General features: G+C 39.6%; 5 protein-coding genes and 1 non-coding gene across 6 annotated transcripts; 4 read left to right on the top strand and 2 right to left on the bottom strand.

Annotated features, from left to right (window-relative positions):
• The first annotated feature begins 3,321 nt into the window (after window positions 1–3,321).
• rcbtb2 (regulator of chromosome condensation (RCC1) and BTB (POZ) domain containing protein 2) lies at window positions 3,322–13,365 on the top strand. Its single transcript, XM_042486633.1, has 12 exons — window positions 3,322–3,538; window positions 5,000–5,134; window positions 5,806–5,956; window positions 6,588–6,754; window positions 6,846–7,004; window positions 7,475–7,582; window positions 7,674–7,816; window positions 8,148–8,338; window positions 9,044–9,170; window positions 11,972–12,111; window positions 12,197–12,327; window positions 12,439–13,365. The coding sequence occupies exons 2-12, from the start codon at window positions 5,009–5,011 to the stop codon at window positions 12,577–12,579; spliced, it is 1,584 nt and encodes a 527-aa protein (XP_042342567.1). The 5' UTR covers window positions 3,322–3,538; window positions 5,000–5,008; the 3' UTR covers window positions 12,580–13,365.
• Window positions 13,366–25,410: 12,045 nt separating this feature from the next.
• lpar6a (lysophosphatidic acid receptor 6a) lies at window positions 25,411–27,465 on the top strand. The gene has a single exon (XM_042486761.1). It carries the CDS (start codon window positions 25,714–25,716, stop codon window positions 26,815–26,817), a length of 1,104 nt encoding a protein of 367 aa, XP_042342695.1. The 5' UTR covers window positions 25,411–25,713; the 3' UTR covers window positions 26,818–27,465.
• Window positions 27,466–40,300: 12,835 nt separating this feature from the next.
• Window positions 40,301–47,679, bottom strand: nek3 (NIMA related kinase 3). The gene is made up of 14 exons (XM_042487159.1): window positions 47,622–47,679; window positions 47,336–47,461; window positions 46,864–46,957; window positions 46,678–46,775; window positions 46,499–46,582; window positions 46,052–46,119; window positions 45,859–45,945; window positions 44,142–44,196; window positions 43,685–43,885; window positions 43,297–43,411; window positions 42,134–42,301; window positions 41,895–42,026; window positions 41,624–41,741; window positions 40,301–40,723 (listed from the first exon to the last, which is right to left on the bottom strand). The coding sequence occupies exons 2-14, from the start codon at window positions 47,459–47,461 to the stop codon at window positions 40,657–40,659; spliced, it is 1,413 nt and encodes a 470-aa protein (XP_042343093.1). The 5' UTR covers window positions 47,622–47,679; the 3' UTR covers window positions 40,301–40,656.
• A 399-nt stretch (window positions 47,680–48,078) lies between these two features.
• On the top strand, window positions 48,079–48,151 carry trnak-uuu. Its single transcript has one exon. It is a non-coding gene; the product is annotated as a tRNA-Lys (tRNA).
• A 12,833-nt stretch (window positions 48,152–60,984) lies between these two features.
• LOC121942749 (LHFPL tetraspan subfamily member 6 protein) lies at window positions 60,985–113,497 on the bottom strand. Its single transcript, XM_042485992.1, has 5 exons — window positions 113,205–113,497; window positions 112,174–112,465; window positions 110,346–110,863; window positions 66,286–66,384; window positions 60,985–61,772 (listed from the first exon to the last, which is right to left on the bottom strand). The coding sequence occupies exons 3-5, from the start codon at window positions 110,728–110,730 to the stop codon at window positions 61,654–61,656; spliced, it is 603 nt and encodes a 200-aa protein (XP_042341926.1). The 5' UTR covers window positions 110,731–110,863; window positions 112,174–112,465; window positions 113,205–113,497; the 3' UTR covers window positions 60,985–61,653.
• Window positions 113,498–114,321: 824 nt separating this feature from the next.
• Window positions 114,322–137,813, top strand: cog6 (component of oligomeric golgi complex 6). Its single transcript, XM_042486383.1, has 19 exons — window positions 114,322–114,493; window positions 115,683–115,826; window positions 116,327–116,398; window positions 116,611–116,669; window positions 123,480–123,591; window positions 124,111–124,193; window positions 124,452–124,522; window positions 125,575–125,668; window positions 127,284–127,412; window positions 128,023–128,114; window positions 128,866–128,930; window positions 129,044–129,135; window positions 129,452–129,569; window positions 130,431–130,562; window positions 131,862–132,029; window positions 132,548–132,655; window positions 134,930–134,983; window positions 135,108–135,187; window positions 136,598–137,813. The coding sequence occupies exons 1-19, from the start codon at window positions 114,359–114,361 to the stop codon at window positions 136,743–136,745; spliced, it is 1,956 nt and encodes a 651-aa protein (XP_042342317.1). The 5' UTR covers window positions 114,322–114,358; the 3' UTR covers window positions 136,746–137,813.
• The last annotated feature ends 2,802 nt before the right edge of the window (window positions 137,814–140,615 follow it).

The raw sequence follows: 140,615 nt of genomic DNA, 5'->3' as shown, positions 1-140,615 counted from the left end.
ATGATGCTTCAGTGTCAGACTGCAATTTAAACTAGCAATTGTTACAACCTAACAATAGCATGTTTTTATTTATCTAAGAAACAAACACATGCACACACTTCTATGAAGTCTTTATATTGAGCCACTGTTTATCCATCAAAAGGATGCACATGGAAATGACTATGACTATGTATTTGCAATGTTACCCCGAAGTTTATTTATTTTTTAAAGTCACAAATTATACTTTCCAACATGGTTTAATGTATCTTCAAAAAAAATATGAGCATGTCAAATGAGGGTTTGTAAAGCTTTGGCACAAACCATGACTTAAGGGTAACCATGGCTCCAGCTGCTGGTTGCTTCTTGTACTACATTCTTGGCAATTACATTTTCAGTTCACCAAATTCATTAGTTTGAAATTTTAAAGCAGGCCTGTCTTTCCTGTATTGCTAGCTGTATTGTTTGGGTCTGCTTCTATATTGACACATAAATTGTAACCTCACCAATCCAAACATCAACACTAGATTGAGATATTTGACTCCAATCTGACCATTTTAATATCATAGTAACACTCAGTCGCAGTTCAAAAATCATTCGTTATTCCACTACGTCGTGTTTTTTCAAACCAATATATACATGTTGTTAAATGCCTACTTGTTTGTGAACTGTGGTTATAAATCCCAACAAAGAGCATTCTAGGGTTGTTAACATTTACAGTGAAAAGTGAGTACAGAGAGAAAACATACATTTTAAACAAGTGTCAAGTTTGTTCACAAAGTCCTTTGGAGCCACTGGTTTACTGAAAATCTGCATTTCTAAAGAAAGAAGTGGATTTTATGTGAAATAGCTACAACAAAAATATAATTATTTTTTGTACCATAATGTATCTAATAGATATATAGATAGATATCTAGATAGATAGACTCTCATCATCACAGTCTTTATATGATTTATGTTCATGCACACTATTCTTCACTTCTTATCTGTACAATATTTGCCAGAACATATAGTGCCAGTGTTGTGACACACTTTTATCACAGAGTATCTTAATGGAAGTGCAGATCAGGGTGGTGGGGGTGAGTTTGTTTAATACAAGATAACATTAAACAGTAACTAATAAAAGAAATGCTACATAACTCCAAAATTATTCATGTTGACATGCTGCTAGCAGCATACTAATATCCCATCGTTAAAATGCTAACTGTATGCACATTAAAATGCGAAAAAACATTGGTATTAAATTCTGAGCACAGATGAAGGTCAAGCCAAATCTGATAAAGTAAGCTGACACTAATGTCCCAAAAAGGCCACCATACAGAGAATAAACCAGCTGATTTACAACATGACCTTTCCTCTGGCACCACCCATCATTAGAGCTGCATGGAGCTGTGTGTCACTTTTGGTCCTGATTGTTTGTTAAATACATTTGTTATTTTCAGATTTAATAGTCTTGAAGTTATTCTGGCCTTTTCTGCATTGACATATTAAGACTGTGTGGCCACGTATAAAGGTTTCAATGGAGAATAAAAGCCTTGCTTTACACCTGTTCTGTAAGAAATGCCATCAATGTGGTTGGGAAAAGGAGGCCGGTCTGTTGAGAACAACATTTTGAACAGTCAAGTGGAAGAGAAAGTAGAAAGCTTGAACAGCGGCCCTGGAGTGGCTCATTGGCTACAAATGAAGAGATCAACAGAGAACTTTTGGCAGCACTGCAGTACAAAGCATGGAGATATCCATGATGCATTCAAAAACCATTTTGGCTGGACCTTAACTCCTTAAGATAGTGCAACTAAGAGGAGAAAACTGCCAACTAGAGGAAAAAGATGGACAGTGGGGAAGATGAAGAATGAAAGTTAGCTATAAAAGCATAGAGAAACTACCATAACAGCTGCTGCATGCAAGAGCTGCCTCTGAGGATATATAAACAGAACATATTTACATCATATTAATTTTCAAAATCAAACATTACAGTTAAGTCTAAGGTTTGAAATGTTATGATGGGAAAATTAATGCAAGTAGACTTACATACAAATTAAACAAACTGCCTAAAATGTGTCCAATTTACGAAACACCCCAAAGGTTTTAAATCTTGAATCACTTGTGCTGCTTGCAGACAACTTTCACAAGTATCTGAACTTGTGACCCCTAGGTGAACTGCTGCAATTTTTTCCAAAGACATAGGAAAAAAAAGACAATTAGCAAGAAACATTTCACAAATTGCACATATACAGTATATCATAATTACATATTTGAATTGTGTTACAGAATTAAATCAGTTTTTAATTGGCTTGTTTTTACTTTCTTTTTTATCTTTTTTTAAAACCAATTTCTTGCTGATTTACAGATATTTTGTTCTTTTATTGTTCATTGCCTTCTTCCCATGTTTTTGAAAGAAAAGCCAGTTTGCTTGGGTTTCAAAGGGTTAATCAAGGTTGGATAGGAGGTTGTGTCAATTTCTTATTATTCAGTCACTCAATCTTTCACATTATTGATTTGCGAGTGTTAGTTTTTGCTATATAGAGCATATTTTCACCCATTTTTAATATTCAAAACAAACTAACACCTTATCTGAGTTTCTGCTTCACAAAGCATGATTTAAATGTCACAAATATTTCAGAGTTACTTACTATAGCCCAATAGTTAGCTCACGGTAAGGGACTGTTCCTTAAATATCAGAGAAGCGGAAAAAATAAATATGAAGCAATTATTAAAATTTGTATGCCCTCCCCCAAGCCAAAAAAAATTTTTTTAAATCCCCTCAATTGTGCTTAAAACATATTTGACATTCATTCATTTATTCATTCATTCATTTGGATCCCCATTAGCCAATACCAGTGTAGCAACTACTTCTCTTAGGGTCCATACAGGTAAACATTACATCATAAAATGTATGTTTTAAAATCCTAGGCAAGTAGGAACAAAAAACAAGACAACAGGGGGGAAAGATCAACCAAAGTAAAACAAAAGGATAAATTAATAACTATGAAAATAATGATGACAATAATTACAAGAGTGACAACATGTATCCTTACTATAACTGAATATTCAGTAAAACATTTGATAGCAGTATTACCAAAAACAGAAAATACCATGAATGAGAAAATAAAACTTAGTAGTGATTTCCTCCTCACTACTTGTTTGGGCAATTTGTACCATACCACTGGTCCATAAAACGCTGCTTCACCATATTTCTTGTACTTAACTTAATAAAAAATTGAACTCTTTTTGCACCACCCCATCCCCCCTCACTAATAACGAACAGTCCCTAATGATTGCTCATAACAAACATCAGCAGTTCAATTCTCCGATTTCCTATGAACGCACCATGGGACTACAGGAAGTACGGTGGTGCTGTTTTTTTCAGTCGGTAGTGTAGCGATCAAAGCTAACTATAACAACCACAGCAACTGACGTGAAGCTAGATCCATAACAGACTTCCGAGATGATCCCATCAGCAACTTGAATCGCCAATATGTTGGCTGACAACTTTTCAATGTTTCAGTGTTCAGTGATCAGAAAACGACACCGCGGACGAAACATTAGCTAAAACAACAGCAAGGTAACGTCTACAGTTTGAACCGTCAGCAGCAACAATAACACTCCTTACGATAATTGGCTTAATACTCAATAGTTGTGTTGTTTTTTTGTTTTTTTTTTGTTTGGATAAACAGGTTACTGACACGGGCGGATGCTACATAAGCAACTTTTATATTGCTAGCTTGTGAACCCAGGCTGGAAGTCTTATAACGCAGCATGCCCTGTTTCTTTGCGTTATTAATGTGTAACATCTCCGATATTTGTTGATTTGAGGTGTAGCTATCGCTGTAATTGGCAAAGGATGATGTCATGCTAAGTACAGCTTATGTCAATGGTCACTGAGGGACGATCGTGATTGTACAAGGTGTGGTAATAATAATTTAATAGCGTTTTGACACTTTTCAGTTACTAAACTAACTTGTTATAGAGTCAAATTTCTACGTAATGTCAGTCATATTAAATATGTAATTCCCTTTCAATGTCCTTCATATACTGTCTAGTATAATTTTTGAGGAATGCATCTTTACACAAGGAGATAAGAGGTTTTAAGGTAAAAAAAAAAACAAAAAAAAAAACAAGAGGCAAAACTCAACCGTAAAAAATATATACACCGATTGCACATGGAAAGTAATTGCACATTGTGATAAAGCAGATTGGATTTTGATCCTGGAAAAAAACTGAGTCAGAATGATAAACAAGTTCCATTAAATTCACAAGCCCAAATATCCCATTTCAGATCTGTGGCCTGGTTATGCCACCCTAAGAAAATAATTAAAGAGAGGAGTGCATTATTCACATATGATTTGGTAATTGCACTAGAAATACTGCTTTAGGCTTTAGATATGGTAGAGAGGAGGCAAATGTTGTTATGACATAAATTGGACTTTACTCATTCTGTCAATAAACACACATTAATGGGTTTACCTCAGTCAACACGCATACTATACATGTTTTAATCTATCTATCTGTAAAACTGGGCCCACTGCCCACTTGCTGTCTGTGATGGGCACTTTTGGGACATGCAAAACCTTGTAGATAATTTACCCTGTCAGTGTCTACTTTATGCATTTGTCTCTACAGACTAAGCAATATTTGATTCCAGTTTACAGTAGTTTAATTTTGGCTTATTAATTCATATCTAGTTTGCTTTCCTTTGTCATTTTTGGATAACTGTTGAATAAATACAACAGCAATATGAATTTGTAAGCAAACAAGCATGTTTCAACTGGAGCAGGAATTGCTTTTGATAGGACAACTTCACCAGACTATAGCTCATCTGTGACTCAGCATCTATTCTCTCTTTCAAAGAATACCCAAAGCAGAAAGGAATATGCATGATAAATTGGGTATTTTTGATTCCTACTATTCCATTAAAGCTTTTTTTCCTGCCACATGTCTTTCTTTTATATACCTCTTTTTAAAATCAATCTCTGGATGACTTATGTTTCCATCTGTCTAACTGTGTTTTCTCCTCATTTCACAGCTGAGTAGTATGCTGGACGTGGGGAAGTGGCCAGTTTTTGCACTCCTTCCACCTGAGGAACTACGGCTTATTCGGCAGGCTTGTGTCTTTGGCAGTGCTGCAAATGAAGCCCTCTATGTCACAGTTAATGACGAGGTAACACTTCAGCTTTAAGCACCGGTGATTTAATCCTCTTGTTTACATGTAGATGTGTTGCGAGATTTGATAGACTTAATATCCTTTCATAATATTGGTTTGATTATCGTCTGTTCAGAAGTGGATTGAAAAATGCTGCAGGCCTCTCACTCTGTTGTTGATACGGGTGCAGTTCCAGGCAGAGGGATAAGCAGATGGAGTGTGGCTATCTTTAGCCATACAGGCCTAATACCTAAGCAAGCTCCATTTTCATCCTGTAGAAAGGTGTAGGGTGTGCCTCATCTTGCTATCCGTGGTCATTTGTTTGTCCCTATGGCCCAAACAGTTTATGTTTCAGAGCAGTCAATTATGACTTGAAAATGTGTACTTTGGAGGATTTAATTTAAAACGTTGGGATACATTACATTCCCCGAAGTCTGCATGCAGAGACACCAGCTTTGGTCAATATTATTTCATATAGCTGGCAAACATTCTGGGAAATCATATGCTCAAGTATCTAAAATCTCATAATAGATTACATTTTGGTTGCAGGTCTAGTTTAGTATTACATCTCACCAAATATTTTGTGTTTAGTTGGGTGTCCATATTTTTTAGTAAATGACTAATGAAAAATCAACAATGGCACTGACTAATGCCAGTGCCATTTCACCACTGATGTTTGGTCTCTGTAGGTCTTTGCTCTGGGCACCAATTGCAGCGGCTGTTTAGGGCTTGGAGACCTTCAAAGCACTATTGAGCCACGCCGGATTGATGTCTTGTGTGGAAAGAAGATTGTGTCCCTAAGCTATGGAACAGGACCACATGTGGTTATCGCTACTGCAGGTAATCCAGTCCAGTAAGCTTTTATTTGTCCCTGAGGGTACATGTCCTCAGGATGCAAAGAAATGACAGAAAACAACAAGATGATGCATGCAAATGTTTGGAATCTGGTTTTATGACAGTGCTGTGTCATCGCTGCCCAAACATAATTAAAAATCACTTAATTAAAATCAAAACAGAGCAAAAAATAAGCTTGTACAAATGTCTTCTGTGACAGTTTTGTTTTCTGGCATTTAACAGGTCATTGTGTTTGGTACAAACATGATGTTCTTGTTATTTGTGGGTAAACTAGTTGCACAATGTTGCATAAAACGGGACAATTTTAACCCTTACTGGTCCAATCTCGGTTTACTAATCTCGGTCAGTTGTATATGCAAAACTTATCAGGAAACGTATCAGGAAACATTACAAACATTGATTCACTTGTTGTCAAGTGTCAGTTCTTGTATTAAAAGACCTGTTAGTTGATTTCAGACTGACAGCTTGTTTTGCACAGATTTGGATCACAGACTTTGCCTTTAATCCAGATGTCTTTGCTCTGCTTTAAATCCTATGAACGCGACTGCGTCTTATCTATTGATAAAATATTAACCACTGAGACAACATGAATGAAAGTTTGCCTGCTGATATGCAGATGGAGAGGTCTTTGCGTGGGGCCACAATGGTTACAGCCAGCTGGGAAATGGGACCACCAACCATGGACTGACCCCTGCCCTGGTCTCCACCAACCTCCTCAGCAAGAGGGTGACAGAGGTGGCCTGCGGCTCCCACCACACAATTGCCCTTACAACTGATGGGGAGGTAACCTGTCATCAGTCGTGTCCTGCGTGAATTTATTTCTGCCCAATCTATGTGTTTTATTTGAACTATGAACTTTTATCTCTGTGCTCAGGTGTATGCGTGGGGTTACAACAACTCAGGCCAAGTCGGTTCAGGGTCAACTGCCAACCAGCCGACACCACGGCGGGTTAGCAGCTGCCTGCAGAACAAAGTGGTGGTTAACATAGCCTGTGGTCAGCTCTGCTCTATGGCTGTACTGGACAATGGAGAGGTAATGTGTCACATCCATCTGTTGATGTTTAGCTTGAAGATGTTAATCAGTGCTCTCACTAGGTCAACTTTTTAGCAGTGGGCATGCTCTTTTATGAAGGAAATTGGCTAAATTCAGATTCGTATCACAACTATACATTTTGTGTTCTTAAGCATTCCTTTAACATATACAGATTCTTTAGAAGGGGTACACAATTTAAAGATATTTTTTGTACTTATTAATTGTCCCCATAAATCCAAAAGTTCCCGTGTTTTCTCCAAGACGACTGTGCTCATTTTAGGACATAGTAAATACTTTCCATGCAAATGCAAATGAGCTGTGTCAGATTTTTACAATATTCAAAATATATACAGGTAAAAGCTAATAATAGGTGAAAACAAATTAGCCCTAAACATACAGAAAACCGACCTTCACCAGTGCCCTCATGTCATGTAGTGTGTGCATACTCTGAATTTGTCACCTGTGTGTAGATCTATGGTTGGGGCTACAATTGCAATGGACAGCTAGGTTTGGGCAACAATGGAAATCAGCAGACTCCATGCAGGATCGCTGCTCTCCAAGGTGTCAACATCACCCAGGTAAGAGCCTGAACAGAGATAATTCTCTTAATTTTCTGTTTTTGATTATTTCGAATAATATTCAGCTTAACTAACATTCTTCCATATACAGGTCGCCTGTGGATATGCACATACATTGGCGCTTACAGATGAGGGAATGGTTTACGCCTGGGGAGCCAACTCGTATGGGCAGTTGGGAACAGGCAACAAGAGTAACCAAGCTCTGCCCACCCAAATAAACACAGACAAGGAGAGGTTAGTACTTTGTTTTTACCCCAGCCTCATTTAGCAGTGACACCTCTCTGCAACCACAACAGGTCATTGAGGGCCGCATGACAAGATCCTGAGAAATTTAGTCACTAAATGCCCCAAGGGTATAATTGTTTAACATCGTAGAGTAATAAGAGATCAACTGCTGACTCTAGAGAAGTAGAGCTCACTGTGAAAATCTGCTTCTATATGCATTTGATAGAACATCATCTTTGCCTCTTTATTAGCCATAATAGACACATTTCAACATGCAGTCTGCATTAGAAGGCTGAACATAAATAGTACTTTAGGGTATGAATACTATTTGTGTCACCAGGATGGTGGAGGTGGCTGCATGTCACACCAGCCACACGTCAGCTGCCAAGACCCAGAGCGGACAGGTTCTGATGTGGGGTCAGTGTCGTGGTCAGGCTGTGGCCAGCCCTCACCTCACTCACTTCAGCAGCACAGATGACGTGTTTGCCTGCTTCGCCACGCCAGCAGTCACATGGCACCTCCTCTCAGTAGGTGAGTTTTAAAAAAAAAACCCAAATATTTTCTTTAAAATCCTCAATAATTTAGGTTTTTTTTTTAACCATTTGACACTGTCCCATTTACTGTGACTGGTCAGAGGCAAAGATACCATGCAATAACCACATGCGTGTCATTGGTAGAAATTCCTGGAAGTCACCTCAGAAATAAACAGGAAACTGTTTCCTGCCCATGTCAAACAATCATATGTATTATATCCACTGATCTCATGTGAAATGAGGAGCACGAACACATCACTTTGAGATCTTCTGTTTGCACTCCATTTTGTAAAGTTAAAAACCTCCCTCTGAAAATAAGTATGACTAACTCCTAAGGGAACTCATAGTGGCTCCAAATAAGTGCGCAATTTCTGGTGTCTTTAGGGTCTGATCGCAAGGCATATTGTTTATAGCACATTTCAGTAACAGGGAAATTCAAAATGCTTTACGAACAAAGCACAAAAGAAAGCCTAACCCATAAAAAGGCATTAAAATAAAATTAAAACCATCATCAGCCAAGTCACAGTTTTTTTAGTGTAATTTATGGCATTTTAATGAAAGAATATATTTGTGTACCCTGTACAGTACACAGGTGTGCTACATCTTTACAATGAAATATTGCAGTTATTTAAGAACTGTAAACCAGAAAACAATTTCTTTTTTTAAAAACAAACACAAACTTACTTTTATTTAATTTTCCCAGATGGAGATGACTACTTGACTGTTGCCCAGTCATTGAAGAAGGAGTTTGACAGCCCAGAGATTTCAGACCTGAAGTTCTTGGTTGATGGGAAGTGTATCCATGTTCACAAAGCCCTGCTGAAAATCAGGTACAGAAAATGAGGACACTCATAGTCAAAGTCAAAATGTGATAATTATGGGGTTTTTTTTGTGAAGTGATAATTATTTTCTCACATTTTATTTTTTGCAATTTAATATTTGCTTTTTGCTTTTTTTATAAACATCTTTCAGTGCAAGATAGACTCCTTACAAATCAAATAATAGTCTGGAAAAAATAATCAAAACAACATATTTCCCATTCGATCACTGGCATTTGACATTTTGAACAGGTAGTGTACAAGGTGTGCAAACTTTCTGAGCTGTACTTTCCCCACACACATTATTTAATTTTGTTTAGAATATCTTTAGTGTGGTTCTTATTGACATAATCCACATTAAGACTGACTTTTAGATGCACATGATAATCTTTTATAAAGGAAATGAAACTGTGTCTCCGGGTTTTCCTCTCAGACGTCTGGCTGTTGCACTCTTTTTTTCTTTGCTTGACTCCTTTTTTAAGAGATTCTGTTCTTTTCTTTCTCACCAGAGCGGCCTGCTTCTCCATCCTGACTTTCATTTTGTTCACGAGTCTATTTTTCACATTTGGAGCTGGTGCTTGGTCATGAGTAATGAAGGCGCCTGGTATACCACAGTGGGATTTTCAGGGGGAAGAGAATCATACTTTGATGTTGCAGAATTGTTAAATATAGAAACAAAATCATTTAGTTAACCGTGCAGCCATCATGATAAAAAACACACTGATCATTCTATGATAATGAATTTTACGTATGTCTACTGAAGGCTGTGCCACCTATATTTAAACTCCATCCGTTAGACAGCGTTTCCTCATCTTTCCTGTTAATGTAATGGGGAAGCAAAGACAGACCTATTGTTTCCTGCCTTTCTTTTTATAACCACACTTAGACACAGAGTATCTGCATTCCAGTCTCTTGCTCTTTTGCACTGTCAGTAGGAAGGAGCCAGACTGTCTGTGACGTCAACCTTAGTGCACATGCACACACGAATATGCAACAGAGCAAAACGCATGCTTTGGCAAGATCACATGCAAATGACACGTTTGAGATGCACTCCGAGAGTGAAGACTCAGTTGTTTGTTCAACCGGGTCCTGAGAAGAAATGATAGGGAGGCAGTGTTTTGAGCCAGCAGAGATTAACAGTGAGGGAAAATGGTAATCAGTATTTGTAATGCAGAAGAACAGAAGGAACAAATACGGAAAAATACTGTGGGCTACAGTTGTTGGCAAGGTCCCTCCACTTTGCCTCAGGAAGTGTATTATGGCATTAAGAGGTCATTTTAAGTTACATCCCAAGAATATATAAGGCATTGTGTGCCACGAAACACAAAGAAGATGGTTAAAAGATAACAAGAATAAATAAATATATATTTCCTATTCCACTTGACACAATGTAACTGTAACATAGCAGTATAGCTATAGCTTGTAGAGGGGATGCAGGGCACATATCATCCTCAATATTGAGAGAGTATTTGTTCCCCCAATAAAAACATGAAAGTAGCAGAGGAACAGAATTAAAGACATTTATCACATGAGTTGATGCAGAAAAGACACAAATTGGGGCATAAAAATTCACCAGAATGCAGAAAATGTAGTGTTTGATGCCCAAAGTTTTCTTTCGGAGGTACCCCAATCCCCCATTCATACTTGTACCCCCACAATATTGAAATGAAACTTACGTATGTCCTTGAATTGCCGATGAGATCCATTGCTTTTTCTTTAAACTTTAAAGTTCTACACTATTGGGGGAAATTATATAGTGGCAGGATTCAGATAAAATGGTATGGGAAACAAAAAAAATTGTTTACATTAAAATCAGGCAAATAGTGAACACTAATGATTACAAAAATGAATAGAAATTACCAAAAAAAATCTTAGTGTACCTGTTTACCTTGTCTTTACCTGTCTACCTTGCATGTTTCAGTTCCTTAACTTCTGATCATGCATACTTCATATTACTACTGACTATTTTCCATATGATGTTGCAGTGTTTCAGATTTTTGCAGATAATATTCCCTCTATATAAGCAGTCACTGTTTCCAGGGATTTCTGTAACATGAAAATTAATTAGCAGGTTCTTGCTTGAGTTGCGTGATTGATCACAGGGCTCCTCATTATGTTTTGTCTGCAAATATTTCATTTTCATTGGCAATGTGCTATAAGTGCAGACTGCACTGCATCACCTTACAGTCATTATATCAAGGGGTGAGAACCAGACTGGCATTTTGGGCAAAAATTAATTATATGGTGTATTAAATGAAAGCTTTTGGTGAGCTATCTAGTGCCAAAAGAGAACGTGTGAATTCTAAACCAATCCAGAGTTATTAATAAAAAAATAAAATAAAAGATTTAACACTGAACTTACTAAACTATTTAGGGCCAAAAAGGTTGTGAGTGCACTTACTCTCTTAAAAGAAATTCTTCCAACAAATATCAAAATAAAGTTCATTAAATATATTTTTATCCATATGTTTATTAAGTTGTAATATTAAAGATTAAATTCAATAAACAAGGTTAGGATTTAGTATGGTCATTTACTCTTTTTGGCTGTCCTGTTAAGTTGATCCATATCACTTACGTCCTTCTGGTTTTAATCCCTTGATATAACTTTCAAAAAAACAAACAAAAAAACCCCAATGCAAACCTTTAAGTACCTGGAAAGCAGTTTAATGTTTTTGAATCTCTACAGCATGATCAGCAGAATGACATTAGTTTTAGTACACATTTGTAATAAATGTGCCAGCACATGCTGAGTCCCTGTTGTGGTATCTTTTACTGTGTCACTCGAATAGTCAGCTCCTTTTTTTTCTCGCCAGATGTGAGCATTTTCGTGCACTGCTTAATGAAACAGATGAGGATGCCATAGAAATTCACCAGTTCTCATACCTGGTGTACCGAGCCTTTCTGGAGTACCTCTACACAGACACTATTAACCTGCCACCAGAGGATGCTATTGGTAAGCCCAAAAATGGATCACAGACCCTTACACACTAAAAGACACTGCAGAAGTCCTAAACTCACTCACTTGTTCCTGTGTGCAGGTTTGCTAGACTTGGCCACCTACTACCGGGAGACAAGGCTCAAGAGGTTGTGCCAGGAAACAATCAAGAGAGGCATTTCTGAGGAGAACGCCATCACTCTCCTTTCTGCTGCTGTCAAGTATGAAGCGCGGGTAAGCTTATAGCCCCTGACACACTGTCAGGCACCATGGTGGTGGGGGCCTTCTCAGTAGCTAGTCAGTTATACTCCTCAGCATTGACCAGACAGGCCTCTTCATTTTTAGGACCTGGAGGAGTTCTGCTTCAAGTTTTGTGTCAACCACCTAACAGCTGTCACGCAGACCCAGGCCTTTGCAGACATGGACCACGACCTGCTCAAGAACTTCATTAGTAAAGCCAGCCGCTATGGGGCCTTCAAAAACTGACTAGAACGCCCCTGTAGTGATGGATTCAACTCGATCAGGTCTCAGTTCACTGAGGTCCTGAGAGTCGACCTCAGACCAAAGTAAACACACGGCTGATCAGCACTTCAAAGCCCTTGTCGCTGGAGATGTTAACACTGGAGAGGCGAATGGTTTAAAGTTTCACCCTCTAACTGATGCCTCTGTGTTACTGCTCTAAACCGAGCCCACACACTAGTTGCTTGGGGCGTAAATATTGGGTTACACCACTCGGGTCAGTCGCAAGCAGATAGAGAGATAAACTACAGTGGTCATCACTCTGTGGTCTTTATGTTACTGACAATAGCCTTGGCTGATTCGGTGTCTGATTTGTTTGATCAAGCTAAGACAGATGTCTCACTGTTACAACCAGCTTAGACAGGACACCTGGAAATGCTGTGTGCTAAACATAATTCATTGTAATATAAGGCGCTGAGGAATATGCAATTTTATTTTTATCACACTGTCCTTTATCAGTTTGTAAAACAAATTATCAATCTATGTATCGTACTGTAGCCAGGAACTGACCCTTCACATTGTGCTGCTTTTCTCTGAAGCCTTGATTCTCAAACTATCTGGATTGAGAAATACTATTTAATGAAGAAAAACATACTTTAGTTTTAGCAATTTAGCTTTGACACCTTTTTTATGAACTATAGTTTGTATCTCATTAATGATAATATATAATATCTGTTTTCTTGCATAAGGCAATATAACCTTTTGCTGCTTTATGTTATGTTGTAGCTATTCACCTTTGCCATCCATACCTAAAGTTACTGATCGATGTTTGTGTTGACTTTCATTTGCACTGTTTTGCTGTAGACAGTTAGTTTTGCCACCGTCAGCAGCCTGATATAAAAAAGTGCAGTCAGTTATGAGAGATAAGGACATCTTACTGCATGTTTACTTGTCCTCAGATTAACCATTTCTGTGCAGCTGGAAACAGTGAGTGACTTACACAAGCATACTGATTCCTGTGTAGCCTGTTGGTAAAGTTACACTGTAGGCGCAGCTGATTTTACAGTTGTGTTTCATTGCAAATTGGTATGTTTACAAAAGTTTGGTTGTTTATTGTTTGTTTGTTTTTTTAAATTGTTTGTATGTTGGCAGCAAACTTTCGGATCTTTTTACAAGTCTTTCTTTATATCTCTCCCTTGGTAGCACCTTGTGGTAATGAAATAGTGCTGGCTTTGTGTAATTGCCAATTGACTGTGTTGAATACTCTTATTAGTCTTAGTCTTCTTAATAGTCTCATATAGGACCACAAGGTCTTTAAATGTAGTTACCAGATAATTCCACATTAAATTTCTGGATCTGTCTAAATAGAATGTAACAAAATGCTTTTACTTTAACAAGCCAATGCTGTTGCTTTTGGAACATTTTGATAATTACTAAAAGATGCCTGTGTTTTCTCATTTTGTATGGAAAATGCTGTAAGCTGCTGACAGCAGTTCTCATGGTAACATTTGATAATCTAAAATGTATTAAAATGAGTAACTACATAACTTGATTTATGAGTTATTTCTGTGACTGGTGGGCTAATGTGGAATTATTTACAGCCTTGACATACATACATTGTGTGTTACCAAAAGCAGCTGTAAGACCTCAGGGGGCAGCGTCTTGTACTCAAATTAACTGTATTTCATGCATTTCTGTACGAAAACCTGCTAAGTGCTCTTTGTACATTTTGAAGTTTTCACACCTGCCTTACTCTGCTATCACACGTTTTTAGCAAAGTGATAACTGATCTTTTATCTGCATGTTAAAGTTGCTCTAACTCTAAACTCTAAGGTAATGTGCCACCCTGTCTAGTGACTGAAATGCATGCAAATGAAACTAGCAAAGTCATTTATAAGTGACATGTAATAATACTTGTACAGTTTCAGTGTTATGTATTCTATCCAGGAAATCGAGGCAATGATTTTAATATGTGAAGGATGTAACACATTCTGTTTTAAGTTTGCACCCTGAGATGACACATTTGCAAAGTCTTCCTGTGAAAGGAAGCTCCTGTCATTTTTCACATACAGTGTTTCATTTTAATAAGAGCAAATTTTATCTGTTAGTCAGACTTCTTTCAGTTTTAAGATACCTGCCAGGAAGATAATCAGGTGTGGTCAGAATACAGCTGTGCTCATGAGTTTACATACCGTGGCAGGATTTGTAATATATGTACCATTCTTTAAAGAAAACATGAGTGATCTGGCAAATACATTTTTTTCCATTAAATTGGCTTCTAATTAAACTATAAAGCATCACAGAATAGCACAAACGTGGAAAAAATAGCAATAAAGATGGTCCCTATTCACAGGTTTGCACAACCTTAATTCTTAAGAGTGTGTATTGCTCCCTGTAGCATCAATGACCACTTGTAGTCTTCTGTGAAAGTTGTGGACATGGATCCTTATTTTCTCAGTTGGTAAAGCTGCCCATTGTTCTTGCCAAAAAGCCTCCAGGTCCTGTACATTCTTGGGTATTCTTGCATGAACTGCAAGTTTTAGTTCATCCCAAAGTGGCTTAGTTGTATTGAGCTCAGCAGACTGTGATGGTTACGGAAGAATTTTCAGTTTTTGCTGTTTGGGCCACTGAAGGGTCAACTTGGCCTTGTGTTTTGGATCATTGGCATAATGGAAGGTCCAAGTGTGTCCCATGCACAGCTTCCAGACTAATGGATGCAAGTTGTCCTCCAGTATTTTCTGATGACATGCTGTTTTCAGTCCAGCATTCATTTTGACTTAATTCCTTGTGCCACTGTAGGCTCCCTTCCAAAACATCAGAGCTCCACCTCCCATGTTTCACAGTAGGGATGGTGTACTTTTCGTTCCAAACACAGCATTTATGGTTGTAAGCAAAAAGTTATGTTTTGGTCTCATCACTCGAAATGATTTTGTTATAGGTTTTGTTTTGCATATTGTAAGTGGGCTGCACGGTCACTCACGTTATCACAACTACACAACAAGGACACCAAGATAAGGCAATCCAATATAATTGGTGTATAGTAAAATTTAAAATAGATTTTTGAGATTCTGTAAAAGAATGTGTTGCTTTACTTTCATAGTCTTGACTAAAACATGATAAGCTTTTAAGTACTCTGAGCCCTAACAGTCAGTACTTTTTGGCATATTGTGATGAAAGCCAGATCAGCAGCTCACAGACAATAATTCAGTTACTTAGTTCCAGCTAATCGCTACTCCCCAAACAAATGATGTTAGATTTATGTGCATACGGCTTTGAGGGCAACGCCCACTGTTCTGTAGAGTACAGAAGTCTATTGTGTAAGTTTCTCTGGTGATTTTGGCTTTTAAACCCTTTAATTTTGCATTAGCGTTTCCAGAAAACACATACATTTCTCTTCACCTTATTGTGCCTCTAAGACAAGGGGCCTTATAATAGTATTGTGCAGAATCAGGCTGTCAGTCAAGTTCATATGTTATTACATGGATAAAGCCTCAGACTAAACATATGCACATTGTCACACAAAATTACTCAACACAGCCGACACACAAGTTAAACGGTTTAACGTGGAAACGAGGAAGTGCACACAGCTGCCAACGGTATCTGGCACTCAGCCACATACAACCCCTCCCTACACTGTAATAAAAACGTGATCTAGAGTATGAATTTATTTTTATCTCTTAATTAAGAACAGCAGTATGACAATTTAAAACTTATTAAAATTAGTTCTGCAATTAAAATTTATAAAATGTCAAGTAAATGTCAAGAAGTATTTATAACAACACAAGCTTATGTGTAAGAAACATGCAAGTGCACCTGGTCAGGGTGGAGTAAATTTTCATATAATGTTTGATAGTTTATATTACTTAGAAACTGATCATACATTATGTAAGTTCAAATTCCAATCTGCAAAGACCATAAAGCATCAGACAAATATAGTGGAGAGACAGGGGGGAAAAACCTCCCTTAAATGTAATGGAGAAACAAAAGTACAAACAGATACAAATACAACAGTTTTTTGGCTAAATGTAAAGCACCAGCCTGTGTTGACAAGAGGTTTTGGGGGTTGAAAGGTGAGAAGTGCGACTTATTTGGTTTACCACCTTGCTGTTACTGTTGGTAACTTTGACTTTTGCAAGAGCAGCTTGTATCTCCTGTGTGGTTGGCTTCTCTACTTGCTACTCATAGATTAGTGCAGATCGACTCACAATTTGTCAGTTCACGTTTTTTTCCCCATTTTTATGCTCCACTATCTGTAAAACCTGTGAACAAACATCCGCTGGCTAGTCTTCCCCTCATATAATGACAAACACCACTCTGCATAGCTCTTCAAGCATGCAGTGTAGCTTGTTTTACCCATGAGGCAAATTTAAATTAGTGGTCTCACAGTCAGCTCACTCAGGATGACAGTGTGTAGTGAAACATGTAAATGGATGGTGAAGCAGGAAAATGAAACCATCTGCGTGGCTACAACAATGAAGGTCTTGAGATTCCAAACATGATGTTCGGACCCCGATCATGTTGTTTTTCACTGAAGCAGAGCTTAACCTAAGATTTTTGGTTTAAGTCACATACCATTTACTTACATGCAACATTGTGTGCTGGATCTAGGACACAAACACTGCAGATAAAAATGAAAAAAAAAGATATAAGGGATCCAAAATCATAAGTTACTGGCTCATAAACAATCTGAAAAAAATAGTTGTTCACTTTTTGTATTTGCTCAATAATTAGCCTACGTGTTCACTCATCATTAATTAGATTTAAACTTTGGATGAAGTGGGGATTTTTTGTGCCGAGCTGCACACACACACTCACATGTTGACACTTTGACCACATAACAACTTTACCGCTCAGAGAATTGTAAATATAGGCTTAAAGTTCAGAGGAGTTCAGAGAGTGCTTTTTATACTACTGTAGTTGTAGTCAGTGGTTGCAGTGAGGGAGGGGGAAGTACTCGTGTGGGGAGTGTTTTACACAAAGCAGTCAAAAGTTTTAAGTTGATGAGGCAGCATGTGGGAGCACCATCCTTCAAAGACAAGACTCTTTTCTTGTGTTTTTCAAATGTCAGGGTGCTAAATTTAGTTTTATAATACATTAAATCGTAGGTATAACTAAACAAAGTAAAGATAATTAAGTTTCGATTCTCACTATCTTTGTATTGCTTGTAGCTTATGTATGCAGGAAAAGGTTTATACATTTCCGCCCTCTCTAGGCATTTAAAAATAGATGTCCCTTAAAGTATTTAGTCCCAATTTCATTTTCTGTTCTTACAAAAGAGATGTGTGATTTGTGTCAGGGCTCTGGTCTACACTCGCTGAGACTTGTCGTTGCTGTGGCAGTACTGGAACACTTCCTTGGCCTCCGTGGTTTGTGTATGGACAGCAGTTCTGTTGGTCTGTGCCGTTTTTTCCTTGTCATTTGTTTATTTGTGGACGCCAGCACAACATTTGTGCAGTCTCTGTTTCCAAGGTGAACATGAGTGAATGAGACGAAAGCCCTTTGAGTCACAGTGAAGCTGTCCATGGTCCAGAATGTCCTTTTTGCCAAGTTAGACATTTGTTCAGCGGTTTTAATTTGGACTGCTCATTTTTCATGTTGCAGAGATCACACACAGTGAGTTTTTCGTTATTTCATTATTTTAGATACTTCTTCAAGAGGTGGGATCAAGTCATTGCATTGAAAATCACATGGGAGTCTTATGTCTTAAATCTGAAGTCCAGGGGTGCCCACTAGCTCACCTGTTCCCTGTCTTTGATTTCATTTTTGCCTTTCCTGCATCATGACTCCCTTGTCCGGCCTGTGTTTGCTGATGTCAGAAGCCTCCAACTCAGTCCTCTTGCAACTCCTTTCCAATAGAGTCCAACTCAGTTTAAGGAACCAAGCAACTGCAACCTTGTGCTTCCTCCAATCAGAAAAGTAGGCCCTTAGCCGACTGGTAGCTTCTGGAGAGCTTTCCACATTAACAGCATTCATTGTGACCTCCTTCTTGAACTTGAGGTCATCTTTTGTACAGATGCCTCTATTATATTTGGTGGTCGATCCGCTTCCGGTTTCCTCAAAAACTTAAGACCCTCAAATCAAGTGTTTTTCTGAAGGAAGTCTCTCATCCGCACTACTCTAGATGCATCATCCAGGGTTTTCCTTGGAGCCAACATATTGCCATTGGGCAGTTTTGGTAGTTTCTCTGATAGATGAGAATATGTTTGCCACAAAGGTATGGAAATGCTTATCCTCATTCTTTATGAACCTAAGTACATATGTGATGCCCATCTAACTCTTGTAGCTGGAGTCTCAGCTCTGCTTTCATTATCAAGTCAACATGGATGGCCAGGACAGCAACTGTCAGCTTTAGGCGAGGAATGGTGACCATCTTCAAGGATGTAACTCTGGCCTTTTCAATCAGGAATGCAACATGGATGTTATTTCTGTTATTCTGCAGCATGGCGTAAAATGAGATTTCTATATCCTGCCTCAGGAGCATCAGAGAAATTATGGAGTTGAGCGAATACAGGAAGTCCATAAATTAAAAAAAAAAAAAGTATCTCTCAATTTACTGGTCTTATTTTGCTTAACTTTTCTTGAGCTCTGCAACACTTCAAGCTTTTCTGCAAGCCTTAAGCAGTCAGTTTATCAACAGGTTTTTCTTTGTCCTCTTGCGTAATCGCGCCGTTTGCGTCGCCGGATTGCGCAATAGCCTCCACGCGCATCCATTCTTCAGTTTCCTTTTTTTAAAAAGAAGAACACGGGTAACGTTTGTCCACAACGCGCACAGTCTCACAAAGTTTACACAATCAATGGTTCTCCGACGTCGACCACCAATGCATTTGATTTACGCCGGGTAATATTAACAGACTGCGGTCACGCCAGCTGCGCTTCAAAAAAGCTTGTTTTCTGCAAGAGTCTTGTTGTACACCTTCCCAACTACCTCTGTGTTGATTTTCAAAATGTTTCACTGTAGCATTTTGTGACTATCTGTTGCTGAAGTGTACAGCGTACAGTACAGTACAGTAGGAAAATGAAAATATTAATAAAAAAAATCCAAATCAAACTGTTTCTGCAAACTCCAACATATTCTTGTTCTATGTGTTATATGGACATTGTACTGTACGCTTTGCATGAATTCAGGACCAGATAGTCTCAAAGTGCAACGGTGAAACAACTTGAAAATCACCACAGAGGTAGTTGGGAACATATAGAACAAGAATCTGATGGAGTTTGCAGAAAACAATTTGATTTTGATTTTTCATTAATATTTTAATTTGCCTATGGACATTGTACTGTACACTGTACACTTCAGCAACAGATAGTCTCAGTGAAACTACAGTGAAACAACTTGAAAATCAACACAGAGATAGTTGGGAACATGTAGAACAAGAATCTAGGCCTATTCATATTCTGTGACCTGCATTGTAGGTCTATTGTATGATTTTGCTTGATCAAATTGTTTTGATTGTTGATTGTCTGAATGCACCACGAAGCCGCCGCCACGCTATACCGTACTACGCGGTGTAGACGCGCACTCAATTTTAAAGTGTAGATAGCGCGACTGAGCTTTTCTGAAGCGCAGCTGGCGTGACCGCAGTTATGAACAGTGTGCACGCAAAACCTGGATGGCCATTCATAAAATTTGTAGCGCTACGCATACCTCCAGTTGGGCGCCGCGGTGATGCTGGGGAACGACTCCTTTATGTTGTCACTGCCACGCTGATCTTGATCCGTAGGAAGAATCGTTCAGAAAAACTAGATGTGGAAACCAGGACACTGCTTTTCCTCCTTTTCTCCAGCATCACTTACGCTTAAAACTGCAGCAGTTGGTAACGGCTATTGCCACGATGATGAAGCAATTGGAGCAAATTTAGCACCGTTTTTTGACTGATATATACAGCGGCTAAGTCTAACTTTAAAGCCATTGATGGGCTGTCTAAGCAGGCTACCAAATTACACGCAAGAACTCACCAGTTTGTGAACATAAACATCATAAAAAGAGCAACTCTACACAACTATGATCGGCATGGCATGACAGGGCTTTGCGGTCAAAAAACTTGGTGCTCTTCCGTCTAGGAACACACCTGTCACCGCATGATAGTTCCTACCTATATTAAAACACTAAATGGCAGGTCAGGTACCATAATACATGCATTTACATCAAGAATGGCCCATATAACTTGCTTTCCATTTAAATTAACAGTTTAACATTTTCGCGAAATACTGCGGAAAGTTAGGTGAGAAGAGTGACATCACTGTCATGTGTACATGTTAGCCTAATATGATGCTATAACTTGCACCCAAGACTGGAAATGTTGGCCAGGCCCTGTGCAAAGGTAACAAAATCAATGCACCTTCCAGCAAAATCATAATAAATAACTATGTAATGTCAAAGGTGTTAGTGACAAACAAAAACCAATCTCTGGAGCTTTTTTGCATCTTTCAGTTTATAGCTCTAGTTTACAATACATAGCCTATAACCAATTGTATTGAAATGACCAAAATGTTGGTCATTGGATGTTAGTTGGATGTGTCACCATATGTGTTTAATATAACCAGTTACATAATTGTAGTTTGAGTAGTTTGTCTTAACGTAACACAAGACCCCAATCTAGGTTTCAAGGTTGGATCAATGCTGAAGAAACTTTAAGTAATTTATAGGTGGATTACAGAGAGCTCTATTTTGTTCTCTTTAGCGGTGTCTGTGGCAATAAATGATGGTAACTACAATGTGTTTGTTACCAGAAACTAGGCTTGTGAGCGTATTTATGCAAGCTTGTTTTCATGAGCTCTGCAGCTGGTGAGATGATAGGTTACCCATAGACCAGCATAGACCAGTGATTCTCGATTTATGGCCCGTGGGGCAGATTTGGCATACAAGGGGGTGCCAGGTTGCCCACTAAACATTTTTAATTCACAATGAAAATAAATTGATTAACACTAGGATTTATTTATGTATTACTTTGAATTTAAATGAGCTGAAATAATCCATAAAAATCAGAAAAATAGCAAGCAAATTAGTTATGTATTAATTATTAATGTTTGTTTATTAACTGGTCCCTTGGCTCCGGTCATTTTGCAAAAGTGGCCCCCACACAAAGTAAGTTGAATATCCCAAATGTAGACAGTGTGTGTGTGTGTGTGTGTGTGTGTGTGTGTGTGTGTGTGTGTGTGTGTGTGTGTGCATGTATGTAGGTTTCAGTGTGTGTGTGTGTGTGTGTGTGTGTGTGTGAGAGAGCAGAGTATTAATGTGTGCCACTTGTGATTTGTCCTGGGAATGTCATCCTTAAATGCAAGTGTTTTTATCAGTGGACCATAGGCTCAATCACCATTGTGTTATCTCATTCAGTAAAAGTTGATTAACAGATATTTATTTGAATGATAACCTTTTAGATAATTACTTTAAGTCTATGTTGAGCCACAGACCTTTAGCGTAAAGTTACATTTATGTCACATTCTTTATTATTATAACTATTTGTTGACTTTGAAGTCATCATCAAATTTGTGACCCATGTCTGACCACACTTCTGACTGCCACTGATGATCGTTACACAACAGCATTATGTCACCTGCTGTCTTTCTCAAGCTTTTTTCTTCTCTGTTTGAAAGCCTTCAGTCTTGGCCTTGGGGGTACCAGACAGTTTCCTGGCATTGTGAGAAATTTAACACTCCAGGGATTTCAGGCACATGTTTTTGTTTAGCGACCACATACTTGCATGTGAAGAGCTTGTTTTTATGTGCTGGATGGAACTATTTTGCGAGAGACAGACAATAGTACAGGTTTTTCTGCTTTCTTGAACATTTCACTCTCGCCTTGATGGTGTTTACTTTGTGGCCAACTGACAAAGACAGGCACAGTGGCTATAAAACACCCACTGCCTCTTTGATTCTCTGCAAGATTTTCCTTCATATGTTTGGCTATTGTTGGTAAATCAGTGAAGTCAAAAAGAGTCATCTTTAGTTTAGTGTTATGTTACTAAACTGGAACACATATGTTTGTACAATTGGAGTCAGTTCCAAATGGGGAAAATATTATTGTAACCAATAAAAAACAGCTCAGCATCCTTCTTATCTTTGTATGGCTCTATTCAGATTTCAGAAACAAAGCCTGGATTTGGCAGAAAATCACTTGTTTTATCTGCATTTGTTTAGTGACAGGGAAAACCCATGCAGGTAGTTTACTTCCTATTTGACACAGTTACTGCCGTGACAACACAAATACACTCAAACAATTTACAGTATTCACTAACCTCACTGCCATCAAGAAGCTGAGAGCCCTTTCATGTTGTCGCAGACAAATTATTTATAAACTTTACATTCCTCCCTTCTTAGCTACTTCACTCACAACAAAGGCCTCAATTTTTTTTACTGACTGCCAAGTGGAGAGTTTCTACTACAGGAGGACTTGAATGCTATTTCACAGAGAGGAGAAAGTTGTGGGCATGGACTGACCAGGGCAACTGAAAAACCACCGACTAGAGAAAGCTTTCTGTTCTGCCTCATTTCCAATGTTGCTTGTGGAATAAAACAGTTCTTTAGCAGAGTGGCTACCCACGCAGGCTGTCAAAAACAAGCAGACAGTTCAATATTTGTGTATGTCCTGTCCCACCTATGGAGGCAGTCACCTCAGGCACACACAGGGTTTTAGTGAATTTCTCAGGCACTTTTAACCTCCTGTCTTTATTAACAGCTTGACTGATAAGGAGACAAACAAATAAAGCTACAATCTTTGGTCATCTTTCGTCTTTGTCAGTGAGGAAGGAAGTCTTTATGTATATGTTTATGTAAATGTAAAGGTAGCAATACCAAAATGCGCTCCATTATAACTTCTGCGTTCAAGATTCACTTACAGCCATGTATTATATAAGGTAAGCTCATTATAGGTTTCATAATTTATCTGTAAACCAACTAGTAAGTAGAGCTGCTAAACTGCTGTGATGTATCTAAAAAAAGTACAATATTTCCTACAGGAGTAGAAGTATAAAATAGCATAGGTACAGGATGTGAGTAATGTACTTTGTTACATTCCATCACTAATGCTGTGAGGGGTTGTACAGAATTTAAAATTCTAGTGTAGGATTTACTGGCATCTAACAATGAAGTTGCAGATTCCAACAAACTGAAACTTCTCACATGTAGGACAACTATCTGGGAAGCACTTAATGTTATTGCAAAAAAATTGCAACATCCACCGCGATTTTTTAGAAAAATTCACATCAAAAGCCAGTTTTACACTGCCTGTTCAAAACGACAATATCACTCAGTTGCACTGCCTCACCATTCTGTATGTGAGGTGCAATCATGGAAAGGGGGGAAAAGAGTTGTCTTGCCTCTGAGCCGCGAGGAGAGGTAGTAATGGCACTAAAATGATGTCTGTGAAAAATGTAAAGCTGGAAAGATTTAAACTATAGGTGGGCAGGTGTGACATTTTGATTATGTATATTATATTGGTAACGACACTGCTGGAGATTTAAAAAACTGTTAGCATTTAGCGGCCAATGTAAAGAAGAAGAACAGCAGCCATAAATGCCCACAAATTGGAAAAACAAAGAGGTCCAGGAGCTCCCTACCCTCAGAGCAGAGAATGAGATCAGCTGCCATAACAGAGAAGGTCAATGATTGTGATTGACATGTTATACCTTTGTTATTTCTTAGAAAGCACTGCCTACACATTTATTATTTGTCACACTAAAGGGATGATGCTGTTGAGTTACATGTCATGCCCATCATGCCTCTTTTGATTGCGGGCTGCTAGGATGCAGTGTATAATGAGACACTGGAGCGGAATAATGCCACCCTGTGTAAAAATACAAAGGAGGCATAAAGACGGAACTTTGTAGCGGCTCTACACTGCAGTCCCTGTGTAAAAGCAGCTACAGTTTAGCGGGAAAAAAATCATTAAGAAGCTGGCTTTTTACTATGATCATCATGAAGTTATGTTTCAAATCATAACGCAGCTTGAAGCATTTATTATGCTTCAATATATAGCACATTTTAACCTCTAGCTGATACAAACAACTCCTTTAACATGCTCAATATTGGTGAAAGAATACTAAATATTGCATTTTTAACTTTTGCTTCCTCACTGCTCAATATCAGTGGCTCAAAAGATTAATTTTAAATATTTATTCATGCATCAATATGCGTAAACCACTGATGAATTCCCTCACAATGAGTTGTTTTGGTTGATACCCACTTTAACTGTAGAGCAGACAAAGGAGTAGGAGGAGTTAGATGGGGGGGCATTGGGAGGAGTTACCACAGCTGCCCTCCCTTGCAAAGTACAAAAACTGCCTGTGATACCGGCACAAAGGAGAAGTAGAGCTCTTTTTGAATATGGTACATGCGGAGCGAACTTGTGAGACTGTCAGAGAGACAGACAGACTGACTGAGGAAAGAGAGAGAGAGACACAGAGAGAGAGAGAGAAGTAGACACTGAGTGACTCAGTCAGTTAGGAAGAGAAAGACAGAAAGAAAGAGGGAGGGGGGGGGGGCAGGAAACAGATCCTGAGGACAAACAGTGAAGCCCTCACATTGTGACACACAGACCGGGAGCAGGAGCTCAACTCAAGCTCCAGTGCTCCTGTGAGTGTGGTTTTTGTGGAGGACCTTGTGAGAAGCGAATGACAACTTTTCTGCTTTGGAACCAAAAAGGGACGGAGTTCTGACTAAGAGAAGGGATTTTTGCCATGAGGACATTTCTCTAACGGAGTGTGGTGTGGATATGTCATGGTTCCTTTCATGGACTCAGCAACTCGTGATGCTTGAGGATTTACCAAATAAGAAGGGGACACAATTGTATGACTGATTTATCTGAGTAAGGATATTCCGATCTCTACATTCAATGGGGGGGGGCAGCCTGCTGAAGAGACAGGACAGGGGGAGGGGAGGACGCTCCAGCCTGAGGCCCAAAGATAACTACGTTAAGACAGGGAGGAGAATCATGTTGACCATGTGCAGCAGTCCTCTCAAACATGGACAGTTGTGTTGGAAAGAAACCTTTGTACCAATGGCCTGAATTATCTGATGACAGAATGTCTTTCAATGCACCCTGGTTCAGAGCTGTTCTGTGCTTTACTCACTATTCATAGTTAATTCATTGTGCAGAGCAGCCCTTTCATTATATAGCCATTACATAACAGACACCCCTCATCCCTCCACTCTTTGTCTCTCAGAATGTACAACAATACCCTCCTGACTGAAAATTTCACCCAGCGATGGGCTGAAAACAACACAAGCAACAACTCTACCTGTAACAACGATGGTTTCAAATACCCATTGTACAGTACGGTCTTCAGTATTGTGTTTGTGGTGGGACTGATCACCAATGTTGTGGCCATCTACATATTCACCTGCTCTCTGAAGCTGAGGAATGAGACCACAACCTACATGATGAACTTGGTAGTGTCTGACCTACTGTTTGTTTTCACGCTTCCTCTGAGGGTCTTCTACTTCATCAACCGGAACTGGCCTTTTGGAAGCACACTCTGCAAGGTCTCCGTCTCACTGTTCTACACCAACATGTATGGCAGCATACTCTTTCTCACCTGCATCAGCGTCGATCGCTTTCTAGCAATTGTGCACCCTTTTCGCTCAAGGGCGCTTAGGACCAAGCGCAACGCTAAGATAGTGTGCATTGCTGTTTGGGTGTTGGTGCTGTCAGGGAGTCTCCCGACAGGGTTCTTATTGGAGACCACCTCCCGAGAGAAAAACAAGAATAACGCCACTTTCTGCTTTGAGAACTTCTCTTCCAAACAGTGGAAATCTCATCTGTCTAAAGTGGTAATCTTCATAGAGACAGTGGGCTTCATTATCCCACTTCTACTCAACGTTGGTTGCTCCATCATGGTGCTGCAGACCCTGCGTCGCCCCCAAACCATCAGTCATGGAGGGAAGCTGAACAAAACAAAGATTCTGCGCATGATAATTGTGCACCTCTTTATTTTTTGTTTTTGCTTCATCCCTTACAATGTAAACTTGGTTTTCTACTCTCTGGTCCGCACCAAAACATTAAAAGGATGCTTTGTGGAGTCAGTGGTCCGGACGATCTACCCAATAGCCCTCTGCATTGCTGTGTCCAACTGCTGCTTTGATCCCATTATTTACTATTTTACCTCAGAGACCATCCAGAACTCAATCAAGAGCAAGAGAAAGTCCCAGCTGAGCCGCTCGTATGATGTCAAGTTCTCCGAGGCCCTGCAGTCAGAGACCAGCTCCAACCTGCAGTGCAGCCTGAGGAACCTCAAAGCTAAAGTCTTCCACAATGAGTCTTCAGTGTGATGGTGGAGTTACTACACATCCTTCCATAAAATAATCCTTGAGACAATAGGAATGGATTTTTTTGGAGTGTTTAATGAAGCACCTGCCAAAGAGGTATTATATCTTCATCTCAGGGCAAATGTTTTCACTTGTCATTGACAGCCTCTGCTCTGCAGTATTACTGCTATGTGACCCTTTGTTCACGTCTGCGGATTTTTTATTACCACTTACTAATTTCCCCTTTCCTGTGGAATATTTTGTAATTGTGTTAAGCACAATTACTCTGCAAGTGACCTGGAAGTCTCTCTGAACAGCAGGACATGCTATTATGTTATTGAATGCTACATGTGCCTGTATATTTGTACATGTCCGTGGTAAGTTGTGGTGCTAACTAGAATAGTAATCTAATTAAATTAACTTAAAGTTATATCAAGCTATAGATTGTATTGTACATAGTTTTTTTTTTAAATATGTGAATTGCAAATAGGTCACAGAAGTGCCTTTTTTTGTTCTGGCACAATTTCATTGTAGACGTTTTGTCTTTATTGACCATTAAATGCACTGACACAGAATTTCACATACTGCACTCATGCCACAGTAATGAATAAAAGTCATGTACTGTCTAAAACAAACAATTGCACCTGAAACATTTTGTCATTTAAATGAAAGCTACCCTTTGACACTGGAATATGTCAGTACAATACCTGTTTATTTACAACATTAAACCTCATAAACCCAGATTTACAGTTTGCACAACTCAGATAATGACTGTAGCATAGCAGGTTGAGCACACTATAGCATACTAGTTTCCCTATGTAAATGCTAAACCTTTTCTTTAATGTGTGTTTTGCATGTAAATAAGGGGGTAAAGAAGTGGAAGAAGAACATTTGAAAGATGTGTGATTGTGTCTGACTCCTACTGGGGAGTGCCTGCTTCCTGTGTGGCAACCAGTGGTGAAGGAGAGGAAGTCTTTATTCATGGAAACTGACTTCTCATATTTTCAGGCAAATATTTCATAAATGCGTATGTAAATGTGGTGTAAGAACCACCAGGTCAAGAACAGAATAATTGGGCTGACTGCCATAATGATGATGATGCAGTGAGCGGATCAGTTGGTACGAGAAAGGAGTCTCTGATGTTTAACTTAACCTAGATAGGAATTTTATCATCCTGTAACATTTTGTTTTCCTCCTCCACAAGGACATGTTTTTTTAATATCACTACTGATGAGGCTGGTCCTCTGCAACAGAACAGTCAGTACAGCTACACAATGAATCAGGATGTCTTTAATCAGCAGATAATTACCAGTGACGTGGCACAATTGTGTATAAAAACACATCAAAGTCAAATTTAAATGAAAAAAAATAATGAGTCCTGTTTTTTAGTTTGATAGACAAGCAGATGTATGATGTATATCCTGCTGCAGACAAATTTACAAGTGATACGGAGGAGTCAACACAGCGTGAGAGTGAATAACACAAAGCACATGGTGCTCTAACTTTATTGACATAGCCTGAAGGTCAGTCGGCGGCACTTTATTCATACTCCACCTATAACTCTAGCGCTGAAGCCATGTGAGTAAGTCACGGACGGGGTTAAGGACCCGGGCTGTTATGAAAACAAACACGTACAATTTGACTCTGAGGCATGTCATCTGGACGTCTTAAAGTGGCATCCTCATGTAAGTATAGCTGCAACTTGGCCACATGCTTACTGAGCATCATGAATTAGAATGTGTTCAGGACTCCTCTGACATCTTGATGACTCATTTCATTGTTTAATCTTTATGTTAAACTGCATCATTGAGTCAGCTGGTGTGTATTCAGCTTTTATAGCTCTTATCTGACCATCAGGTGTTCCTGGCTGATCTGGATCAAAGGTCAGGGCAAGGACAGAGAGATACAAAGGAAATCACAGCTGAAATGTAATTAAGATTTGTAAATACATTGATTATCTACACTAAAAGTCAGTAAATACAGTTTTTGGTAAATATTTCCACATCTCACAAAACAAAGTACCTTCCTCTTACAATGACTGATGTAACCTAGAGGAGTTTCTTAATGGTTCCCATTTTAAAAAAGAGCTTGTTGCTTAATGTCAAGGACTTGGCATTGTGTATACATTTTAGTCTTATGGTTGTATAAGCTCTCTGTATCAGGGATAGGAGCCCCTCACATGAGCCCAGCAGGCTCCTCTGCATACACACCAGTTATCTAATCAGCCTGACCTCTCCTTCCCAGCAGGCTGCAGGGTGAGAAAACACAGACGCCACGCTGCTTGTCATCACATACACTCTGTTCTATGTTGCTCTGGTAATTTCAGATGGGAGCGTCATCAAAGTGCTCTTGTACAGTACAAAAGGGGCCGAGGATATGTGAAATGTCATGGTGCGAGTGATTCGAGGAAAATAAAATGAAATGAAACAAGTAAATAATTATGTCTAAAATTATGACATTCAAAGATGCTTGCACATATCAGCCTTTAGCAATATTTTGTATAAATAATGGCTTAAATGGCTTATAAATAATCTTCCAAAGTCAGACAAAACAAGAGGCTGAGTAGCTGTCTTTGTCACAGTCAGTACCATCCTCCAGGTGGGACAAAAACAAGTCTGTATCCAGCCTTTAACTTAAAGGTTTAGGTTCCTATTCCCCTGTGGTGCATCCAGCATGTTTCCTCCAATGAACCCTTTAATGGCCACTTTGAAGTTCTGTCAGTCCCAACTGGCTGGAGATCCTCTGGCGTGTTGAGAACACGTGTCAGGAGTAATTTCTGCTGGGGCACTAAAGGGGACCTCGGTATGTTAGTGCTTTTGGGAAAGACAAGGCTTAGCTGGGCAGGGGGTGATATTCGGTGAGGTCTTTGTCCTCAGATTCACTCCAAAGCTCTGGATCACATGACAACGGAAGCGCCTGTCCCACTAAATGGATCTGGGGAAAAGGGGGTCTCTGCAAAGGGTAATTAACCATTTTCCCTGCATGGCGCACAGGATAAATTTAGGAGGAAATGGCTGTTATTAGCCTGATATGTGCCGTGCCCATCTAGATATCATCATTTTCCCACAGTCACACCAGAATCACATTCTGCATCTCTGGTATTTACAGTCCCATCTTGGTTTTGGGGAAAAGATATTATAATTGTTCTGTAAAATGTTTGTCACCCTTTAGGGGGGCAGATTACCTGTTTGCAAGACAACTTTGCAGACTATGAAGGGGGAAGCAATAAAAACACACAATGCGGGAGACGGAACATTGCATTAAGCAACAATTTGTCAGGATGTGGTTTGACAAAAAAAAGAAGCTTGTTGGGCTTGTGCTGGCACAAACAGCTCACTTATTCTAAAATCAGAGGCAGCACTGAACTAATAAGCAGCAGTGGAATAGACTCAGTGTCTGCAAGGAGGAGTTAGGCTAAATAACTGCGCCGACCAGTCACACGTAATCCTCCTTAACTCCCTGTTGCCTTAGACCATAAACAGTCCTTATCAATGCCTGGGGAGTTATTTGACCAGCTCAGCTCTTTGTTGCATAACATCTTAAGAATGAAACAGAAAGCATAATTAAAATGTTGATAAAACACTCCCATCATCAGGGCACCGTGGTGTTTACAGAAAACATGCATGCAGCATGCAAGTGCCCAGCCTGTTAAGAACAGGGAAGCTCAAACTGGTCTAATAGCTGAGCAAAACAGACAGGAAATGAAAGTGGGACATTTCAACTACATTTGACAGAGTGTGTGCAAACAGTGCCCATCATTGCTCCTTTCTTTATCAACCGGATGCGTTTTTACCTTGAGGCCAGAATTCAGAGCCTGTTTGTGCCTGAAAATGGTGGTTGGAACGTGTGACATTGATATAGGAGCCAAGAACTTCACGTGAAATTGCGAAGAACTGACAGGCGGTGATTCATGGAAGTGACGGCTCTGTGGCTCAAAATGAGAAAAGCCATGCCTGGGGTGTTTTTTTTAATCAATAACAAATAAAAGGAGATTCTGGTGATAACCCTCTTTTACTTTCTATGTGTGTGTCAATGTGTGTGTGGGCATGAAGATGTCATTACAAATGCTGAAATTCTCCAGAAATATACCTGTAGTTTTGTTACGATCCGAGAAGTCTCAAGTCCCAGCATGGTCTTAAATGTTTGTTCATGCTCAACACCATTGAAAAGGGTCTCCCTAAACTGAGTCTGCAAATCTAAAATAAAGGTTTGAATGAATAAATACACACATTAACCTATATATTAAATGGACTTGGAGGCAGGAGGGTTAATATGTTGGATTTAAAAGAGCAGTATGTGGGATTATTAAGATTAGTGACATCTAGCAGTGAGGACTGTAGATTACAACCAGCTGAAACTTCTCCCATGCGCCAAGCATGAGCTCCCACCAAGGATTCATATATTTTTAGTGTTCAGAAGGTTTTTACTGGGTGCTCGGATGTCACTTTCTCTCAAAAACAAACAGGCAATTAAAATTGGTAAAAAAAAAAAGAAGAAAAAACAAAAAACAAATAAACAAACCACTGAAAAAAGTAGTTTCCCTTCATAAATAAATGTTTCTCCAATGCTGTTCAGCCTGTTCAGCACCTGCCTATGTGTGCTCACATTTTTTCTGTGATAACTTTAAATCCAGATGTTAAGGAGGTTTTTACTGGGAACTAATATATCTGGAAAGGTCTCTTTCTCTCAAAAACACCACACAAGGTGATGTAAACCAGTATCAACACTGAATAAAGCAGTATCACATTAAAAATCAGTGTTTTTATAACGCTGTTCAGCTTGTCACAAAGGAGCTGCTAGCTACGGTGACTGAAGCAAAAACGAAAATGTCCTGGGTTTGGTTTGTCCATTTTGGATTACTGTAGAAATATGGTGGTGCAACATGGCGAACTCCATGGACAAGGACCTGCTCCCTGTAGATATAAACGGCTCATTCTATGGTAACAAAAACTCAATTATTTTTATTTCCAGGAGATTAAGAACAAAAGAAGATATACTTATTATATTCCATTTCTGCCAATATATCACCCTAAATCCTACACACTGAACCTTTAATCCATTATGTGAATCCAGCTGGGAATTCCCATAAACACTAACGGTTAGTGTGAGCTGTGTGGGTTCACCTCACATTTCCTGGAAACACACCTATCTATCACAGCACTGTAAACCGCAGGCTGTGTCTTCCCTAGTACAGAAATACAACATTAGATCTAATCTGCCTGTCTTTCAATTCAAGTATTTCAGTGTGACTGAACATGACAGTTGGAAAAAACAGGGGGGAAAAATGTTTAGGTGTGTTTTACTTGATAGGACAGGTTGGGCCACCCTTGGCTAGGAGTCCTTTCTCTGGAAAGTCCTGGGAATTTAAACAATGTCTAAGTTGTCAATAAGTACACATTAATCTTTTCCCAGTAGCTACAGCTTCTGACCAGAAAGGACACTGGTGCGACATGTGAGAAAGAAAAGGTCACTGGGTCAGACCCCACAGCAGCTATTTGCCCTACAGCAAATGATAATATCAAAACTGACAAAAATGATGCAAAATCTACTTTAGAAAATGTATTATTTTTATGCAGTAAACTGCAATGTATAACATCATATCATTAAATTCAAAAGTTTCTGCAGTTGAACTAAAAAATTTGTATTGTTTTTTTATAAATTTGAAATTCTTTTGTTTAATAACATGAAAAAATATTAGCACTTGATTAGTCAATCAGTCACTAATTAATTAGTTTGTAAACTTCCTTTGAAAAAAAGAATTAAGCAGTTATTTCAATAACTTGTTTTCAAAAGGGGCACATTGTCACATTTTAAAAGAATACTATCTATCTATTACATGTTGGCTGTTACTGCAACCTTCTGAGCATTGCTGAAGCCTAACTGCTGTAGCTGTGAGTAGGTGAAAACAAATACCTCAAATTTCAACTGAACTGCACAGTAGGTAAAGAGCTGCTAAGCTAAACCTTTACAGAAGCCATGAATACACCCATCAACTTTTACACAGCGGCTCCACTAAGCACACTGAGCAGAATTAGTGATAGCTGCTAATGCTGCGATACAGACTCATAAACAAATGCACATAACACACTCCACAGCACAGCCACACATAAAAGATGACACTTACAGGTCATCTTTGAGGTCAGCATGTTCACCATGAGGAATTTCCACGGAGCCTCTCAGACCACACAAAACTTTCCCTCTCCTCCTCAGCAGATTTCTGTCTCCTTCAACCACAGAAAATCACTCTTTAATTCCCCAACAAGGTAATGTCCTCATCTACTCAACCCACTGTTGTCTACAAGCCACAGCTCTTACCAAGATTTAACCATATGTATTGTTCACTGATTCAGTTCCCGTTTTTGAACAGGGTTTCATATCCCCCAAAAGAGGAAGAAAGTTTGGTCAAACGTAAAGATGACATGCTTAAAATACAACCTTCACATCCTTTGATGCTCCACCACAGACACCTAATTTATTGACATTGTGGCCCAAGAGTGTGAAGGACATGGCTCATTGATACCCTTGAGGTTATCTCCATCACTCCCAACCCCCCCTCACTTAGAGCCATTTAACAAACCGATAACCAAGACCAAGATAATTCCACTGGTAACATCCAGGAAAAGAGCCAAGTGATGTCTGATCATCCTAATGTTATTGTACTATTTCACTTGTTTTCCATTAATACCACATTCAAGGTTTATGGGATAAATTTGAGAAATTTTTGCACATTAAAAAAAAAAATCATTTACCAATATAAATCATTTCTTTGCATTGCTGCAAATTATAAAATTCTGCCACTTGAGTTGCATAATACATTACAGTTCATTCTTAGTTACCTCACAACAATAATGTAATATTAAAAGCGCTGTGGAAATGAATGAAAGTGGATGGTTGCCCTGAAAAAATACGTTAAAAAATTTGAAACACTAGAGCATTGTTTGAAAAATTACTGATGGTAGTTATTTAGTAAATGGGCTAAAATGAAACATCATTAGTATGGTACAGCACATCTCAAAAACCCCAAGTTTCAGCACACGCCACACAAAACAATTTACTCTCTGGTCATCACTGTGTGAAACATTTCCAGTGATGCAAACTGTCCTTTTGTGTGTTCGGAAAGTTCAGTTAGCATGACTGATAAAGATATTAACCATTAACTCATCATTCTTTCCTGTTTGAACCTGTGCAGTGTAAATGCACTGTTTTAGATCATTGAGATAAATGCAAACTGTGCCTCCACACAAGCAGAATCACAAGACTGAAAGATTTGTTTCATGCTGGGGCCTGGGCCACTGCAGTTCATGCGATGCGTATCCAGCAGTTTGAATGAACCTGTGTTTAAATTTCTGTGATTGCTGCTATTATTTTTATAACTAAAGAGCAAAGCTATACTGTACACATTTTCATTGTGGGCGTGTTTATTGCAGGAGTTTCTCTGTATCAAATTTGTGCAGCCAGTGCCACAAATCAAACTGATTTCAAAAGTCTCCATGCAGGCGGTTGCTTGCCACATATTGCCAGCGATTAAATGGAGAAAGTGAGGTGTGTCACTGTTAAAGTCGAGGACCAGTTAAAGTGTAGGGTGGTGAAAGACTGTGTATGACATATGGTGCATGTTTAGATCTGTGCATAGATCAGTGACGTGATAAGAAAGCAAAGAGAAAACATGAAACTACAAGTCAAAGAGTTTGAATCTCATTTTAAAGTAATGAAGTTCAACCCAGCCTTTCTCAGAGGTGCACTCATCTACAACATTTTACTCTGCAGCTTCCACTGACAATGTGACATTGGCTGCAGTAATGCTCAGATATCACTTGATAAACTGTAAGTACAGTATCTCATGGTAAATAAATCCCAGCCTAGTTCTATACGCCAGCTTAAAACAAAAAGAAACAACCACATATCACATGTAAATACACTGTAGAGGTCCACTGTGTATGATTTAGAGGGATGTATTGGCAGAAATGAAATACAATACATATGTTTTGTTTAGTGTATAATAACCAGAAAATGGGAATCCTCACATTTTCTTTAACTTAGAATGAGCCATTTATACCTAAATGTTCCACCTAAAGTCTTCTCCATGCACCACCATGTTTCTATAGTAGCCCAGAATGCACAAACCAAACACTGGTTTGAGATGGTCGAACTACTGCCTTTGCAGTAATGCAAATGGTAGAAGAAATAGCAAATGCAAATGAAAATGGTGAGTGTTCTATTGGTCTGTATATTGATCTGCAGAAGGCGTTTGACACCATAGATCACGGACAGTTATTGAAGAAACTAGAGATGTATGGAATACGAGGGGTTGTTCATTCTTGGCTGGAAAGCTATTTAGGTAATAGACACCAGTGTGTACAAATTAATGATACTATGTCAGCACTGAGAAAGATTACATGTGGTGTACCACAAGGATCAGTGATTGGTCCAATACTGTTCATTCTTTATATCAATGACATCTGCAATGTAACTGATTTTTTTAGATATGTAATATTTGCAGATGATACCAATCTGTTTTGTTCGGGTAAGAATTTAAAGGAACTTTTGTGTTGTGTAGAAATGGAGCTGGAAAATCTCAAGACTTGGTTTGATGTCAACAAATTATCCTTAAATATTAAGAAAACAAAATGTATGGTATTTGGGAATCCAAATGAAAGTGACTGTAATGTTAAATTAAAAATCTGTAATATTGACATTGAAAGAGTCTCTGAGACTAAATTCCTTGGGGTTGTCATTGATCAAAAGCTAACATGGAAACAACACATTGAGTATATTAAAGGGAAAATCTCAAAATCACTTGCAATCCTATATAAATCCAGAAATGTGTTGAATTCCAAGGCTTTGCATTTGATCTATTACTCATTGATTGTTCCCTATATGTCTTACTGTGTGGAATTGTGGGGATCCACCTTTAAAACCACCATAAATTCAATTGTAAAATTGCAATGCTGACTATTATGCACACACAGAAATACTTTTTCTAAATTCTCATGTTATGAAATTTAATGATCCGTTTTATTATAAAATAATGCAAATTATGTTCAGAGCAAAATCAAAAATGCTCCCTGACTCAATACAGAGGTTCTTTTCAATTCAGGACAGTCCTTATAATCTTAGAGGTGTTTACAAGTTTACTGTACAAAAAGCTAAAAAAGGTATGAAAAGAAGATGTGTCTCCATTATAGGCGTTAAATTCTGGAATGATGCCGACATAAATTTAAAAACATGTCATTCTTTTTTGGTTTTTAAGAAAATGGTTTGTAAAGCTATTTTTGAAGCTTATAAGTGTGATTAATTATCTGTTGTTGTGTCTTCTTTGTTTTTCTGGAGGTTGGTGGACCAAAAAGTTGATAATATAGGATAGGCTTTAATAAGCAGTCTGCTTCTGCCTATGCCTTTTCAGTCAATTTTCAACACATGATTCTTGAGTTAATGATTTTGTGATTTTGTGTGAAATGTCAATACTGTGTACAATATTTGGTGTTGTCATGACTGAATAAACTAAACTAAAACTAAACTAAAACTAAAACTAAAGATAGGGGCCATTCACATTTTTGCTTTGGCTACAGTTATCAGCTGTTGGAAAAACACTGATTTTATAATGTGAAACTACTTTATATAGTGTTTTAAACTGGTTTTAAACAAAGGGCCTGTTTATTATGGAGAGAAAGAGAACTCTCTTTTTTAAAGGAAAAAAGTGAGCACACATTAGCAGATGGTGGACTAGCAGCCTGTCTGCAACAGATGAACTGTGCTGGAGATTTGTAATGTGAAATTGCTTTATTCTTTGTTTTTGCTAGTTTTTTCAGCTAGTCGCGATCTGCAATTCTACACACTCCTCCTTCAATGGAGCAATTTACTTACTCAATTAAAAAAATTGGAAAGCAGCTGATTTCAGTACCCTGCATCTACACTTCAAGAGGAAACCTTTTGAAGACTGTCATAAGTCTGTTATTGACCTATTATTGGCTCAGAGGAAGGATGACAAAGGCCCAGGCCAGAGGAGCCTGTGACCCTGCTTTAAAGTGCTCCAGCCCATCAGTAGTCAACAGGCATGAGTCACTAACAATAGCAGTGTTTAAAACTGCAAATGGTCTGATAATCTCCACAGTGCCGGCAGTGTCCCACTTCATATAACATGGGGTCCAAATTTAACTGTTCCTGACCTTTTTACTTTGAGCGGCCGATGAACTGTGGAACTCCACGACAGACCTTGCTTATCTATTGTCTGAAACAGAGCACTGGTGGGAAACAATGGAGGGTCAGTGCAAAGGGCTTGAAATAATCACAACAATGACAGTTCCCATATTTATAGTTGCAAAGAGACTCCCAACTGCAGCTCCTAAGTGCTTTGTTATTAACAGGAAGTGCTGCTCCCTGTGAAGAATAAACAGCACTTCTATTTACTGGGTGAGTCATGGTTGCAGGTTTCATTGTTTCCCTCACCCAGTGATTGATACCCCGAGGCTATAATTGTCTACTAAAAACACACATACAGTACAAAAACTAAAGCAGCTGAACAGTAGAACACACACACACACACACACACACACACACACACACACAGTAGAAATGTGAACACCAAGATTCCCTCGGTTGGCTCTGAATAACAAAGTGAAAAAGGACTTTGGTAGAAAATGCCTTTCTAAGCACTGGTAGCCAGACAGAGATCACTGGGTCATCTTGCATCTGCAGCGCTCTTCCTGTGTGAAGCTAGGGGCACTTACAGCAGGCCACAAAAACAGGTACTGCGACAGGCGGACAAAAGGGGAACAGAGATTGTCACAGATAACAAGCGTCAATATTTCATCAAGGGGCACAGAAGGTGCGGGTCGAGGTGTGCAGACAATCTCCCAAAAAGACAAAATGAAAGGTCTTTTGTGCATCATTTGATAAGAGAGGAAGCTACTTGATTGTGTGCTTTCAGGTCACCAAGACAAGGAGAAAGAAAATCAGTGAAGCACTTCAGATTAAATGTCTGACCAGTGGCTAGAGATTCATCCACACTATGACTCAGAAATACAGGATGTAGCGTGTTTTGAAATGAGTCAGATATCGAGGTTAGTTGAACAGAGAAAAGAGAGAGGAAACGCCATCACCACACGTGCCCTTAGTTCCACTGATTTGTCCCATGTGAGCTGCTCAGCTTGCACGCGAGGCTTAAAAACCAGGGCATTGTGGTTTGCTTGCACTTGTCAACAAAAACACTACAGTGACTTCACAGAGGTATCATTATTCCACTTTCAACCCCACTCTTAACACAGTGTAGGAGTGCTGTACAGATGAGCAATTCATTCAAAGAGAAATTTCATTTTTTGAATCATTTATAGCCACTGAGATACAACAGCCACGACTTTGCATCCTTCCTGCAAGAGGAAGCCCCTGTTCATGTGCTTGTTCGACTCTATATTCTCTAGTACAACTTCATAAAACTGTTCAGTCAGGATTTTTTTTTTTCCAAGCCAGGTCTTGAAACATTGACACAGCAATTAAACGATGTGGGCTAAATAATAGAATCACCGGCACATTGTCATGCAAATCAAAAAATTGAACAAAATGTTTAGTTTTTTTAATTTGTTAGATTTTTTATGCGATTATGTGAGACAGACTTATTTTGTAAATTTGATGGTGCTGCTTTTTAAAACTTCAACATAGTGTCACAGGTAGAGTAAAATTTCTGGACTGATATGAAAATGGCTTTTTTTTTTTTAGTTTAATTTAGTTTTAATTTAAGTTTAGTTTTTTTTAAGTCTTTAAGTATGTAAAAGAAGGTCTCAAAATCATGAAAAAGTGCACATTATTCTCTGACCTGAAATGCTGGGGGCGTGTCTGCTGGAGGAGCAGAGGCCACGCCCAATCACGGGACTATGCTAATGATGCTCACCATTTCTATACTGCTACATTGTCAGGGGCGGGGTTATGCTGAGTATAGCTCCATTGCATCATCGAGCTATGGTTTTAGGCCCACCCAAAAAATCTTAAAACAGGAAAATGGTGAAAAAACAGTCAACCGTCTAACTCCACAATTCAGTACTATATAGTAAAGGGTCGTTGTAACATGTTTTCAACAATCAGTTTCCAACATTTAGAATGTGTTTTGAAACAAATCTCTGAATTCACTTTACCCACATTTTCATAAACATCATCACGTCCTCCATTCAAAAGGGTGGCAAAGTTGGTGCAGGGGACTTCTAAAGAGATATTATTCTTCTGTGAGGAAGGAGACAACTGAAAGCAAAAGCACACCTGTGATAGTCAAGATTATATCCTGTCATACAAAAAACACTGAGGTTAAACAAATAAAAAAAAACTTGATTATTGGCCTTAATAACAAAATCCTAATTATTCCATTCGAGTACCCTATATAGCTGTGGTCTCGCTCGTCATGGACACGGATGGAGACCCTCCTATCTACAGGACACACAGCATGGTGGTGTTGTAGCTCAGCTATGCCTCAGCAGTTTATCTGTATCCTTGCTGAACATGGACATGTTTGGAGGTACAAGGGGAAATGGAGTGGGAATGAAAAAGCAGGGGGCTGCAGTATGAGCCCTCGAAGGGGATTCAGTGTGGTTTCAAGATAAGGGGCAAGCTACAGCCCCGAGCTTCCTCAATAAATACATTGTGGACAGATATCTGGAAAAAAAACCCTTCTCATATAGCAGAGTCCTCTGGACGGCCAATGGGAGGCTTCAGTCACTGGAGAAACTTTGGAAGCAGGATAATCCATCCCTAGTGTGACTGTTGGTGAATCAGCACCATTATGGTTTTGTTGACTCAATGGTTTGTAGTATCTATATCCTGCTGAGCCTAAACTGTCAAGGGCGAGGCTTGGTTTTTGTTTGACTGTTGCCAAACATGTGGTTAAGCTGTTGTCCGCTTCTACTCCACATTGTAGAGCTTTTAATTTGGCAAAACAAAGAGAGTGACAGCCCTTATATTAAATATATTTATGCTTTTCAGAGTGCCAATAACCAAGAACATAGTTCCTTAAATACAGTTTATTATTAATATCAAAAGGATTTCAACAAAGGCTCAAATATATCTGAACCAGAATGCAACTTTTCTCACTCCTCCCCACTGCAAAAGGTTCACATCAGTGATTTTAACTCCACCTAGTGGTACATGATTAACACCTACTGTAGGAAAGACCAGCAGCCATTGCTCTGAGTGTCTGCACCACTGTGGTCACAGCAAATTAAAAATAACACAACAGCTCAAGGATCCAGATGTATGGGCTGTTAGTGTCTGGCTGAGAGAATAAAAGACAAAGAATACCAATGACTGAACATGTTTAGTCTACTTTTGATATTGCAGAGGAAACGGATATCAAAAGGTGCAGGCAGGCTCAAAAACGGTGTGACCCCACAGAGACCCAGCTGCTCTGAATCTAATATTTCCTGCTTCCCCGACAAGCTAAACAGGAGCTTCCAGACGGCCTCAACCTACTGGGAATGTTATCACTGAATAGTACACAGCAGATGTTCAAATCAAATGAGAGACAGAGCGCAGACACAAACGTCTTTATGTAAAAAAAAAAAAGCTTCTATGACAACAAGTTGAAGAATACTCAGTTCAAACATAGTGTTTTGTTGAAGAAATGTGATCAAAATCACAAGAATCTATGCAAGGCTTAAAACATACAGTATAGAAAACATACTGTCTCTATGCTGCTGTCTGAGCTCATCTTAGTTTTTGTAAACTTAAACAGAACCTGCTATAAAAATTGGTCCTTATTTAAAAGTTCAAGACCTCATTTTGTTCACTTGAAGTGAAAACATTTTGGCAAAACGTGTTTGTCTTTAGTGAACGTAAACATCAACGACAGCTCTGCAATAGTTTAGACTCAGAGGAAATGAGGCTTTAGTGGTCCGAAAACATTTTCTCAACTTCACTCATCCAGTCACATGGAAGTTCTTCCTCAAAGTCTCTGTGAAGAGAGGAGAAGCAGTATATTTGAACTTTTTTTCTATTTTTATTTTCTATACTATTTCTATTTTTTTCTATATTATTATATGCATTTTTTACATAAGAGGTTGCATTACAAATTCAACAGATATCTAACACAGATTCATGCAACCCTCTCTTTATACGTTTTATCCTATGTAATTTTAATGTTAACAATATTTATTTTTCCAGGTGCTTTGATATCTGTTTTTTTGGGGTTTTTTTTAATAATTTGCTTTGCATTTAGTGCAGCAGCATTCCTTCTGGGTTTCAAAATAAGCCACTCATAAGATGCAGGCACAGTAACTTTAGTAACAGTCTGACGCAAATGACAGGAGATGTAAATCCAGTTTAAAACCTGTGCTGAAAAAAGTTTAAATTACACTCAGTAACACAGCAGAATAACTATGTGCTCCTGTGCCTCATGTGGCTTTCTGCTGAACTGCACTGCACATTACATCAGTTAACAACATTAAGGGAGCATCATATTAAAATTTAACATGCATGCATTTTTGTCTTTGTACATTTTTATATAAAAACTATATTTTATACAATGTCTGAAAATGAATGAATTTTAGCTTATATATGACTTATATTCCCACGTTGTGGCTCTTACATGTAGTGTGTTAGAATTTGAAAAAGTTGGTTACAAAGCAGTTATTTGATAAAATATAAAATATTTTTTCTCCCCATACACATTTTACCATGACCAACACATTAGTCATTAGCGTCTTTACAAGATTTGTGCATTAGATGCTATTCCATGCAAAAATTACTCCATTATGGATGTCACTCACGACAATGTCGAAATCAAACCAGAGGCCTACAAGATATTTCCTTTTTTGTTCTGCTGATGTAGAATAGATAAGTTGGGGTTACTTACGTGTCCTCATCATCAGAGCGAGGCTGCAGACGCTCCTCATCTACGGTCACTTCAGGCTCAGGACCGTCAGTGTCGTCACCCTGTGGCTGGGAGAGGGGTCCCATCAGAGGGTCCTCACCTGTAAATGAAATCAGAGGACTGTTTATATCACTCACCACACTGACATATGACACACTGCTGTAAAGAGTGAAGCGACAAAAAAAATCACATAAGCTTTGAGTGTGATAAGGCAATGGAACTTAAAATAACATGTATTGAGATATCAACAGACCTCCAGTGTGTATTATGAAGGTGCTGAAGGCTCTGTTCAGTCGAGCTTTCTCCAACAGACTCAAAAGCCTTTCAGGAGGATCCCTGTCCCATCGTCTCCTTGGCCTGCTGTCGTTTGGCTCCTCTAACACACCTGGATAAACAGCGGAGAAGCTGATACACTCTGATGATGCATTTCATTCTCTAAAATCAGAATTTTGTACAAACAAGGAAGTGAAAACACGACAATTGCTTTCATACTTCCATGTGTAGATCCTGTGAGGCTCTGGCTGGTTGATGCCATGCTGTCAGATGAGATGAGGCTAGCACTGGCTAACACCTGCAGCACAGTGTCTGATGGCTCGGCGGCCCACTTCTTTGGAGGACCTGCCTCTCTGCTTTCACTGTGGGCTTCAGGAAACTCCACACCTGAGGTAAAGAAAGGATTACTTTGGATTACTTTTTTGTTGTATTTAAGAGGATCCTGAAGGAAAGGCATTTTTTTCCATAGACAGTGCATGAACAAAATCCCAAAGAGCAAGGAGAGAGAAAAAAAGCAAACAATAATAAGATTCAGGAACTTCTCTTGCTTCAAGCGATATTCTAGCAGAGCAACAAAGAGGGGCTCATGATAATAGTTGCAACAGGAATGGACTGCTCGTTTTAAATTTTGCTGTGAGGGATAATCATCCTTCCTTTACCTTTCTCTGCTTTTCATTAACCTTTTGAAACCTGGAGCAACATCATTTTTCTTGTGTGGCTTTCAGAGGCCTTTCACAAGTACTTAAACCTTTGAGCCCTGAGCAAATTGGTGTGATTTCTATTGAAAACATGGGGAAAATGCCAACTAGCAGCTTAGTAAAAAATGTTCCACAGATTTCAACAAGTTAGTGGATTGTGGAAGTTGGGGGAAAAATATATTTATGGCTAATTATCATAATTACATATTTTTAATCATGTTACAGCATTATTATATTTTTGAGTAGCTTTCTGAGGTCATTATTTTATTTTATTTTATACTAATTTTCAGGTAATTTTCTTGTACTTTTTTTTTTTTTTTACAGATTTCATGCTTATTCTTGGGTCATTTCTTTTTTGATTCTCATTGACGTCTTCCCATGTTTTTGAAAGAAATCAAGCCAATGTGCTGAGGTTTCAAAGGGTTAAATAATTTATCCGAAAGTATTACAGAAAGAACTCAGATGATACTTTTCCTGTGTTTTGTGTGTGGCTGAGTTAGGTTAAGGTATAGCTGAATTCTGTCCGGATGACCCAGACCTTAATTGTGTTTTATCTAGTTTAACACATATATGGCAGTGCTGTTTTTTCATTGACAACCACATGTATGCTCCCACCAGTCTTCACATAATTCTCAGTATATCCTTTTTTCATGATGGGATTCTTAACTTTAACTTGGACTCTACCTTCAAAAGTTGACGTTTTTATTAAACTCTTCTCTCCCAGAAGATTAGCCACCTTCCTTCCCTCTTCTCTATTCCATCGACCCGTACGCCTTCCCAGTTCCTGCGTCTCCAGCGCCTGTAAAATATTCAAAGCACTGCAGTAAATCAAACACGTAACATGAACTGTGCGGCCATCTGAACTAACAGCAGCTTGTCAAAGGTCAGATTCCACATAGGGTCAGCACAGCTGGGGAAATTGTGTAAGAGTTTAAATTCTCACTTTGACACCCTGTTGTGACATTATGTTGAACTGACGGATGAACCGGGTGATGGGAGTAACTGTCACTGTGCAGGAAGCACAACTGCACTCGCTAAAGCTAAAATGAACAGGTGGCAACTGTGTCTGTACCTGGGAAGGCAGATGTGTACGCAGAAGTCTGGAAACCCGGTGAGAGGTCAGGATACTGTGCAGGGACGGCCTGTCTTTTGGGTTTGTCTTAAACATCTGCTTGATCAAATACTGCAGCTCGTAGGGCAGGTGACTGGGGGGAGGAGGATATGCACCCCGACAAACCTTAAGAATCAGGCTTTTCCAGCTGGATGCCTGGAACTGGACATAAAAGAGAGGTGTGAGGATCTTTGGGAAAACAAACCACACCGCAACATCTGAGCTATAGAAAATACACAGCAGAAAATCTAACTCAGCTGAAGATACTGGGCCCTCATTGCACAACAATGCTTTGCAGCATATCACTGTGCAGCAAGATGACAGCAGAAGTATTTTATAACAATGATTTACTGGCAGTATCTGGAGAGAGGACCATAGTAAAACCCAAGGAACAAGCTGAAAGAGGGAGGGAAAGTACCGGGTGTCGCAGGGTGCAGAGCTCATAGAGAACGCAGCCCAGAGACCACACATCACTGCAGAACACATAAACATAGAGATGGTTATTCATCCACCCCAGACATTCGTCATGTACTGGCACCGTCACAAAGATACAAGACTGGTTAACCCACGCATGAGTTACATAATCACTGCTGAGCTGAGAACAAAGACCGTTTTGAAAACTCTTCATTGTTGCTGCATTTATTGACACTCCAACATCTAAGACTGGATGACGAAAACTATTGTGTTCACATGCTCTGCTGATGCAAATTAAAGCCTGGAAGGAAAACTCTAAACAAATGTGGAAATTGAGGAGAGATCATGTGATTCTTCTGTAGTTAGATGGTCTGCCTGTTGTCTGTTTGGACAATGACGGCCTACCTTTGCAAGGTAATAACTAACATTGGTCAACAGGTTGAGTATAAAGGTAAGCAGCATTTATGTAGTCTCATGCAGAGGTGTTTTTTTTTTTTGTAGAATTATGGTTAGTAGAGTAAATTAAGTTAATCTACAGCTGTAAATTTTGCCAACAAGTAAGAGTAAGTGTAATGCAAAATAGACAGTATTAGGTTAGGAGAAATGAGCTTGACTAATTTTGACTAATTTAAGACAATTGAAACACTTTTAAGGTGGATTTTGAACAACATTTAACAGGATAACACACTCTACACAGATGTGTTATATATATTTTTTCTGACGATTTTTATCCTGTTCCTGGGTACCTCTGGTCTGTTTCTTGTCCCTCTATAAGGCTAATTTCTCACCAGGGGGATTATGAATGTATTTTTTCTGCACATAAATAACATTATGTCCTGCCCTGACCTGACTGATCTTAATGTTAGAGGCATTTGCCAAACTATTTTAAAAAATATATAAATAAATTTTAGAAATTATATGGAGATATATGTTACCAATCATTTTTAGATTTTAAAATGCAACGTAAGAAAAAAGGTTTCATAGACTTTTCATGTCACAAACATTTTCATGACTTCTGAAAAAAGTCTTTAAGACATTTTAACACTAATAAAGGCCTTAATTTTAGATTAATTAATGAAATGTCATTTAAGACTTTTTAAGGATCTGTGGAAACCCTGATTATAGACATGCAGAATAAAAATAAATGTGTGATGTGTATGGTCTTCCTTAATGCAAAAAAAATACAAAACTGCATACTGTCTGTATAAATATATATGCTATTTTATGTTCTTCAATATTTGGAGGTATACATTCTTTGCCTCACCCAATAAAAACTTGCTGTTGCTATGACCAATTTTTAGATTGCCATTTTCACTGTGCATTTCTGTTGGCCCCTGGGTACGATCACAGGAAAATGAAGGTTTGATTTGCGACACAGAGGAAGTGTGTCCTGGAGAATAGCATTTTTGTTTTCCCTGATAGCTATCGAAGCGAAGCATTCTCTATCCTCAGTTACCAAAAAGTCACAAGATAACTTCTTTGCAGCTTCTATCCCTGGTAGTGGAAATGGTAGATTGTGAAATAACCCGTGCAATTACCAATACAGTGGTAGTTGCTGGGCTCTGAGGTAAACAGAAAGCAATCTGGTTGTCTTTATGATAGCTGTGCCAACCAAACACTGAAGACTGAAATGCTATTTTCACTTTGAGCTTTCATTTAATTTTATTTGATTTTATGCAATATAGAATAGAGGAAAAGGCCAAACAATTGTGGTAACATACCTTTTATTGTTGTATGGCTTGTTGTCCCAGATTTCTGGAGCCACATAATATGGAGTCCCAACATATGTACGAGCATATGCCTTTGAGCTGCAACACAATAACAAAAAAATAAAAGGTAACAGCAGCAAATCAAGCATTGAGAATGGATTTTAAAAAAGACAAACTATAAATTGCTGCCTTCCTTTTCCTGTACCTGTTCAGAATACATGCTGAGCCAAAGTCCCCGAGCTTGATTGTCCCATTATCTGTCAGGAAAATGTTCTGGGCAAGGAAATGAAAGAGAAGTGATGACTTAACATGAAGCAAAAATAAGAGCAGCCAGCCATGGCAAAATGGTGATATTATGCAGAAGTGGGAGATAATGTTGTGATTTTATCTCGATCAGCAATTTTATCATTGTTCATTTCACTCCACAGCGCTCACAATGATGAGATTTTATCAACATGCATCCAGCCAATAAACTAAATTATCGACTTCTTGTTCTGACTCAGATAACAAACACAAAAGAAAATCTAGTGAAAAATCTTTGTGACTTCATAATGTCTGCTGTATCTATGTATGCTACCTTTTCGTAGACATAAAACCAAATCTATTAACATGCATTGTAAGTATAAACTACCATGTTTATAGAGTGCTGTACCTTGGACTTTAGATCTCTGTGCAAAACCCGTTTATCGTGGATATGGTGAGCAGCAGCACACATTTGAGCGAACCACTTCAAGATCTTAAGACAAAAGATTTCATTGAAACAACATTTAAATAGGGGAACAGCGCTGTTGCATAAAATGTGAAGAATAATTGCAGGAAGTCGAAGCCTACATCATCAACACAGAACTGTGTAGTTTTCTGTAGCCGGATCCTCTGGAGCAGGTCACCTCCGCTGCAGTACTCCATGACGATACACAGGAGGTCATCAGCTAAACAAACACAATCACACTGCCTGTTCCACAACCCAAACAACAATGACTGTATGTCTTGTAATTAGAGAGTTAGGTTTGTGAATACCTTCAAATGCCTCCCTGAAGGCTACAATATTAGGATGTTTCATTCTGGACAGCAGGATGGCTTCTCTCCTGCAATTCTCCAATTTGGGCTGATTCTATAAAAATGCAAATACAAGCATGGATGCATTCTCCATTATGCAAAACAAACAGCCTCCACGTCTGTGTGTAGGCAACAATCTGGTAGGTTATCAGCACAGAGCAAATAACATTTCCATATCGGACCCCAGGCTTTAACATAGTAGTCTGAATTCAAATATTCTGCAGCAGTAGTAGTTTACAGGGTGGCGCAAATCCAACATTTATATATGTTTAATTCATATTTTATCACAAATATGATTTGTGATATATGAAATATGATTTCTTGCTGCATTGGAATTATCCCATTTAAGTCCAGTTAGCCTACCTGTCCCACCACACAGGTGAGGATACAGCTACAGCATGCACAGTACATCACTACATGTTCTTGTACATACCTTTGGCAGCTGGATTTCCTTGATTACATACTTCTCCAGACTGTTTGTGCACCGGACTAACAAAGCTCGACCAAAAGATCCTTCACCGATGACTTTCTGGAGTAAGTATCTCTCCATGGAGCTCATCTACAAAACACAAAGAGACCACAAAGATTTTACAAATACATTCAAAAATCCCGCTTTAACAGACCGAGATGCGAGAAGATTTCCCTGTTTCTGTCTTCAGTGCTCACATTGATGCATTTACAAGGTTTAATAAAAGACGAATACACCCAAAAGAATCTACCTGAACTCGTGCGGTTTGTTATGCCGTTACTTCCGTGTTGTTGTATGACGTGCGGAGCGAGACTCACCTGTACTGCGCCGCGTGGCCGCTAGATAGCGGTAGATCATAATCTCTAAATCAGATTGGGAGTCAAAGGGCTTCCATAACGACTATAGTGATGTGATAATAGTTTAAACTGGCAGTCGACTACTTTCATGTTAAAGTAATGTTTTTTCAAGCACGTGCATAGTGCATTTTTAACATTTAGGTTTTTATATATATATATACACACGTGTTTTTCCATCAGTTACGTACTGTTATCGTCTACATTGCAGGCTCCGTTTATAATGTCGCTGTTTTTTCTGCAGTGTTTGCCCTCCCCCTCGATTAACCTGTCCAAATAATCAAATTGTAAGAACACACGAAACACGAATAGCAAATAACTACTTTTTCGCATGACACTGAAACTGTTTACGGAGCCCGGATAGCTCAGTCGGTAGAGCATCAGACTTTTAATCTGAGGGTCCAGGGTTCAAGTCCCTGTTCGGGCGTCAGGTTTTTTAAAGCACAGGTAAACGGTGCATACTACAGTACAAGCTTTGTATCTTGCTCTTAAGGAAGAAAATCGTCCAAACATAAGGGAAATTGTTAAATTTCCTCAACATATGCTGTGTGTGGCAGTGCAGATTCAAAACACTAATTTCTGATCTAACACAACAGCTCTCCTGTAAAGTGTGTAAGTCATTTTATGAAAAACTCCTGTACACTCTATAATGTAAAATTTACCAAAAATAAAGTACACTTGACTTTCACTGTTAATCAACTTTCAAGAACCTGCTCCTGGAATTTCTTATCTCATGCAATGCATTTGTAAAGAACAATGTAAGTGTAGCCTATACATTTGTTTAGTGGCCTAGGAGGTGAAACTTGAAATATTGTCCTTTAATGTTCAGCAGCATCCCCTTAACATCTTGTGCAGCATAAACTAAGCACTTCATAGCCAAATGATTGCATAGCAGGTCCAAATGTGTAATGTTTGCCTCATTACCTCCTGTGTTTTGCTCTCTAGCAGTGCTCTGGTCCCATCAGCCAATAATCTTCCACAGGAGGAAAATAACGGCAATAATGAGGTAAATATTGGGCATCGTGCAACAGTTTGTCTACAGCTCCTGGATTTTGCTGCACAAGCTGTTTGGGGAAATGTGACGGATAATTTTTGCTTCTCTCAGAGCTGTTGAAAGATCCATCCATTATCTATAACTGCTAAAGGGTCAGTGGGGGTTGGAGCCAGTCCCAGCTGACAGAGTCAGGGTATAGGCCTGCTCAGGTTGCCAGTCAATCACAGGGTTAAAACAGACAACCACTCATGGCAATTTAGACCCACCACTTAAACTAACCTGCTTATCACTGGACTGTGGGAGGAGGCTGGAGGACCCAGAGAAAACCAATGCTAGCATGGGGAGAACATGCAAACTCCACACAGAAGGACCAGATGGTGGGTTCAAACCCCCAACCTGCCAGCTAAACACTGCATCACACTTTGTTTAAGGGAAGACCTTCATACAGCTTGATTCTACTTATTCCAGCAAACTATAATTAAAATCTGTTCTCAAAAAACTCCTGAATCAAAATGAGAGTGAAAGCATGTTTTGTGTCTTTTTATTCAGTGGCATGTCCAGATGTTTTTTACTGGGGTAGCCTGGGTGGGTGGGGTACTGACTTATGCAGGGGTGGCATGCTGCTGCGGGCACACAGGTCGGCATAGCTTTAATTTAATTTCTACCTACTTTAATTACTAACACTGCAGTGTCTTACATTCCACATACAACACAACAGAGTGAGACCACACAAATGCAAAATAAAGCTTCCACACTTAAAGAACTCGTTCCTCCAAGAGTAAATAATACAATAAATGGTTTTTGGCCACATAAAGTGCTTCCACACGATGTGTCACAATCACACTTCACAATTCACACACTGGTAGCCAAAGCTTCTTGCCCAAGGATCCTTCTGTATGTCACCTGGAGGAGCCAGGAAAGTGCCAAAAATTACAATAAATAAGCCTGTGTAGCAAACTTTTTTTTTTACAGTTGTATCAATTTATTTGTAAAATTAGTCAGGCTAGACATTAGTCTGGCACATTACTGCCTCTCAGGTTTAGGACTGAATTGCATGTATAAACAAAAAATTGGTTTCTTTGTCAAACAGTTCAAACTGACTGGACCAATAGGCAATCATAATGGGGTGGCATCTAGGGTGGTCAATCAGATTTCCAGGGTGGCTGGTGCCACCCCAGGCCACTCCATGGACACGATCCTGTTAGTATTTAAATGATGACATCAGGTTTTCTAAAAGAATAGTGTCAGATTTAGGGAAATTTGGTATCATCTTGCTGTGAAAATTGCAGATTGCAACCAGATGAAACTTCTCCCGGATTCCCTCAATGCTCATTGTTCAAGACGTTTTAACGAAAGCAAAATTATCTGCAGAAGCCTCCTTTCTCCAAAACAAACAGGCCAGGAGATTTTACTGATTAAAACAATGAATAAAACATTGCAAATCAGTGTTTCTCTGATGCTGTTTGGCATGTCATAGACGGGCCGCTAGTCCAGCACCTGCTTGTATGTGTTCATCTTTTTTCTCTGATCACTTAAGATCCAGATGCCCAGGAGGTGTTAATCAGGAGATGAATGATCCACAGAGGTCTCTTCCTCTCCAAAACAAACAAGACTGATTAAAAGCATTTAAACACTGAATAAAGCAGTTAACATGTTTTTTGTGTGTGTTCTTCTGACATGCTCTTCCTGGAGGGGCTGCTAACTATGCTAGCCAGTCAAAAAAAGTGAAAAATCTAATAGTCCTATTCAAAGGCAGTATTTGCTTTGTCTGTTCTGGTCTACTGTAGAAACATGGTCGAGCAACACGGTGATCCACTTCCTGCTTAGATATAAACAGCTCATCCTACGGTCATGAAAACACAACAGTTCAAATTTTCAGGTGATTATACACTAAAGAAAACATACTTTTTATATATTCCATTTCTGCCAATATAGCATACTCAAACCTACACACTTGACCTTTTAAAAAACCCTCTGTGAAATGTAACAAGACCATGTTTGTATAATTGGCTAAAGAGCAATACTCTCAGGCTGTTAGTTTGATTTTTCTCAGCTCAGATCATAAGTGAAGACCTTTCACATGGAAATTCTCAAATGATTAATTACTGGTTATTAAGGATGGAAACCAAAGGATCAAGCTGTGCAAGTGTGTGTGTGTGTGTGTGTGTGAGAGAGAGAGAGAGAGAGAGAGAGAGAGAGAACGAGAGAGAGAGAGCTTTTTCCACTAATTTGAAAATATTTGTTTTGTGATGTGATACCTTTAAGAGGAACAGACACTTCTGTAGCTGTTTGTGGTGCCGAGAGAGCACTAAAATGCAGACTCATCTTAACATATGGTATCTGTCAGATGCTGTGACACTACTCTTCTAGTTTGTGCTGACAGATGACTGACATGAAGCAGCTGTGGGGCAATAAAAATTAAAAACGAATGGCATTAAGAACTTCTAGTGTATCCTGGGTGGGCTTCCTTCACATACAGACTTATTGACATTTATCCGAATCAAGCCAGTTTAAAAAATATCATCAGTTCGGTATAATGCATTTAGCTCTTCATTCATGTTTTTGAAAGAGAATTAAAAGAATGTCAAATTCACCTGGCAACTTGATAACTCTCAGACTTCTGGGGCCATGATAAGTTTGGGACCAAAATACTGAGTCAAGGGTAAAGAGGGCAGAGAAACCGTGCATTAAATGACTTTCTGTCATGTAAAAATGTTTTCAGAGAAAGTTATTATGAAATCTGTGACTTTTAAAGCTTCAGTTAAATTTTTATGTTTGAGGTTATCAATGAAATACATCTTTTTGACGTAAAAAAAAAATCTTGATGTTTTGCCAATCTAATTTCTAAAAGAAGCATACATTATACTGAAGGCCATCAAATGGTTCTTCATGGGGACGGCTGGAAATCCACAGCCTGAAAAGGTAAATACTAAAGTCTGTCAGAGGCCCACTAAAAACCAGAGGGCAATATAATATTTAGTGGTCAAATATTTAAAAAGAAATATGTAGGATGTGGAATACTGTTCCATTACACTGTTATAATGTCTCATTGCCCAGGTGATACATTTTACTGTGTAAGGCAAACAAAGACAGCAATGTTAAATGTTCAAATGTGAGAAGTAAGTTAACGAAAACAGAAAATTATAAATAGTAAAAATTTTTGTTCAGATTTATGTAATTGGGATAATAAACCAGCTCATAGAGGACACATTAAAAGATATAGCCTGGTTTCAAACCACTGCTCGCATCTTAAAATTGTTCAGCAGTTCAAATAGAGTGAATAAATGAAGTGAAACGAAATTGCAATTCAGTTTGATTATCAGGCTATTAAAGATGGACATCACTGAACCAAAGCTATAACCTGTTGTGCCGTGTCAGTGATGCTGCTTTGTGGATGGTGAAAGTCACTTTGTGAGATGATCTAAGTTTATCTAAACTCTAAGGTCCATTTGCGCATCTCATAACAGAGAGTTTATCACCATTCTTAACCTGCGAGCATATGTTGATCCCCAGATAATTATCTTGGATACTGTCACCTTGTCTTCCTTTTTCATTTCACTGTCTTCGGTGCTGTTAATCGGTTTATCCTTCACAGGCTTTGCACCTGCATCAGGGTGCCTGTTTTGTTGTGTGACAACAGTTACAGTTTACTTATACAAAGGAAACCTTCCAGATTTAGGATGACATCACTATGCTAGATGTTAGCAGGGTACATCTTCTACAGCAGTTTCATAGTGCTTAGAAGCACATATTAGACCTACAGGACGTGCAAAAAGACCTAACAATATGATTATCAGTTATCTAATAATGCTCTAGTCAAACAGCATTTAATCCTTGTTGCAAAGCTTCTGATTATTTAAGCGATGATGAGCATGGGCGGATTATGAGACAACAGGCCCCCAAGCACAGACTCACAGAAGGCCCCAGCACTTTGCCTATACAGGAGCATAAACAGTCTGTTTTGTTATTGCTTTTGTGATCATTTTGTGTCTCTTTGCAGTTGCTCTATGTCTCTTTGTGGTCATTTTATGTCTCTTTGCAGTCCTTCTGTGTCTCTTTGTGGTCATTTTGTGGCTGTTTGTGCTTGTTTTGCCCCCTTTGTAGTACTATTGCATCTCTTTGGAGTCAATTTGTGTCTGTTTGTGATTGTTGTGCCCTTTTTTTATAGTCAGTATGAGTCTCTGCTGTGTCTCTGTGCAGCTGCTTTGCATCTGTTTGTAGTAATTTTGTGTCTCTTTCTAGACTTTTAATGTCTCTTTGTAGTTGTTTTATGTTTCTTTGTGGTCAGTGGGGGCTCCTGTCACTGTGGACCCCTGGGCCTGTGCCCGACAGGCCCGTTAAGTAATCTATCTAACCAAGTAACCACAAGATGAACAAAATTCTAAAGAAAGACAAGATATTCATTTTCATGACAGTGTGTTCAGAGAGTTGAAAAAATCCTTGTGATAAAATACTAGTACCGCATGTAACACAATTGCTGCAGTTTTTTTCTGTATTCATGTGATGTTTTCCAGGAGTACTATTCCAAAGACTTGTGAGGTACTTTCATACATTTACCACAGGACCGTACCATGTGCAGAACATGTGGATAATTACAGCACAACCTGTGCTACATTCCTGTGTTGTCCCAAAACACACAGAAATGTAGAAATAGCAAAGGATAATGTCACAAAAAGTGCCAGTAAGTTACCTCAAAAACGCATGTAACCAGTACCACAGAACATATGGTATTTTAACACTGAGAATCTTTGACGGGATGTTTTGGTCTCCATTTATTCCATTGAAAAATAGCAAGCTCTTTAAATGGCCGAACTTTTTTTAACCAGCTTGTTAACTTTGTTGTTTAGTGCTGATAGGTAGCGTGAAGTGGGTTTATCACTGCTTGTTCGCAAAGTTTTCAATAATTCTCTATGAGTTTCTCATTATGACCAATCGTTTTAACATTGCACATTTGATTCATTGTTATTCTAGAACATAATGCAGCTTTAAAACCTTCAATTACAAATACAAATTTATTGTGGAGTGATCATCATCTGCAGTGCAACGACGGCTGACTCACTTTGTGATGGGTTATCTTAGTTAAATAGATAGAATTTCTTAATAACAATATCAGTTGGCTTAAACTGACTTGACAATAACTGCAGTTTAAAGTTTAGTATGTAGTTACTAAGGATTTAGGGATCAAGGCTGGGTTCTTAAATAGGAGCTGAACTACTGTTTGCTTGAAAGTGGACTAATACTAGTGGCCAGAGAGCTGTTTATGACTGATAAAATGTTGGGATTAACTTTATCAGAGACGTTCTGGAAGAGCTCAGCTGAGACAACTTTTTGGGCACAGGTGATGCAGTTCATATGATAACACCTCTCTAAAAACATGACAGGAAAATAAGTTTAAAACAGCATTAAAACAGCAGCAGATTTGAAACTCGGTGCTCACAAGGCTTTGGTGAAGGATAAAAGAATCAACGTGTTTCTCCTGGGAGGACTGTGTACGACAGAGGGCCGATAGCAGAGTTGATTACACTGAACAGTACCTCAGTGTTTTGACAATTATTAGATAGGAGCCTGGGGAATGCTGCTCTTGCATCTTCTCTGCATATATCTCACACTACAGTAGGTCTTCCATAGGGTCTGGAAATATTTGCACATTGTTGTCTGCTAAGTTCAGTCACTATAGGGGTTTATGTATTGTACTTTACTGAGTAAAGACGAGACTGTGAAGCAGGATTTTTTTTTCTTTTTCTTTTTCTTTTCTATTTTAAAAGGTGCAACAGAACTCCATTCAGGGACTCCATTCAGCCCTGAATGGAAACTGTGTCATTCCTGCAAGCTTTGAGGAGCTCACAATGTTTGTTTTTTTTCTTTGAGACTGTGCCCAGAGGTATGAGTTCACTTCTAATGAAATATGTGAAGCACTACTTTTGGTCTTTAGAAAGTATAATGTTGCTGTAGCCAGGTCTCACCTAGGCTTGGAAATAAAGCTACCACCTGAATTTGAACTTTAACTGAAGTAGCTTGAAAGGCAATGCCAGCCTGCATCCTACAGTTTTTCATTGATGCGAGCTGAACATAGGGCAGACATCTGTTGGAGGATACCAAAGCTTTTTCACTCCTGCTATTTTCCTTCATGCCACTTGTCTCTTACTAGGAAATATCTGAGGGAGACAATGGAATGAAGCGGTAAAGACGTAGAGGCCATGTGGGATTTGGATGTTTATTACCTTTTTCTCATAATAAATCACATCTTTTATTGATTAAGTGGTCCAGACGTATAGCCCATAGGTTTACTTTGTTACTGATGTATGAAAAGGTAGGTTGAATTTGCTTTTGAAAGCAAATAGAAAACAGCTACTCAGACATCTAATTGAGTGTGACCAGAGGTGATACATTCTCTCAAAACCCTTATACAACTAGAGGACAACAAGGACATAGTCTTCTATCCTGCGTGATTTTTTTGTCCTTTTGAAATAAGTTGGTAAATAATGACAGAATAGATTTAGTGAGGATATACTGTATACAGCATGCAGAGGACTCATAACCTTGTGCTTTATTCTCAAATGTTCCCTAATTTGTCTGTGTTTTTGATACTCATATATTACTTTAAAGGCTCTCAAATTGAAAACTTTTACACCCCTGGTGCATAGAGGAAGAGTACAGGCTGATTCCCAGCTAGCAGGGAACATTCCCACAATGTTACCAACAAGTTGCAAAAATGTTTTTAAAAAAACATGTTAATCTAATGTTCAAAGAACATTTTAAGGATGTTTATCTTTTATCTAGACGTAACGTTGTAATTGAAACATTGTGAGGATGTTTTGGTGATGTTGAGAGGTAACAGATCATAGGATGTTCTTTATTAAACATTCCCACAATGTTACATGAGAACAAAGGAAAAGCATTTTCGAAGCAACATTAAGGACATGTTATTGAGGCCCGAGATTACAGACCTTTTATTTCTCAATGAAAATGTGATGTAATGTGATATGTTAACAACAACAAACTTAACATTTTTTTAATGCTTATAAAGAATGTTACCCTAACTTAAAGAATAACATTCTGGGAACTAGAAGAAAACTTGCCACTGAAAACATTACTTAAAACTGCATTGGTTGCACTGAACTACTCTCAGAATGTGTTTAGAATCAAATCTCGCTAGCTGGGTTATCATAGAAAGAACTAATGTTATAACCTGGTGCAGATCTCTGGATCGAAACACCGATTTTGTTCACAATAAATTCTCTATTATTGCAAGTGCACCAGTGTGCAGGAGTCCTTTGTTCTACTTTAAAGGCTGTGTACATCCATGTTAAACAGACACAGGTGTTTTTAATTACTTTGGCTGAGACCGCTTCTTAATACAGTGCAAATTATACTTAACTAGCATGATATGGACTCTCTTCACTGCTATGTTAAGCATGTAGGGGTTGGACAAATTTTACCTTTCCACAGAAGACAGTTTGACATGTCACAGTAGGAAAAGCACAGGCGTAAGTAATAAAATGAATGATGGCTGCATCCCATTTGGTTTCAGGATCCTGGTGGCTCCCTGTCTCAATGTCATGGCTCATAGCCCAGACACATGAAACTAACAGAACCAGTGGCTAAAGACAACTGTTGCAAAGACTACAGCCAGCTGACTACCGCATATGTTCTTCACCTTTACGAAAGGAAATAACTCTCCATAACAGCAGGCATCAGTAGTGCTTGTCATTCAAAAAGGGAAACCCAAAAGACTGACATGATAGATTCAAGACTGTTGAATATAGTGCTGTTAGCAAGTTAACAACACAACGTAATGTTAAAATAATTTACTGTGCATCTGTAAACAATAACACAGACAAACACAAACCATTACGAACCGTATCTGCCAAGGGCTGCCAAGGGCTGACTAGGGCTGACAGTGGTTGACACAAAAACTAGGACAATAAACGATCACTGACGGGTTGACATTGACCGGCGGTTGACTGATGGCCTGGTGTGTCAGGGCCTCACCCCAGACACTTAAATGAAAATTAGCCATGATAATTGTTATTATTACATTTATTTTTTCCAGTTTGACAATTTAAAATATCCTCTGTGAAACAGTCCGGTGGCCTCATTTTGTACCCAGCATAGCTCCTCCTTCTTTAACCTGGAGCAGAGGAGTAAAACAGCCAGAATTAGACACCCTTATGCAAGGCCTTTAAAAGGTAAACAGTGGCTACATTAATATTGAGGAGACTGACATTTTGCCTTATTAAAATATATCCTCCCAATATGGGGATTACCTTTTCTGAGTTCAAACAAACTGCTAATTACCATCTCCTAGACTGCACAGCAGACTAAATACATAGGGGGCGCTGCAATGTGGACTGGCGACCCTCCGGTACCCCTGTTTACGTCTAATGCTCCCTTCTGGGTTTCCTGTCGCCCTGCCTTAGTGCTGTATTCCCAGATCTAGGTGACATTTCTAAGCCCTATGAAATGTCCATTTGATGTTGCATACAGGGCTGTAATATGTATATATATAATGATGTTGGTGTTGCTGCTGTTTTTTTCCATTTAATATGGTCTATAATGTGCTCATTCAGATGCTGTCATGTATGTTTTTGTTGTCTCAGTTTGTTTCAAAACCCCAATAAAATATTGTTAAAAAAACCCCAAAAAACTGCTAATTTAGAAGCCATGCCAACTGCAGCCTCTCTGTGTCCCTATAGGTGAACAAGCGAACCTTGAGCTGTAATCCGCATATCCCTCTCTGTGAGCTCAGAGTAACAGCCTCTGATCCTCGCTGCTGATCCAGTTTGTCTGGTGTGTGATATCATGAATTCTCTTTATTTCCCTGAACATATAAACACAATAATTGACGTATGTGGCTAATTGGCTGTTCCTTTAAGTTCACTGGGGACTTATAAAGTACAGCAGTAAGCAAAAAACAGAATTTGTGGGTGGAGTTTTATTTTAAAATCGATAAGATTGAGCGACTTCAAAGATTTTGACCTAAACCACTCCATTTTTGGTCACATGATTGCCTGCATTGTAATTTACATAAACTGTGTACCTGTCTTTAGTGCTACAGACTTTAGTGAGGAAGCTCTTCACAATTATTTACTCCGCTGTGAGCACATTTACATTACACAACAAAATAACCTGCTGAGGGGGGAGGAGAGTGACAAACCATTGTTTTGCTTCTATGATTGCAGTCACATCTGACAATCTTGCTATCTTGCAGCACTATCAATTATGCAATATCTTTATGGAGATTGGTGTTATAGTAGCACAAAACCTTTTTTAAGCAGAGTTGCTCTTAGGGGCAGTAATTATCTCGCTAGGGTACTGTGGGGGAAAAAATTAATTAGAAAGAATTAATTGATGTGAAAGTATCTAACTGGCTGCCAAGGTTGAACTCTCCAAAGGTGATTCAGAGCGTTCTTCTTTAAATAATTCCCCTTCCAACTATATTAAAAAAAGACGCTGCACAATTTAGGTGTTATCAGTTGACACGGTATGATGGTGTTGTCTCCAACTTTAGCAGCGTTCACTCAGCGGTGTGATTGTCTTTGTTGATTTGTCCTTATGTTTTCTTCCTCTCATGGCAAATTCCTTCAAGGTTGAAGAAATCACTTAGGAAATAAAAAGATAAGTTTTATGTAGATTACTTTTTTCACCCAGCTTGTTGTGTGAGTTTGCCTGACTGTAGCTGATCTAATTCTGCAATACCTTTGAAGAGCTAATCCAGCAAGGAATCCTGCTGGTCTTCTAAAATCATACATTTTGTGGCCATGAATGGAAAAAAAGGTATTCTTAATTACTTTTAGATAGATTTATTTTCTTAAATTTTGACTATATATTACTTTTGGCGAATTTGCATTTGTTTTTCAGCCAAGATGTGTCGTTTTCCTTATATAATGCCCAGGGTTTGAAGGGCCTTTTTATACCTGGTATTAACCCTGCAATACATTGTAGGTCAGAAGTCCATAATTGTGAGTATTCCTGACTTCTGATCTAAATATGTCTCAGCGTCTGCTCAGGAAGCCATGGGTGCTGGCGTGCTGCAAACTTTTGTATGTTAAATCTCTGTGCTTAACATGCATCTCCAGAGGACCCACATCATTTACCACAGCGCCATTGGTGAATTGAAAAATTAATTAATTAAAATTGTAACACAAAACAACTCAAAATTATGTAAACTGGTGCAGCATACAGATGGAGACCTTGTCTGCATTGTTTTTGCAGCCTATTTTACAACACAAACACTACATGAAATAAAAACTTGTGAAAAGGTAATTTTGCTCAGTTCACTATGTACGCCGCCATGTTGTTTTGACGGGTGTGTTTACAGCTGAGTGAATCTTGCCCAAGTTTCCCACTTGGAATTTTACCTTGAATGACTGTTCTATTGTACTTTTCCATGTGGGAGGTCTTTTTTTGTTTTCAAGATCCGAGTACAACTGATTGCAAGGTTAACACTTTGGCTAGCTAGCCAATTTGTGACGTAGTCAATGTCGACAATGCATTTAGCACTGTCCACTTGTGATTGGATCACCCAGCACACGTTAATATCAGTTATTAACAGGGTAAAAAAGGTGCTTTTTAGTTCACTTAAATTAATAAGAAAACCTAGTGAAAACCACCATGGCTGAAAAAGTAAGCCAATGCAGAAGGTACTTCTGGAGTAAAACTGCAGTTCCACTCTCCATTGTCCCCCATGTTAAAATGCCTAACTTTACTACAGAAATTAACACATTAGCAGTCTTGTGCAAAAAATGGGTTTGATCTCTATAACTTATCTAAACATGTATGACAATATTGAGGTGGCACATTTTTTGTTACTCACCTGTTTAAATGTTTTTAAGGCTTTAAGTTACTCATATTTACAGTGTGACCACTTCCAGTGACTGGCCTTTTGTGAGGCGCCACGACAATCTCTCTCGTCTTTCACTCTGTCCCTCGTCCCTTTCTGGCTGTCAAAAACCAAGATGATGACAGCCATAATGCCGAACTTGCTCTGTCTTTTATTTTATAGTCTATGAAAAGAACACATTCTCTTTCTTTATTGGTATTTAACCTGGCAGATAGTTTTGGTTTTATTTTTCCAGGTTTTGACATATCCGTCAGAGATTTCTGCCTTTATCCCAATACAGTGGTGGGGAGTAAATGCATGTGTGTGGTCCTCACAGTATCAGAATTGTGCTCTCAGCGAACAAGCACTTATGGTCATCTTAAATTCACATCAGTTACAGCAGTTATATTATCGCTTTTACTCAGCAGCCGATGAGAGCAGCTGTACTTCCCAGTTACCACACATTTTGCATGTTTTAAGACAATCAGCCGCCTACGAGCTACAAGCCCTCAGATAGCATCGTGCACCCTGTCAGTCTGAGGTACGAGAACTGATATAAAGGAGGGAACACTCCAACTTGACCCCAATGTGTCAGCCTCTGCTGATGAGGCATCTGGTTGACACTCTGTAACAATCACTGGTGATATCAATCAGCGCGGCAGATCAGAGAGAAAGCCGAATGCAGAGGAGCGATGCTAACATATTAAACAGAGCAAGTACTGAGAGAGAGATTTCTCAAGTGAGGATGGAGAATAGGGGGTGGCGGAGGGGAGGAGGGTGTTGCAATCATCTGGGGGATGCCGAGCATTGTGAGAAAATGGGCATGCTAATGAGGGCCAAATACTTGGAGAACAGCTGGATTGTAAATGAGCTGACTTCGTACACTTGAGCTCGGATGAATCCCTGAAGTGTTGTTTGTTAATCAAAGGAGGAAAAACGGAGAGGAACAAATGACTAAAAATAGTAACTGAAAAGCTGAGTACAGCTCTCGCCTCTGATGACACATATAGCAGTGGTAATTGCTAGGAAAAGGTTAGAATTGTTGTTATTCACACTGTGAAGGCAGGTTGGGGAACTAGGAGACACCTCTTGACATTAAGCTTATGGAAGCATGGCTACTTTATGTCCCAGGGTACGACTGCATCACAGGCTTCGTCTGGAAAACTCACACGCTTTGAAGTTGAGTAACCTGATCAAGACGCAAATAATCTGTTTTAACTAGAGGTCATGGGATTTAGCTCATCAATAAAAGGGAAAAGTTAAATTCACAGCACTGCCCACCCTTATCCTCTTTATCGATTTGGGGGGAAAAAGGACTCCCACATGTAGCGAAGATTAAGAGGTCATGGGAAAAGCTTTTTAGGAATGTGAGAGTTCAGTTTACCTCAGGGTGTATTCTTTGATTGAAATAACACTTTACACCCAGAATTTCAATAAACATTTATTTACAAAAAGAAAACAATGACAAAGAATACTTTGAATAGTGAATACAAAACATGTGCTAATATGATAAAATACATTATCATACACAACGTATATCTTATGAATGTGTTAAATAAACTATGCTTAGATTTTTTTGGGTTGGATCTGAGAAGGCTGAGTTGAGGAAGCAGGCAGCCAGTGTCGGATTGCTTTATAGGGATTATTGCATTTCAGTTTGTGTTTAAGGCAAGGATGAGACATGAAGAGGAGACAGAAACACTTCACGTAACAATGAAGCAATATTACTTTTCTCTTCATCACAGGGCACACTATCACATAAACATCAATGACTGAAGAGGAGGAAGACAAAAAAATACAGAGAATACTCTTTTCGTTAAAGAAATGTAACAATTTTACAAACAGGATTGGTCCGTACATTTTTCGTTAAAAGAACAGCTTTTTAAGAGAAGAGCCAGTTTTCAAAGCCATGTGTGTGTTTGTGTGATGCATTATGAAACAGTCCCTGCAGTTGTCAGATGAGTTGTGTCCCATGATGTCCAGAGCACCACAACGACTTGGTGTCTTTGGTGCCTGATGTGCTGTATCGGCGTGAGTCCACAGAATCAGAGTCCTCTCCCTTTTGTCGTACCACCCGAGGTCTCTGCCTGTTCCCGTCTCTCTGATGCTCCTTTCAGTACGGGTACTGCTTTTGCTTCTTCCCCGCAAAACATGACAGCCAGGTGCACAGCAGCATGGCAGCAGCCGCCCCGGCCCCTGTGCAGTAATACGCCCAGCCGATCTGGCAGGAACCTGCAGAGGAGAGCAGAGGATTGCAGGATGATATCTTTTCACCCTTTATTTTATCTGTCTGTCTGTCAGCAGGATATTTCCAAAAACCCATGAATGGATTTCAATCACATTTGGAGAGATAAGCTTTTGGCTAGGGAACAACTGATTTCGATTTTGGTTTAACCAGAATATCTGAGTGTCAGAGGAGACCTGCACTCTGTTTACTCTATATTCATAGAGCCTTTTCAAAGTATGCCTCATAAATCTCACGACTCTGAAAATAAAGGATAAAAACTTCTGATACAAGCGCTCAAGTTTTAAACTGTTTATTCAATAGAGATAAATAAACTACCTGAGGATTTAAAATTGTCTCTTGTTATATACTGGAAAAGTTAATATTTATGGGATTAGAGACATTTTAGTTGTAACAAAGCTTTAATCTATATTCTTCTTGCTGTTTCTGGGCTGAGCAATTTATCAAATTTTACTTTAAATCACAATTTTGGCTTCCAATGTTTACGAAATCAAGATAATCAGGATAATACAATAATTGTGACACATTTATTATTCAGTTATGCACTCCTTTTGTTATAAATCCAGCACACTCCATGTCTTTACAAAGGTGAGCACAATGTTGCCAGCTTATTAACATTCTTCCTTTATGTCACAAAAGCCACTAGTGACAAATTTTGTGACTTATTTGGGCCATTAGGGAAAAAAAAATCAAGAAAAATATTGAAATTGCACCATGCTTTATTTATATCTTATATATTTTGTTTACTTACCTAATTTGTTTTTCAGGGTTTTTTTTTTTATTTAAGTTTTTTAGTTTAGTGAATGTGTGATGTTTCCAAAGTCAATAAGTCATCATGTTTAATAAATGTGATCTCAATATTGACCATAATAATCATGATTATTATTTTTGCTATAATCAAGCAGCCCTATGATGCATGTTATATATTTATTATAAGTTTGTTTTTATAATATATGTTATGTTTTCCTGTGGTCATTAATTTTATAACTCTACTTTTATTGTCCTGTGTACACATAGTGTCCGTCAAAAAGAGATAACAACTCTCATCCGCCAATGAACATCGATTAATGAATGTTGATAAAGGTATTGGATTTCCATTAGTGGTCAAAAAACACTTCTTACTTGATTCAGTATTAAAGAATCAATTTAATTTGAAAACTAAAGTGCTTGGAACATGTTTGTGGCCATAACAGCATGTTGAATTGGATCTTTTAGCTGAATATGTATAGTGTGCATTGAGCATGAATGGAATGGAATCTGGATTGAAAAGGTCCTAGCCTACTGATAACATAACTGTTATCAGTAGGCAGTTTATTTAAAGTACCAAATCTATCTGTGTGTCCTGCTTTAGAACATACTTCCTCTGTTCTTGCCTCAGATCCAACATCAGTGTGTCAGTGTGAAGAGCAGAAAATGTTGCGAACTGCTTAACATTTTTGTTGAAGCCACAACATTTCTCTTTCTCTTGTGAAAAAGAGTTGGCATTGTTGGAACAGATGCACTGAACATAGTTTAACTTCATTTGCAAACAGACAGTGTGGTGTGTGCCAAATGTACTCACAACACAGACTTTTGGAGAGCAAACCGGTGGCAAAAAATGCTGAAACTGAGCCAAAAGCCAAAAGCAAGCACAAATTAAAACATAACAGGCCTCCTTAAGATGCATCTTCTGTAATCCTCAAAGGAAATTATGTGCATTATTAAACAAGGATATGACCTAAATCTGATTCTAAAATTGGAAAATGTTGTGATGACCATCAAGAGTTTTCATTACAAACATCACATTTTAGGAGAATGTCTGATTGATTGTTGTTATCTAATTACCACCCGGGTGGGAGGAGTAGGAGAGGCCTCATTAACAAATCATACCAGCCATCTTCTCACTGTGGAAACTTGATTCAATTCATTTATTTCTAAGAGTCTCATTTTCTGTTACATATTTCTCTCGGTGTCGGACTCATGCTAAATAAAAATTAGCTTCCTGTCTTTTTCAAATGTGTCTGTAGTTTATCTATTAACATGATGTCAAAATATTCCATTTGTAAAAACATGTCAGCGCAAAGCAATGAATTGAATTTTTCATGCAGACATTATGCGGACATAAGTTTGACCGTTTTCTTTTTTTGTATTGAACATATATGCATTTAGTGTGTCATGCAGCAACATTCAGGGTTATCTTGAAATTATTGAAATAGTGACTGCCCTCATCTTGACTAATAAATGAGTCTGTGAAGAGGAGATTCAAAGTCCTTGTTGTGGCATGACTTGTGTGAGACATCACAGTCTTGTCATGACACTTCAAAGACTGAGATAAAACTAAAAAACTATGGTGCAGTTGTCTTCAACTGAACAGCACACTGACCTAAATGTAAACATTAATTTATAGTATATAGTGTATAGTGTATAGTATAATTTAAGAATTTGTTCTCTGATATAAGTACTTCTGATGACATAGTCTGAAATTTCAGTAATTAAATTGTTATTTTATGGATTTAAAACAGTCAGAAATATAATTCAAATTAAATTAAATTATTACATGGACATGGTTTAAAATTAAATGGTAATAGAAAAGTTACATCTGCAACTGTGCTTGCATGAACTTATAATTCACATGACTGAAAATGTATTAAGTAGACAGTGTTTGCTGTATTTTGAAAGATTTGGGCTTTTGCCCAAACATTTGTTAAATTCTTAACACATTTGGCTTTAAACTTGCATTAACTTGTATCTCTTGTTCCTCCATCCATGTGAAGTACAAATGTTGACTAGATTGTTATGAAATGCAATACAAATACTTGTTGTCTAGTGGTTCTCTGGTGACACTGTCAGGTCAAATCTTGCCCTTGAATAACATTGATTGATGATGAAAATCAATGGTTGGATTTCACATCCTACAGGGGATGCCTTTGGGACTTTATGAAGAAAACCTCTTTTTGCATGCCTCCACATTGAACAAATAATCCAAAAACAGAGAAAATTCTCGATGAATTGCAGTCATAAGGGCTCGCGTTTAACAACAAACAAATTGTATCATAATTTCCATTTACAAACTCTCACACAACTCATGCAGTAGGCTAAAATCCAAGTCCAATTTATCCAGTCATATGCTTAGTACTTATCAAACAGTCAGCCCTTTCTGTCTTGATCAGTTCCCACTTCCCAAATTTATCAATGCTCTTATCAAAGCCAGACTCCAGTGACAAAAACACGGGAGCTGCTGATCTACCACTGCCTGATCAGTTAGTTATGTGACTTTGGTATTTAATGGGGTTGGTTTTGGTTTCCCAAAAGTCACATAAAAACAAAAAAACACAAGCTGATTGAGGAAGCGAAAGACCAGCAGCACCCATGTTCAGGAAGATTGCTGTTTTTCTCTCATTGGAGTCTGGCTTTTAAGAGAGCATCATTATATTCAGGAGAGACTGAGTAACAACCAGTTATATGAGACTTGAATTATACTGCACCAGTCATGTGACAGTTTGTGAACGATTGTTTTGATATAGTTTTGCTGTTGTTAAACACAGCCCACTGTGACTTAACAAGAATTTTCTCAGTTTTCGGATTCCTTGGTCACTGTAGTTAAGCAACAAAGTTTTCTTCACAAATTCAAAGTAACACAAGGTGAGTTATTGATATACAAATGGTGTTTGGGGGTTAAAGTATTCCTTTAATTAGTTGTTTTGAACTTTTTTGTTTTGGTACACCTTTTCACTCAGCAGTCAATATACTAATCCGGTTCAATGAACACATAGAAACTCTACATCTCTCAGTGTGTGAGGAGGAGGGTAGAAAAAAAAACTATTTTTGAAAAAAGAAAAAAGGGCAGAAACTCTGGCATAGTGGACACTGATGTAAATTGAAAAACAGAGCAAATCTAAGTGTACCTGATTACGTAAGTTACGGGCTCAACAGTTTTATCAAAAATGCACTCTGACATTTAATTAATATTTTGCAATTACACCAAATGAATTTCTCCATGTACATTAAGTAGAAAATCAAACACTATTTGATTAACATCACATAAAAGAGCAGCTGCAGTATGAATAGCCCCTCCACCTACCTCATCTCTGATACAGTAGCACATTATTGTCTATGAGATCGTCCTGAGAATGCCAGCTGAATACAGAACACAAATTGGGCCTCTGCTTATTCTCTGCACATCTTTAAAGCTATAAAACACTCCAGAAATCGACGGCAGCTGGAAGTTCTGTTGACTTTTTATCATACTTTTTAAATACCAGGGGATCATGTCTATTCAGTATATGACAGTACCAGAGAGCAGCGTCTGCTCGGTTTCTAAAAAAGCCAGAATGTCAACGGCCAGACATAAAAGTCTGTTCTCTGTTTCAAACTTTTTCATAGATTTATCTGTTCTGAGACCAGAACATTCAGCAAATACAAGACAAATTGACTCTGTCATGGTTGAATCATCAGTGTGTAATTTAGGTGCTGTGTGTGTTGGTTCATGTGTAAGCAGATCCAGCCTGGTGGACATCTCACCTAGCTGAAACTGGTCTGAGCTGTTGTTGCAGGTCTGTTGTACTTCCTCACTGTCCCATCCCAATGGATAGAGCGCACAGCCAGATCCTATGAGCAGACCTGAGAACAAGAGAAAGAGAATCTGTCAGCGATGAAGGAATCGCAGTAGCCTGACTGATCACTGGGGGTTCAAAAAAACATCACAAAACATGACTGCAGGCTGACAAGACGCTGTTTGTCAGGTGAAAACTGCAGCAAGGACAAACTCTCACCATCAAGGTGTTCACTATGCTCCTTGAGGAAGGGCTGTGGTATTTTTGTGAGACCTTGCCTCTGTAGGTTTTCATAATTTAAGAATCTTTTCATTAATGAGGCAGAAAATGCAAATCAGTGTGTTGGTTATTTTTTCTTTTTTTGCATCCAAATATCCAGCAGGGTGAAATGAATTAAAAGTAATTTCACCCCTGATTCTTGCTCATTCTTTGGTTTATGTTGAATGATCCAAAAGACGACTATGTTTACATGCACACTGTATTCCCTTACTCCAAATGTGACAATATTCTGAAATTGATAGGGGTCATATAATATAGGCCTTTTCCAAATATACTATTTCCCAATTAAGACATGCCAGTATTATTCAGGTTTTAGGAGCATTCCTTGGACATTTACACAGCACATTTGGAAAATGCATCTCAATTGGGGTTGGCAACACACACATCCTCTTGGCTGTTTATGGTAAGTTCTGTGCATTGAATACAAACCAACTTGCCAGAAGTTTGGGCTGGGCTGTGGTAGGGATGCATGTCCGAACAAAAAGCCCACATTTCTGGTTGGAAGGAGACATACAACTGCTTTTAAAAGTCATAAAGACTTGGAAATCAACAAGATTTTGGATATACACAAATATGCTATGCTGCAATGCTAACTTTTCCAGAAGGTGGTTTAGGGATGAAAGAAGGAGGCTGTGTTTCTACTGTCAAACAAGTCCGCAACTGGTGGAAAACTTTGTCAAAATCATGTATGATGCAAAGAAGCAAAAACAAGTGGATCCAACTGTTGCAATTTTCCATATTCTGACATGATAAACAACATGTTGGGGCACATAAATCAGAGAATGCATTGCTGCGATTAGTGGAATAATTATTTTCATTAGCCATGTAAACAGCTTAATAAGAATATTGTCTTTTTTGGATTAATGGTAAAAAAACACAATATTTTGTGTACATAAACGTAGTCCATGAGCTGCTGCTCTTCAAACTAGTGATGTGTGTGACCTCACCTCTATGATTTTTTTTCACCTTATCAACCATTTCCAGCAGATACTGATTGGGAGGCAGCTCTGACCTGTTCCAACAGTTTTACCTAACAAGCCTCAAATCCCTTTGTAAAATGACACGGATTGTGATTTTAACACTTCACATTTTTACAGCAACAAAACAAAGCACTCCTCCGTCAGCAGCTCATAAAACGGCTGCAAATGAACAACGAACATATGCAAATAGCTTGGCAATTTCTCACAGAGGCAACAGCAAAAAAAACAAGGCATTTTTTGGTACGCAATAATTACTGTAAAATTCTGGAAGACCCTTGAGGGACTGCTTTATGTCAGTGATTAAAGAGACTTATGACTGCGCTTGAAGCTGCACACAGAGACAAGAGTAAAATCTAGTCAAGGCCATTTACATTAAGGATTAATATCCTCAATATTAGCCTACAGCCAGGTCTTGACAAGTTATTCCCTTGATGCCAAGGCCTGTCTCTTGAAATTACCCTGTAGGTGGCTCTGCCATCACATTAGCTTAATCCCCACCAATGTGTCTACCCTGCTATCAGTTTTGGGATGTGAGGATGGCAGCAGAGGAAGAGAAGGCAAGAAAGCTCTGCCTTCCAACCTCATTACCCCTGCCATCCAGGACTGCCTTATTACATCTAGACCCAGATAACAAGCAGGAATTAATCCAATGCTAATGCAGATGGGCTAGACAAACCGGCTAACATCAGAGGTGGAGTAGGAAAAGTGAAAAAGACATCTGTGTTTTCCCCAGCTGCAGCCAAAAGGACGGCGAATGTCATCGGCCCGTTTATGGGAGAAAACAGACCGGCTGATTATGGCACCTGTGGTAGAAAATCAATTCAGTGAAACTCTGGCATGTTGATGAGAATGAAGGGATATAAAATGGCTCTGACCAAGTCTGTGTCATTACAGCTCAGGATCAGAGGGGATCCAGGGATTGTCATACGCAACAACTCAGCCGTTTCTTCTTCAGCCCCTTAAGAAAACTTCAGACGAGTTTCTGCTTCAGACCAAGAGTGACTACCTATTGCTGAGCAGCACAGCTGCAGTAACACACGAGCATTTGATGTAAATCCCTGTACAAGCAGCCACCATGGACCACGGATGAACATAAAAACCCACTATTCTACAAGGGACAAAAATGCATTTAGGAGCAAGTGAGCATACACACATTCCTTAAAAAATTCTCAGTTATATAATATTATCGAGTGTGTTTTGATTAAAATTTGTAACAGTAAAGTATGTAAAGCTTGTGAGCATGATAATGTATTCATCATTAATATTTAACAAAATCAAAAATTCTCTTTCAAGTGTTGGGTAATGCAGAGAGATACAGCAGCATATAATCAAATTGAATTTCCTTGCAGCAGAGGGGAGGAAAAAAAATTACACGCAGAGCAGAATTTGGCTTTGTTTCCCAAATATATTGTTATTCTGTCCCACAAACTATAATATTTCCATTTGAAAAGTCAAGATTCATGGGATTTCTCATTCATTCTTTGATTAAAACATTTGTTGAAATAACCAAAACCATAAAGAGCTGCTGCTCTGTAGCAAACACCTCAGAGAGAAGACGGGGAAAAGAAAGACTTCTGTGCATAGTTTCCACATCGGGTCAGAGGATGATGATGATTATGCTGACATGGAGCTGAAAATCTAAAAGACTGCGAAGAGAAGGGAAATCATTGCCACAAAAAAGATAAAAGCTCAGTTTCATTGAATAATCACAAAAAAAATCAAAGGTTTCCGGGTGAACTGGCAGTGTTTTCTGTTGTTTTTGGGGGAAGAGTCAGTGAGCCTGCAACACTGTACTGGGTGAAATCAATGTGAGCACTCACATGTTACCATGACACTATAAAGACAGAAACGGCAAAACACAAATCACTGTGGGAACAGATTAAAAAAAAAAAAAATCAAACATGCTGCCAAGGTGTAATTTAATTCCATATCTTATGGGGTCCTACATTTCTTGTTTGGCTTTTAATTTATTTGATTAATTTATTTTTTCCCCATTATAGTTAATTCCATCAAATCCAATCCTCCACACTCACTATGTGGGTTATTGAGAAGCAGAGGTAGGGAGGCTGGTGACTGGGATGTGGGAGACAGATTACCAAGAATGGAAAATGTTCTTTCACATAATGGTTATGAGACCAACTGCTGGAGAAAAGTGTGGACTTGTGAGAGGCAGCTACCTCAGGCTCTGATTCTCCATGCGTGCTGTTGGAGACTGATACTTCCCGTTTTTCTTGTTTCCTAAACTGACACAGATATGGCCCAATCTGCACAAACAGACAGTGGGGGATATGTGTCATTTAGCATGGAGTTGTCAGCTACAGTACTGATTCTTAACCTTTTCGGCTTGTGACCTCTTAAATTGAGGCAATGCGTTCTCCTGACCCTGCTGACTGCATATGAGGATGTGTTTTTCCCAAAAAACGTCTTGACCTAAATCTGGTGTCTTGGTCTCCCAGCTGGAGAACCACTGAGCTTGCAGATACGCTACAATCACATGCATTTAACCACAAGATAGACTTCATAAGATAAGATAAAACTTAATGATCTCCTCAGGAAAAAATGGTTTGCTGTAGCAGAAGATAGTGATAGAAAAACAAAAACAGAAGAATACTGAAACAGAAAATTGTGAAATTCAACTCTTCAATTCAAACACAAACAAATTAAAAAAGTGCACAGGGAATGAAGGGCAGGCTGTGTGTCCAGCATGTATGCATGACACTAGTAGAAAGAAAGTGAGACAATATGCAGGTTACATTATCAAGGTGTAACCAGAGAAGACAGGCTTTATGGAGATAAACCTTGGACACAATGTCCAATAAACCCCCTCCCAACTTTCTCTCTCCTTCCTAACAAAGAGCTGTATTTCACTCAATTGTTCCTCCCAGCTCCATTACAGTCAAGATGGAGGTGACGATAACAAAACAAGGGATTTATTCATTTTGTATGCCTAATTTTAGTGAATCCTAAAATATCGGGTATGGAATTAATCAGAAGATCCTCTGGTTTTAAAATGAGTCCAAATCTTTCATTGGATGACAATATTTGAGCCACAACAAAGGTCAAAATATGGAGGGACTAGGTAAGGCTTGTTTTCAGCATAGCTGATTACCCTCTGCTATGTGATTTTGTTGATCACTTGCTCTATCCACTGGCTGGTTTTGAGGAGTGAGGAGTCAGCAGTCAATGATGATAAAAAAAAACATTAGTAAAAGAGGTTTTTCAAAACGTGTGTATCTTTGCAACCATCAGAGGTCCCTGAGCATACTGTCATTAATATGCACAAAAAGATTAGGCTGATTGGTCCTGTTGTATGCACAATTAGCTGCAGACACACAGATTTATGAACTCACACACATGATCCTGTCCAGTGTTATGTCTGGCAGAGAAAAAAAAATATTTAGAGTATTAGTAAGTGTCAATATGTAATAAACATAATTTCACTACATGCAAACACATATATGTATTCGGACTTTTTTAAATATCCATTTTCATTGTGCCACAAAATAAAGAAACTCTCAGTGAATTTGGAGTATTTTCTAACTCATTAGGTTGTAGTGCTGAATTGGTGACAACATTTTAACAGTTTAGTGGCTAAATATCCAATTGGCACAGTGATTAATGCCCAAATAACTGCATAACACCCAAAATTAAAACATTCATATTGGCTCCAGCAAATATCTTTTGTGAATTTCATTGCTTCCCTAAAACCACAGAGAGGTTCTCTTCTCTCAGAGATATGATCAACTTCAACAAGCAGCTCATATTTCTGTGAGCAGATGGCCGTCTCATGATGAAATCATTGCAGAACTGCACTACGCTGCCATGAGGATTGCAATGGAAGTCACCACAAGGCTGATACTGCAGCTACAAAGCAACTACATGACACTGTAGAACAGACAGACAGACAGCAAAAAAAGATAAATATGAGAAATCTGCCATCACCTGCATCCACTGACACTCTGTTCTTTCTACAGATGTTATTAAGAACCACACAACTAGTTTTCCTTTAGCAGCACCAACCGCGCCCTCAGGTTGAACTTAAAGATGCCCTCAGCTTTCTGGGAGATTGGGAAAGGTTCAAGTGCTGCTCTATCAACACAGGCCTGGGAGGTTTGTTTGTTTACTTTGTTGCTTTTTGCCAACAACCACTGTTTGTAAGACCCTTTTGGAGTCTTTTTTCAGTTGCTATGGCAGCCAGCTGATGCTGATAGACTTCTCCAGTGGAGGAGGTGAAGAGGAAAAGGTCAGAGAGAGCAAGGAGTGCAGAATCTAAGAGGCCAGACAACTTATTCACAGATTGAGTTTCAATTGATCTCCATGAGGTTGTTATCACAGTGACTATCTCTGGCCCTAATGGCTTCTCTGAAAGGCTATTCTATGAACTGGGAAATAGTTCAGATAAATGGACTTCACCAAATGCAATCAGTCCTACATATCAGTGTTCAATCCATAAAATCTGCTCTAATACAGTGAACTTTCTTCTGCATATCGTTGCCTCAGATTTCATCATCGTTGTTGAGCTCACTTTTGAAATCGCTTTAAAAAGCTCACATAGAAGTGCTTTGTTCCATCGGCGCTGGTCTATTGTTACCCATCCTTTTTCTGTCAATGCTTTTTACCTGAATGAAAACTGCCCCCCCCCCCAACATTCTCTGATTTAGGGAGTGCTGATGCCTTTTGTCAAGCTTTCCTGCTCTCTGTCAAGAAGCAAGGAATTTCTTTACTCTCCTTCATGCCACGAGACAATACCATTCAAGGTTATCATTCAAAAGGCCAAAGAGGACAGGGAGAAAAGGCTGCCGCTAAGCTGGAGAGAGTTTTGGTGGCCAGGGAATTGGAGTGGGGACGTGCCTGAATGGGCCGGCTTAATGTAAGACATTCCCTTTTGGGCTCGGAGGATCGTCCAAAAGAGGGAGGAAAATGTAAAAGCAACTGCACCTGGGAAGGCAGCGCTGGGCCAAAACAATATCCACCTTTTCCCATCCTGTGGTCTTTTTCTGTTGAAAATAATAATTCCAGTTATTTCCAATGCTGCTCATGTGTTTAGGCAGTTTTATAGAAATGTGTCAATATCATGAGCAAAAGACAGCAAAAAGCTAGGCGGGTAGGATTAATGACATAGAAAAGTCTAATGAAATGCCTCACCAGTTGCAAAAAGAGCAGCTATCTCACGACAACAGCATGAGGAAAAGGTTCAACACTAAATAAGTAGTTTAAGTTATAATCCTCAAGATTTTCATGGAATCAAATGCATTTTTCAGCAGTAGCTGTTCTACAAATTTACATTCAGTAATTGTCTCTCTATATAGTAATTTTCATTGTTAGTGGCTGAGTCTGCCATGCACGCTGGATACAAATTGCTTATGTATGAGGGATTCAGCAATGCAGCATGTAATCTAGCGTTACTGTTTTCAATTCTGTCCCATTGATATCATTGCTTACTGCTCACTCTCCTACAGCCAGCAAATCCAACATTTCCTACTGCTGCTGCTTCACGTTAAAGCACAAAGATTTTATCACTGATGTTGTTGCCAGTGATCATTCTTAAAAATAAAATAAAGAAAAAAAGGTCATTTCTGGCCAACAATTGCTTGGAAGTAATGAAACAAGGAAGAGGAGCTAGTAAGTTGCAGGCTAGGCACCTCCAACTTCTTAGCAAGGTAACCAACTTTATTATGCCCTCCTGTAATTGTTCAGTTATAATAGTTTTAGATTGACTTCTATTTTGCAGTGCTGTAAACAAACATACCAGTGTTCATCTGTGGAATTTCTCTCTTTTTTTATTTTAAGATTTGCTTTTGCTTTTTGCTATCATCAAATATGACAACTTGAACATGGAATTGTGAGAAAGAAGGAATGACATACAACAAAGATCCGAGGTTGAAATCTAACCCGCCACAGCTGCTGCAGTGAGGTAGCAGCCTCGAAACATGGGGTGCCCACTCCACCAATTGAGCTGCTGGGCGCCCCCTTCTGTGGTATTTCTGACAAAGTAACTGCTCAAGGAGTTTCTTTGTTAGTATTAAAACATTATTTTTCATGGCAGATTCCTTGAGAGTGACAACCCTCACCTACATGGCAATAAACTCTTCTGATTCTGGTTTTTGATACCATAGTTACCACGAGTGTCACCAAATCTACCAGTTTGGAAATCTTAAGAATTACAAATTCCCTACAAAGACTTTAGGACCGAAACCTTCCAACAGACGGAAAGTGGAACACAGTGCAGCACAATGGTCATTTTAGACTGATGCAGTCACAGTTTCACAGTCAGAACCCATGTTGGGTAAGTAGAAAGGTACTTGCACCCATCTGTGTGACCATGGGTGGGTGGGTCAAAAAATGAGGTATGGCCGGGCACATTGTCACCGTATTGCTATCTGGACACGGCAGAAAGTGACTGCGCCATTAAGTAACAAAAATCTGGTCTAAAGTCAGAATGGCACTGTATTTTTCTGCTATTCAGAGGCTGAATTATTCAGATCAAAATGTGCCTTAAAAAGCAGATTCCATATACGCATACACTCTGCTTGTAACAAACACACACACAGGGAGTGTGAACAGGCTAGGGGTGGGTGGAATAATACATCATTAAGGAAGCTGAGGAAATATTAACTACAGCAGACATCAGAGCAGAGCTGTTGTCTGACTCTCCATTAAGACAGATGCTGATGCACTGACATTTACACGTGGAGCAGCGACACGACTTTGATTATTTCAGAGGCTAAACGTGAAGTTCTGTTTTCCTTGTCAAGTTTATAACAAGAGATTTTAGTTTTGCTACTTAAATGTCCCACAAAATTTGCTGTGGTGACATTACTTCTCTTTCTGCATTACTTTCAGCAGAAAGATTTGCTGAATCCGCCATGAAAATAGAAGTGAGAAAGGGAGATGACACTTTGATTGGTTGAATTAATGTTATGCACAAAACACATCTATGATTAATTGAGGGAGTAAATACAACTCCTTTGCCCCCTGCGCCTTACTATGCGCCCAGATTATATGCCATTTAACTAGCAAAGTTGAGTTCGACACGCCCTAAATGCACTTGCACCATGCAATGTTGCCTTAACCCAAGAGACAGCTGTTAAAATGTATTAATTGTCACATGGCTTATGCTTCCTTGCATGCAATTCATCAATGCATCTGTAGTGTAATTAACATGATACTGTAAAGATGTTTCAGTCGAGGCTATTTTGAGCATAAAACAGAGACAGTGAAAAGTTCACACGTTGTCACCTCAGACTAAAACGCCCATGTGACTGATCTGTCAACAGCCCTATCCCACATGTTGAGGCATGCTTTTTTTCCTTCACTTGAAACACAAGGCACACATCAGCATGTACAGCTTGCATTCCTGCTTTTCTTATGATGTTTCGATTCTCTCCGTCATTCAAGTTGGATCAACGCAGCCGTTTTCAGAAGGGCTTACTCCTGTGTGAGCATTTTTGCCGGTGAAGCTGGTGTTTTCATGTGAGCGAGCCAGGGATCTGGAGATTCAGTTGAAACGCAGAGCTGTGAGAGATGGAGGATGAGGGGGGTGCAGAGAAAGGAGGGATTTTAAGAGAGTATGTGAAGTGCGTGTGATATGTGATGTGCAAAGCGATGCATAAAAATACTTGCTGCTGCCAGTGGCTTGCATTTAAGCATTATTTAGCCAATTGTTTTCATTAATTTTAGCAGCACTTCATACACATTATACCTCAATCATCCAGTTGGACAAGAGGCGTGTTCATGGGAAAGATGATTTTCTGGTTGAACAATACTTCCTCCCATTGCTTTGAGATATATTTCCCACTGTGTGATGGGTGTTTACATAGACGATCTTCCAAGGTGCGTCCTTCTGTTCAGTCAGTTTTATGTTTCTTCATGTTTTTTTGGCTTTACAACTTGAATATCAAACACAGGAAACTGTATTACTGACCAGGCCAGTCAGAACAGAGCTCTGTGACAAACAAGCTGTACACTGGGCTGCGAGTCTTCATTCAGAGTGTGACCATCCTCTCCATGACTAATTTCTCCCTCTTCTCCCTGTAGTATCTGCCACCACAGACCCAAGAAAAGGTCAAACAGTTACAAAAAGTCCATCATCCCAGCGGCCACCAAAGGACTTAACAAGACTCATTGTGAGGTCGTGTTCATGTGAAGTCTGCATGGAGATATTTTCATGTAACCCTGCACCTTTGTTTTAATATGTTATCCACATGCTCTTTATTGCATCTTTGCTTGTCTTGTTTCATCTGCTGTGTATCACTTTCCCTCTGGGACTAATTAATAACAAACTGAACATTAACTGGTGTGATTTAAACTCACATCAGCGCACCTATGAGTAGTATTTTGGTTCATGAAGTTATCAGTCATGTCTTGATTTCGCATGTAATTTTACCAAGGTCTTGAAGTTTTTCGGAGCCCCAGGTTCATTTAAGAATTTCTAACAACCCAAGTTCATTTTCCCCTATTTTAGAATGTAAATTGACTCTGCAAAGCATCTCTCTATAGATCTGGTAATTGCCTTTTTTTCACCACAGGAACTTAACAAAATGGAAATGTAGCAACTGTCAGTCACCCATTCTGCTTTGATTGCAATTGTTCTGTGCATCCTTTGAAGAGAGCTTCCTGGAAGTAAGTAGCTGAGAGGGTGACGCTAAATCCAAGCGCTTTCAGGTAGTGCTGAATGTTATTGTGTCAAGCAAATGTGAATGCAAAAAGCACACACACACACACACACACACACACACACACACACACACACCTGACAGTAAGGCAGACTTGTGCTGCAGCGGTGTGTTCACTGGCAGTGGGAATGCAGTATTTAGCAGGTTTACCCAAGTGAACAACCTACAGGCACACGCTAATTTTGGTGGGAACAGGGTATTACTTCATGTTAGGTATGTGACATCATTCATGGGGCACTAACTTGTTACATATCATACAAACCGTTGTATGAGGATATGTTGAAAAGGTGTACTAAAGGGTGAGAATGTTCATAGCAAAACAGTATAGGGAAAAGTTAAGTGTGCAGCAGAGCAAACTGAAAAACATGACTTGATGCAATGCGCTGGCCACCAGCCCAGTTTATGAAACACAATGGGAATGCAAAGAAGAGCCTATTGTCAAAGCTGAACAAGTGCTTAAAAGTTGAGGTTGTGGAAAGGTAATAGTAATGGAAAAACTGTCAAAAGTAAGACTACTTTAAATGTTACAGTGTCAGTTTTGATGACATATTCCTAAGAAACAGGCCAAAAATAAGCCCAAAGCAATGTACAGAATGTGCTGGTTTGTTTGCTTGTGCCACTCTTCTGTAATGCAGTTTCATTTCTCTCCATGTCCACCCATCAGTCACCATCACTGGCCCTGGGCGGAAAGAGCAGGTTGTGTTATATTGATCAGTTTCAGTGCTTTGGATACAGGCATTCTGTCAAGAGCTAGTCTTATCTAATCACACCATTCATTTGTCACACAGTTTCAGGCTACAACCGGTAATTAATAAACACCCCAATTACAAGTGCAAAATGAACTTCTGCTTCATTAAGCAGTGGGCATGTATTAAACAGTAAAAAAACCTTTAGGTCTACAGCTCAGGAGCACAAGAGATGAAACTGGGGTATGATAAATATGTTGCAAATAACTTAAGAAAAAATAAAAGACAATGACTTCTGGATGCGTGGGGAGAATAAGCTTCTCACATGAGGGCGCAGATATTTTCTGTGCATTTCACTCTTTCCAGCTACAAACCCACGCCTCTCTGCGACCTCAACCATGTCTCCTCTGATCTCATATTGCAAATTGGACATTTTCCCCCTCCTCTCAGTTGGAGGAGAAGTCAAACAAGAGGCAGGCAAAAAAAACAAGGGAAAGAATTCAGCAGCACTGGGGAGAAATTCCTTCTCTTCCTTTCCAAAAATGTTACACAGTTGTATCTTTCTATTGTAAATGCTGTCACTTGTGTGTGTAGGAATGTAAAGTATGGAGATTGTGGAAACAATGAATTCATGTAGTATATGAGAAAGCACCTGATTGGTGCCATGTTGCGGGTGTTAATTTGCTGCCTTGGTTTTTTCACCAAAGTCAAAGGGAAGATTAGCTTCTGCAATATCTTGCAATATTTTAATGACTTATCATCATTCTGAGGCTTGGTGGCAGGGTGGTGACAATAAGCTACTTTACTTTGCACATGACAAAGAGTCAAAGCCAACTTACAGTAGATTGTGAGCAATAGTTTTTCAGCCTCACTTAGCTGCAATTTCAGTATTTGAAAAAAATCAAAGTAAGTAGGAAAACCTGCTTAAAAGGAAATATGAGCACCTTCTACAAACTGTAATAAAAATCAGCATGCTAGTCTGGGATTTCAATTTAAAAAGCGATAGCTGTTCCATCCATCAGAGAGGTGAGTCGAGTGAAGAAAATGTGTGAGGGGAGCAACAAAGCCAAAGGGTATGGAAATCCTCCTCAGGGTAGGATCCACTTTATAGGGTCCTACAAGTGTAGCTCTTCTAACTGGGTCATGTCTGATGTGTTGAGCAGCACCCTCCTCCCACTGACAAAAAAGCATGACAGCAGCCCACGTGTCCAAAAGTCAGCATATACCTACAGTGATGCGTTCCTGCTTTAATTACCCTTTACAACGAGCAGTAAACATGCTAAAGCAAGGCCTTCTGGGAAGGGTTGAATCAAAGGCACCACAATCCACACTTCAATATTCATGTTAATAGCATCCAAATATGCAGTGAATGTTTAAGTATCTTCCACACAGACACTGGCAGACATCAAAATGCCTCTCTGACAGTACTGGGGCTCATCATGTGAACAGCTCCATGTTGCAAACACAAAGAACCCCCTTTCAAAAGACAATGCAACGCTTCAGGGATCGAGGAAAAACTGACTCCCACTGCCAAGTGTACAAAGTACTCCATAGCATGTGTTTAAAGTGCCGGCCCACTGCTTTCACACTGTCTTCTGGGACACATACCAGGCTAGCTTATTACCCGTGGGGACTGAGTTTAAGCAGCCTTCCCAACCTCCCAAAAATCAAACATTCCTTAAACCAACAGGTCACTTTTGCTCCCAGCATTTCATTGTGTGGGTGTGATGTGAAAACCACTCAGTAAGAGCAAAAATCAGTAGGGCAAAAGGCTCATTCTAGAGCCATAGAAATGTAGTGATAAAGGTAGAATATAAAGTGATACATTATAACACATATATGAAATACAAAGCAGAAAATGATTGATTTTGCATGAATGATTTTAATGATTTTAGAACTTAATACATTTTTAACAATGAGAAAATACTATTTCACTCAATACCCTTTTTCCCCCACTAAAATTAGTGTGTGAATATAGTTTTTTAAATGCAGGAAAACATGCTAAAAATAGACAATGGACTGCTTTTGCATTGCCAGAAGACTAAAGTGGTGCACACAGTTCTGTAGCAGACGAGTACGCCTTGCCTTTCTGTTTTTTTTAAAAAAAAAATTTTAAATGGTGTGGTACGTTTGATGTCATGGAAGGGCCGGAAAAACATGTCACTGAACAGTAGAGAGCAGCATGGAAGCTGGTGAAAATGTAACAGCAGTTACTTCTTTTATCTTTCTATTTCTAGTTCATCTCTCTTGATGTCAACTACATTTTTACAATATTCGAGTGCTGCTTGGATGGAGATGGACGGTATTTGATGGTGGACCATCATTGCAGTGTGGAGACAAAGGGGCAAAAAATAGGGTGTCATATTTTCATCATTGCCGATCGGAGCTGGAGCCTATAAATACCCATGACTACTGCAGAGTCATTTTGCCCGAAGCTGGTTGTAATCTTTTTGATTAAAAACAGAAAGCCAGATGTGAGTGGAAATGAGTGGGTTTTTTGTCCAGTGGAAATGGGCTTTAGAAGAGTTCAACCAACATGAACCTCTTAACATTAATGCTTTTCTTAAAGGAAGAGTGTGACATTTTGGGAAATATACTTATTTGATTTTTCTTGCTGAGCTTTAGATGAGATAAGAGTTTCATGTCTTTATGGTAAAAATGAAGATACAACCAGCAGTCTGTTACCTTACCTTAGCACAAAGACTAAAAAAACACCTGGCCTGACTCTGTCTAAATGTGCATACCAGCACCTCTGAAACTCACTAATTAACACATACTCTTTCTGGCACAGTGGAGTTCATTAGCTGTGATGTATGCTAATGTTTCTAAAAATGTTGAAGCTCACGGAAGTTACATTTTTATTTATTTTTCTTACTCTTGTATAGATAGATAAAGGTTATATTATGAAGCTCAAGTAGCTTCTCTTTCATCACATGCTGTTATCGTGACATTTGAGAGCCCTTGAGGAAGAAGAGAATAATTGAAATGAGAGCGCATTATGTAACGTATGAAGTAATCTGTGAGCAACACAACAGGGCAATACAATGAAGAGGAAGAGATCAGGTTGTGCGGGACTGTGCTCTTGACATTTTGTATGATATTGAATTGGTATTGTGATCCTACATAATCATATAATATCTGGTTTATCCTGTCCGCTCAAGGATGAAAAGCTATTTCTGCCCTGGTGATTCAACAGATTGAATCTAAACAGATGTCAAGAAAAGGCTACCAATTCTATTTCATATGAAGATTTACCACTATCTTGTTTTTATTTTATGTCACCATGGCATCTCTGACAGGGCAGTAAAAAGTATTGAAGTAAACTAAAGCAGATGCTATTATGTTGAGATAAATGTTAGTGATGAAATGGCAGCCTTCTGTTGAAGCCTTGTCTTATTAACAATACTGTTAGAGAGTCCTTTGAACACAGGTAATATAATAACATCTAGAATAAACTGTTCCTAATGATGATTGCCCTTAAATGATACATGACGGAGACACGTGTTTATTTCACCTTGGTATTTAAAATGTCTGGTGTGGTAAAACATGATGAAATTTGATGAATGCCTGAGGGTTTTCCCAAACTGATGATTATTTTTATGTCTTGGTCAGAGAACTGGCTAAATGTGATGACTTGGTTCTTGTTTTGACAGGCACGTTCATAAAATCTTCATCTTTATCAACAGTTTGTATTTTTGTCAGTTAAGCCCTGAAGCAAACTAAAAAAAAAAAAATTAGCGTGAAAAACTAAACCCAGCTGGATCCGTATGAACCCAGAAAAAACACAAAGAGCTGAGTATTACCAGGTGTGCTGAAAATGAAGCACTTTCTATGGGTAATTACAGAGAATACAAAACACACACATAATTATTTGACATAAATCCATGGCTTTCCTTTGTTTACTCCAGTGTCCACTTTGGAAAATGTGGAAAAAACATGATGTAATGCAGAATGAACAATGGAGCAGTCATACAGCATGATGTGTTTCCTATAAAAGGAGACCTTTTAAAACAGGATGGTGCTCTGGTTTCTTTTTACTATGCTTCAGACAATGCAGACTTAACACCTCTATTACGCTGCTGCCTCCCACAAACATATGGCTTCAATCGAGCTGCAGGCATTCATGTCATAAGAGTCAGTGGATGGCATGAATCCACAGATTATAGCATGGGAGCAGGGACGAATGAAAATCAATAGTTCCCCGGAGTCCTTGCAAAACTGCCTCTCACTGAGATGATTCAAAGAGGAAAAAAACAGAAGAAAGGAACAATGCTATTTAAGCACCAGTGGTTCCATCCTGCAGTCTGATTGCCTTTCGCTCAATTCACACAGGACTAATAGCACAGTATGTTCAGACCTCAAGTAATTCATCAATTAGCTGCTTACCTCAGAACATTAGGGCCAGAAAATGAAATTCACAATGTTAGATACAAGTCTGTTAAATGAAACATTTGTAGTTTGTCACTCTGCAAAGCTAAGCTTCAAATTGCCCGCCAAAAGCATTCACAGCATTTCTATTCATTTTCCACTACTGCCTCCTGTTTTAAAAGAGCAAAATGTTGCATTTAAAAGAAAAGACTCCATTGAAAGCCAAAAAACAAATTCAATTTGCATTGGATTAGTAAGCATTACTCAGGGACCTCTGACTCCACCAATGTGTGGCAGGTAAGTCGCACTGGAATTTCACTTAAATTACAACCGTGGCAGACTCGCATCGGGATTAAAATCGTTGACGATCTCCCTCAATTATACAAATCACTTTCCAACCTCAGGTTATATTAGTTCCGTGCAAATAGAGCTTTATAAAGTTCCATCAGTATTCATGAACATGAACAACTATCTTCAGAAGCTTAAATATAAGAGATAAAACTTGAGTCTGCTGCACTGATGATGAATCAGAGATCAGCTTTGGAGGATGAAACTGTGAAACTTCACAGCGAAATTAACTGTGCATCGTTATATAGCTCTCAGTGATGAGGCAGAAAAGTCCGCCTCTGTAATGTCATGTGCCCACAAAGGCTCCCATTCACTGTCAAAAGGGCTCGTTCACAATACGCCCCCTGATTGAGTCAGTCTGAGTGTATGTGGCTCTGAGAGGGACTTGTTCCTGCTCACAAATTACGCCTGAATTGTCCAAGATCATAGTTCATTGCATGTGCAAACTCCTTTTTTCAGGGATGAATCTTTTTTTTGTTTTTTCTTGAATGTTGATTACTGTAGCTGTTACTGTAGCCTCCCAGTGACTGAATAGCCTGACATGGGTCGCTGAGAATGTACCACTGGACATTTCAGAGCTAGTCAGTCTGATTGATTGAGCCATAAAGAGTTTGTCCGTGGGGCTAACAGGACTCGGATAAAAGATTAGAAGTCTGTTGAGTCTTGATTAATGTTAGAGGATATAACCTCTGGCCAGTGGTGCTGAAAGATTTATATGATCAGGGTCTCTGCAGCGAAATATACACGCACTGAATTGGAGCGATTTGAAGTCAGTGAGGACGGAACAATCACAGGGTATCCCCAGGACACAAGCTGAATCAAAACAGAATTGTCATAACTCCATAATGAGGCAAACACACATATTAACTGAGAGATGAAGCGGGACGGCCACACAAGCGTCAAAACACGCTAAAAAAGATATCTCAAAGGCAACAAACCCAATTTCATTTTTGCTGTTTTCCTACAACAGTGGGATTGTGATGATGGCAAAGGAAAAAATTCCTCTGCATATTTATACAGGACCTTGTGTGTGTTAAACCCTGCCCCACCCCCTGGACTTAGGCTGACTGATTAGTATTCACTGAATTCATTAAGACACAATCACTGGTGTCTGGGAACATGGGAACTCTTAATGGAGGAGACGTTGAGTTCAACCCACTGGGTAAGTCCCTACAGAAAAAGAAAACGCCCCATCCCCCAAACCTGAAGGTCACCGTGTCCTTACTGATCTGATGATCACAGGCAAACAGCGGTTGTGGGGCTCAGTGTTAAGATCTTTATTTGCACACCTTGAGTTGTTGCCAGCATGCAAAGATCTGCGCTGTGCCTGAGAAAAAGGTAAATGCGAGTCTGACTTTTGGCTTGATTTGTCCCCAAAGGCAATCACCCACAATTCATCACCCAGGTGGGAGTGTTGTTGTGCTGTGTTATAATACAGTGTTTCTCCTTGTAAGCTATAAAAAATATAAATGAGATCAGACTTTGTAGCCCACAGACCATCCATCCCTCAAAAGTTGCCCCCCCCCCACCCTCACCCCCCAACCCCACACCACCCCCACCCCCCTCTTCAACTACTAAAAATCAATGTTGAGATGAATGAACAACAGAGACCAGGGGGGACACCAGGTAGAAAATTCTACCGGCTGCTCCAATGGTTCATATGTTAGGAAGGCAAGCTTTGGTTGCGTCCCAGCAAAACCAGTGATGAATCATTCCTCAGGGAAGCACTTACACATTTCAGCCAGTTTAATGAAAAACACCAAAAAAGCTGTCCTGTATGAGAGCTTCACAATAATAAATCACAAGCAAGGAGAAAATATTGCATACGGCCACAGTGCACAAATCCAATAGAGTTTGGCTTGACTCTCCTCTCACTGCCAGACTGTCAATCTAGTGTGTTTCTTTTACCCTGCTGATATCAATTTGACTCGGAGCTTCAAATACAGATCTTCTTTAAGTCATCACTTTCTTTATCGGAAAATGATTTTAAATTATGAGAGAATTATCAAACAGAGGCAAAAACATTGCCTCAGGGTTTGATATTGCTGCAATTTTGCTTCAAGTGGTCTCTTGATGGCTGAGCAAAGGCCTTTTGCCTGCACCAGCTTTAAGGTGTGCGCAATAAAACTAATTACCATAAAGAAACAAAAAAAAAAAAAAAAAAAAAGGAGAATAACAGGGAAAGCAGCTCTGGTAGTCCAGGGTGTATATCCCAGAGAGAAATCTGTGCCATATCCTCAAGCTTCTTTCTGTTTTCCTCCACCACAATGAGTAAGAAAGACTTTGATCATTTACGATACTGTATCTCACTCACCAGGAGAAGAGGAAAACAGAGTCAGGGCATAAGAGTTGGGTTTACACACAGGGGAATGCAGAGCAGAGGAAAATGAGGTGAACTGTCATAAAAAGAAAAGCAGAAAACCTCCAGCAGCGGCAACACACTTGACAGCAAACCAAGCCCGCTGAAGCAAGTGTCAAACAAAACAAATTGCTAAACCTTTTCTGACACACAGTGCGGTCTCCGGATTGTCACGACAAGAGTGGAAATTAAGTTGCCAGAGACAGAGACAGAGACTGCCAAGGATAGATCACCAACATTAAGAATAATGCTGACTTTGGTGGCGGTGGTGAGTGAGTTGTGTGTGTGTGTGTGTGTTCACAAGGTATCGGTTCGCATCTGAGAATGAATTCATAAATCCTCACTTATTTGTGGATCCTTCGTCCAGTGCGGGATTGGAATGCTTTTGCACCATGTTAAGTTTTTGTCATGGAGCCAAAGCTAAAATGGGCTTCCTCTCAGCAGGGACCAAAGTATTCTGTCTCAAAAGATTTTCTTTTAGAGCGCAGGCATGGCAGGCGCATAAGCATGAACGTGACAGCACGAGTAAGTCGATAAACATACCCAGGCAGCGCACTTTCATTTAGGAAGGAGGGAGTACTTCAAAGTTCAGCCGATGGGGTTAGGAGAGAATATGAAAGAATAAAGAAGGAATAAAGAAGGAAAAGGAATCTGCACTGGCTGAAAATGCATTCTGAGATGGACAGACACTGATAAGACAGCAAAAATAAATACATGTAGCGCATTCAAGTTCAGTCTAAGGAAAGAAAAACATTATTTGATTTTTTTGAAATGTCTGACTGATGCTTCAATGATAATTAATTTTGTGGATGTGTGCGTTACTTCATGGATTTGAAGAGCAAACATTACAAAACAGCAAAGCAATACGCAGAATATTATATCTATTAAATCCTGCCATTAAAACTGTTTTGTTTTGATGTCTACAGAAATGTAGAGGCTAAGCATTAACTATAAATCACACTAGAACACAATGCCACTAATGCAAGAGGAAGTAAAAATGCAAAGGGAGATATATGAGATGTACCCCAGTGGAAACAGCGACAAGGAAAGGAGTGTGTTCCTGTGTATGTGTGACTGTGATCAGGGGCATGTTGCAAAGGTTTAAGGTAGCCATTACTGCTGAGTGTAGCAGCAATGGGATTAGTGGTACCCGGAGGGCACAGATGGCACCGAAATTCTCAGAGTCTTTCTGAAAAGGTCACACAAAACACAAGAGAGCCACCTACTCAACCACCCATTCACTGGCTCTAACAGATTCCTCAGGCTGGTTTCTGCTCAGGCTTTTAGTCCCTCATCAATCCTCTCAATGCCCCACTATCATTCTTTTCAAGTGTGTAACACAGAGCAGAAAAGAAACGCCTTTAAAATGTCAAACGGCAGAAGGCCCAACTCGCCCTGTCATTGATGAGATTGTGGCAATGGCTGAATTCAATAAGAAGCTTGTGGCGTTTCAGAGGAAAACAGATTTTATCGCAGCTCCTTTGTTACGATGTTTAATGGGACAGGAAGCGACAAAGAGGAGATGCAGAGTTATGTATTACAAGACATTAGTCTTTATGGCCATGCATAGAACAAATGAATCCGGAGCACCTTGTAATTTAGTTTAAAGGTCATTTTTGACCCTTTCCATTCTTCTTCTCTCATTCACTTGTCTCTGTCATACTGCATGTACTCATGTTGTTTTTGCATTGCAGCAAGGAGACTCGCATTCCTCTGCTGCCTTGTTTTGCCATACTGCTGTGTCTGTGTATTTCCTGCCACCATACGGATGCATACTCCCCAGGCGCTGGCTCCTTCACCAACACCATATGGCAAGGCCAACTAGGCAGGCAGCACTCCGCAGGACTCTCACAACATCTCCGTTATCTGTGTTTTCTTTGAGGGATCTGATAAACCACTTACAGACGGTTATTTGTATATAGAGAAAAAATTCATATGAACCAACTCATATACAACTGGAATACAGCAAGGCAACAGAGCAATTAGTAGAACAGACCTGAACATATACAGACTCCCTGGATGACAGGTGGTGCACGTCTGCTGCCTCAGGAAAGTTTTCAGGTAAGAGCCTGTTTGAAAATCAGTGCATCTAATTTTGAGATAAGCCAGTCTATCCAGACTCCTCGCCCTTCTAAAATAATACAAGCTATAGAAAATGTGCATAGTGCATCAAAAATTATCTTATGGAAGGCTGATTGGCTCCTGAAATTGTGCCACTACTTCCCTAATGTCTGATTTTACTGAAACAGGGCCAGAGGAAGAAATCTGGAGGTCTTACTTAGGCACAATCGTAGCACACCCCTTGCCCTTACCACTTAGTCCTTAATCCAACGTTTTGCACGTTGATGTCTGGGATGACCCTATTCTTGTGGGACAGAGGGGAAGTGTGAAGTGTTGAATGGGTCACTAAACGGAGGTTTTTCAGTGTCACATGTTATGAGAAATCATCAGCGAGATGGCTGGACATGCAACAAAAGAAATCCAAAAAATGTATTTATTTGATTAACAAAGATTTGAAAATTCTGATAATCATCGTATTATTTTTGTTATTTGATGCCGTTTCAATGTATTATGGTCCTTTTCTTTATAACAAGCATAAAGAATTCATTAGTATGTCAATGTCTCAGTAGTTAACGAGCTAGCTGGCTAAAATTGTTATTGCTGATTTGTGCATGACAGTCCCACATTAAAAAAATAGAAAAAGAAATCCCATGTGCCATACCCCTACTCATTCAAATTTCATTTGACAACTGAAATTTAACTGGAGTCTAGCAGCAACGTTACTGCAGTTGTTGCCACTCCTCTCACATCAGTGCAGACCGGCAAGGTAGGAGCACAAGCTGCTAACGTTAGCCTACAAAGCAGCCGTTAATGAAGCTGTGGTTATTTTTATTTGATGGTTTGTTTGACAGGTTGATAGCGTGAAACGTTGTGAACAAATCGTGAGCATCCTCACAACTGCAAAAGAATGCCTGTAGCCCATGCAAGAGACTCACCACAGAAGAGAGTGGCAGATTCACAATGTCCAGCAACACGTCTGTTTACGTAAATGCCTGCATCGACAACTACCAATGACATATGAGGATCTTGAAAGGCTTTCCCATGTCATGGGGGAGGATTTCAACCCCTAGTACTTGTAATTCTGTTCAGAAGGGCAAGGTGGTATTTAAAATGAGGGGTAGGGGTAAAAATTGCACTTAACTGTGCATCATAAGGTGATCATTAAAACTACTTGGTTTCTCAGGTAGTTGAGTAGTAGAGGAAGTTCTTCTGGAAAGCTAATAGCCCCCGAAATCCTCGTCCTTGCTCCACCATCCAGCTTGTGAACTCAGAAAACATCCTCTGAGAAGGGACTGAGCCTGACAGCTGGCAAACCAATCACTGAACTATGGGGAGCGGTTTACATGATGACAGGAGTCAAAACTCTCTACACTCCAAAACCTGGTGAATTACTACTTCCACTGGATGTTGTGGACACAAAATGAAGTGTGATTCTGTAGCTGCACAGCTCATTTCATTCATTTGCTGGATAATTTAAAAAGATGTTAGCAATGCTGGTAGTAGTTGTTTATCTGAAGTTCATTTAGAAATCAGATGGAAAGTTAGTGACAGCCAAGGGAGTGGTGTATTCATGCAGTCAGGTGTAAGAATGGTCCATAATAATGTGTGAGTGATGAGAGCACTGTCAGTCAGTTGCTGTACAGTGTGGCTGAAATTCTTGCCAGACCAAAGTGAGTGAAATTTGTGGGTTGGCTGTGTGAGCAGACCATTTTATTCCAAAATACAGAAATTACAAGGTGCAGTGCAGTAGCATTTTGGTCAGTACATGCTGGAATGAAACTGTTGCTGCACTTCACCTTGGCAATACACCATGTACTCTCCCATCAGCTCCTCAGCTTGGTAGTTGGGCTGCATTGTGATTGGTTTGGAGACAAACATCAAGCACCTTAGGTAATGTTTTTGCCCTTTTGTTTATTTGTACAAATAGTGAGGTTTTTTGGCACCAGCAGTGTTAGAATGAAACCAACCGGTGGAAGTGTGAAACCTAATCTAGAAAGAAAGCTGTGAATCAATTTACCAAACTGTGGTGGCAGACGGACATGTGGAGGATGTGTTATAATGTGAAGATGACGCATTGGTACCCCACGATCACACTTAATGTGTTGAGTGGGAAGGTGTTACCACTCTGTCTTTCCTCTACACAGGCATCATGTAAGAAAACTGAACAGTGACCGATTTTATCTTTGATTCCATCTATGAAACAAAGATACAATTCTATGTTAAATTATCAGAATTGATTCCTTAATTTTATCTGTCCACATGTGATCCCCAAACAGCTCTGCACTTTGCAGGGACATACATTAAATACATTAGCAGAAACTGATACTGGTGTCAACACATACGGAGTGACAGAGAGTCAGCACCACCCCTGACATCTGTGAATGATTACAAGTTGTAATGTGCCAGTGATAAATGTGTGAACACGAGGCGGTGATGAATTTAACACAGTTCCCCAAGGAAATGGGGCCTTCCATTATATGTCCTATTACTGTCTCTCCCTCCTGATGGCTTAATTGATCCTTGCGGGCCAACAAAGTAAACCCTCCTCCACCCATCCAGAGATTATGATACCTGATAGAGAAGGGGGAAAAAACCACTATAGCTGCTTTTAATCCAACTGGCCTCTTGTTCAACAATCAATTACAGAACTACAGTCCCTTGTAACATCAAGCGGTCGCTGGGCCATAAAGGTGAATGCAGCATTTTATCACATAACTTAATTTTCATTGGATTCAACTTGTTTTTCCCTCAGCAGAGAAAACATAGGGCCACTGGTCTGAGTGGCATGTCCTGCTGCCAGGGCTTCCTCTGCTGTGGTGCGTGCTAAACTGAGCGCCTTCATGGATGAATTCAGAGGAGAAATGCGAAGCACGGAGGAATAGCACTCCTTTCTACCCACAGAGGTTGACCACAGCATATGCTGTTGCTTATTATTCCCTGTGTCTGCCTGCTTTCCATTGTATTTATAGCAGGGGAAACTTGATTTAGATCTGCTCCATCTGGTGATTTGTTGTAGGGATGGATGCCACATCTTCCGCTCTTGTGTGTAATCTCCCCCACTCTGCTTACTGGCCTTTATTTAAAGAAGATGGTAAGTGAGATAGCAGGGCGTCGCTCCTCTCTCCGTCTTTTTCCCTGACACCAGCTGCTGCTACACAGTTTATGATACTAGCTGAGAGGCAATGGGAGGAGAGGGGGGGGTACGGAGCCTGTGGAGGTGTAAAAATCCCTCCCACTTTCTCTGGTGGTATGCAAAGATTCCACAGGCGGCCTCCAGAGCCCCTTTCCTTCCACAGCCCTCCCCCAGCCTCAGCTCCCATCAACCTTCAGCAGCCTCTGAATGGGAGGGTGAAAGAGTGGAGGTAACAGAGCTGAGGTTTGGGGCGCAGATGAGGAAGACACTGATTAAAAACCATCTTTACCCTCTCACTTCCAAGTCTGAATCTCCTCTTTACCACAATATAAAGATGTGCAGGGATTTCAAGGATTTGTTCCTACAAATGGAGCAAGTGTAGGTGGCAATTTCTTTTATTTCATGTAAATGCAGTCAGCGGAAAATGTAGGGCAGGACAGCCGAGCTGCCAAAAGACGGTTTTTTGATCTAATGAAGCCTCCAAATACAGAAACACAGGCACTGACAACAAGAAGAATAGCAAAATAAAACTCTCTGTATATTCCTGAACATTTCAGCAGCACAGACATGAGCCCACTGCTTCTATAATTTCATTTTAGAGGAGATCATAATACCTCTTAATGGGAAGGAAAGTCATTGCAATGGACAACTGGTAATGTGATCGCCTACCCATGACTGACACTCAATTCAGATCTTTCTTTAAATGCCCTTATTTCATTACCCTCTAATGTATTCTTTACTCAGTGTGCTGGTGCAGAGAGAAGTGGGTGAAATGAGGGACGGAACGGTTAAAGATGAGCTGCTATCTGAAATGCCTCATTTCATGGGTTATTTTTCTGCCAAAAATAAGAAACTTTAAAAATTGGGAAATTTCTTATCTGATGATTAATCGGCATCTGGCCTCTGCTGAAACAGGTCGTTTGTCTCCCTCGCTGCAGTTTTAAGTTGAAGTTTGTTGAAGCTCTATTTGACTTCCTCTCAAAAGGAATAAACAAGGAATTCGGCCTCCAGCAGCTTTGTCAGGGACAACATGTCATTCACTTTGCCACAAATGCAAGACTTTCTGAGTGTACTTGCCAGAGTAAATAACTCACCATAGGGCTGGCCGTCTGTCTGACAGAGCTTTAATGTTGAATGCTGAACTATATGAAGTGTGCGCAAAACACCACAAAGACTGTATTCAGCTTTATTCATGAATTTTCTGCATTAACTGATGCTGAAAGTTTTCTTTCTAGTTGATAATAGGACAACAAAAATGCAGTTTGAAATTAAAAATGAACTTGATTTGAACGTGGGTAAACTCCAAGCAAATACTGTCTTCTAAAGATTCACACAGGGCTGATAAAACAGACTGTGAAGCCTTCAGACTAAAGTCAGATGGATGCAACATGTGACAAAACAAGCAAAAAAAGCACACAAATGACTTGCAAACAGCTCTTTGTCTCCCTTAAATCTTAGCGTAATCAAGAACAAACACAATGATGGGGGCGTCTCTGGCTGCCTCTGCACCATGTGCATGTGTTTGCAGAACTGAGAGACTCATTGTTTGCTCTAATCTGGCTACGTGACGAAGCTACGACTGAAATTTACAACAAGAAAACAAAAATATGCAATGTTGTTTCAGCAAACATTTATGTGTGCTATCCATGTAGCTTCCAAAATAAAATGGAGCTCAAAGTGAAAATGGGAAATTGCACAAACAGCACAGCTAGTGAAACTAACTTCCTAGGCTATTTGCTCATCATCACCTCCGAGTGCAAGCATGGTCACGGCTGCTTGTTGCCTCTGAGGACGCTGGAGGCGCCCCGCAGGGAAAAAAGGGCCGTCTTCCATGATTTTCATTTCCACGCTCACCGACAGAGCGCGTGGAAAGAGACAGGCCACTGCTCCGGTGCCCACCTGGTGACCAGATGAAGCCTTAAGGGTTCAGCATCCCATCGCAGCTCTGCATATGCAAGCACGACAGGACATGCACTAGGTTGGCCCCTGCCTGTAGCCTGTCTTGAAGACAGATGAGGCAATGGTGCTGGGCCTGGGGCCCCCTGGCTCCCTGTAGGGACCTCACTATTGGGCTGGTAGATTAGGTCTGGATCACAGTTGACGTGCCACGGCAGAAAGCAATGGGATGGTGGAGGGAGAGAAGTTGGGGTGCTTCTCTCTGCTTTTTAAGTGGAGCAGCCAACATGAGATCTAGTGCTAGAGATGAATATAATCTTTTATTTAAATAAAAACAATCTGAACAATATCTATTGCTGAAGCTTTGTCAAATAATCTTTCATTCAATAAATAGAAGATTGACAAAATATAAAGCAAAAATGCAAAACATGCACTGGTTTCAGCTTTTTGGATATGAGGATTTCACACTTGTCTCTGTTTTATATCATGGTAAATCAAATATCCTCTGATATCGGACTGTTGGTTTGACAAAACAAATTATTTCAGGGTATCACCTTGAGCTACAGGAAATGAGTCGCACCCCTATACATATAAATACTGATCATGAAGCACCTATGTACTGCTTTTCATTGGTATTGTTTAGGCCATTGGAACACAATAATAACAGATCGTCCTTCCAGTTGTTTCATATTATCACTGGGGAAGAACACATTAGCGGCCACTCAAGCGACAGCAGCCCATTTCCCCCATGTTCACCTCACCACCCCCACCTATTAATGCTTCTTGAAGATATATAGCCAGCCATATAGACTACATGCCAATGAATCACAGTCCTGCTGCACGCGACACGCTGCCCTTGGTTAGGTGTTACTTCTCAAGCTCAAGGTCTAACACAGAGTAATTACCACGAAGCAGTGAGATAGAGGATATTAGAGGATGAAATGTTTAGCTGAAGCGCTAGGGGGGGTTCCATTAATTGCCCGACACACAGTGTAGGATCAATCATTTGGTGGGTTTTTAAAAGCACACATGATTCTCATACAAAAGTATTCCCTTTAAATCATCACTTATGACCGAGGTGTTGGTGTGTTTATCTGCAGAGACCCTGGCCTCTGTCTGTATTTTCTTCTTATTTTGCTGTGTGTGGGATGTTTTTGAGCGTGCAGCCCCCAGACAATTACAGCATGCAGGTAAAGCTGGGGCTTTATTAAAAATAGTGACCAGATTTCAGTCCCTAATCATCCCACATTCATGGACACGGCGCCAAAACAATGCAAATTCAAGGTGGCGAAATGCCAAGCAGACAGAGCTTGTTCCAAAACAAGAGTGAATGTGGGGTTGGCTTTCATTTTCACTTTAGCTGGCGAGCACTGAAGGAGAGGATGAGGCTGCAGAGCGATGCAAAGTTGGCCTGTTTTCCATTGGACAGCTAAGTGCTAGCTAGGGATGCATGATATTGGATTTCTTTGCCGATATCCCACATGTCGATATATAAAAAACTCATTTGATCTATAACCGATATCGTTATAACCACTTTTGTCCCCACCCAATCTCAGTGATCAAATCTCTTCTGCAGTGAAATTAACATTATATTTTTGCATACTCTTATCATGCTGGCCCACCAGCAGATGGAGATATTAAGTACAATGCTTTTCAGGGTATGTGATATTCATTCATTGTGCAAAATAAGAAAAATACTTCAACCTGGGGTTGATGTTTTGTAAATGTTCATTTTGACAATCAAAAAATATCGGTTTGTGATATCAGCAAAAATCTGCACATTGGCCGATTCCGATATTTCATTTTAAAGCCAATATCTGTTGATACTGATGACATGCCCATATTGTCGTGCATCCCTAGTGCCAGTGGTTAGCTCGCTTCAGTATTGAATTTTTCATTAAAACAAAAGTAACTTTCGTTCAGTAGTAGCCTGCAATGTACTGCTGTGTTCCCTTGTAACATCCGATTTGACTGTGTTCCAGTACAAGTCAGAAAACCATTAATTCACAGTGGGGTTTGCTCTGTTAGGATGACAATACATTATGCTGTATTTTGCACATACAAACAATGTAGCAACATGCCCACGGATACTGCGGATAATGATTTAATGGGACACAAATAAGACAGAAGTGCTAATTAACAACATATAACTAAAGCTTTTACTACAGTTAATGTCATTGTGGTTTCTGAGGTTGAGGTTGACAAGGTTCTCCCAACTCTCCAAGTCAGAAATCTGACCTCAACAGTGTGTTCCAGTTGAAATTTGTGCCTGGGAACTTGAGATTCTGACTTCCCAGGACTTACGGAATGCACCATAAGTACAAGCAGTTTGTGAAGGAGTGACAAAGTACTGCACAGTATACCTTATGACCAGAGGCAAAATAAGAGGGTCAATAGCTGCATGTCAGAGAGACAAGACCAAAAATGCCATATGTGAAGAATATCAAAATTTCTAGGAGGAGAAACATATCCTGAGCACAAAGAAAGGCAGTAGAAAGTCACTAATCACTAAGTGCCAAATAGTGATCTGTCGGTAGCTCAGGAGAGGATGTATATCTCACAGACCAATAAGTCCTGCAGACGCCCCGGTCACAAGCCCAGGCCTGGTGCCTACGTGTGTCTCCACCCTGCACTGTCCACACGACTAGCACAAACCTCCTGTGTAACTGCCTGCAGGGGTTGCCAAGGTTAGAGGAGCACACTAGAAACAACAGCAAGGACACTATGGGGCTCCCAGCTGACAGATCTGAGCTTTGATCATGATTACAGATTGCCGTGACTGAGGGCAAGTGTCTTCCTGACTCAGCAACACCCTGCTGAGAGCCCATCAATAAGTAGTCAGAAGGATGACTGTTTGAATACTTAGGCTCTACGACAACACACCTTTCAATCTCTATGATACCACACTACAAGCTGTCTGCTTTGAAATGTTGTTTTGTTCAGTCTCCTTCCAAGAAAAAGGATGCTTTTGAAAACCCAGGGGAGCTTCTGACAAGATTTCAGAAGGGAGTCTTTTTTTTTTTTTTTTTAAATAAAGAAAATCAGAAATTCAACTTGCCCAAAGAAGTATATAAGCACGATCCAGTTTCTTCATCCTATTAATGTATCTGGTTCTCTTATCAAACCATGCAGGTTTTGTCTTGGGCAGCCATCCCTCTATCACACATCTCCGCAGTGAAAATAATTTCATAGTGACTACACTGAAAGTATTTGTAAAACACCACTGCCTTTTTTGTTTGAAGTTTGAAAAGGGGCTTATGTGTGGTATAAACGCCCCTTTTCAAACTGAATGTGTGTCGCCGGGGAAATCTCCACGCGCCAGTTGCCAGTAGCTGGCCGACAACTGCTCAGGAAAAAGTGCTCAGCTCCTCTCAAGTCTTTCTCTGTAAATGTCTCTGGAGGATAGAGAACAAATCTGTGGATTGACCACTGACCATATATGTGCCATTTTGCTTCAGGTTGTGCTTTCCTTTGGGTTGAAAACCTGAAGAAGAAGCAGAGTATGAGATTCACCCCAGCACATAAAAGCTCCAAACCGCTGGGAGTGCAGTCCTTTGAAATAATAAGCTGTCAGATTTTCTTTTAAACCTTTGACATTTTATTTCGGACTGTTTGTCTCTTCTGTTTTTCCTGTCTCGTTAAACCACACATTTTCAATCCTAAACGGGCCGTGAACTGGTCATACTGGTACTTTACAGTTATGTGACAGCTGGCTGCCTTAGAGGGGAAGTCCAGCCTAATATACTGTATGCTGTTCAAACTGCTGATTAACAGCATGTCATGGTATAATCAGTACCTTGACATGTTAGCAGATACTGATAGCAGAACATTTATGTAGTTTAGGTTTAGGAGAAGAAAACATGTTTGGCCATCAATAGGACTTGGCAAGTAAAGATATGCAGATTGGGTTCAGAAAAGTAAGGTCTATGAAAGAATCACTGTGACAATGCACCTTATAATCACTTGAAGTTCACTAGGGTTTACATGGTTTCAAACCCAGGGTTTCGTGGGAGAAAGTCCTTATTATTTGACCCATTCACCAATCCAACCAGCCTTGGACGTCTGGTCTTTATACTACTTCTTTCTTTACTACCATCAACACAATGGTCACATGATCACAGCCTTACTTATTATGAGGGTTATATACGAATTGTGGTGCACTGTTTTTCGGAAGTATACGTACAAACAGTGCATGACAACAGCCTGAAGCATTCACAGTAAAATCAGGTTTTTGTTTTCAAAACATGTAAGATCAAGAGGTCCATTTTGGACATTTTTCACTTAAATTCAACAGTCATACTGGCTGAAATCTGTTGCAGAATGGACAGACGTACCAGTTTTCCTGCAGAGCAGCCACATTTTCATTAAGAGGTTCAGCTCTTGCTTTGCAGTTTGATCCAAAAGTTGATCATACCAGAAAGCATCCGCCAAGATACATAATAAAATCCTGCTCGTATCCTAGAGGACATTTCCAGCACAGATATACAGCCAGCAAGTCCACATGCTTTTCAGCTGTTTCCCATCTTTTTTGTCAGGCAAAAATAATGAATAACTCATCTTCAACTGCACTGCCTGAGGAAGTGGAAGCTAAATGATCTCAGAGCTCCAGACACAGTGAAGGCTGCAGGGGAAGATGCTGAGATAATAATGGATATTTAGTGACCAAAACCCAGTGGGGTATTGTAGGGTCTCCGAACACCGCACAGCTGTCTCTGCTTTTATTGACATTTTTTGCGTGCAGCCTGGGTCAGTTTACCGGATGGCTTACAGACTAACCTTGATGTCACTTCTGTTCATGGGTGATGTGCAGTGTGACTACTGAATGACGGATGTCACACTGGCCTGACTCTATAATAGCCACCTCAGCCACCTCACACAAGAGAGCTGATGCAATTACAGAGGTGGAAAAAAACAATATTAGGTAACATTTTATTACTTGGCTAGTCAACTGTGAGAGAAAGATGTTGGTAGAACACCAAATCAAAAATCAGATATCAAGCAGGCAATCAAACTGGAACAACCTACGCCTTGTCCAGTATGCTGTGTGACTGACAGGCTGCACTGTGTTATCAGCAGGACTGAGTGCCTGACTTCTCGGCTTCTATTATCTCCTTCCTTGCACATGACGAGCCATTCGGCATCCATCATGAGTGAGGCTGAGAGCTCTCTGTTTGAAAAAAAAAGAAGAAAGGAGCACACTCCGGCCAGCCACTTACTCCATGGTTATCTTCAAATGTCAGATGGTGAGGCACATCACGGTCAGGCTGAAATATGTTGAGCAGAAGAGCTTTGAAGGACTTCACTTCCTGATCCAGCAGCTCTCACAGAGATTCAGGGATGTTAGGGAAAATAACATCGACTTGGAGTCTACCATCCCTTTGTCAAAACAGTTCAGCCAGCAACTGAAACTAGGCTGTTATGACAAGCAATCAGCCGAATCTCCTTTTATTGGTGTAATTTTGCCCTGAAATAACAACACTGAGTGCATGCCTTGTGAAAGAGCCACATTCAATTTGAAAACCCACCCTGGCATTTTTCGTATATTCATATCTTCGGGTTTCCTGCATCTCCGTGCTCTAGCAGAGAGACTGGAGGCAGCAGAAGGCAAGAAAATGGAGTTGTCCTGAGGGGAATACCAACAAAGGACCAGCAGTAGAGTAGCACTATCAGGATAGTCATGATAGAGACACATTCACTAATGATCAAGTCTTAGCTGGCGGTGCAGGAGATAAGTAGATATGAGTGATATCAGTGGCAGCAGCGCAGTCACCTCCTAAGGGCTTGGCTCCACATATAATCACTCTGTAATTACAAATCCTCTGTTCTGCTTCACCTTTACAGGTGACACCCTTGTCTTTAGTTATGTCTTTTAAAAGCCTTTTGGTTTCCTTCCAATTTTCCCATGTAATGAAGCTTACATGCTGTAAGACCCAGAGACTGTAATGAGGTTCATGTGTTTCATAATAAAAAATCAATAGTTTTTTCAGATGCTGGATACAAGAGCAGCTCAGACAATGTCAGAAAAAATATTAATTTAATTCCATTTTCACTTTTGAATGGACTTAGATTACTTTGTCTTATGATGATGTATTCAAAAATGAACACCACAACACAAAGCATACAAATTATGGTGCACAGAATCTGAATTATCTTGGAGCTATACGCTGAAGATTGGTGTTTTCATTATGTTGGTGAGTCTATAAAGCCAGAGAATAAGTCATATTTAATCATTTCGATTCATCCACACCATCTCCCGCTAGAGACTTCATTCAACTAGTGAGCCAGCTCAAGCAATAGCTGGAATATGTGATTAAAAAGCCCTGGGTTCAGTCACAGTATGACTCTAAATCACTCCCAGGAAAACTTTCTGTAATATTCTGGTGTAACTAGCTAGAGCCAGGTCGCCGTTGCCATGGGGACCCCCAGCGAGCCAACAGGCCAGGAACTGGGTGTAGTTGGCTTGTCAGGCCTGGGAGAACAACACCGGGGGGCTCAGACTGGTCCAGACCCAGAATTAGTGCAGAGAGCAAAGTCACTCTGTTGGATCAAAGAGTACCTTTGTTCCCATGCTCCCTTTTGGAAAGCAGCACAACTCACAGCTTTTCATTTCAGAGACATTTTTGTTTCTGTTCAGGCAAAAAGAACATACACATGAGTACAGAAAAAAATGAGTGAAAAGAGAATATGTGACTAATAGTAATAAAGTGCATGAAAGCGGCAGAGGAGGAGGCGGAGCGGGCACGGAGGGCAGATTGTCTTGCTTATGTTCTCCGCTCCGAGGTGAGGAAAGAGATACAGCATCAGTGCTGATATCATTATCCTCACCTATAATACAGCTATTTGTAAACCACATCTGACACAACTTGTCAAATAAAATCCCTCAGGTTTAGACTCCTACACTATTTTATTTCCAGTTTATTAATCATAACAAATTGTGTCTGCATGGAGATTAATAACAGCTTCCCAACCTTAGACAGCTCTGTACACCTCCAAGCTTTTTTTCAAAATCCTATATATGGCCATGAGCGCTTGCTGATCTTCATAAACACATACAAATATGGGTAGAGCACTGAGTCTTCGTCCTGTTTATAGCTTCCTGAGATGAGGCTCCCTTTGAGCATTCCAAAGACCTTCTGTTATGCTTTCACAGGGCTGCATTTTGGACAGAGTGGCTCAAAATACATCCAGACACTGTCTTACGGGCGTCCCATCACAGGCCCTCTTATTGCAGAGCACTTTCAAAACCTTTGTCTGCTGGCTAGATAGGGTAAACGCTTGACTTCAAGCTCTTTCTTGTCAGGTTTTGTTTATGACTTACTGTTGTTGCTGGATTTTTTCCCTTTTTGGGGTTCACAGGAAGGCCAGTCAACAAGGTGCTGTTTAACTGTTGAGGCTTGACTACAATCTGCTCGCGGAGAGTATAAAAAGACTTTTGAAGCTTAGCTATCAGCAGACTGGTAGTGTGGTGTTTCTTGAATCCAAAGGCAACTTGTAGTATAACTTATTTATGTTAAGCAGCCAAACACAGACTGCTGGAAGACTCAGGGGATTTCTCCAAATGTTGACCCTCCCTCTCCCTCCCCTTCTCTCACTGCACCCCCTGCTGTTGTGGAAACCAGATCCTATAAGGGGAGAGCCCACCCAACTGCTGCTGACCAGCTGGAATGAGAGTCTGGGAAGCAAAGCAAAACTGGAGTCACACTGCGTCGCCTTCCACCCAAACACTAAACCCACCCCAGTCTCCACAACTACAGCCGTGGGCCACAAAATGGAGATTATTGTTCAGCTTGTGTCAGCCTTATAAAAACTGAAGCATGCACTTTTTTTCCCCTGAGACATAATTTTCATGAGGCACAATTACAGGGTTGTCACTTTAAGATAATGACGGGGGTGACATTTTGCTTATTACTACGCCAAGGTGCCTTTGATGGTGTTTCTGTGAGGCTTCAAAAAAAGCCCACAATGCACATTCCTTTGCTTCAAATGAAGTCTTATTTGTATTGATCACTGAACACACAAACACTCATTCTCTTGAGGGTCTTGCTGCCTCTAATTTGTATAAACTGAATTCATAATGGAAAAATCCCTAACTCTGTTAGCATTCACAATCACAGGCTAACTATAGTTTTAGCCCACTCCTAAAAAGACAGCAAAAAGAAAGCTGTGGAATGTATCCAATTCTATCACTTTCTTTTGTGGAACGCATGTAAGCAATCGCATTAAAAGCCTCTCAAATTAAACTGGTTGTAGTTCTGAGGATGGGGGAGTTAGTGGGGGTAGTGGGCAACAGAATATATTTACCCTAAATTCCCAGCATGACTTAAGGCAGACAGCAGAGGCAGGCCATGGCCTCGCACGCAGGACATCAATAAACTTAGCCACATGCAACCACACATTTACAGTTTGAGAGCTTATGTCTGTCCACATTAGCACGCTTGAAAACACATATCACATGACCATTCACATACACCGGGCATGCATGTACTGGTGTAAACAGGATGTAGATCGTCCACTCTGTGTTTAATTGCTTCGATACAGAAGTGACTACACTGACAGCAATAAAGCAAAATTCAAGACAAAAGATTTATTTTCTTGGACTGACATATGAGGTGGAAATCATACAGAGAGGAACACATGAATATGGTCATGGCAGTGAAAAACATGTCAAAGCAGTACCGGGAGCATGATCAATCACCAGACAGTGTTTCCTTCAGGGACACAGGGCGAAACTCATCATGAGTTATTTGAGTCTTGGCATGGATAACTGATCAGTTGATCCTGTCAGAGCTGATCAGATTGATAGATGGCAGGAGAAGCAGAGTGCAGAGTGAGTGAATACAAACTTTTAGACCCACCACTGTGATCACTAAAGTTTTCCTTTCACTGCTGCTACATCGGTCACAAGAGTACACTCTGCACCCCGCAAGTGTAGTGCAATTAAGAACTGGACAGTATATATTTTTCAATAGTGCTAAAAAATCTCTCGGTGGCAGCCGATGTTTTAATAGTGGCAGCCCACAACAAATAAATAACAGTGTGGGAAAAAGTTATATCAATATGAAAGGAGTAACCACACTTAGGATAAAATCAGACAATGTATGTAGGCCTAAATGTATGTAGATCTAGCTAAAATGTAGCATGTTTCAGCTTAACAACACCCAATCAGAAAGTGAACCTGGGTGTGTGCATCCTCGTTTTCAAAAGTTTCCCTTATAGCATTACCAGACTAAAATGCAGACCCAGAGTTTTCAAACTAGAGCAAGGTCAGCAGTATTTTTAAAAGTCTGTTCTCGGGGTTCCAAAATGCCAGAGTAGTTTGGATGATAGGTGTAAATTAAGCAGAAGTTATGTGTTTTAAAAGGAAAATGTATTACTGTGGACGTAGGCTAAATTCCAGGCACTTTCATGTGAACATGAGACACAAGAGGCAACAAATTCACACTTCACAAGAGAGCTCTTTCACACAAGCACATACCGTCACCAAGTCATTAACAGACTGCTGGTCACTCGTGACAGACAAATGCATGTGCACAGGTAACCCCCATCCTCCTCTGATCTGATCTTCAGCTGCCTTTTTACGCCACCTTCACCTGTCCGCTCTGTCTGGCAGCATGCTTTGAGTGACCCACTGAGTGGACAAAGATCCTCTCCCAGAGCTGCACACTGACCCTGTTCTCCCAGAGACAGAGGCAACTCTTTTCCACACATTACTACTCGTGAGAGCTCTGGCTCTTCGTGCAGTGCTTAATGCTATTTCTGGCCTTTCAGGGATAAGATGCAGGAGATACACTGACACACTGAGTCAAATTAAAAGAGACATCCATGAGTCAAAGTGGCAAAAAGGAGAAAAATTGCTCATTCTTAAGTGGGTATTGCCTCTTTTGGGAAACAGGAGTTTACAATATAATGTATCTATGGTTTGAGGGTAAAGAAACTAAAGACAGGCAATTACTGTGAATTCTTTTACCAAAAATAGACTCCTCTCCTGGCTATTCTACACTGCCACTTTATTCTCCATACATCCAGCACATATTCTATTTCCTCACCGGCCTGCTATTTGACCTACGAGAAGGCAGCACAAAAGGAGTATTGACCCCACATTCCCCCTCACTTGGAAGAACAGGGTATAATTAACTGTAGTGTTAAAGGCACAGTGCCTCTGAGACTGTAAAACAGGGTATGAATACTGAGCAAACTACTTTATCCCAAAGGGCTCAGACCCAATCCATCCAATCCATACTTATTCATTTATTCAGCAGACTCATGGCTTCTGACTCCCTCAGAGATGTCTAACAGGTCAAATGTGGGCTTTCCATCTTCTTCATCCTTAATTAGACATAACATGTGGTGAAATTCAGGAAAACAGTTTTTTTCTTCTTTCCCTTGTTCTCTCTTTGTGTTTCTGTTCACACATAGTTGAGTTTATCTGCCACAGAAACAAGACAGCTCAAACCGCATGAGAGGGGTTTATTCTCGTATCCCTACCTGTGACTAAAGTATTGCTCACTGTAAGTACAGGCTAGGGCACTGACATCAAACATGCCCTCCACAATGTGTGTCACCAGTGATACAGAGAAGCAGCACCTCCACCATCTGTTTAGCATCTGTCTGAGTGGTAATTCATCTATTCACAAATATTCACTGGTTTAGGTGTCAGCGGCAAAGACGTGATAGGTGTTAGCAATTACTTTCTGTCTGCTTTACCCTTTCTTCAAACCGAGGAGAACATCCTGTAGAATCATCTCAGGAAACAAACTTGTCAGAAGGAAATTTATGAGGTTCCTGTAGGGCTGACACCTTCTGGTTTGTTGATTGATCGATATAGTTTTGTTGAACCAGTTTGTCATTGGATAGACAATCGGTGGTGTTACTTGTATAATGCTGTGTGTCCAGCAAAGCATTTTTTTTTTTGTTGCTGGGACCAAGTTTTTCTCTCAGTTTTAGTCTCTATAGCTACTTTCCCATTCATTACAACTGTATATGGGGTGAATTTCTGTGTATGCCACCCATTTAAATGTTATCAAGGCTTAAAGTTACACATAATTAAGGGTGTGGCAGCTTTGAGTGACAGTTTGCTTTGCCCCACCACAACTCCACCCTCTAACCAAATATGGTCATTTCTGCCTCCAAAGAGCCAAGATATCAACGGCTGAAATGCCAAACTCAAGGTTTCAAAATGTTAGTCCACAAAACAATGGGTGACGTCACAGTAGCTACGTCCATTAGTCTATTTAATACAGTCCATGGCTGAGACATTTTGCTTGCATCTGGTTACTATGATACAGAATATCTGCGGAAGTAAAAATGTTGGCAAGAGGAAGAATTCTTGCTCTGTATAAGTGATGAAGCACAGAAGGAGAGAAGACGCAAACGCAAATCTATGTGCATTAATTTCTCTTGCATTGTTGTTGTCAGCACTTGAACATGTAGGATGTGATGTTCGGTCTTTGTGATATTTGTACCACGTTCCACTGTGACTGGACGCCTGGTTAAAAAATGACTCTGAAGAGCATAACCAAAAATAGCAGCTCGCTGTTTTACTGTATGTATGGGGCTGCTGTGAGCTTAAAAGGAGCTCTCCTTACATAAAAGTAGTATTCTGGACAAAATTAAACATTTTTCAACTCTTAGCAACAAGAAAAAAAGCCAAAATGTGCAGCACTCAGTGTCAAACAAATGCTCAGTGCCTCTTTCCTGAGTACTGACAATTATTTTCATCATCAACATATATCAGTTAAATTTTAGTATGCTTTCATGATAAACTAAACAAAAACTGGTAAACAAGGTTATACCTGCTAAACATCTGCACCCTTGGATTGTCATTGTGATTGTATTAACATGCTAATGTTAGCATTTTGCTAGCATGGCTAATTCTTACTCTAGTTGATTTATCATTTAAAAGGAAAATGCTTATCCCGCTTTCCCATAAGTCACACTCAAAGTGTTTATTTTGTCTGACCATCATCCTAAACCATAAGATATTTTATTTGTATTGAAATGAAAATTGAAATTGAGAGTCCTCACATTTCAGTGGCTGGAAGCCGCAAATGTTCGATATCTATGCTTGGTAAATTATTTACAAATTAATTATTAGGGCTACCAAATTTATATCCCAAATCCATTCATTCCCCACAACTGTCAGGCTCCCTTGCTCTCTGTTTTTATGGCTGCATTAATGCCAGACACGAATGCAGACACACCAGACACGTTTTCTGGAACAGCTCTGTTGCAAGTGACAAAAACAAGCCGATATGCAGCACGCCTGCTACTATGGCAGAGAAAACAATGACTTAACAGAGGAACAGACTGAAATAACCCTTCTGTCTGTCCTTTGGTTCCCCAGACTTCCTGTTTGACAAAACTAAATCCCTGTTGATGCTGGGCTTTCCGCCCTGTTTCTCTCTGTTTCTGTCTCACTCTTTTTTTTTTCATCCGTTCTCTCTTTCTGTCTTTCTGGCTGAGCCCAGGTCCATTCTTCGGGTCACTGAGTGCTGGCCTAATCTATTTTTTTCCAGCTTGCAGCGGACACCAATGTGCACAGCCACTGCAAGAAGGAGGAGGAAAGTGAGTGAAGGAGATGGAGAAGGAAAGAGGAAAGACACAGAGGGGTGGACAGAAAGCAGAATTAGGGGAAAGGTGAAACAAGCCTGAAATAGAGAGTTAGAGACTGAGATCACTGGAAATAATACCGTAACTCGCAAGGTTGGAAAAGAGGGGCAGAGAAGGAGGTGTGAGTTCATCATTAGAAAGAGTGAAGGGTGAAGGAGAAAAATAGACCTGAGTGCTGAAAAGAATAGACTGCCTATGGTGCAAAGGCTACGTTTCACTGCTCTGACTCCAAACACCCTTGTGGTCATGTTGCTGGGGGTTTAGGGAACTGTATGTTGAGCAAAAAATAGCTGCCGGGCTCAATGAAGCACATTACAGTGTTGCAAAGAGTGGTCTGCACTTAAGGTGATCAATCAACCCAGAGGAAGAGACGTCCACTTTATAACCATCAGCGGCCGGAAACGTAAGCAATGGAGAGCAAGAACGTGTTCTACAAACCATTACACGAGGCTCTTGCCCGTAGTGAAAAGGCCTGGCTTTCTCCCCTGAAACATATGGGCCGGTACTATCTCATTAGTTTTATGCAATGCCTACATGGCAGATGAGACAGTGCAGTCCATCATCATCACATCAAACTGGCAGGCTTATGAGAAGGAAGGAATACAGATAGGTTTTTGGAAGTAAAAGGATAACACGGCGCGTCAGGGAATATTTACCCATCGCCCCGGAAATGTCTCGTGATCTGACACCATTAAACAATGACTGTCAGGAGACACTGTTCCATACTGAATATTCCCCAGGAAACATGAGCTCTTCATCCCAAAGCCTTCCTCATGTGGATGCAATTTCATTTTGTTGTACCTCTTGAAAATGAGTGCTGGTGGTGAGAGGGGAGTGGAAGCACACATTCTGGGACTGGGCGGGATCCAGCTGGCAACAACTCACAGAGCCGACACAAGGACAAAGCTCCTGGCTGTGTTGGTATGGCTCTCAAACAGGACAACACACTTCTCTGCCAAATAGCCCTTGGCAACATTTCGGAAGCCAAAATGGCAGCCCATCTGTAATTTATTTACACGTCTTTAAATTTATCGCTCGTGCACATGCCCTTGACACACACTTTGAGCCACAGAGGTGGTGCAGACAGATGTGGTAAAGTTAACTTGAACCACACATGACCAGGATACCGTGTTACATGCTGTGTCTAACCGGCTACCCCTGGGGGAAAATTCTACACTTAAAACCGGAGAAAAACTTGAGTGAATAACACCCACAGTTGAAAGTATTTCGTGTGTATTCTCTCTGCGGCTTCATATTGTTCATTTACTGACATTCCACACCAGTGTGGGCAAACGAGATGCTGGCACAGAGGTGTAAACAGAGCCAATCAACCTGAAAACAGAAGGCAACACAGCCAATTATTTGATAGTTCAGATCAACTGCAGCTTCATCTGAGGCTGGTGTGGGAAGTATTCAACCAGCACGGCCAACAGGCCTGTGGACAGTGTGGAGGCTAGGCCCAGTGCATCGCATTGTTTCCCCCACAAAACTGTCCTTTTGTTCAGACTAACCAGCCTCATATAGTTTCATCTTTTAATAAATTCTGCTTCTAGTTTGAATCTCATTGAAGTTTTTGACAATTCTGCTTTGAAGGAAAAATTCTAATCCAAAAGTTTTGCAACTGGTTAGAACATAAATGTGTGTCAAATAAATGACAAGTTTGTCATCTCACTCTCATAGCGCTCACATGGGAGCATCAGAAGACGCAAATGCATGTGAAAACCCTTTTTTTTCTCATTTCATTTCATCAAAGGACTGTCAAAACTCAGGGGTAATATTTAATGTAATAGACATTAAATGTCTCTAATCAATAATAAATGCTTTTAGCCCATCTGGCCGTGATGGCATTGAAAACTCCTCCTAAAACTGTAAAGAGTTCTCGGTACTTCTCCCAACAATGACAGACAAAATTAGACTGTATGGATTCAACCTTCCCTTGAGGCAGTGAAATATGCTGTGTTGAGCTCTTTCAAACTTTTTTTTCATCCCTTGGGGACAGTACACCTCATAGGTCTGCACCTCCTCTGAAACAGCAGCAGCTCACAAGAAGTCCTCTGCTTGAACCCTACATACTGCCGCAACAAACGCCCTGAAAAGGCCAAGTACAGCCTGTCATGCATCACACTGTTTGTCTTGTTATGTTGCCTTCAGTTTCAAGGATGCAGCAGTTCACCACCTTCTCAATAAAATATAGCCTTTATCCTTCAGCCTTGAGCTGCTATATGTCCTGACATTTTTATCAAGAGTTTAAGTGATCTCAATCCGGCTGACATTCTCTCGGGTCAAGGCAATATTGTTTTTAGAGATTTCAGTCATGTTGTGGAACAATGCTTTATCGCTGCCTCTCCTAATGTCACTTGTGATGTTATTTGGGCTTCAAATCCTGCAAATCAACCTTTTTTCGATCATGGTAGATTTATTTGATTGATTGTCTAGAAAGGGCAACAGGGTATAGATGTCGCTGACACAAACTGGGTCTACATTTGCAATTCATGTTAGAAAAGCTCAAAGAAGCATAAAATGCATACTTTGACCTCCACAATAAAAAAAAAAAAAACATGTAATCAGACAACATCAGTGAGTGTATAATCTAGGTATTTAACTTGTCTTTATAATTAAACTTTGACTCCAGTATACAGACAACAGCTTCAACCTGCTTTTCCTTTCCACTCTTTTTTCCAAATTTGGCATCCAGCCCTTATTGTTCAGGCAAACTCTGACTGCTGCGTACTGGTATTCTTTCTCAAACCCAAACTGCACCACAGCCATTTGGGGAAGTCACAGTTTGTTTGTCTTTGTCTTTGTCTTTATCTTTGTCTTTATCTTATCTTTTATCTTTATCTTTGTTTCTGTAAGATATTGAAACATTCCCAAACCTTCCCATAAACAGATCAGGCAAATCACTTTTATATGCCCCCGCCAGTCAGAGATATTATGACGTGAAAGTGGTATTTGAGTACAATAAAAAGTCCTTTGACTTGGTGAGGCCCCACGCTCCCATTGCTCTCCCTTATATTTAATCGTGATGGAGCAAAAATGTTATCCAATCACAGGGCCTGTCAAAGTGTCAGTCATCATGAGGCAATCAAATAGCAAAATGTCAAAACAAAACTACCTGTCAGGTGCAGAGAGGAAAAAGATGAAATAAACGGGGACACCAAAGCACAACAAGGTACTGTGCCGAGGGGAAATATAAAGTATGCAAAAAGGTACATAAAGGTCTTATATGTTGCTTGTGGAACGCAAACGTTAAATAGCTCTCCCGCTGTGCACAGCTCTGCTTGAAGCCCCCAGAAGACAAGTCAAGGCTCTGCAGGAGGGTGGGTGGGGGTGGAGGGGGATCAGAACCCTTAACAACCAAATCCAACTCAAGAATCTTTTAATGTCTGAACCTCCCGTCTGTGCCACAGTCATTTGGAGTCCGCACCACTACATAACTAAGACAAGAAACTATGGCACAGGCAGTTGTTTAATGTAAGCAGCACAGAACGCACGGTCCTTTGATTTATGAGCCACAGCAGTGTCATAGTCTCATACTCAGACTCCAACTCTCTGGCCTGTACAGGAAATCTGGGCCTTTGCCAGTAGCAATTAACCAGCCTTGGAACAACTTGCCCATAGTGAACTGGGAGAAAACAGCATTAAAGAGGCAAACAACAACACTATCAACAATAATTGTTACTGTTAAAAGGTATTCCTTCAGTTGGGGTTGCAGCTAATGAGATAAAGCACTGATAAGTCCCTTCAGCTCTAATCTATTTCGTGGGATTGAGATAAATTACAGGGAGATATAAAGTGGATGTTTTACTTGTGGCAGCCGAGGGGCCCTGGCCTCGCTGCTAAGACACTCTTCATTAGTGGCCTACAAAAGGAGTAGAGGAAACACAAAAGGAGGAAGACATTGGCGTCAGACAGTGAACCATGAGGGTCCTTTGCATCTGGTGAATTCATATGCGTTGCCTCACCAACTGATCGCCTCATTTACTCTCTCTCCTCGTTCCTGCGCTAATCACTGAGATTTTATCATATCTCTCGGCACACATATCGGTATTCCCCCCGTGGGTCTATATTTCTCAACAAGGTTCTTGGTTAATAAGAAGTTAATGCAGAACGTTTCAATCATTAGGTATTTTTTCTTCTCTCTCGCAATTTGCCCTGCCTGCCTCTATGTTTCTACACTCTTTGTAAGTGACTGAAGACAATACATGAAGAAGCCCACTGAGCTTCCCAATTGTGTCACTTCCAATTAGCCCTTCAGAGACATATGCCCTTTGGCTCATCAGCATTCAACTTAAAAGAAGTGAGCGGTGCCCCTTGTATTGTACTCCACCTTCCTTCATTCTCCCTCCGTCTAAACTCATGCGTGTCTGGATTTGTGAGTCTACGAAAGAGAGAAATCGCAAGAAAGACAGACAGGGATTTTTTAATCCTATAACCAAAAATAGCAGCTTGCTGTATTACTGTATGTATGGGGCTGCTGTGAGCTTAAAAGGAGCTCTCCTTACATAAAAGTGCACATTTCTGAATAAGCCAGCCAGCCTTCACCTTAATCATCCTCCATATTATACATCATTAATACTGATGTTCCTAAGTAGCTAAGAACTAGGACATGGCACGTTGTGGTGGTCCTCAGTAGATTTATCCCTCTAAAAAACCTGGCAGCTCTGTCAAATCTGCCTGCAACCTGCTTTTCTGTCACTTCACTTTTTGAAGCCAAACTGAAGTGATGGGGATTGTAAATAGCAAAGTGGTGAGCCACAGTATGCGAGCAAACGTTTTGGAGTAAATGAGAGGGCTGGAGCGCCGCAGCTTCTTAAACTAGGGCAGAGAAACTTGCAGCTTCAGTGGAAGCCTTCCCTCAGACCTCGTGTCCCGGGAGGACACGTGCAAAAACCAACAGTGCACATAAACAAAGCTGGTGCCGTCCAGAGCTGCGTTCACTTACTGTAATCAAACAAACAAACAAACAAACAAAAACACATTTCCATGGCCGGAGCTGCAGGGTGGACAAGACTATTTTTGCAAAAAGGAAGGGCGTGGGTTTTTTTTTAACTTTTTAGGGGTGCATTCTGGATCAAACCAGTTTAAGAAAAATGACAATAAAGTTACCTTGTACCTTAAACTAAAACCAAAAGATATAAATCGATGCCAAAATCTGCAGCACATAAGGGTAAGAGTATATCACAGGAAGGTGTTATGAAAATTAAGTGTTTTTTCTTCATCAAATTACATGTTTCACCTTAATTACAATATTGGAGCCCAGTCAAAGCAATCTTCAATGAGACCAAAGCCACACCTTTGGGACCAACACACTTGATGTGAAATCAAATAATTTTGTTTGTAGAAGATTTTTTTTTTTTAAACAATCATTCACATATTCACCCAATTCAATAAAGCAATGTGCAGAATTGTGCTTGTTGTTGTTGAACTGCAGTCATGAGTTAGGAAATGTACACTGACCCAATGACATTAACTGGGTAACGTGACCAACATCCCACTGGGACTTTTCTGATTTCTTGTGAAGCCAAGTATCTGAGGAAACAAGTTTTTCTGGGCCGACAGCAGGTTTTCTGGCACAGAAAAGTTGGCCAGAGGTTAAATTTTCACAGTTATCAAGATTTCTATGCCTCCTTGTTTCCTCATCAATGTGATTTGCGTTCATGAACACTTCTGAGAGCTTGAATCAAATTTTATGAGATGTTAATTACAACCATTAAAACCTCTCTATGAACACTGATATCTTAGGGCTATGTTCACAATGCAAGCCTTAGTGCTCAATTTGGATTTACTGCTCAGATCTGGTTTTTTTTTTTTTTTTTTGGTTGTTCACATAATTTCTTAAATGTGGCAATTATCAGATTCCACTGGTCACAAGTTGTGAGCTGACAAAGACATCACAAACAGCACAGTGTCACGCAGAACATGGAAGCCACTGAAGTCCGCATCTGCGATTTCATATGTTGATGTGGAGTGGAAGCCAGTAAAATCATGTGAAGATGATAAGCAAAGACGAGGAAAAAGAGAGCCAAATGTTTAATTGTGGGCTTTTGTTAAACAATGGCAGCTACATCTGTATGAAGGTGTGTGTGCATTCAGAGCCAGCAGTGGTGGGATTGTGACATGAATGACTTCAGTGACACAGATTTCATCTAAAAATACAAGATGTTGAGGACTCATTTTTACTACATCTGTCAGCACCCCTCCTCAAGAACCCTGCAGCAAGAATGTCAATCTATTGTGACGTAAAAGTGGCATGAATTCAGAAAGATTGAGGTCACAATGCAAAAAAAATCTGACCTGTATCTGATTTAGGACCACGTATGAATGTGTTCCAAATGGGAATTGAAAAGATCAGATTCCATGTGATTTTTGCTATTCATGCTTTTATGAAAAAAGCAGATCTGAGTCACATAAGAGCAAAAAAATTACATTCAGGCCACTTTTACCTAATGTCTGAATGTAGCCATGGAGAACCTGTTGTCTTCCTGTAGTCTTTCAATGCAAAGCAAACCATCAAAAAAAGTTTTGACAGCTCAAAACCTGATAGCCCCCCATCTTTTCATAATTAGACCCTCTGCTCTGCACACACCCAGTCAATGTAGATACAAACACAAAGACAGAGATGTAAACTCACCGCCAACAAATTGGATGCCGCCGGCCACACGGCCGATTGTACGTGAGATCAGGTCAGAGATGCAGCAGCCCATGAGAGCTGTGAGGGCCACCAGCAGCAGGAGGCCACATCCCACACCGGTCACTATAGTGCAGATCCTCCACTCCAGACTGGGGATGCCGTGGAAGGAGGCGTAGCGCCCACACTGCTCCAGCATCACCGTGGCCTGCTTCTCCTCGTCCCTCACCGGGTATGAGCAGCGGCGGAACGTGCCAAAGGACACTGGCTTGTCCATCTGTGTCCCCAGCAGCCAGTAGGGCATGAAGAAGCCAACGCAGGAGGCAGCAGCACACAGCAGGGACAGCAGGGCCCAGATAACACCCGTACATGTCAGACTAGACGCCATGGTAAACAGTCTGCAAATGGTTCACACAGGCACTGAACTAACAGCAGTTATATGAGCGGTCGCTGTGATGTGGGAAGCCTTGCAGTGAGCATTTAACACTAGCAGCCTTCACCTTCTCAGTGATTCCGGGTCCCTGTCAGGAGGAAGAGCAACGGAAAAGACAGATGAGTCATCTGTTGGGAGCAAGTTTTTGGCTTTTGGAATACCATGAAAAGTCACAGGTTGATAAGTTTAAAACCAGAAACCTGTTCTGCATTAATTTTGAGCACAGCTATAAACACAGATATGAAAGAAAAGGAGATCATCATTACTCAGTTTGTTAGATCTTTTTCCTGTAAAGTACTTTTTCCTTAACTATGAAGCAGAAAAGTAGACTAACCAATGGGCATAGTTATATATATTCAACATCATTACTATTTGATCAATATATAATTGTAAACACAATGCACCAAGGATCAAACTTAGGCCAATAAGTAATCAAACTGGTCAGATCCTTCTCACACATTATCTGAAGAATATCAGTTTTAGCCATCACACAGGAGATTTAGAGTCCCACAGGCTTGATAAGACAGGTTAAAGAATTCTTTTGTTCATCAGTCTGTCATTCTATTAAATCAGAGTAAGGCTTCCACGTCACCTCAGTGTACGAGTCAAACACTTAATGTAATAGCTAATGAGTCATATGTTGCACTGCATCCACTTTTTGTATTGCCTGTGGTGATTTGTAGCATTTGTTGTATGACTTTGGTGTTCATTTAAGTGTTGTTTGTATTTTTGTATTATGTCAAACAGTTAACGTCCTGGGATGCAAGACAAATTTCAGAATTATTTCTGACAATAAAGTCAAATCAAATAATCAAAACTCAATATTGATAAGCTTAGGGCAATGGTTATTCTCCATCTCACTTATGTTTTTAAAGCTTTTTTCCTTTAACATCACATAAGTACTGTTTCCTCGTGGGTAAACAATCCTAGCTGTTAGTTCATAGCACTCAGCACCTTTAAGGCAGCAGTGAATATGCATAATAACAAATAGTAAAAAGCAAGCGTGAAGACTATTATTGGAACAATGGTATTATTAATTGTGGCTACAGTGAATTGTGTTTTATTTTGAAAAGTGTTAATTATTCTACAAAACAGCAATAGCAATAGCATTCATATCATGAAGTTTACATTAATATTAAACACCACAGCAAAACTATACAATAGAGCTTATGGCATACTATAGGACTACAATGAGCTACCATATGAAATATCCATTAAGTAGCACAGAATCAACGGACACAGACTAGAAGTCCCCACAGGAGCAGCCACTACGGGAACATAAAGTGATTTTTCGTTAGGGGTGACCTCACGGAGCACGCTATCGCAGTGCTCACCCTGCCGGAATGTGAATAATGAAAACAAGCACAAGACAAGGGGAAAAAAAGAAGAAAAGCTTACATGTTGGGAGAGCTCCGGAAAAAGGTGCGCTCGGTGTGCACAGAGAGGTTATTTCCATCTGATGACTCCAGCTGCGTTGGGTCTCCAAGCAAACTTTTCTTCAGTCGAGGAAAAGAGACAAGAAATGCGTCCGACCCGAGAGTGTAAATCCAAAAAAGTGACCGCGGAATCCGTTCACAAAACACTTCCTCCTCATCAATATGTTTAACGGAGGCAAAGATCAATTATTCACTCCTGCGCGGTGCAGAAACGTGCGGCGCTGACTGACTGTGGGACTCTGATTTCCACATTCCTGCTCAGAGAGAGAGACAGAGGGAGACAGAGGGAGAGAGGGAGAGAGGGAGAGAGGGAGAGAGAGAGAGGGGCGGGGAGGGGGCGAGTCCATGAAACACTCTCAGGAGGTGACCATCAATCACACAAATCCCCACCCAGGGGCTGGACTCACCGCCACTATCATTCCTTACATGTTCCCGATGCATTCGCGGACGCCTCGTAAACTGCTGGACTTGGAAATTACAATTCTGAGTCCAGGAAACCATTGAGTGACTGTTGCTATTAAAAGCAAGACAAATTTGAAAAACGCGAAGATGAGAGTATTAGTGTAGTATATAATTGGCATATGGAGAATATCAGTATTACAAGTTCTGAACCACAAGGGGTTTTAGAGATGAGATTAGAGCCTATATTGTATGCTATATTTCCTATGTAATTATGTATTTAGTTAAGTTGTACACAAAGAAAAACGGCATAAAATCCAGTTGAATATAAGAAAAACAAAAAAATGTGTCAGTAGAGGCCAAGAAGCCAGAGGCTTATACAACACCCCCCCACCCCCCAACTTCAGAACAACAAACAATGACAAAAAATGAAGAAAACAAACAAAACATTTTACAGTAAAATACAGATAAATGACAGAAAGTAGCATAAAACAAGTAACCAGTATGTCAGCATTAATCAACCAAAAACCAAGAAACACACAGAACACACTACAAAGTCTACACAAAAAAGGAAATGATTAAATTATTCCCTACCCTTCCTGCCGGCCGGACCAGTGTCTGTCAAACATTCCCCTGCCACCAGGTTGAAAAAGGATCCTCTCACTGCGCCACATCTTAATGTAGCTGACTATAGTCTCTGACGCACCAAGCGGGTGTTAACAGCTGGCTATACTGAGGTAGCTAAGCTAAAAACAACAGCGTGGCTAAGGGCTCCTCCTGCCACCAATGGAACCGAGCGTCCTAGGTTCATTGAACTGGATAACTTTTAAAACAATAAACGGGACAGGACAAGGTGTGACAGCTCCAACAGCAACTGTTGCCCTGCATTTTCCTTAACCAAAACTCCCACACATGCATGAAGAGCAGAAGTCCCCCCCACAACTTTTTTTCCTGCCCTATGGCGACTCAAGAGGGACAACAGTAGGCCTCCAGAATAGTCTTTAGACTCCCATCTAAAGTAACTTTAGATAACTACCGACCTAAACATTTTTGTTTATGTATAAGTAATTTACACATTAAAATAAAAACTTAACAACATTGGTCAAATATGTATTACTTGTATCGCCATAATAACAAAATATATCTTTAAGGGTAAAATCATGAGTGATTCTACTGCAAACATGAGAACTTAAATTCGACTTAAACTTAAATAAAGCTGTGGGAATAAGAAACTACATGTATGCCTTAATAACGGGTTAGAACCGCTTTAGGGCAGAGTTAAAAGTCCCTGTTTGTGCCAATGATTGTGCAGATTCAGGTAATTTAACTATTCAAAATTATGTTCTCATCTCTATTAACTTTTAAAGGTTAATCGGACTCAAAAAATAAACTAACTAAATAAGCCTCTTAGGCGCCCCATTGCTCCAGCTTTCAAAGCATGCTTTGGGAACTGATTTTATACTGCATGCATTATTCGGTCATTTGAATACAATAGCTCAATAACACAGTTTATTCAATGAGTGATGAAGCCTAAAGATGAGAAAATATAATATTTGTGTGACATCAACACTAATATTGTCATCATCTGTCCTTGGTGAAAGTCTCTTTACAAACAACACATTTCAACAAGACATAGACAAACTGCACAGCGGAACCTTATTTCGTTTTTCACCAGCGACCTACCGGACGTTAATTTCAGACGGACCAAAACATCTTTCCTAAAGTTGACGTGGAGCTGTTTGTGTACGATGGCTGATACTAAAGTAGAAATGTCAGCCGATTGCTCCACTGTAATACAGAACCCAAATGCAACTTCTCAACCTAACAATCCGCTGTCAAGGAAGCTCAACAAAATACTGGAGACAAGACTTGATAATGACAAGGTAAGACGGAAGAGTTTAGCTTCCTGCTAACTAGCTAACATTAACAAAATCTGCAAGATGATCACGTCAAAACTGGACATAACACTGATCTTTGGTGATATTGTCACCTTCTCGATGTATTTTTGTGCAGACGATATTGCTCTTCACTGATCGTGATTAAACACAGTGATCACGCCTAAACATGTTTATTCAGTGACCAGTTAACGTTAGCCTGTGGCTACAGGAATACAGTATGAACAGTATCATCGTCAAACCTTTGTTTACTCGGTGAAAATTAACTTTAAGCTCTTACACAGCAACGCTCTGAATTCACATTCAGTGGTCAAAAAGGATCTGTAACATATAATAGCAATCATAATATTACGAGAAAGTCCCATCAAAACAACTAGCAGCAGTGTATGTCAATAGTTATACGTAGTTATAAAAACAGTAAAAAAAAAGAAAAAAAAAGACAAACAAATCTGCCATTGGTGAAGGATACAAAACAGTAACTGCAAAAAATAACCATCAGCGAAATGTAGAAGATATAAAAACAATAAAAACGATCATGTCTGTGAATTAACCAAAGCAAAACCACTGCACAATAACGGCTTAATTTAGCATACATATAAAATGGTCTAGGGACACATACCTGTCTAGTTTCAATACCTCTTCTGACTTGTTCCATTTATTATTATTATTTGCTTTATTATATAAAGCTAAGTAGTGATCTGAGGAGTTTCAAGGAATAAAAATTCCTGAGAGTGTTACGTGGTGATAAATGGATTTGATTTTTTTTTTTTTTTTTAGATTATTTTCCTCTGTGCTTTTTCCCTTTATTCATGAGACAGCTGAAGAGAGACAGAATAGGTGGGAGAGAGAGAAATGACACACAGCAAAGGGCTGCAGGAAAGATTCGAACCTGGGCTGCTGCAGAAACCTTACTTATGCGAGGTGTGCACTCTATTTGGTGAGCTAGAGGCCATTTGATTTGGAATAGAGAGGGGAGGAATCAGTTTCCCATGCCAAGATTTTATAGGGTTAGCCTAAGTTACAGAAAACAACGCATTTAAAAATGAGACAACGCAGACACCCACCCCCCCCTAGGTTTTGGCTACGGTGGTTTGTGTAAGGGGGACAGACTGTAAGTGATACATTTATCACAACACCTGGACTGACTAACATTATGATGTCCCTTTTGTGATTTCAGGAAATGCTTGAGGCTCTGAAGGCGCTCTCTGTGTTCTTCACTGAGAACAGTTTGCGCACCAGGAGGAATCTTCGTGGTGACATAGAGAGACGAAGCCTTTCCATAAACGAGGAGTTTGCACGAATATTTAAAGATGTAAAAGAGGTAACACGCACTGTTTTTTGCAAGAAAATGCTGTTTATTACTCTCAGGAATACTCAAGTCTAACTCAAATTGCAGTGAGTCTTTTTTTAACTGAGGTGGATTTACAAATATTCACATGGAGAGACTGTTGAGTAGATTCATCTCTAAATGAACTGTATTTTACAAAATCCAACAGTCTGTCCCTGCTGGTTTGTGACTAGATTTTAGGATTGTTTTCAGTTCACAGTCACTGCTGAGCCAGTTTAGTACCTAAGTGGATTTCAAGGTTCAGGAAGTGACACTGAGTTTTAAATTCAAGGTGGTGAGGAAGGTTTTCGAAGGATTTATGATCAGTGACAATCACAAGACCAAAGACTGTAGTAAAGAATCTCCAAAAATGTGATTCAAGGATGCGAGTTCTTAATATTTATTTGAAAAATATAGCCGCCCCTGTGACTTTGCATGTGTGAACGTGCTCCTGTCTCAGTGCTGTTGTAAGTGTGACTTCATGTTCTCTGTAGGAGCTTGAAAGTGTTCATGAGGATGTCCAGGCCATGAGCACATGTTGTGAAGAAATGACCAATAGATTAAAGGTATGCTAAATCATCTCTGCATGTTGTTTTTATGTATAATGATTTATTAAAGCTAAATTCTTCACAACAACAATAGATGGTAGTATATTTGTGAATGGTGTGGACTAAATATAAAATGTGAATCACTTTATAAGATGGAGTTATTAAATTTATTCTGAGAACATATTGTTTGTAAGCGATCTTTTAAAAACACAACAACTTTTCTTCAATAGGCTGCAAAGGAGCAAACCCAAGACCTCATTGTAAAAACCAACAAGCTGCAGGGAGAAAAGTGAGTTGATTCTAAAGGGGTGAACATTGTGTGCGTGTGTGTGTGTGTGTGTGTGTGTGTGTGTGTGTGTGGTGTGTGTGTGTGTGTACGTGTGTGTGTGTGTGTGTTTTTGGAAGTGTGGGGAATGCAAATTGCGTATGCATGTCACTGCTTAGAGTAAAGCTTGTAACTTGACTTATACATGCATACTTTAACTAAGACAGACAGAGATTAGTGGAGAAAACAGCAAATGCAGTTGCATTTGTCTTTTTTGTCTAGAAATCTCACTGACTGGCTGACTGATTTCCCCACAGACAGACATGTCTAAAATAAATAAATATATCATATAGTTAGTCTTCCTCATATTTTCTTCTGCCTCTTGTTGCTACATGAGCCAGATACACAGAGTGACCACAAATTACTACTACATGTGACAAACCTACTATTTTAATTGTTTGATTAAGGTAGACAGTTGCATCTCAAAGTTGATTCAGCTTCGCTGTAACTTTTGGAGCAGTAGTTTGGTCTTTTGCATTGTCTTGCATTATATTATAAGTTTTTATCTGACATTTCCCTCCATAAACAAAAAACATGGACAAAATGTTTCTTTATAGTATTTCTTTAACTGTAAAGTTCACTTCACTTTTACAATGTATGTCCTCAAATCGCTCTGCAGAATTTAGTGAGCATTCAAAAAACTTAAGTAGTAGTCTCAACAAAAACTGAACCTATTTATTGTTGGGCTGTTATGATGGATTATATAGAGCAAGTTTGTACTCAGCATTGTTCACTTTCTTACATGTGTTGATATAGGAATTAATCAAGAGACTCAGCCTTGTTTATCACAGCAAGCACAAGTTGTTTCTCAATGTGATTGTAACTACATCACCAAAATGTAAAATGAGACCATACAAGGAAGCTGCTGCCCTGAACATTTAAACTAGCGTTTCAGAATGTCAGTGAGAGATGAGAGAGATAAGATGTCAACTTCATTCTAAAATATCTGCAGAAATTTCAAAGAAATCTTATACTGCCATTTCTCCCTTATCTGTTCTGATGCTACAAATCATTTTGGAAACCTATCACATGCACGACAGATAGCCATCTTCATCAGTACAAAGCTAGACACCTTCAGTTCACTCTTTCTGTAGTCTCATTTCCCTTGCAGAAAAAATACCTCTTTTTCTATTCAGGCAACTTTCCAGACAAATAGCACTTCAATCAGAGCGCACTGCAGGAACAACATGGTCCACTTTGCGAGTGATAAGCTTTTATTGCACACATGTTGTTTGGAAATTGAGACTTTGCTAATGTTCTAGCTCTTCCTTGTTTTCCAGGAGTTGCTTCTGGCAGTCAACAGAAGAGGATTTTTCAGAGCCAAAACATTAAAATTAAAGACCGAGAATTTGAAATATCCGCGCGGATATAGTTGTGACCCGCCAGGTTGAAAGACTAATAAGTTGAAGAGTAAGCTTCTCTTTAGTGTCAGAAGTTGGAGAGATTTGGTGCAGGGCAGGAGGAGCTGGCAAGCACATCTTTATTTTTGATGAGGAGAGATGAATGATTCATGAGGTTGATGAATATTTCTCCTGCAGTTGTCTATTTGCATAAGGAGGGCAGCAATCATCATTAATGGAGCTTTATTTGTTTTATTCGTCATGTCCTGTGATGTTTGGCCTTGAGATACACATCAAAGTAGTTCTTGTTTATACGGAGTTATTGCCTTATCTTATTGAAGCCAGACTATTACAACTGGCGAGCAGCCCATCAGAGTGCTCCTGTATTTGAGCGTGTGCATTGAGATTTGCTGACAACACATATTAGGAGCCATCAGATATGCAGATTCAATATATACAGCTCACCATGACATGGAGTCAAGACTGGAGTCAGACAGTGTATCTTGGGTACTCACCCAGCTGCTACTGTTGGAATACTGATGGATTTTTTTTTGGTTGAAAGCCTGCCAATAAAATTAATCTAGGTATCATTAATCTATGAATTTGGCTGGGCAGAGTGTTTACAGCAATGTTTAAATAAAACACCCACTCCTGTTCACTGATGGCAGGGGTGTTGGGATGGGATTCATTAGCATATAGTGGCGGCTGTGACCTTCGTGCTGAGTGACCTTGTGAGCTGACATAAAGACAGCAGCACGGGCTAAGATCATGTAGATTTCTGGCAGAAGACAGACTTACAGCTGTGATGTACCGCTGGCACAGCTTCAGGACCTCCTTGACAGAGAGGTGACATCGGAGGGGAGGGCTCTGAATTTGACAGCAATGACAGACACCAGTTGGGATAAAGCCACTAGTGAGTATGTGCAGGCAATGAATTGAAGGTAGGTGGTCAAAGGTTTTATATGAATGTCCTTCTGCGTGCCCCCTGTGCCTTTTTCTTTGCGTAGTGGTCCCATTGGGACCTGCTGTCCGTCTGCGTGACATTTCCATTCGCAGAACCACAATGACCCCACAGCCAGATGGGGTAATGTCTGCACGCTGGGCTTTGACCTTGTCTTTTGCAATTTTGTCTCAGAAGAGCTGCCAGGGGAAGTGTGCAGTCAAGCTGTCCTCCTTCAGCCACCCACCAGTCAGCCCACTGTACGGCACCGCTCCATTTTTCTCGGTCAGATCTTTTTCAGGTCAAACAGTCCTCTGCAGTCCCGAGCCACTGTCTTTTTCATGTTTCTCCTGTTGACACTTATTACAGCGGTGCTACATTAGACGCATAATCTCACATTTTGTGCTTATGGGGCAGCTCTGCTGAGAAAGCACAGTCATTTTCAAAGCTCCGCAGATGCTCCGGATGTGTATTTATCCGACAGAGCAGGACTGCCCTGATCTGTTTGCAATCTTATCTGCCAGTGGCACTGTGTCATTTGTCAGCTCTAATGAAACGAAAAGCAACAGCGCACTGTTTACAGTGTGCAGAAGCAAAGGTGGAAGAGGCGGGCCAATGAGAGTAGACGCCCTGTGTTTGTCTGCCGGCTTTGCACTGCTCTTTTGTTTTGGGCTGGTCCTGTTCAAAGGCGCTGTCAGCAAGAGCACTCAATAGGTGTTGTGTGTTGTTCCATAATGAAACGTAATGCTACCCACCTGTCCTGCACTGTGTGATCTTTGCATTAGCGTGACATGTTATCTGCTGAACAAGTTGAGACATCTCACAAACAGTTGTTTCTAAGAACCGTGTGACCTCAAGAGCAGCCGGAGCTAAAGGGGCTGGTTTGTTGGTTAAGTTCTCAAGCTATTACTGATCCGCTCAGACGGCTAGAGTAGCCCTACTTGGCTGCATGCCAAAGAGCAATGTAGACACATTTAGTAACCACAACAAAGATTTACGTGCATTTGACTTGTGGCAGCAGCTCATTTCCAACAGTAATTCCTACAGGATATGATGAATTATCAAACATGGAGCATTTCAGTGAGACAATTTTTCCTGAAAATAAAGCAAATGTTGACTTCTGTGTAGGTCATTAATATATCAAGAGCTTCAAACCCCTGAGAGAGTGATCAGGGACATCAAAGTGTAAATGACAACAACCTGTGCAAAATAACACTTGAGTCTTATTAAGGCTCAGCTGGCTGTTAATGAGTGTATGGCTGTGAGAATGCCTTTGTGTTGCTTACCAAGAGCTTTATGAAAGCCAAATTTTTCACTCAAACCTTTGAAATGGCCTCTAATAATTTTTAATGGTTAATCGACCTGCATGGTTTATAACTTTTGAGAGGGTTGCACATTCAGCTTGTAACAGTTGATCTCCTTATCTTTCATTCTGTATTATTATCAATCAGAAATGAAACATGTCTTGTAAATCTCCTCATAGAGGTCAGATTTCATAGTCTGCTGCTTTTACACTATTAATAAAAAGAAGGGAGCTTTGTAAATGTTATTTACTGATCAAGCTCTCAGTTTTTATAAACTCGGTGCTGCACCATCAGCTCAGCTCTGTGAGGTTATTAAAAAGGCATCAGTAATTTCAGTGTTTCAGTTTGACAAAGCTGTTTATGAGATTGCACTGTGTTGTATTGCTTAAACGATTTCTGTGCTTCAACAGACAAAATCAATTGGCCTCGTTGAGAAATCTGAGCACACACACACACACACACAAAGGGACACTAAGAGACAGACTGTTACACACACTGTAACCTCACCCCATCATGTAACATTATGTAACCTGAATTTAACTCCATACTTGTTCTTCAGGACAATGCTGAGTTTATTTGAGTTCATCTTTTGAACCACCATCCCAGAGTCTCTGCATATTTTGCCATTGTGGCGTTGCTGATTCACTCAAGTATGTTTCCTCTCTGGTATTTGGTAATTGCAGTCTAGAGAAGAATGTGTCATGTCCTGACAGCGCTGTTGAAAACGATCCTGCCGCTCCACTGTTCCCTTGCTCTCCTTTGTTCTGCTGTTGTGGCTCCCACAATCCACCTCTCACCATGTACAGGCGTGTGCAGCCTGTGTCTTTGTTGTGCTTTACATCCTGGAGGAACAGGTCTGTCACTCCTGGCGTGAACGTGAGAAATTTGTGGCATTTTTTATCTTCTAGAGGTGAATCTGTTTGACGTGAGGATGTTTTTCTCTGCTGGTGTTCCCACGTCTATGATGCTCAACACGCTCGTAGACAGGAACCATAATAAGATAGGGATTGGGAAAAATTGCTACCTTAAAATGAAACTCATGAGGTCATATTTTACACGGGGAACTGAAAAAGCAATGTAATTGCCGGTCAAGTGGTTTAACCTTGAGACGCTGTTGCAAAGTGACTGTTACCATGGCCCTTTTTCAAAGATTTCTAATGTTTTGTGTTTTTTAGCATTTAAGCGTCAAGTAACTGATAAAAGATATCTTAGCTTTATGTTTAATTAATACAACAGCAGAATGTCATTCAAGTCAACTCCTCTTGTAAGCACAGTGAACACGATCTAATTTTAAAGCACCAACTGTTGGTGGAAATAGTCTATGGCTTAAATACTTAATGAGTAAAACTCCTTTCGATGGCATGTTAAATATGACATAAGGCTTATGGAGCCTTTATGACTATTAGGATCGGATGGCCAATCAATTTCTATGTCCCATAAAACTGGTATGTGGGACTTTATATTCCAGATTCAATTTTGTGCATGTCTTTTTTTCTCCCTCGTGTGAAGATAATAACTCAGCCACACTTAATGATAGAAATTCCTTGTTTGCACAACACTTCCTCGCTATAGAACAGATGATCCAATTAGATTTTTGTAAACGCTTGCTGCATAAATTTGCATATCAGTGATAAAAATCTCCTTTCTTGAAACAACTGTAGCTTCTCGTCTTCCACGAGTCTACATATTTCATATTAATGTTGCTCATATGTTGTGCGAAGACAAGCATGTTCACATGGAAATAGTTTCTCTAATGTATGCGTCACTCAGATTAATTAATGGCCTCATTAGCATATTCTGTTATTTTCTATATACAGTTGGGTGTAATTTTGGTGTAATATCAGGTCGCTGAAGTGCCTCTTGTTTCAACTCAAGTTGCCATCCATTCAATTCTCTAGAGTTTTCTGCTTCCTTTCTTGAAGTGTTTTTGTTCTCACATGTGCAGGGCTGGGCAGGTACCTTTTAATCCAAAAAATGGAACAGTCTTCTGGTTCATTCCTTAAATAATGTACTAAAATATTTGATTATCTCATAGTGAAAACAACCTTAAAAGATCTTTTTAAGAAAAGGCAGCACTGCTGTGTTTCTGTGAAATAAAACTATTATTATCATTATTCTCGTGACTTACTACTTTGATGTAGGCAGATTGCTATAATAAAAAAATGTCTATCTGTGCATAGAATTAAAGGCGGTGCAGCTAAGCTGTCATCTTTATCTGTTGCGACAAAATCTCTCCACAACACACAAAATGTGTAAAGGGCAAAGACACCTTGAGGACCTGCGTGTGAGGCTCCTCGAGCTGTACAGAGAAACACTAAATCATAGAATCCTGTAACAGATTTACAGCCCTTTACTTTCAGCTGGCTGAGCACTGGAAATAGCCGTGTGAGACAATGGTCAAATGATGTTGGCTTCTTTTCCTCCACCAAAACAACCTGGTGATTTACTGATCCAGCCTCATATTCACAGACAGTGGGAGAGAATATAGACGAGGTGGTTTGGATGGATAGATGGGGACAGAGTACTTGCTGTTGTTTCGCTATCCCATGACAGAGTTCCCTGTTTGACTGGGGTGGTTGCCATGGTCACTATTGTGTTGAGACACTTATAGTGACACTGATAGTTATTGCCCTGCTGTTATTGATAGTGACAAAACCTGGCCAGTATCTGGCTCTGAATTCTTTCTGTCTCTTGTCTCGCTCTGTTATTTATTTTCTCTCTGCTGCACATGATATCTTTACTCTGTGTCCCACCCTGTTGTCTCACTCTGAGTCCACTGTGAACAAAGGTGTGTGTGTGAGAGAGGAGTATGACTGCCATCTGCTGTTGGACCTCAAACATTACAGCTTGTCGACAGCATGAACAGTTTTTTGTTAAAAGCAGTCAACTTTGTTCAAGTTTTCCACGCTGACAGTACTTTTTCATTTGCACAGTATGAGAAAACACAAGCGAGATGAGTGTACAGTTATAAACCTCAATCATGAAAAACAGAATAAATAATCTGAGATAAAAATCCACAAGGGCCTTGAAGACAGACAAAACAAGTCTTGGTGACAAGCAAAACTGAACTGCAAAGAAACAAAGAAAAGCATTATGAAAGGTTTATAAAGAAGATCTTTATATTGTAAAGATAATAAACTGCAATAAAACAAGTGAAGAAAATGACAGCATTTATCTCTTTCCCTCTCAGTCACCGCCTGGAGGTGAGAGCTCAGGTTGCTCAGGCTTTCCTTGCCAAGTTCCAGCTATCTAATGAGGAGATGGCCATGCTGCGAGGGGCTCGAGATGCGCCCATTACTGAGGTAATCTCTATTATAATGTAGACTAATTAATTAAATCATGTAAAGAATCCTCCCATCTTCACCCACGGGATGGGAGGATGCAGGTACAGATCAGTGTCTTGCTGATCTGTGGCTTTCTTTTCCCTTCATTTTTCGATTCATTTTCTGTATCCTCTAATTGAAGGATGATAAATCTCCCTCATCTTCCCACAATATCTAATAAGTTGTAACAGTTGGTGAAGATATGCCATAGCCCATCAAAACTGGTGATCTTAGTGATTTGAACATTATTTAATTGACTATGATATGCACATAAGTAATTTAGCATGTGAAGTAACAACATGCATCTGTGAGCTTCAAATCAGGGTTATATCTGTCAGTATTGAAAGATCAGATAAATCTGCTGTCCTTAGCTTTACACCAGAAAGCATTTTTATCAAAACTTTAATTTTTCATGTTTTGCCAAAAATGTCAATTGACTTTTGCAAATCTGAAACCCATATCGCTCCCAATACATTAAAGTTTCATTTGATTTCCCAGGATTTCTTCAAAGCTCTCAGCAGAGTGAAGCACATTCATGAGGATGTGAAAATACTCTTGAGAACCAACCAGCAAACTGCGGGGTAAGGTGCACACGCTCAATACAAAGTGTTACTTTGCACTTCTCTTCCTCTGACAGAATAAAATAATGCGGTCTTCTCCAGTGATTTTAGTCTTGTTGTTAAATTCATGCGCTTATTTTGAAGCTGAATGGTGAAATAGATGAGTGGGGGGAAAAAAGTCCAGCCAGGGCAGGTATTTTTGTTACTGCCGGGGATCTGACATTATGCTACAGGTTATGGGTATGTAATATGTGATCTTGGTGTGTGTGATTATTCCAGGTTAGAGATCATGGAGCAGATGGCCGTGTTACAGGAGACATCTTATGAGCAGCTCTACCGCTGGGCTCAGAGTAAGTACAGTACACAGAGTTAATATCACAAGCATACTGACGGATAAAACTGACTCACCCTGACCCTCATTATACAAGGCCTCTATACTGATCTTGAACTTTACAATCAAACTAGCATTTTGTAAACATTAATGAAAAGTGCACTACCATAATCAGTGATCTGAGTTTCTTTTGTTTCCAAAAAGTTTCTACTGTCTGTTGATTTGTCAGTTGTTTTTCTTTTTTAAGTGGATGAAGCTAAATACATAATTGCGCTCTTTCATGTGAGACTATTGGCGTGTAGAGGACGCATTTGAGGACACATGTGACTCATAACCTCTGTCTGAGGTTTTGCCAGAAGAATGCCAGAAACCAAAATTTTCCTCAGCTTAGCCATGTGTGTTTTGTCACTGAAATTAAAATGGAAATAAAACACTGAGATCACAGAAACCTCATTTTGCAAGAATACATTAACAAAATATAGAGCATCTGCTACATTAAGAGTTGCTCCACAAACACTTGTATTGCACTTATACTCATGTGCTATAAGACCCAAATCCAGAAATTTGACAAGTGAAAGTTTGGTAATAGACAAATGTAAGATATCATGTAGTTTAATGATGTCTGTGCATGAAGTGGATGTCTCTTTTTTAAATGCATTAGTTAGTTGTTTATGAGGGAAAACTACATTGTCACAATAGTGTTACTGCACCTTGTTTTAAGAGAGAATTAACTTGTTTTTCCAGCATTAGGTAGAGTCTGACACGAGTGGAGTGTGTTGACCTATTTTCTCCACAGTCTGGAAGATTGGTCACTGCCTGTTTATTTTTTGTATTGTCTGAAGCATAAGTAAACTGCCTGACTTCTTGGTACATACTCATGGGAAAATATGATTTAAAATTGTTTCTTGGTGCTTAGATTTGCTTCTTGTCAACAGGGTTACCATGGTCCAAAACATTTAGCAAGAATGAATGGAGCATTGCACAAGCATAGTAAGCAGAAAGACTGCAGCTTATTAGTTTTAATAGTGCCCTACTCCAACAGATACTTTTCTTGTTCTTTTTTCTATGAAGATGAATGCAGAGGACTGACCCAAGAGACCTGTGATATCTGCCCTGTGTTGACTCAAGCCATGGAAGCCTTACAAGACCGGCCAGTCCTTTACAAGTAACATACAAATACACATAACATGTTGTATTGTCTGTTGTCTTCCTCTCGATTCTTATTAGTGTAATTATGTCTTCTAAACGTACAAACAGCTGGTAGAAGTAGACCTTTGTAGTGATGTTTTGAAATGTCCAAAATCAAGGGATGGATATACATTTTTTCAAATGAATAATAACTGCAGAATTTTGCTCCTAAAATGCTTCTGTTTACCATATCCTTGCCAGATAGCTAAAGGCACTAAATAGGAACAGAAATTCATGCTTGTTAAATTAAAGATTATGTGTCCCTTTCCCCACTGATTATTAGGCTCTGTATTTCGCTCTGTAGACTACTGCAGGTGAATTGTGACAACGCATCGCCAAAGAGATTCTTGTCACTGTGTTCTTGGTGAGAGATACAAAGAGGCTCTTGATTAGAAAACAACAGTGCAAACAGCCTGAAACAATGGAAAATGTCACCACCATGCAACGCAGAAGAAGAAAGTGCAGATTGACATGAATAAATCACACCAAAATATAAGCCATCAGCATCATAACAAAATGCATCTGCAAGTTTCCTACAAATACCGTATTTGGCCATCTCCTCATTAGATAGTACAAAAGGTTTGTATTTTGCAAATATGTATTATATATGTAATATATTTCAAACTAATCACTTTAGTTTTTTTGCCCAAAACAGACTGAAATCATCATTTATCATCAAATAAACATAATACATAATGTATTTATTTATTTGAAATTCATGATATTGTACGATAGTAATTCCAAAATTCCCTGTGTGCATTATGAAGGCCTACATGTTGAGTGTTTTACCTACTTCATCTGACAGAAAATGTTATCTTTTTGCAAAGCCTTTTTATAGTGCTTTAAAACTGGCACTGTTTACTGTTTGCAGGCACTAAGTCTTCCTCTTCTGCTCTTTAACTGGGGCCTGTTGAGGTTCATTGCCCCCCTGATGTCTAGAAATATATAAACAAATGGTTAAGCCACTTGAGAATCACAATATACTATAAACCATTATGTACCACTGGGTCATGAAAATCTTCATGTGCTTTGAAATTCCTATTAGGTATTAATAAGTCTGAGTGAATGTCAATATCTATGTAATTGAATTATTTCCTGTAGTACAGTCAAAGCAATTTGTGCTTATGTAAAACAAAGAATAGCATAGGTCTCATACTTTTCTTCATGCTCAGTATTTTTAACTTTTTCCAGAGTACTAGACAACACAAAGAAAAGTCTCACTCGTTACCTCAAGATAGTTTTTCAAGGCACACCCTCACTGTGTGTCTTCATTCTCTGAAATGCACCTGTGTCAGTGCCCAGAAAGTGTTCAAGGTTATGGGCTGGCTGGGAATGTTGAGGCTGAGATAGTGGAGACCAGCGTTCCCAGAATCTGAATTCAGCACTATCTTCTGTTTAGTCTGTCACAGAGCCTGCCACCGCCAAATAATCAAAACAACCTCAGAGTCTTTCCTTTTGGAAAAACTGCCTGCATTGTTGATGTATGTCAGCTGACCTCCGAAACACAGTCTGCACGAAAACGCTGCAGCAGCCGTCTTTTCACAGGAGGCCTGGGTGTTGAATGTTGCCTTCTTTCTCTTCTGTTTGGTCAGGTACACTCTGGATGAGTTTGGAACTGCGCGCAGGTGTGCCGTGGTACGAGGTTTCATCGATGCCCTCACCCGTGGTGGGCCAGGGGGAACTCCCCGCCCCATAGAGATGCATTCACATGACCCTTTGAGGTGCATCTCCAAGCTTGTCTCCAGATATTACAGGAAATAGAGTACAATTTTCAGAGACACACCTGTCCCTTTATTAAATATTTAGGAATAGAAGTGTTCTAAACTATATTTTAGATTGTATGATTGTAAATATCATAATTCCTGAACCCTAAATCTGGTAGATTTAGTTCCAATCAACAATGTCAAATGTCTATTTTGTCTGAACATGTCTGTGTTTCCTGTTGTACCACATCCTCTTCCGTCTTCCTCCTGTGCCCAGGAGCCAAATGGGAGATTTTCTCAGAAAAACAGCCACGTGTGGAACACAAAATCACCTCCACTTTATAGGAGGCACCAGCAGTTCTGAGAACATCAAGTTCTTTCTCACCTCCTCATGTCCTCACACGCTCACAAACACACATACACACACACACAGGCTTATACACAATAATTCAAGTTTAACCTTGCTGTTTTCAACCATTATGTAACACCAAAAGCCCTGTGTTTTTGTGTGTGCAACACGATGACCCATGCCTCGATGTAGCTGTGGTCTCGGTGTGGTAAGATTAGCCCTCAGGTTGGCCCCACGGTGATGTACTGTTTAATACACACTGTTTTGACGCTTTTTCAGGTATGTTGGGGACATGCTGGCCTGGTTGCATCAAGCCACAGCCTCAGAGAAAGAGCACCTAGAAGCACTTCTGAAACAAGTCACTCTGCAAGGTAGGATGCTTCTTGCACACTAGTTAAACATTCTGAACTACTCCATTGTCTCCGGTTAATGCCACACCTTAAATTACAAACAGTGCAATCACACAAACAGCTTTTTTTAATCCCCTTGGTTTAAATCCTGTCCTTATTGGAAACATTTGCTTTGTTGCATTTTTTATGTGGTGTCTTTTACAAGTGAATCAGGGCTTGTAAACAAATGTCTCACAGACTCACAAGTAGCTTGTTATCGAACAGAATTTGTCGTTCAATTCGATTAGAGATTTAGGTTAAAAAGGGTGAAAAAAATCTAATTCCAGTACATATAGTTCAGCCTGATGGACTAATCCTGTGCTTGTTTCTTTGGTTCTCAAAGCACTTAAGAATCAACACAGATCAGTCAGACAGGGGTTAGCCCTTTGTCCATTTTTTTAATGCTGGTATATTGCATCCATTACATTTATCCCATGTCAGTATCTATAACCTTTTGGGGGTAGTTTTCTGCATTGAATTTTGTTCATCATCTCACTCCTAACGAAGCATTGAGAGTTGACTTGGAAAAAGTTCAAGTCCGGCAAGCAGGTGTCAGTGTGGTTATATGGTGCCACCACCAGATAGTACTGATGATGGCATTGCTGTCACCTGCCTAAACATGGTGAACTGAAAACACATAGCCCTAACTATTTGTGTCTGTGTCTGTGTCTGTGTCTGTGTCTGTGTCTGTGTCTGTGTCTGTGTGTGCGTGTGTGTCTTCCTCTTTCATTAGATGTAGAGGAGAACATGCGGGAGGTTGTTGGGCACATTACTGAGGGAGTCTGCAGGCCACTGAAAGTGAGCAGCAGCAATAAAGAAACACTGACCTGCTCTGTTAAATGCACATGATGTTCTGTCGTGTTAAGCTCATTTACTCACTCATTTTTCGTGTCATGGATCTTGTCCCTCAGGTCCGGATAGAGCAGGTTATTGTGGCTGAGCCTGGTGCTGTCCTGCTTTACAAGCTGTCCAACCTGCTCAAATTCTACCACCACACCATCAGGTATTTGAACTAAACCTGCAACAGAGGGCAACAGTTTTGATAATCGATTAATCATTTAGGTCATTTGTAGAGCAAAACATACCTTGGGTATTTTTCTTTTGCTAATTGGGAACTTGCTGCTTTTCTTTGTTTTGTCAGCTGTACTTAATAAACAGTTAAAAGATGTCACTTTGGGCTTGTAGAGCCTGTGATGAGCATTTTCTTTGCTTTATTTTGACATATTTTAGATTAAACAATGAAGACAAAAAAATAATAATGTAAATAATGACCAGATTCAGGACTAATTGACCTATCCACATATTTGATTTTTGACCAGCTCCATTATTGGTACCAGTGTGGCCTCCTTGCTCATCACTATTGAAGAAATGCACATCCTCAGCAAAAAGATGTTCTTCAACAGCCTGAGCCTTCATGCAAGCAGACTCATGGACAAGGTACAGTATGAATAGCTTTTTTTAAAAAAAATAATCTACTGTTTTGTTTTCTCTTGTACAGTTGTGACAAAGTGAGTAGTAGCATAACAATACTATCAACCTGACACAGAGACAGAAGTCGAAGAAGCAGCAGCTTTGTTTTTGAAATAGACGGTTCACAATGTTCTTTCATAAAATCGCTTAAATGACAGTGCAGATGTTCAGTATTGCACCCTGCGGACACACATTGTGTATTTCAGCTCTGTGTCTAAACCCTCAAAGACAACAAGGCTATTTCTGAAGCACTTATGCTTGTAAACAGTTTGAGCCTGCTAGCCACAGCATCAAAATGACGCTAGCTGCCAAAAAACACCAAACTTGTTCCCGTTTAGTTAAATTGCCATCCAAATATACCCCAGCACGAGCGGGGGCTCTTCCACATAACACACTGGCTGTGTCCTGATCAATAGCAGTTACAAGAATTATCCCTGTAGCTCGGTGTTAATCAAATTTGAGGCCCTCTGGGTTTTGGTGTCAATTCGAGCTAATGCCAGGAACACAGCCTTCTCATAATTTACTCTATTAGGTGGACAACAGTGGCTGGTCTTAGTTCTGTGTTGTGTATCCAGAAGCCAATGAAATCAAAACCCTCTTCATTAAAAACACTTGACAGACTCTGAACAAGCTGAGACTCAGAGTAGCAGCAGGAAGCAGTTGTATAGTGGGTCTATCACGCTGCTCGTTAGGGATGTTTAATGCTTTGATAATGTTGTGAGGACCATTTGTCTTAGTGAAGGCTACAGCTCTCACACACCAAACCTCTGCAAGAATAACTTTTCTCTTTTTTGCTGTCTCTTTTTCCAACCCTGTCTGCCTGGACAGGTGGAGCTGCCACCTGCAGACCTGGGACCTACAGCCTCCCTCACTCAGACCCTCTCCCTCCTCAGGGAGGTGCTGGCCTCCCACGACTCGTCAGTTGTTCCTCTGGATGCCCGCCAGGCTGACTTTGCTCAGGTAAACTTACGTTTAAACAGTATGATCAGGATGGAAGAAAAATCAAACTTGTCTCCCTTTATTGTCATATTTTAACCAGTTGCTGTATCTCTTAGATACTTGGGATATAATGTAAATAATACTTGTATGTGTCACTTGTTTATCAAAGCCAGTGATATTTCATACTTCTATTAAAAGTAAACATATGTTTTTTTCAACTTTGACTCTACTTTCCCACAGTTTTGAAATGGGTCCCGTGTTGAGAGAGATTGCCGCAGCTGCATGGGCGAAATAGACTGCAAAGTAATCCCCACAAGCAATTGTGCACCATCAATTTACATCCACTAAAAGGACTTCATTTTGCCACTGACAGGCTCAGATTGCTATTTGAAGAGTCTGACAATGTTGTGGAAAAGACCTTACAGAGAAATGAATTTTTTTTTTATTTACCTTTCGCTGATCTGTTTGTTATTTTAACCAAGTCTTGCTCAAATAGAAATCTCATTCTGTAATCTTGCAGGCTTTTCCCCATTAGTAAAATCAGCTATTAATTCAGCCATGACATTAAACGTTTTAACATAACAATAAGCTATTCTTTCTGTACTGTGAAACAAAAAAATCTATCTTGTACTTCTCTCTCCAGCTCTCACTAAAATTTCTACAGTTATTTATCCTGCAACAATTCACCTCTTGCATTATTTCAGAACTTCTACTTGAGCAAGACTCGGTCACAATAACTAACAGACCAGCAGGGAAAAGGGAAAACATTTAATTTCTTTATAGGGTCCTTTCCATATTGTTTTCAGACACTTATAATAACGATCTGAGTTTGTCAGTAGCAAAATGATGCACAATAACCCATAGGGATTACTTTGCAGCCTGTACTCGATGGATAGATGGCTAGATGGCTAGATAGATAGATAGATAGATAGATAGATAGAGTACTTGAAGAGAAAAATAAATAAATAAACCGTAGCATATTCTGTAAGAAAAAGATACAAGTCTATAAAAAATCTACAAAGTATGCAATATAAAGAATACACTACAAAACACTTTGATATACTAAGGTCAGAACTGGGTCAGAATCATATAGCTGTCAGTTTTCTATTAGAGACGGTGATTAGATTGAGGTGCTGAACAGGGTTATTGCCAGATACAGAAAAGATTTCCTGTGTCTATCCTTGTGACAGCTTCTCTCAATACTTGACCAATTTCAAAAAATGTTGTTCCCATTAGTTGGACACAAAAACAAGGGAAAATAGGATGCAAGTTGAAAATTACCAAAGTTTCTCTTTAAGGCTCTGTCTTTGTCTTTCCCAGGTGCTGTCTTGCATCTTGGATCCCCTCCTACAGTTATGTACTGTGTCAGCCAGTAACCTCGGCACTGCTGATATGGCTACGTATATGGTCAACTCACTGTATGTCATGAAGACAACTCTGGCTCTCTTTGAGTTCACTGACAAGAGGCTTGAGATGCTCGAGTTCCAGGTCTGCCCTTATTATAGACTATTATCAACTAATTAATTGTGAATGAGATGGTTTAATTTTTTTGTGATTTAGTATTTTGTTTACATTTCATTTCAATTAGTCATGGAGATGAAACTCATAATGACAGACCACACCTTAGTAGGACACCACAAACAGAATCACTAATGTTATCTAACATGATAACTCAGCTGGCAGTCATAACGTTGTCTGTGCGTAGGAGTATTGTTCATTGAAAATAGTTTATTATTCTCTTTCCTTTCATTAAAACCCATACAGCCCAAATCTTTTATTAAAAGGATTTTATTTGCTGTCTCACTGAAGGGCATGCGTCATGCATTGTTGTTCATGCTCAAATGCGCCATCTATCCTCTATTTTTAGCTCATCTTTTGTAAGTGAGCACCACAAGGGCTCCTGTGGAAGTTTCATTATCAATCGCACCATGGCTCTCTATTAACCACAAGTACCACTGGCGCTGGCTCGGACTGTATTTTAAGCCACTCTCTCCCACAATTTCTAGATTGAGGCTCACCTTGACACTCTGATCAACGAGCAAGCATCCTACGTGCTGACCAGAGCCGGACTGAGTTACATCTACAGCTGCGTCCAGCAGCACAGTGCTGAACAGGTCTCACATGATACGCTACACATAACAAATTGTCTACCATGCTGACTAAGATATAAACAAGACTACACATAACTACACATTTACATACACACATGGATTTATAGAATTGTGAATTTTTCCCCTCAAATCTCTCTGCTAAACTCTCTGATGGCCCTATTTTTTTATTTTATATAGGCCCTAACACTATTGCTTACACTGCCTCTTTGGGCTTTACACTAGCTATCATTATGGTTAGCACATGACCAACGCTTTATTAGGGCATATTGGTGTTTCTATCACATGCTCAGATGAGAAAGGGACAGAGGGAGGCAGATCATATTATGTTCTATTACAAATATTATAGCTTTCCTAGAATTGTCTGATGAGAGAGCTGATGCCCCTGAGTCTTCCTTGCTCTTGACACACTTTGCCACTCGGCTGACTGAGATCCATAGTTGTGGTTTAGCATGTGAGTCTTGAATCCTTGGGTCATGTCAGGACAGACCACACCCTGCTGCTGCTGCTGCTGCAGCTCTACGCAAAGCTCAATCAAGAACTGTCATTCTTCTGCAGACTACCTCTCTCCTGGGGTGGCCTGTCTTGGGTTTTTTTTAGATAGTCCTCTGTTTGAAAAGATGAAGTCTAGCTGTCCACACTCAACAGCATATCAGATGACAACAACTGGAAAGAATCCCCAGGTTTATCTTATACTTTTCAGGTTTACTTTCACTATCTGCTTAACATTTAATCCTTGTAATTTTCTGTGATACAGCCAATGAATAAGTCAACAGACACAAGAAAACAGTAATTAAAACGAGGCTGGCTTGTTGCTAGCAGATGAGTGTGCAGGCTCAGAGTATGTTTGTTAATGTGCTCATATACCCATAAAATCACTATGTACTGTATTGTAGCCGACCCTTGCACTACCTTCTATTTGCTGCTTTTAATGTTGGCAATTTAGGCATTTAAGCTTGACGTAATGCTGCCATTCAGGATAATCAGTGCGAGCTAATTGCCTTAAAGGTACCTGCTGTTGTGTTCACAGTCTGTCATTTCTTAACCTATCAAGATTTAGGGTCGGAATTTCTTTAGTTTTATCTGTTTACAAATCAATATTCACCATGTTCAAATTTCATTGTATTAAAAAAAACAAACTTCATTGCCCTATAAATCTATTCACTATTTTTGGACTACATGAGAAAACTGAGGTTATCAAATCACCAACATTATGAATCTCCTACCAACTTAAATCGACTCTCTTTGCAGTTTTCATTAATAGCCTGAATCCATAATAATTAAACAGAAAAGGGCTACAACAACCATGGCATCAAACTGATGCTCACCCCATAAATCAGCCATTTAAGCACTACTTATAGTCATGAAAATAGATGTGACATTTTATTATGATACACATCCTTACTGTCCAGCCCTAGAGTAAATCTTTTTGTTTGTTTCATCAAGGGTGGAAATGCGTAAGACACTATGATGATGAAGATGTGTTTTTGTATTAACATTTTTTAAAACTTTTTCTTGAAAGTCCAGTGTAATGGATTTATGGCAGAAATTGAATATAATATAATAAGTATGTTTTCTTCAGTGTATAATTGCCTAAAAATAGGAATTGCTATGTATTTGTTACCTTAGAATAAGCCATTTATATATCTACATAGGGAGTGGGTCCTTGTCCACTGAGTTTGTCATGTTGCACCACCATGTTTCTACAGTAAGCCATAACAAACAAACCAGACATTGGCTCTAGATAAGGCCATTTGCATTTTTGTATTTCAGCATCAGCCACCTTAGTCAGCAGCCTGTCCATGAGCTGAACAGCGTCTGAAAAACATTGATTTAAAAAAAAAAAAAAAAAGAACCTAAAAATATAATAAGGATTTTTTTATTTTGATTTTCAGGTTATATCTCTGCAGATATTTCGGCTGCTGGTGAGGAAAAAAATACACTCTCCAGTCCTCACCACTAGATTCCACTAAATCCTACACACTGCTTCTTTAAACAAAAAAAAAAATCCTTATTATATGTTTAGGTGGCCAGTATTAATCGTGCTCACTCAGTCATCATTATGTCCCTGCCTCTATCCATTTTATGCACTTACTGAGGAAAATATAGGCAGCCGAGAAAGAAGAAAAGCTTTTCAACACTGCCTGCAAACTTGAATGAATGAATGACAGACCTCAGACACTTGGCTTAGGTTCGGTCCAGAGAATGAACACTTTTACTGTTCAAAAAAACTGACCTTCAGTATTGGATTGTAAGATGATATTTACTTTTCTGCCTCAGGGTCCTCTGTCCCTCCTCCCCAGCATGGACAGCTCTTCTGTGAAAGCAGCAATGGTGAGTTACACTGTCTCTATTAATGCAATGAAAGCAAATCTTCCTGCATGGATCAATAAATTCTCACTTAATGATGATGATTTTTTTTATTCACCCGCTCTTAACTCTGTCGCATAAACAACAGGTCCAGTTTGATCGGTACTTGTCGTCACCTGACACCCTTGTGATGCCTCAACTCAACTTCCTGCTCAGTGCAGCCATCAAGTGAGTTCCTCTCCCTATTGTTGATATGAGCTGTCTGTTCAGACTTCATGTTAAATGTTTACAACATCGTGCTGCTTTTGGACAAGGTACAGCATATTCAGAGTGATAAAAATAGAACAGGAACGTTGGCTTAATCGTGTTCAACATTCATTCATTTTGCAGATGTAGTACGATTATTACTGCTTTCCAAACAAAACACTCGACTAAATACATGGAGAGTTTGGATGCTTAATTGCTGAAGCCACCAACACCTTGAGAGAGTGGTCAGCAGGACTGCCTGTATTTGTCCTACTGATCAGAAAAGGCACATGCTTTTAGCTCTCCAGCTACTACATTGGAGGGCTCTTTCTGTGAGTCACGTTTACTGGGAAGTGCAGCAGGCTTGAGGAGCACTCTGTACCTCAGGTTAATGTTCTCTATTAATGGACATGGAAGGACTGATGGGCAGGACGCCATTAATTAGCTTCTGGTCCATTTCTCACTCACACTCGTTCCCTGAAATTATTCCTCCTCTTTGTCTCTCTCTCTCTCTCTCTCTCTCTCTCTCTCTCTCTTTCCCGCTATCTCTCAAGTCTGCTACTCTGCTCACTGAAATACACAAAAACACCCCCCAGCCATCTGAAAACACTCTTGCAGCGCAGAAATAATGGGAATGAACTTTCAGTCTCTTGTTTCATGTTTTGTGTTAGTGCACTTAGTTTGAAGTAAGTTGGCATACACAGCACTATGGTTCTGTTCTCTGTGGGCCAATTAAAAATATGGGTCTCAAGAGCCTGAGATGGATACAATCCAGGTGCTACCGCTGTGTCCATAAGTCCTCTCAATAGGCTCTTCAGTCACATTGTTGCATCCTCTATTTATACTCCACCGCAAGAAATAGTCACATTATGTTCAATCACTGACGAAGTGTTAAACTTCCAAAAGAAAACTAAAGTCTATACGATGTAACTGAATTTGATTTTAAACATCTGTAGAGATTGATGTGGAAATCCTTTAAATGAAATGATTAATATTGTACTTCAGATTAAAAGTTGGCTTCAGTTTTGATTAGAGGGAATAAAATACTCTCATATGAAGTCTTTTCATTGCTAAATCAGTACATGTTGCTGTGGCTGACACACTTGTGCATTTATGCCGTAATATGTATCCATAGATGGCAGTGTGCGCCACATACTGCCACTGATTGTTGTGACACAGCAGGGGCACACAATGGTCACTGAACAAAAACAAGTAATCAGGACAAAATTCTTACTCATGACTAACTTATTCAGCTGTTGGTCGGTGACTAATTACAGTAGAGCTCCACTTGTCTGATTTAGCCTACAAGTGTTGGAATTTAAAAGGCCCACTCACTGCTGGTTCTTTGTTTTGTGAGTATAAAAATGTAAAGAGTTTTATCTGTTTGTACAGGGAGCAGATTTTCCGTCAGTCCACAGAGCTGGTGTGCAGAGCTTATGGGGAGGTTTACACAGCGCTGACCAGCCCAGCGAACAGCTACAAAGACCTAGAGAACCTGCTCCCCAGATCACCTCAGCAGGTTCAGACCTTACTGTCCTGAGAGACACTTTGTCCTACCTGGTTTATCTCAAAAACACGAGATGAGCCCCGGCAAAGGACTGCCTGCACGTTATTTGTAGAGCTGTGTAATTTGTACAGCGTAATAACACAAATGTATATCAAAGTAGTTGTTAAGGTGGGGTTCTTTGTGGGAAATTTGGAATGTGCGCTGGCCTCAGAGACAGACACTCCTGCATGCCAGGAGGAAAGAACATTATATGTGTATGATCCATTTACTTTCACTGCAGCAGGCAGTCAGCTTATGTTTTTTTCTCTCTGGGAAGCACATATGTCTCCTCCTTCCTGTGTGTTTTCACGCCATATACACTGTTTATTTAATTATGCTTCATAAGTGTATAAAACAATGTATTTTTATTGAAAATACTGAACATTATATGAAGAAAAAAATGAATAATATTAATTTAAGAGGCTTGTCTTATTTTTCTACACTTAAGAGTGGGCAGTAAAACTTCAGCCACAATGTTAAGAGAAACCTCAGAAGCTTCAGCGGCAACGTTGTGTTTATTTTAATCTGTTTTGAGTCGTACAGATAAAATGGAAAATGTGTGTCCTTTGGCTTCTCAAAGAATTGTCTACCATGCTGACTAAGATATAAACAAGACTATAATAATAGTTATAATACTGATTCATACTAATTTACCATAAATTCCTTTTTCTGACCATTTACAACACATCATGGTGTGTCAGATGGAGGAAAAATGTTTTTATTCATCATTAATGCAACATTAAGCTGCAACGTAATATTTGAATGTATGAACAGATAAACTAACTTTCCCACAATGCTCTGTCTTTAAATACAGCTTCTGCTCTTGTATTTATTGATATTTTAAGCAGCTATAAGGAGTTTGTAACTGTTAATGAAATTTAATGTTGATGCCTCTATTCGTCCCATAAAGCAAATGAGACCATCAGCGAGAAGATTGCCCATTTCTTTATGGTTATTTTTAATGCCTGCTCTGGGTTGGATTCCCTGTGAAATATTGCACAAAGAATTTACAATACACAGACTGGAAGAGCTTTTGTTTACATTTTCCTGGCAAAATTTGGCACTGAGTTGTACTGAGCCAGGTACAAATAGAGAGAAAGAAATATTTCTTTGGAAAATTTTAATTTTGTTTTGTGGGTATGGCTGATATTGGGGCAGGATTAGCAAATAGAAAAAGTAAAGAATTGACCGAAAAGCATAAAAAAGCTAAAGGGGACTGTGATAGAGCATGGGCAATAACACAAGTCAGCCTCGGTCACTCATTCAAGAGATGGAGAGAATTGCTGGATTTGAAAGAATTCAAAACTGATCCTGAGTTGGCCATCTTAGACATGTATGTAATATGCCTATTTTATTCATGAAATGCATTACAAGATGTGGTTTTACATCAATGTCTGAATTTCACATTGGCGAGCTAAAACAAAGTTTACTGTGTTTCACCATTGTCATGCTACATTTCTGCGTATTGCACAACAGCAAATGATTATAAAAAAAAAGAAAGAAAAACAAGTACGATCAAGATTTTTACAGTGCCAGACCTGTGCTTAAGGTAAAACTATCCCTTTTGTCCAGAGGGGGTGCTAAAATTAACAGAAAATTAAAGTTTCTTGTTGCTTTAAAATGATGTTTTTAGTACTAGTGTTAATTATGGCATCTGTTTTTACATTTAGTCTTAGTCCTTAGATCAAAATGCCTATAAGTTTTAGTCAAATTTTAGTCATTTTATCTTTCATACTTTTAGTTGATGACATCTCAAAACTGTTTAGCTGACAAAAAGTTGTTTGTTTTTTCTCTTTGAAATAATACATTTAGGCTAGTACAAGTATCAGAAATTGGAATTAAGGTGACAATTTGCATCAGCTGTTTCATCTAGACATTTTTTTTTTGCTTTGTCTCATCAACGAAAATAAAACATGGATTTTGTCATAGTTTTTTATCACATAGACATTTTTTTAAGCATCAAAGTCTTGTCTTCGTCACAGAAGAAAAGGTCACTGAGGAACATTTTTCGTCATAGTTTTCGTTAATGAAATGATCTCTGTTTTGTTGAGACAAATCTCAACAGTGCTTTGTTAAAGGGAACAAAGTTGTACAGCAGTGACTAATACTCAATGAAATTTAAGTATAAAAGATTTAGGTCTCTAATTTCACAAGGACAACAACCAGATTTAAAAAAAAATATGAGCTTTGTTATCTTTAAAATAACCTCAGTCTATTTAAATACACAGTACAGTCAACAGTAATATTGTGGTATTTTTCATCTCACGTAAAAGTAAAACACAACACTGGACTGTTGTGACACGATGGCGTATTATATCATATCTGTGAAGATCTGACACCACCCAGCCCACATAATCTCCAATAAAGCACCACTGAAACAGTAAAAATAAGTGAATATGGATCCGGATTGTTGTTTGGAAATCTGGTCTGAGAGACAGCATTTCATTTCTGCTGTCTGACATCAAGGTTCATGGCAGCAGGCCTGATCTTGGCAGCACTGCCAGCACTGAGGCCCAGGATTTCCCCAGCTCACCGGATGTTACTCAGATATCATTGGCCAGGACATCGAGTACTGGGAATAAATGGAATACCACAAAGTTCAGCATCTGGACAGGCGCTCTAAAGTCCTTTAAATAGACCGCCTCTCTCTTCCACTTCTGCTTGGCTCTGCTCAGATACAAACTGGATCCATGCGTGTTTTAACTCAGTACTCTTTGGCAGAAAGTCGGATGATGTTTGAAAAGTGGGATAATTGAATAACAACATATTGTTCATGTGTAACAAGACACAAAGTGCGCACCCTAACTTACTCAGCTTCACATTGGTTGTGTGTGAATACATGAGGGCTTACACAGTACAGCACGTGAGAGCTTTTTCCTGCTGGTGACCATATTAATGAGTTAGCAGATGTGAGAGGTGATGGAGTCACCACTTAGAGGCAAGTAGTGGTGAGCAGGGTGGCAAACATTCATCCCATCATCTGCTCCATATGACAGCTGTCACCAAGGTTTTGCCTGCTGAAGCATGAGACCAGCAGGAATCTGGGTTAAAGGATAATACTGAGTCTTTTTCCTCCTTCTCACTCCACTGGCTGGTGATAAATGTCAATCCAGAGCTAACAACTTGAGTTTTTTCTATTGCTTCAGCAGAAACATTGAAAGGCAAATGACTCACACAAATGCATGCTTACATGTTTACTGTGCTAACGATGCTATTTCTCCATGTTCATGTTTAGAAATGTCACAAGTTGCTTCCTCGCTCATGAATGAATCATCAGCTCCTCAAAGTAGGATTTGTTAACTAGTTGAATAAGAGAAATGGGGGCTTGATAGGGCTAGCAAAGTACTGATATATTTATATCATGATATGGGACTAGATATTGTCTTAGATTTTGGATATTGTAATATCGTAAGTGTTGTTTTTCCTGGTTTTAAGAGATACAATACAGTACATTGATGTCATTTGCTGTACTTGCAAGACTTTTCTAGCTGTTGCCTTTACCTACATAGGCATTATATCTACATTACTGATGATTATTTATTAAATATCTCATTGTGTAAATATTTTGTGAAAGCACCAATAGTCAGCCCTACAATACAGTGGAGCAGGAATGAATCCTAAAACCTGGAAATGAGCCAGCATTTGTGTACAATGCCTTTATTGAATGTATATTATGTTGAAAGAACATCAAAAAATGCCATAAAAAGATCTTCAAAAATGTCATGGTATAGTATGTCAAAAATAAACCTAATAAAAAATGTTATAGTATACTATGCTGAAAGAACATTATAAAAATGCCATAGTATAGTATGTTGAAAAAACACATAAAAATGTCAAAGTATATGTCAAAAAACATTTTAAAAA

This window comes from Plectropomus leopardus, chromosome 5, assembly GCF_008729295.1.
Source record: "Plectropomus leopardus isolate mb chromosome 5, YSFRI_Pleo_2.0, whole genome shotgun sequence".
NCBI classification, from domain to species: Eukaryota; Metazoa; Chordata; class Actinopteri; order Perciformes; family Serranidae; genus Plectropomus; species Plectropomus leopardus.
This window is presented reverse-complemented; position numbering and strand designations above follow the sequence as displayed.

Excerpts from the sequence above, each read along its gene's own strand:
- cog6 (XM_042486383.1), top strand. The coding sequence starts at position 114,359 with ATGGCTGATACTAAAGTAGAAATGTCAGCCGATTGCTCCACTGTAATA. Across the intron at positions 114,494-115,682 it reads CAAGACTTGATAATGACAAG|GAAATGCTTGAGGCTCTGAA; the intron begins GTAAGACGGAAG and ends TTGTGATTTCAG. Across the intron at positions 116,399-116,610 it reads AAATGACCAATAGATTAAAG|GCTGCAAAGGAGCAAACCCA; the intron begins GTATGCTAAATC and ends TTTCTTCAATAG.
- lpar6a (XM_042486761.1), top strand. The coding sequence starts at position 25,714 with ATGTACAACAATACCCTCCTGACTGAAAATTTCACCCAGCGATGGGCT.
- nek3 (XM_042487159.1), bottom strand. The coding sequence starts at position 47,461 with ATGAGCTCCATGGAGAGATACTTACTCCAGAAAGTCATCGGTGAAGGA. Across the intron at positions 46,776-46,863 it reads CTTCAGGGAGGCATTTGAAG|CTGATGACCTCCTGTGTATC; the intron begins GTATTCACAAAC and ends GTGTTTGTTTAG. Across the intron at positions 46,583-46,677 it reads CACAGTTCTGTGTTGATGAT|ATCTTGAAGTGGTTCGCTCA; the intron begins GTAGGCTTCGAC and ends TTTTGTCTTAAG.
- rcbtb2 (XM_042486633.1), top strand. The coding sequence starts at position 5,009 with ATGCTGGACGTGGGGAAGTGGCCAGTTTTTGCACTCCTTCCACCTGAG. Across the intron at positions 7,583-7,673 it reads AAGGTGTCAACATCACCCAG|GTCGCCTGTGGATATGCACA; the intron begins GTAAGAGCCTGA and ends TTCCATATACAG. Across the intron at positions 9,171-11,971 it reads AAAGCCCTGCTGAAAATCAG|ATGTGAGCATTTTCGTGCAC; the intron begins GTACAGAAAATG and ends TTTTCTCGCCAG.
- LOC121942749 (XM_042485992.1), bottom strand. The coding sequence starts at position 110,730 with ATGGCGTCTAGTCTGACATGTACGGGTGTTATCTGGGCCCTGCTGTCC. Across the intron at positions 66,385-110,345 it reads CGGCATCCAATTTGTTGGCG|GTCTGCTCATAGGATCTGGC; the intron begins GTGAGTTTACAT and ends TCTTGTTCTCAG. Across the intron at positions 61,773-66,285 it reads CTCAGACCAGTTTCAGCTAG|GTTCCTGCCAGATCGGCTGG; the intron begins GTGAGATGTCCA and ends TCTCCTCTGCAG.